Source organism: Ambystoma mexicanum, chromosome 6p (genome assembly GCF_040938575.1).
Source record: "Ambystoma mexicanum isolate Mex_15411 chromosome 6p, UKY_AmexF1_1, whole genome shotgun sequence".
NCBI lineage: Eukaryota > Metazoa > Chordata > Amphibia > Caudata > Ambystomatidae > Ambystoma > Ambystoma mexicanum.
In genome coordinates this window covers 58,798,035-58,937,458 of record NC_090935.1, presented here as the reverse complement: position 1 = coordinate 58,937,458, position 139,424 = coordinate 58,798,035, and positions in this window count along the sequence as shown.

Sequence of the window (139,424 nt, the reverse complement as noted above, 5' to 3'; positions counted from 1 at the left end):
GCTTTCCGCAGCATGTCTCTCCTTTCGCTCTGCAGGGTGGGCCCTGAAGGAGACATTATGGGCCCTGAGGATGGGTGGAGAGAGGAGGAGGGAGAGGACGCTGCTTTCCCCAGCATGTCTCTCCTTTTGCTCTGCACTGTGGGCCCTGAAGGAGACATTATGGGCACTGTGGGTGGGGGAGAGAGAAGGAGGGAGAGGGCGCTGCTTTCCCCAGCATGTCTCTCATTTTGCTCTGCACAGTGGGCCCTGCAGGAGACCTCATGGGCACTGCGGGTGGGAGAGAGAAGAGGAGGGAGAGGGCGCTGCTTTTCCCAGCATGTGTCTCCTTTTTCTCTGCAGGGTGGGCCCTGAAGGAGACATTATGGGCACTGCGGAGGGGGAGAGAAGAGGAGGGAGAGGTGCTGCTTTCCCCAGCATGTCTCTCCTTTTGCTCTGCAGAGTGGGACCTGAAGGAGACATTATGGGGACTGTGGGTGGAGGAGAGAGAAGGAGGGAGAGGGCGCCGCTTTCCCCAACATGTCTCTCCTTTTGCTTTGCAGGGTGGGCCCTGAAGGAGACCTTATGGGCACTGCGGGTGGGGGAGAGAGGAGGAGGGAGAAGGCGCTGCTTTACTCAGCATGTCTCTCCTTTTGCTCTGCAGGGTGGGCCCTGAAGGAGACATTATGGGCACTGCGGGTGGGGGAGAGAGGAGGAGGAGGGAGAGGGCGCTGCTTTCCCCAGCATGTCTCTCCTTTTGCTCCGCAGGGGGGGCCCTGAAGGAGACCTTATGGGCACTGCGGGTGGGGGAGAGAGGAGGAGGGAGAGGGTGCTGCCTTCCCCAGCATGTCTTTCCTTTTGCTCTGCAGGGTGGGCCCTGAAGGAGACCTCATGGGCACTGCGGGTGGGGGAGAGAGGAGGAGGGAGAGGGAGCTGCTTTCCCCAGCATGTCTCTCCTTTTGCTCTGCAAGGAGGGCCCTGAAGGAGACATTATGGGCACTGCGGGTTGGGGGAGAGAGGAGGAGGGAGAGGATGCTGCTTTCCCCAGCATGTCTCTCCTTCTGATCTGCAGGGTGGGCCCCGAAGGAGACCTCATGGGCTTTGCGGGTGGGGGAGAGAGGCGGAGGGAGAGGGCGCTGCTTTCCCCAGCATGTCTTTCCTTTTGCTCTGCAGGGTGGGCCCTGAAGGAGACGTTATGGGCACTGCGGTGGTGGAGAGAGGAGGGGGAGAGGGTGCTGCTTTCCCCAGCATGTCTCTCCTTTTGATCTGCACCGTGGGCCCTGAAGGAGACTTTATGGGCACTGCGGGTGATGGAGAGAGCAGGAGGGAGAGAGCGCTGCTTTCCGCAGCATGTCTCTCCTTTTGCTCTGCAGGGTGGGCCTTGAAGGAGACGTTATGGGCACTGCAGGTGGGGGAGAGAGGAGGAGGGAGAGGGTGTGGCTTTCCCCAGCATGTCTCTTCTTTCCCTCTGCAGCGTGGGTCTGGAAGGAGACCTCATGGGCACTGCAGGTGGGTTCAGAGGAGGAGGGAGAGGGCGCTGCTTTCCGCATCATGTCTCTCCTTTCGCTCTGCAGGGTGGGCCCTGAAGGAGACATTATGGGCACTGTGGGTGGTGGAGAGGGGAGGGGGGAGAGGGCGCTGCTGGTTTCCCCAGCATGTCTCTCCTTTTGCTCTGCAGAGTGGGCCCTGAAGGAGACGTTATGGGCACTGCGGGTGGGGGAGAGAGGAGGAGGGAGAGGGCGTGGCTTTCCCCAGCATGTCTCTCCTTTTGCTCTGCAGGGTGCGCCCTGAAGGAGACTTTATGGGCACTGCTGGTGGGGGAGAGAGGAGGAGGAGGGAGAGCGTGCTGTCTTCCCCAGCATGTCTCTCCTTTCGCTCTGAAGGGTGGGCCCTGAAGGAGACCTTGTGGGCACTGCAGGTGGGGGGGAGAGGAGGAGGGAGAGGACGCAGCTTTCTCCAGCATGTCTCTCCTTTCGCTCTGCAGGGTGGGCCCTGAAGGAGACATTATGGGCACTGCGGGTGGTGGAGAGAGGAGGGGGGAGAGGGTGCTGCTTTCCCCAGCATGTCTCTCCTTTTGCTCTTCAGGGTGGGCCCTGAAGGAGACGTTACAGGCACTGGGGGTTGGGGGAGAGAGGAGGAGGGAGAGGGCGCTGCTTTCCCCAGCATGTCTCTCCTTCTGCTCTGCAGGGTGGGCCCCGAAGGAGACCTCATGGGCTTTGCGGGTGGGGGAGAGAGGCGGAGGGAGAGGGCGCTGCTTTCCCCAGCATGTCTTTCCTTTTGCTCTGCAGGGTGGGCCCTGAAGGAGACGTTATGGGCACTGCGGTGGTGGAGAGAGGAGGAGGGAGAGGGCGCTGCTTTTCCCGGCATGTCTCGGGTGGGCCCTGAAGGAGACATTATGGGCACTGCGGGAGGGGGAGAGAGGAGGAGGGAGAGGGCGCTGCTTTCCCCAGCATGTGTCTCCTTTTTCTCTGCAGGGTGGGCCCTGAAGGAGACATTATGGGCACTGCGGGAGGGGGAGAGAAGAGGAGGGAGAGGTGCTGCTTTCCCCAGCATGTCTCTCCTTTTGCTCTGCAGAGTGGGACCTGAAGGAGACATTATGGGGACTGTGGGTGGAGGAGAGAGAAGGAGGGAGAGGGCGCCGCTTTCCCCAACATGTCTCTCCTTTTGCTTTGCAGGGTGGGCCCTGAAGGAGACCTTATGGGCACTGCGGGTGGGGGAGAGAGGAGGAGGGAGAAGGCGCTGCTTTACTCAGCATGTCTCTCCTTTTGCTCTGCAGGGTGGGCCCTGAAGGAGACATTATGGGCACTGCGGGTGGGGGAGAGAGGAGGAGGAGGGAGAGGGCGCTGCTTTCCCCAGCATGTCTCTCCTTTTGCTCTGCAGGGGGGGCCCTGAAGGAGACCTTATGGGCACTGCGGGTGGGGGAGAGAGGAGGAGGGAGAGGGTGCTGCCTTCCCCAGCATGTCTTTCCTTTTGCCCTGCAGGGTGGGCCCTGAAGGAGACCTCATGGGCACTGCGGGTGGGGGAGAGAGGAGGAGGGAGAGGGAGCTGCTTTCCCCAGCATGTCTCTCCTTTTGCTCTGTGAGGAAGGGCCCTGAAGGAGACATTATGGGCACTGCGGGTTGGGGGAGAGAGGAGGATGGAGCGGACGCTGCTTTCCCCTGCATGTCTCTACTTCTGCTCTGTACGGTGGGCCCCGAAGGAGACCTCATGGGCTTTGCGGGTGGGGGAGAGAGGCGGAGGGAGAGGGCGCTGCTTTCCCCAGCATGTCTTTCCTTTTGCTCTGCAGGGTGGGCCCTGAAGGAGACGTTATGGGCACTGCGGTGGTGGAGAGAGGAGGGGGGAGAGGGTGCTGCTTTCCCCAGCATGTCTCTCCTTTTGATCTGCACTGTGGGCCCTGAAGGAGACTTTATGGGCACTGCGGGTGATGGAGAGAGCAGGAGGGAGAGAGCGCTGCTTTCCGCAGCATGTCTCTCCTTTTGCTCTGCAGGGTGGGCCCTGAAGGAGACGTTATGGGCACTGCAGGTGGGGGAGAGAGGAGGAGGGAGAGGGTGTGGCTTTCCTCAGCATGTCTCTTCTTTCCCTCTGCAGCGTGGGTCTGGAAGGAGACCTCATGGGCACTGCAGGTGGGTTCAGAGGAGGAGGGAGAGGGCGCTGCTTTCCGCATCATGTCTCTCCTTTCGCTCTGCAGGGTGGGCCCTGAAGGAGACATTATGGGCACTGTGGGTGGTGGAGAGGGGAGGGGGGGAGAGGGCGCTGCTGGTTTCCCCAGCATGTCTCTCCTTTTGCTCTGCAGAGTGGGCCCTGAAGGAGACGTTATGGGCACTGCGGGTGGGGGAGAGAGGAGGAGGGAGAGGGCGTGGCTTTCCCCAGCATGTCTCTCCTTTTGCTCTGCAGGGTGGGCCCTGAAGGAGACTTTATGGGCACTGCTGGTGGGGGAGAGAGGAGGAGGAGGGAGAGCGTGCTGTCTTCCCCAGCATGTCTCTCCTTTCGCTCTGAAGGGTGGGCCCTGAAGGAGACCTTGTGGGCACTGCAGGTGGGGGGGAGAGGAGGAGGGAGAGGACGCAGCTTTCTCCAGCATGTCTCTCCTTTCGCTCTGCAGGGTGGGCCCTGAAGGAGACATTATGGGCACTGCGGGTGGTGGAGAGAGGACGGGGGAGAGGGTGCTGCTTTCCCCAGCATGTCTCTCCTTTTGCTCTTCAGGGTGGGCCCTGAAGGAGACGTTACAGGCACTGGGGGTGGGGGAGAGAGGAGGAGGGAGAGGGCGCGGCTTTCCCCTGCATGTCTCTCCTTGTCCTCTGCAGGGTGGGCCCTGAAGGAGACCTCATGGGCACTGCGGGTGGGGGGAGAGGAGGAGGGAGAGGGTGCTGCTTTCCGCCGCATGTCTCTCCTTTCGCTCTGCAGGGTGGGCAATGAAGGAGACATTATTGGCACTGCGGGTAGGGGAAGAGAGGAGGAGGGAGAGGGCGCTGCTTTCCCCCGCATGTCTCTCCTTTTGCTCTGCAGGGTGGGCCCTGAAGGAGATGTTATGGGCACTGTGGGTGGGGGAGAGAGGAGGAGGAGGGAGAGCACGCTGCCTTCCCCAGCATGTCTCTCCTTTCGCTCTGAAGGGTGGGCCCTGAAGGAGACCTTGTGGGCACTCAGGTTGGGGGGAGAGGAGGAGGGAGAGGACCCTGCTTTCCACAGCATGTCTCTCCTTACGCTCTGCAGGGTGGGCCCTGAAGGAGACATTATGGGCACTGCGGGTAGGGGAGAGAGGAGGAGGAGGGAGAGGGCACTGCTTTCCCCAGCATGTCTCTCTGTTTGCTCTGCAGGGTGGGCCGTGAAGGAGACATTATGGGCACTGCAGTTGGGGGAGAGAGGAGGGAGAGGGCGCTGCTTTCCCCAGCATGTCTCTCCTTTTGATCTGCAGGGTGGCTCCTGAAGGAGACATTATGGGCACTGCGGGTGGGGGGAGAGAGGAGGAGGGAGAGGACGCTGCTTTCCCCAGCATGTCTCTCCTTTTGCTCTGCACGGTGGTCCCTGAAGGAGACATTATGGGCACTGCGGGTGGGGGAGAGAGAAGGAGGAGGAGAGGGCGCTGCTTTCCCCAGCATGTCTCTCCTTTTGCTCTGCTGGGTGGGCCCTGAAGGAGACAATATGGGCACTGCGGGAGGGGGAGAGAGGAGGAGGGAGAGGGCGCTGCTTTCCCCAGCATGTCTCTCCTTTTGCTCTGCAGAGTGGGCCCTGAAGGAGACCTCATGGGCACTGCAAGTGGGGGAGAGAGGAGGAGGGAGAGGGCGCTGCTTCCCCCAGCATGTCTCTCCTTTTTCTCTGCACGGTGGGCCCTGAAGGAGACTTTATGGGCACTGCGGGTGGTGGAGAGAGAAGGGGGGAGAGGGCGCTGCTTTCCCCAGCATGTCTCTCCTTTTGCTCTTCAGGGTGGGCCCTGAAAGAGACGTTACCGTCACTGGGGGTGGGGGAGAGAGGAGGAGGGAGAGGGCGCGGCTTTCCCCTGCATGTCTCTCCTTGTCCTCTGCAGGGTGGGCCCTGAAGGAGACCTCATGGGCACTGCGGGTGGGGGGAGAGAAGGAGGGAGAGGGTGCTGCTTTCCGCAGCATGTCTCTCCTTTCGCTCTGCAGGGTGGGCCCTGAAGGAGACATTATGGGCACTGCGGGTGGGCGAAGAGAGGAGGAGGGAGAGGGCGCTGCTTTCCCCAGCATGTCTCTCCTTTTGCTCTGCAGGGTGGGCCCTGAAGGAGACATTATGGGCACTGCGGGTGGGGGAAGAGAGGAGGGGGGAGAGGGTGCTGCTTTCCCCAGCATGTCTCTCCTTTTGCTCTTCAGGGTGGGCCCTGAAGGAGACGTTACGGGCACTGGGGGTGGGGGGAGAGGAGGAGGGAGAGGGCGCTGCTTTCCGCAGCATGTCTCTCCTTTCGCTCTGCAGGGTGGGCCCTGAAGGAGACATTATGGGCACTGCAGGTGGGGGAAGAGAGGAGGAGGGAGAGGGCGCTGCTTTCCGCAGCATGTCTCTCCTTTCGCTCTGCAGAGTTGGCCCTGAAGGAGACCTCATGGGCACTGCAAGTGGGGGAGAGAGGAGGTGGGAGAGGGTGCTGCTTTCCCCAGCATGTCTCTCCTTTTTCTCTGCACGGTGGGCCCTGAAGGAGACTTTATGGGCACTGCGGGTGGTGGAGAGAGGCGGGGGGAAGGGTGCTGCTTTCCCCAGCATGTCTCTCCTTTTGCTCTTCAGGGTTGGCCCTGAAGGAGACGTTAAGGGCACTGGGGGTGGGGGAGAGAGGAGGAGGGAGAGGGCGCGGCTTTCCCCTGCATGTCTCTCCTTGTCCTATGCAGGGTGGGCCCTGAAGGAGACCTCATGGGCACTGCGGGTGGGGGGAGAGGAGGAGGGAGATGGCGCTGCTTTCCGCAGCATGTCTCTCCTTTTGCTCTGCAGGGTGGGCCCTGAAGGAGACATTATGGGCACTGCGGGTGGGGGAAGAGAGGAGGAGGGAGAGGGCGCTGCTTTCCCCAGCATGTCTCTCCTTTTGCTCTGCAGGGTGGGCCCTGAAGGAGATATTATGGGCACTGCGGGAGGGAGAGAGAGGAGGGGGAGAGGCAGCAGCTTTCCCCAGCATGTCTCTCCTTTTGCTCTGCCGGGTGGGCCCTGAAGGAGACGTTATGGGCACGGCAGGTGGGGGAGAGAGGAGGAGGGAGAGGGCGCGGCTTTCCGCAGCATGTCTCTCCTTTTGTTCTGCAGGGTGGGCCCTGAAGGAGATGTTATGGGCACTGCGGGTGGGGGAGAGAGGAGGAGGGAGAGGGCGCGGCTTTCCGCAGCATGTCTCTCCTTTTGTTCTGCAGGGTGGGCCCTGAAGGAGATGTTATGGGCACTGCGGGTGGGGGAGAGAGGAGGAGGGAGAGGGCGCGGCTTTCCCCAGCATGTCTCTCCTTTTGCTCTGCCGGGTGGGCCCTGAAGGAGACGTTATGGGCACGGCAGGTGGGGGAGAGAGGAGGAGGGAGAGGGCGCGGCTTTCCCCAGCATGTCTCTCCTTTCGCTCTGAAGGGTGGGCCCTGAATTAGACCTTGTGGGCACTCAGGTGGGGGGGAGATGAGGAGGGAGAGGACCCTGCTTTCCCCAGCATGTCTCTCCTTTCGCTCTGCAGGGTGGGCCCTGAAGAAGACATTATGGGCACTGCGGGTGGGAGAGAGAGGAGGAGGAGGGAGAGGGCACTGCTTTCCCAAACATGTCTCTCCGTTTGCTCTGCAGAGTGGGCCGTGAAGGAGACATTATGGGCACTGCAGTTGGGGGAGAGAGGAGGGAGAGGGCGCTGCTTTCCCCAGCATGTCTCTCCTTTTGCTCTGCAGGGTGGCTCCTGAAGGAGACATTATGGGCACTGCGGGTGGGGGGAGAGAGGAGGAGGGAGAGAACGCTGCTTTCCCCAGCATGTCTCTCCTTTTGCTCTGCACGGTGGGCCCTGAAGGAGACATTATGGGCACTGCGGGTGGGGGAGAGAGGAGGAGGAAGAGAGGGCGCTGCTTTCCCCAGCATGCCTCTCCTTTTGCTCTGCAGGGTGGGGCCTGAAGGAGACATTACGGACACTGCGGGAGGGGGAGAGAGGAGGAGGGAGAGGGCGCTGCTTTCCCCAGCATGTCTCTCCTTTTGCTCTGCAGAGTTGGCCCTGAAGGAGACCTCATGGGCACTGCAAGTGGGGGAGAGAGGAGGAGGGAGAGGGTGCTGCTTTCCCCAGCATGTCTCTCCTTTTTTTCTGCACGGTGGGTCCTGAAGGAGACTTTATGGGCACTGCGGGTGGTGGAGAGAGGCGGGGGGAGAGGGTGCTGCTTTCCCCAGCATGTCTCTCCTTTTGCTCTTCAGGGTGGGCCCTGAAGGAGACGTTACGGGCACTGGGGGTGGGGGAGAGAGGAGGAGGGAGAGGGCGCGGCTTTCCCCTGCATGTCTCTCCTTGTCCTATGCAGGGTGGGCCCTGAAGGAGACCTCATGGGCACTGCGGGTGGGGGGAGAGGAGGAGGGAGAGGGCGCTGCTTTCCGCAGCATGTCTCTCCTTTCGCTGTGCAGGGTGGGCCCTGAAGGAGACATTATGGGCACTGCGGGTGGGGGAAGAGAGGAGGAGGGAGAGGGCGCTGCTTTCCCCAGCATGTCTCTCCTTTTGCTCTGCAGGGTGGGCCCTGAAGGAGATATTATGGGCACTGCAGGAGGGAGAGAGAGGAGGGGGAGAGGCAGCAGCTTTCCCCAGCATGTCTCTCCTTTTGCTCTGCCGGGTGGGCCCTGAAGTAGACGTTATGGGCATGGCAGGTGGGGGAGAGTGGAGGAGGGAGAGGGCGCTGCTTTCCCAAGCATGTCTCTCCTTTTGATCTGCAGGGTGGCTCCTGAAGGAGACATTATGGGCACTGCGGGTGGGGGGAGAGAGGAGGAGGGAGAGGACGCTGCTTTCCCCAGCATGTCTCTCCTTTTGCTCTGCACGGTGGTCCCTGAAGGAGACATTATGGGCACTGCGGGTGGGGGAGAGAGAAGGAGGAGGAGAGGGCGCTGCTTTCCCCAGCATGTCTCTCCTTTTGCTCTGCAGGGTGGGCCCTGAAGGAGACAATATGGGCACTGCGGGAGGGGGAGAGAGGAGGAGGGAGAGGGCGCTGCTTTCCCCAGCATGTCTCTCCTTTTGCTCTGCAGAGTGGGCCCTGAAGGAGACCTCATGGGCACTGCAAGTGGGGGAGAGAGGAGGAGGGAGAGGGCGCTGCTTCCCCCAGCATGTCTCTCCTTTTTCTCTGCACGGTGGGCCCTGAAGGAGACTTTATGGGCACTGCGGGTGGTGGAGAGAGAAGGGGGGAGAGGGCGCTGCTTTCCCCAGCATGTCTCTCCTTTTGCTCTTCAGGGTGGGCCCTGAAAGAGACGTTACCGTCACTGGGGGTGGGGGAGAGAGGAGGAGGGAGAGGGCGCGGCTTTCCCCTGCATGTCTCTCCTTGTCCTCTGCAGGGTGGGCCCTGAAGGAGACCTCATGGGCACTGCGGGTGGGGGGAGAGAAGGAGGGAGAGGGTGCTGCTTTCCGCAGCATGTCTCTCCTTTCGCTCTGCAGGGTGGGCCCTGAAGGAGACATTATGGGCACTGCGGGTGGGCGAAGAGAGGAGGAGGGAGAGGGCGCTGCTTTCCCCAGCATGTCTCTCCTTTTGCTCTGCAGGGTGGGCCCTGAAGGAGACATTATGGGCACTGCGGGTGGGGGAAGAGAGGAGGGGGGAGAGGGTGCTGCTTTCCCCAGCATGTCTCTCCTTTTGCTCTTCAGGGTGGGCCCTGAAGGAGACGTTACGGGCACTGGGGGTGGGGGGAGAGGAGGAGGGAGAGGGCGCTGCTTTCCGCAGCATGTCTCTCCTTTCGCTCTGCAGGGTGGGCCCTGAAGGAGACATTATGGGCACTGCAGGTGGGGGAAGAGAGGAGGAGGGAGAGGGCGCTGCTTTCCGCAGCATGTCTCTCCTTTCGCTCTGCAGAGTTGGCCCTGAAGGAGACCTCATGGGCACTGCAAGTGGGGGAGAGAGGAGGTGGGAGAGGGTGCTGCTTTCCCCAGCATGTCTCTCCTTTTTCTCTGCACGGTGGGCCCTGAAGGAGACTTTATGGGCACTGCGGGTGGTGGAGAGAGGCGGGGGGAAGGGTGCTGCTTTCCCCAGCATGTCTCTCCTTTTGCTCTTCAGGGTTGGCCCTGAAGGAGACGTTAAGGGCACTGGGGGTGGGGGAGAGAGGAGGAGGGAGAGGGCGCGGCTTTCCCCTGCATGTCTCTCCTTGTCCTATGCAGGGTGGGCCCTGAAGGAGACCTCATGGGCACTGCGGGTGGGGGGAGAGGAGGAGGAAGAGGGCGCTGCTTTCCGCAGCATGTCTCTCCTTTTGCTCTGCAGGGTGGGCCCTGAAGGAGACATTATGGGCACTGCGGGTGGGGGAAGAGAGGAGGAGGGAGAGGGCGCTGCTTTCCCCAGCATGTCTCTCCTTTTGCTCTGCAGGGTGGGCCCTGAAGGAGATATTATGGGCACTGCGGGAGGGAGAGAGAGGAGGGGGAGAGGCAGCAGCTTTCCCCAGCATGTCTCTCCTTTTGCTCTGCCGGGTGGGCCCTGAAGGAGACGTTATGGGCACGGCAGGTGGGGGAGAGAGGAGGAGGGAGAGGGCGCGGCTTTCCGCAGCATGTCTCTCCTTTTGTTCTGCAGGGTGGGCCCTGAAGGAGATGTTATGGGCACTGCGGGTGGGGGAGAGAGGAGGAGGAGGAGGGAGAACACGCTGTCTTCCCCAGCATGTCTCTCCTTTCGCTCTGAAGGGTGGGCCCTGAATTAGACCTTGTGGGCCTCAGGTGGGGGGGAGAGGAGGAGGGAGAGGACCCTGCTTTCCCCAGCATGTCTCTCCTTTCGCTCTGCAGGGTGGGCCCTGAAGAAGACATTATGGGCACTGCGGGTGGGAGAGAGAGGAGGAGGAGGGAGAGGGCACTGCTTTCCCAAACATCTCTCTCCGTTTGCTCTGCAGGGTGGGCCGTGAAGGAGACATTATGGGCACTGCAGTTGGGGGAGAGAGGAGGGAGAGGGCGCTGCTTTCCCCAGCATGTCTCTCCTTTTGCTCTGCAGGGTGGCTCCTGAAGGAGACATTATGGGCACTGCGGGTGGGGGGAGAGAGGAGGAGGGAGAGAACGCTGCTTTCCCCAGCATGTCTCTCCTTTTGCTCTGCACGGTGGGCCCTGAAGGAGACATTATGGGCACTGCGGGTGGGGGAGAGAGGAGGAGGAAGAGAGGGCGCTGCTTTCCCCAGCATGCCTCTCCTTTTGCTCTGCAGGGTGGGGCCTGAAGGAGACATTATGGACACTGCGGGAGGGGGAGAGAGGAGGAGGGAGAGGGCGCTGCTTTCCCCAGCATGTCTCTCCTTTTGCTCTGCAGAGTTGGCCCTGAAGGAGACCTCATGGGCACTGCAAGTGGGGGAGAGAGGAGGAGGGAGAGGGTGCTGCTTTCCCCAGCATGTCTCTCCTTTTTTTCTGCACGGTGGGTCCTGAAGGAGACTTTATGGGCACTGCGGGTGGTGGAGAGAGGCGGGGGGAGAGGGTGCTGCTTTCCCCAGCATGTCTCTCCTTTTGCTCTTCAGGGTGGGCCCTGAAGGAGACGTTACGGGCACTGGGGGTGGGGGAGAGAGGAGGAGGGAGAGGGCGCGGCTTTCCCCTGCATGTCTCTCCTTGTCCTATGCAGGGTGGGCCCTGAAGGAGACCTCATGGGCACTGCGGGTGGGGGGAGAGGAGGAGGGAGAGGGCGCTGCTTTCCGCAGCATGTCTCTCCTTTCGCTGTGCAGGGTGGGCCCTGAAGGAGACATTATGGGCACTGCGGGTGGGGGAAGAGAGGAGGAGGGAGAGGGCGCTGCTTTCCCCAGCATGTCTCTCCTTTTGCTCTGCAGGGTGGGCCCTGAAGGAGATATTATGGGCACTGCAGGAGGGAGAGAGAGGAGGGGGAGAGGCAGCAGCTTTCCCCAGCATGTCTCTCCTTTTGCTCTGCCGGGTGGGCCCTGAAGTAGACGTTATGGGCATGGCAGGTGGGGGAGAGTGGAGGAGGGAGAGAGCGCGGCTTTCCGCAGCATGTCTCTCATTTTGTTCCTCAGGGTGGGCCCTGAAGGAGATGTTATGGGCACTGCGGGTGGGGGAGAGAGGAGGAGGAGGAGGAGGGAGAGCACGCTGTCTTCCCCAGCATGTCTCTCCTTTCGCTCTGAAGGGTGGGCCCTGAAGGAGACCTTGTGGGCACTCAGGTGGGGGGGAGATGAGGAGGGAGAGGACTCTGCTTTCCCCAGCATGTCTCTCCTTTCGCTCTGCAGGGTGGGCCCTGAAGAAGACATTATGGGCACTGCGGGTGGGAGAGAGAGGAGGAGGAGGGAGAGGGCACTGCTTTCCCAAGCATGTCTCTCCGTTTGCTCTGCAGGGTGGGCCATGAAGGAGACATTATGGGCACTGCAGTTGGGGGAGCGAGGAGGGAGAGGGCGCTGCTTTCCCCAGCATGTCTCTCCTTTTGCTCTGCAGGGTGGCTCCTGAAGGAGACATTATGGGCACTGCGGGTGGGGGGAGAGAGGAGGAGGGAGAGAACGCTGCTTTCCCCAGCATGTCTCTCCTTTTGCTCTGCACGGTGGGCCCTGAAGGAGACATTATGGGCACTGCGGGTGGGGGAGAGAGGAGGAGGAGGAAAGGGCGCTGCTTTCCCCAGCATGCCTCTCCTTTTGCTCTGCAGGGTGGGGCCTGAAGGAGACATTATGGACACTGCGGGAGGGGGAGAGAGGAGGAGGGAGAGGGCGCTGCTTTCCCCAGCATGTCTCTCCTTTTGCTCTGCAGAGTGGGACCTGAAGGAGACTTCATGGGCACTGCAAGTGGGGGAGGGAGGAGGGGGGAGAGGGTGCGGCTTTCCCCAGCATGTCTCTCCTTTTGCTCTTCAGGGTGGGCCCTGAAAGAGACGTTATGGGCACTGCGGGTGGGGAAGAAAGGAGGAGGAGGAGAGTGCGCTGCTTTCCCCAGCATGTCTTTCCTTTTGCTCTGCAGGGTGGGCCCTGAAGGAGATATTATGGGCACACCGGGTGGGGGAGAGAGGAGGAGGAGGAGCGAGAGGGCGCTGTTTTCCCCAGCATGTCCCTCCTTTTGCTCTGCAGGGTGGGCCCTGAAGGAGACATTATGGGCACTGCGGGTGGGGGAGAGAGGAGGGAGAGGGAGCTGCTTTCCCCAGCGTGTCTGTCCTTTTACGAGCAGGGTGTGCCCTGAAGGAGACATTATGGGCACTGCAGGTGGGGGGAGAGAGGAGGAGGGAGAGGGTGCTGCTTTCCCCAGCATGTCTCTCCTTTTGCTCTGCAGGGTGGGCCCTGAAGGAGACCTCATGGGCACTGCGGGTGGGGGAGAGAGGAGGAGGGAGAGGGCGCTGCTTTCTCCAGCATGTCTGTCCTTTTACTCTGCAGGGTGGTCCATGAAGGAGACGTTATGGGCACTGCGGGTGGTGGAGAGAGGAGGGGGAGAGGGCGCTGCTTTCCCCAGCATGTCTCTCCTTTTGCTCTGCAGAGTGGGCATGAAGGAGACCTTATGGGCACTGTGGGTGGTGGAGAGGGGAGGAGGGAGAGGGCGCTGCTTTCCCCAGCATGTCTCTCCTTTTGCTCTGCAGAGTGGGCCCTGAAGGAGACGTTATGGGCACTGCGGGTGGGGGAGAGAGGAGGGAGAGGGCGCGGCTTTCCCCAGCATGTCTCTACTTTTGCTCTGCAGGGTGGGCCCTGAAGGAGACGTTATGGGCACTGCGGGTGGGGGAGAGAGGAGGAGGAGGGAGAGCTTTCTGTCTTCCCCAGCATGTCTCTCCTTTCGCTCTGAAGGGTGGGCCCTGAAGGAGACCTTGTGGGCACTGCAGGTGGGGGGGAGAGGAGGAGGGAGAGCTTGCTGTCTTCCCCAGCATGTCTCTCCTTTCGCTCTGAAGGGTGGGCCCTGAAGGAGACATTATGGGCACTGCGGGTGGGGGAGAGAGGAGGAGGAGGGAGAGGGCGCTGCTTTCCCCAGCATGTCTCTCCTTTTGCTTTGCAGGGTGGGCCCTGAAGGAGACATCATGGGCCCTGAGGATGGGGGGAGAGAGGAGGAGGGAGAGGACGCTGCTTTCCCCAGCATGTCTCTCCTTTTGCTCTGCACAGTGGGCCCTGCAGGAGACCTCATGGGCACTGTGGGTGGGAGAGAGAGGAGGAGGGAGAGGGCGCTGCTTTTCCCGGCATGTCTCGGGTGGGCCCTGAAGGAGACATTATGGGCACTGCGGGAGGGGGAGAGAAGAGGAGGGAGAGGGCGCTGCTTTCCCCAGCATGTCTCTCCTTTTGCTTTGCAGGGTGGGAACTGAAGGAGACATTATGGGCACTGCGGGTGGGGGAGAGAGAAGGAGGGAGAGGGCGCTGCTTTCCCCAGCATGTCTCTCATTTTGCTCTGCACAGTGGGCCCTGCAGGAGACCTCATGGGCACTGTGGGTGGGAGAGAGAGGAGGAGGGAGAGGGCGCTGCTTTTCCCGGCATGTCTCGGGTGGGCCCTGAAGGAGACATTATGGGCACTGCGGGAGGGGGAGAGAGGAGGAGGGAGAGGGCGCTGCTTTCCCCAGCATGTGCCCCCTTTTTCTCTGCAGGGTGGGTCCTGAAGGAGACATTATGGGCACTGCGGGAGGGGGAGAGAAGAGGAGGGAGAGGGCGCTGCTTTCCCCAGCATGTCTCTCCTTTTGCTCTGCAGAGTGGGACCTGAAGGAGACATTATGGGGACTGTGGGTGGAGGAGAGAGAAGGAGGGAGAGGGATCCGCTTTCCCCAACATGTCTCTCCTTTTGCTTTGCAGGGTGGGCCCTGAAGGAGACCTTATGGGCACTGCGGGTGGGGGAGAGAGGAGGAGGGAGAAGGCGCTGCTTTACTCAGCATGTCTCTCCTTTTGCTCTGCAGGGTGGGCCCTGAAGGAGACATTATGGGCACTGCGGGTGGGGGAGAGAGGAGGAGGAGGGAGAGGGTGCTGCTTTCCCCAGCATGTCTCTCCTTTTGCTCTGCAGGGTGGGCCCTGAAGGAGACCTTATGGGCACTGCGGGTGGGGGAGAGAGGAGGAGGGAGAGGGTGCTGCCTTCCCCAGCATGTCTTTCCTTTTGCTCTGCAGGGTGGGCCCTGAAGGAGACCTCATGGGCACTGCGGGTGGGGGAGAGAGGAGGAGGTAGAGGGAGCTGCTTTCCCCAGCATGTCTCTCCTTTTGATCTGCAAGGAGGGCCCTGAAGGAGAAATTATGGGCACTGCGGGTGGGGGGAGAGAGGAGGAGGGAGAGGACGCTGCTTTCCCCAGCATGACTCTCCTTCTGCTCTGCAGGGTGGGCCCCGAAGGAGACCTCATGGGCATTGCGGGTGGGGGAGAGAGGAGGAGGGAGAGGGTGCTGCTTTCCCCAGCATGTCTCTCCTTTTTCTCTGCACGGTGGGCCCTGAAGCAGACTTTATGGGCACTGCGGGTGGTGGAGAGAGGCGTGGGGAAGGGTGCTGCTTTCCCCAGCATGTCTCTCCTTTTGCTCTTCAGGGTTGGCCCTGAAGGAGACGTTAAGGGCACTGGGGGTGGGGGAGAGAGGAGGAGGGAGAGGGCGCGGCTTTCCCCTGCATGTCTCTCCTTGTCCTATGCAGGGTGGGCCCTGAAGGAGACCTCATGGGCACTGCGGGTGGGGGGAGAGGAGGAGGGAGAGGGCGCTGCTTTCCGCAGCATGTCTCTCCTTTCGCTCTGCAGGGTGGGCCCTGAAGGAGACATTATGGGCACTGCGGGTGGGGGAAGAGAGGAGGAGGGAGAGGGCGCTGCTTTCCCCAGCATGTCTCTCCTTTTGCTCTGCAGGGTGGGCCCTGAAGGAGATATTATGGGCACTGCGGGAGGGAGAGAGAGGAGGGGGAGAGGCAGCAGCTTTCCCCAGCATGTCTCTCCTTTTGCTCTGCCGGGTGGGCCCTGAAGGAGACGTTATGGGCACGGCAGGTGGGGGAGAGAGGAGGAGGGAGAGGGCGCGGCTTTCCGCAGCATGTCTCTCCTTTTGTTCTGCAGGGTGGGCCCTGAAGGAGATGTTATGGGCACTGCGGGTGGGGGAGAGAGGAGGAGGAGGAGGGAGAACACGCTGTCTTCCCCAGCATGTCTCTCCTTTCGCTCTGAAGGGTGGGCCCTGAATTAGACCTTGTGGGCACTCAGGTGGGGGGGGAGATGAGGAGGGAGAGGACCCTGCTTTCCCCAGCATGTCTCTCATTTCGCTCTGCAGGGTGGGCCCTGAAGAAGACATTATGGGCACTGCGGGTGGGAGAGAGAGGAGGAGGAGGGAGAGGGCACTGCTTTCCCAAGCATGTCTCTCCGTTTGCTCTGCAGGGTGGGCCGTGAAGGAGACATTATGGGCACTGCAGTTGGGGGAGAGAGGAGGGAGAGGGCGCTGCTTTCCCCAGCATGTCTCTCCTTTTGCTCTGCAGGGTGGCTCCTGAAGGAGACATTATGGGCACTGCCGGTGGGAGGAGAGAGGAGGAGGGAGAGAACGCTGCTTTCCCCAGCATGTCTCTCCTTTTGCTCTGCACGGTGGGCCCTGAAGGAGACATTATGGGCACTGCGGGTGGGGGAGAGAGGAGGAGGAGGAGAGGGCGCTGCTTTCCCCAGCATGCCTCTCCTTTTGCTCTGCAGGGTGGGGCCTGAAGGAGACATTATGGACACTGCGGGAGGGGGAGAGAGGAGGAGGGAGAGGGCGATGCTTTCCCCAGCATGTCTCTCCTTTTGCTCTGCAGAGTTGGCCCTGAAGGAGACCTCATGGGCACTGCAAGTGGGGGAGAGAGGAGGAGGGAGAGGGTGCTGCTTTCCCCAGCATGTCTCTCCTTTTGCTCTTCAGGGTGGGCCCTGAAGGAGACCTCATGGGCACTGCGGGTGGGGGGAGAGGAGGAGGGAGAGGGCGCGGCTTTCCCCTGCATGTCTCTCCTTGTCCTATGCAGGGTGGGCCCTGAAGGAGACCTCATGGGCACTGCGGGTGGGGGGAGAGGAGGAGGGAGAGGGCGCTGCTTTCCGCAGCATGTCTCTCCTTTCGCTCTGCAGGGTGGGCCCTGAAGGAGACATTATGGGCACTGCGGGTGGGGGAAGAGAGGAGGAGGGAGAGGGCGCTGCTTTCCCCAGCATGTCTCTCCTTTTGCTCTGCAGGGTGGGCCCTGAAGGAGATATTATGGGCACTGCAGGAGGGAGAGAGAGGAGGGGGAGAGGCAGCAGCTTTCCCCAGCATGTCTCTCCTTTTGCTCTGCCGGGTGGGCCCTGAAGTAGACGTTATGGGCACGGCAGGTGGGGGAGAGTGGAGGAGGGAGAGGGCGCGGCTTTCCGCAGCATGTCTCTCCTTTTGTTCTGCAGGGTGGGCCCTGAAGGAGATGTTATGGGCACTGCGGGTGGGGGAGAGAGGAGGAGGAGGAGGGAGAGCACGCTGTCTTCCCCAGCATGTCTCTCCTTTCGCTCTGAAGGGTGGGCCCTGAAGGAGATCTTGTGGGCACTCAGGTGGGGGGGAGATGAGGAGGGAGAGGACTCTGCTTTCCCCAGCATGTCTCTCCTTTTGCTCTGCAGGGTGGGCGCTGAAGAAGACATTATGGGCACTGCGGGTGGGAGAGAGAGGAGGAGGAGGGAGAGGGCACTGCTTTCCCAAGCATGTCTCTCCGTTTGCTCTGCAGGGTGGGCCGTGAAGGAGACATTATGGGCACTGCAGTTGGGGGAGCGAGGAGGGAGAGGGCGCTGCTTTCCCCAGCATGTCTCTCCTTTTGCTCTGCAGGGTGGCTCCTGAAGGAGACATTATGGGCACTGCGGGTGGGGGGAGAGAGGAGGAGGGAGAGAACGCTGCTTTCCCCAGCATGTCTCTCCTTTTGCTCTGCACGGTGGGCCCTGAAGGAGACATTATGGGCACTGCGGGTGGGGGAGAGAGGAGGAGGAGGAGAGGGCGCTGCTTTCCCCAGCATGCCTCTCCTTTTGCTCTGCAGTTTGGGGCCTGAAGGAGACATTATGGACACTGCGGGAGGGGGAGAGAGGAGGAGGGAGAGGGCGCTGCTTTCCCCAGCATGTCTCTCCTTTTGCTCTGCAGAGTGGGACCTGAAGGAGACTTCATGGGCACTGCGGGTGGGGGAGAGAGGAGGAGGAGGAGAGGGCGCTGCTTTCCCCAGCATGCCTCTCCTTTTGCTCTTCAGGGTGGGCCCTGAAAGAGACGTTATGGGCACTGCGGGTGGGGAAGAAAGGAGGAGGAGGAGAGTGTGCTGCTTTCCCCAGCATGTCTTTCCTTTTGCTCTGCAGGGTGGGCCCTGAAGGAGACATTATGGGCACACCGGGTGGGGGAGAGAGGAGGAGGAGGAGGGAGAGGGCGCTGTTTTCCCCAGCATGTCCCTCCTTTTGCTCTGCAGGGTGGGCCCTGAAGGAGACATTATGGGCACTGCAGGTGGGGGGAGAGAGGAGGAGGGAGAGGGTGCTGCTTTCCCCAGCATGTCTCTCCTTTTGCTCTGCAGGGTGGGCCCTGAAGGAGACCTCATGGGCACTGCGGGTGGGGGAGAGAGGAGGAGGGAGAGGGCGCTGCTTTCTCCAGCATGTCTGTCTTTTTACTCTGCAGGGTGGGCCATGAAGGAGACGTTATGGGCACTGCGGGTGGTGGAGAGAGGAGGGGGAGAGGGCGCTGCTTTCCCCAGCATGTCTCTCCTTTTGCTCTGCAGAGTGGGCATGAAGGAGGCCTTATGGGCACTGTGGGTGGTGGAGAGGGGAGGAGGGAGAGGGCGCTGCTTTCCCCAGCATGTCTCTCCTTTTGCTCTGCAGAGTGGGCCCTGAAGGAGACGTTATGGGCACTGCGGGTGGGGGAGAGAGGAGGGAGAGGGCGCGGCTTTCCCCAGCATGTCTCTACTTTTGCTCTGCAGGGTGGGCCCTGAAGGAGACGTTATGGGCACTGCGGGTGGGGGAGAGAGGAGGAGGAGGGAGAGCTTGCTGTCTTCCCCAGCATGTCTCTCCTTTCGCTCTGAAGGGTGGGCCCTGAAGGAGACCTTGTGAGCACTGCAGGTGGGGGGGAGAGGACGCTGCTTTCCCCAGCATGTCTCTCCTTTCGCTCTGCAGGGTGGGCCCTGAAGGAGACATTATGGGCACTGCGGGTGGGGGAGAGAGGAGGAGGAGGGAGAGGGCGCTGCTTTCCCCAGCATGTCTCTCCTTTTGCTTTGCAGGGTGGGCCCTGAAGGAGACATCATGGGCCCTGAGGATGGGGGGAGAGAGGAGGAGGGAGAGGACGCTGCTTTCCCCAGCATGTCTCTCCTTTTGCTCTGCACAGTGGGCCCTGCAGGAGACCTCATGGGCACTGTGGGTGGGAGAGAGAGGAGGAGGGAGAGGGCGCTGCTTTTCCCGGCATGTCTCGGGTGGGCCCTGAAGGAGACATTATGGGCACTGCGGGAGGGGGAGAGAGGAGGAGGGAGAGGGCGCTGCTTTCCCCAGCATGTGCCTCCTTTTTCTCTGCAGGGTGGGTCCTGAAGGAGACATTATGGGCACTGCGGGAGGGGGAGAGAAGAGGAGGGAGAGGGCGCTGCTTTCCCCAGCATGTCTCTCCTTTTGCTTTGCAGGGTGGGCCCTGAAGGAGACATCATGGCCCCTGAGGATGGGGGGAGAGAGGAGGAGGGAGAGGACGCTGCTTTCCCCAGCATGTCTCTCCTTTTGCTCTGCACAGTGGGCCCTGCAGGAGACCTCATGGGCACTGTGGGTGGGAGAGAGAGGAGGAGGGAGAGGGCGCTGCTTTTCCCGGCATGTCTCGGGTGGGCCCTGAAGGAGACATTATGGGCACTGCGGGAGGGGGAGAGAGGAGGAGGGAGAGGGCGCTGCTTTCCCCAGCATGTGCCTCCTTTTTCTCTGTAGGGTGGGTCCTGAAGGAGACATTATGGGCACTGCGGGAGGGGGAGAGAAGAGGAGGGAGAGGGCGCTGCTTTCCCCAGCATGTCTCTCCTTTTGCTCTGCAGAGTGGGACCTGAAGGAGACATTATGGGGACTGTGGGTGGAGGAGAGAGAAGGAGGGAGAGGGATCCGCTTTCCCCAACATGTCTCTCCTTTTGCTTTGCAGGGTGGGCCCTGAAGGAGACCTTATGGGCACTGCGGGTGGGGGAGAGAGGAGGAGGGAGAAGGCGCTGCTTTACTCAGCTTGTCTCACCTTTTGCTCTGTAGGGTGGGCCCTGAAGGAGACATTATGGGCACTGCGGGTGGGGGAGAGAGGAGGAGGAGGGAGAGGGTGCTGCTTTCCCCAGCATGTCTCTCCTTTTGCTCTGCAGGGTGGGCCCTGAAGGAGACCTTATGGGCACTGCGGGTGGGGGAGAGAGGAGGAGGGAGAGGGTGCTGCCTTCCCCAGCATGTCTTTCCTTTTGCTCTGCAGGGTGGGCCCTGAAGGAGACCTCATGGGCACTGCGGGTGGGGGAGAGAGGAGGAGGTAGAGGGAGCTGCTTTCCCCAGCATGTCTCTCCTTTTGATCTGCAAGGAGGGCCCTGAAGGAGAAATTATGGGCACTGCGGGTGGGGGGAGAGAGGAGGAGGGAGAGGACGCTGCTTTCCCCAGCATGTCTCTCCTTCTGCTCTGCAGGGTGGGCCCCGAAGGAGACCTCATGGGCATTGCGGGTGGGGGAGAGATGCGGAGGGAGAGGGCGCTGCTTTCCCCAGCATGTCTTTCCTTTTGCTCTGCAGGGTGGGCCCTGAAGGAGACGTTATGGGCACTGCGGTGGTGGAGAGAGGAGGAGGGAGAGGGTGCTGCTTTCCCCAGCATGTCTCTCCTTTTGATCTGCACCGTGGGCCCTGAAGGAGACATTATGGGCACTGCGGGTGGGGGAGAGAGGAGGAGGGAGAGGACGCTGCTTTCCCCAGCATGTCTCTCCTTGTGCTCTGCAGGGTGGGCCCCGAAGGAGACCTCATGGGCATTGCGGGTGGGGGAGAGAGGCGGAGGGAGAGGGCGCTGCTTTCCCCAGCATGTCTTTCCTTTTGCTCTGCAGGGTGGGCCCTGAAGGAGACGTTATGGGCACTGCGGTGGTGGAGAGAGGAGGGGGGAGAGGGTGCTGCTTTCCCCAGCATGTCTCTCCTTTTGATCTGCACCGTGGGCCCTGAAGGAGACTTTATGGGCACTGCGGGTGATGGAGAGAGCAGGAGGGAGAGAGCGCTGCTTTCCGCAGCATGTCTCTCCTTTTGCTCTGCAGAGTGGGCCCTGAAGGAGATGTTATGGGCACTGCAGGTGGGGGAGAGAGGAGGAGGGAGAGGGTGTGGCTTTCCCCAGCATGTCTCTTCTTTCCCTCTGCAGTGTGGGTCTGGAAGGAGACCTCATGGGCACTGCAGGTGGGTTCAGAGGAGGAGGGAGAGGGCGCTGCTTTCCGCATCATGTCTCTCCTTTCGCTCTGCAGGGTGGGCCCTGAAGGAGACATTATGGGCACTGTGGGTGGTGGAGAGGGGAGGGGGGAGAGGGCACTGCTGGTTTCCCCAGCATGTCTCTCCTTTTGCTCTGCAGAGTGGGCCCTGAAGGAGACGTTATGGGCACTGCGGGTGGGGAGAGAGGAGGAGGGAGAGGGCGTGGCTTTCCCCAGCATGTCTCTCCTTTTGCTCTGCAGGGTGGGCCCTGAAGGAGACGTTATGGGCACTGCTGGTGGGGGAGAGAGGAGGAGGAGGGAGAGCGTGCTGTCTTCCCCAGCATGTCTCTCCTTTCGCTCTGAAGGGTGGGCCCTGAAGGAGACCTTGTGGGCACTGCAGGTGGGGGGAGAGAGGAGGAGGGAGAGGACGCTGCTTTCCCCAGCATATCTCTGCTTTTGCTCTGCACTGTGGGCCCTGAAGGAGACAATATGGGCACTGCGGGTGGGGGAGAGAGAAGGAGGGAGAGGGCGCTGCTTTCCCCAGCATGTCTCTCCTTTTGCTCTGCAGGGTGGGCCCTGAAGGAGACATTATGGGCATTGAGGGTGGGGGGAGAGAGGAGGAGGGAGAGGATGCTGCTTTCCCCAGCATGTCTCTGCTTTTGCTCTGCACTGTGGGCCCTGAAGGAGACAATATGGGCACTGCGGGTGGGGGAGAGAGAAGGAGGGAGAGGACGCTGCTTTCCCCAGCATGTCTCTCCTTTTGCTCTGCAGGGTGGGCCCTGAAGGAGACATTATGGGCATTGAGGGTGGGGGGAGAGAGGAGGAGGGAGAGGACGCTGCTTTCCCCAGCATGTCTCTGCTTTTGCTCTGCACTGTGGGCCCTGAAGGAGACAATATGGGCACTGCGGGTGGGGGAGAGAGAAGGAGGGAGAGGGCGCTGCTTTCCCCACCATGTCTCTCATTTTGCTCTGCACAGTGGGCCCTGAAGGAGACCTCATGGGCACTGCGGGTGGGAGAGAGAGGAGGAGGGAGAGGGCGCTGCTTTTCCCGGCATGTCTCGGGTGGGCCCTGAAGGAGAAACTATGGGCACTGCGGGAGGGGGAGAGAGGAGGAGGGAGAGGGCGCTGCTTTCCCCAGCATGTCTCTCCTTTTGCTCTGTAGGGTGGGCCCTGAAGGAGACATTATGGGCATTGAGGGTGGGGGGAGAGAGGAGGAGGGAGAGGACGCTGCTTTCCCCAGCATGTCTCTGCTTTTGCTCTGCACTGTGGGCCCTGAAGGAGACAATATGGGCACTGCGGGTGGGGGAGAGAGAAGGAGGGAGAGGGCGCTGCTTTCCCCACCATGTCTCTCATTTTGCTCTGCACAGTGGGCCCTGAAGGAGACCTCATGGGCACTGCGGGTGGGAGAGAGAGGAGGAGGGAGAGGGCGCTGCTTTTCCCGGCATGTCTCGGGTGGGCCCTGAAGGAGAAACTATGGGCACTGCGGGAGGGGGAGAGAGGAGGAGGGAGAGGGCGCTGCTTTCCCCAGCATGTCTCTCCTTTTGCTCTGTAGGGTGGGCCCTGAAGGAGACATTATGGGCATTGAGGGTGGGGGGAGAGAGGAGGAGGGAGAGGACGCTGCTTTCCCCAGCATGTCTCTCCTTTTGCTCTGCACTGTGGGCCCTGAAGGAGACAATATGGGCACTGCGGGTGGGGGAGAGAGAAGGAGGGAGAGGCCGCTGCTTTCCCCACCATGTCTCTCATTTTGCTCTGCACAGTGGGCCCTGAAGGAGACCTCATGGGCACTGCGGGTGGGAGAGAGAGGAGGAGGGAGAGGGCGCTGCTTTTCCCGGCATGTCTCGGGTGGGCCCTGAAGGAGAAACTATGGGCACTGCGGGAGGGGGAGAGAGGAGGAGGGAGAGGGCGCTGCTTTCCCCAGCATGTCTCTCCTTTTGCTCTGTAGGGTGGGCCCTGAAGGAGACATTATGGGCACTGCGGGAGGGGGAGAGAGAAGGAGGGAGAGGGCGCTGATTTCCCCAGCATGTCTCTCCTTTTGCTCTGCAGAGTGGGCCCTGAAGGAGACATTATGGGGACTGTGGGTGGAGGAGAGAGAAGGAGGGAGAGGGCGCCGCTTTCCCCAACATGTCTCTCCTTTTGCTCTGCAGGGTGGGCCCTGAAGGAGACCTTATGGGCACTGCGGGTGGGGGAGAGAGGAGGAGGGAGAGGGTGCTGCCTTCACCAGCATGTCTTTCCTTTTGCTCTGCAGGGTGGGCCCTGAAGGAGACCTCATGGGCAATGCGGGTGGGGGAGAGAGGAGGAGGGAGAGGGAGCTGCTTTCCCCAGCATGTCTCTCCTTTTGCTCTGCAAGGTGGGCCCTGAAGGAGACATTATGGGCACTGCGGGTGGGGGGAGAGAGGAGGAGGGAGAGGATGCTGCTTTCCCCAGCATTTCTCTCCTTTTTCTCTGCAGGGGGGCCCTGAAGGAGACCTTATGGGCACTGCGGGTGGGGGAGAGAGGAGGAGGGAGAGGGTGCTGCCTTCCCCAGCATGTCTTTCCTTTTGCTCTGCAGGGTGGGCCCTGAAGGAGACCTCATGGGCACTGCGGGTGGGGGAGAGAGGAGGAGGGAGAGGGAGCTGCTTTCCCCAGCATGTCTCTCCTTTTGCTCTACAAGCAGGGCCCTGAAGGAGACATTATGGGCACTGCGGGTTGGGGGAGAGAGGAGGAGGGAGAGGACGCTGCTTTCCCCAGCACGTCTCTCCTTCTGCTCTTCAGGGTGGGCCCCGAAGGAGACCTCATGGGCTTTGCCTGGTGGGGGAGAGAGGCGGAGGGAGAGGGCGCTGCTTTCCCCAGCATGTCTTTCCTTTTGCTCTGCAGGGTGGGCCCTTGAAGTAGACGTTATGGGCACTGCGGTGGTGGAGAGAGGAGGGGGGAGAGGGTGCTGCTTTCCCCAGCATGTCTCTCCTTTTGATCTGCACCGTGGGCCCTGAAGGAGACTTTATGGGCACTGCGGGTGATGGAGAGAGCAGGAGGGAGAGAGCGCTGCTTTCCGCAGCATGTCTCTCCTTTTGCTCTGCAGGGTGGGCCCTGAAGGAGACGTTATGGGCACTGCAGGTGGGGGAGAGAGGAGGAGGGAGAGGGTGTGGCTTTCCCCAGCATGTCTCTTCTTTCCCTCTGCAGTGTGGGTCTGAAAGGAGACCTCATGGGCACTGCAGGTGGGTTCAGAGGAGGAGGGAGAGGGCGCTGCTTTCCGCATCATGTCTCTCCTTTCGCTCTGCAGGGTGGGCCCTGAAGGAGACATTATGGGCACTGTGGGTGGTGGAGAGGGGAGGGGGGAGAGGGCGCTGCTGGTTTCCCCAGCATGTCTCTCCTTTTGCTCTGCAGAGTGGGCCCTGAAGGAGACGTTATGGGCACTGCGGGTGGGGGTGAGAGGAGGAGGGACAGGGCGTGGCTTTCCCCAGCATGTCTCTCCTTTTGCTCTGCAGGGTGGGCCCTGAAGGAGACTTTATGGGCACTGCTGGTGGGGGAGAGAGGAGGAGGAGGGAGAGCGTGCTGTCTTCCCCAGCATGTCTCTCCTTTCGCTCTGAAGGGTGGGCCCTAACGGAGACCTTGTGGGCACTGCAGGTGGGGGGGAGAGGAGGAGGGAGAGGACGCAGCTTTCTCCAGCATGTCTCTCCTTTCGCTCTGCAGGGTGGGCCCTGAAGGAGACATTATGGGCACTGCGGGTGGTGGAGAGAGGAGGGGGGAGAGGGTGCTGCTTTCCCCAGCATGTCTCTCCTTTTGCTCTTCAGGGTGGGCCCTGAAGGAGACGTTACAGGCACTGGGGGTGGGGGAGAGAGGAGGAGGGAGAGGACGCAGCTTTCTCCAGCATGTCTCTCCTTTCGCTCTGCAGGATGGGCCCTGAAGGAGACCTCATGGGCACTGCGGGTGGGGGGAGAGGAGGAGGGAGAGGGTGCTGCTTTCCGCAGCATGTCTCTCCTTTCGCTCTGCAGGGTGGGCAATGAAGGAGACATTATTGGCACTGCGGGTAGGGGAAGAGAGGAGGAGGGAGAGGGCGCTGCTTTCCCCCGCATGTCTCTCCTTTTGCTCTGCAGGGTGGGCCCTGAAGGAGATGTTATGGGCACTGTGGGTGGGGGAGAGAGGAGGAGGAGGGAGAGCACGCTGCCTTCCCCAGCATGTCTCTCCTTTCGCTCTGAAGGGTGGGCCCTGAAGGAGACCCTGTGGGCACTCAGGTTGGGGGGAGAGGAGGAGGGAGAGGACCCTGCTTTCCACAGCATGTCTCTCCTTACGCTCTGCAGGGTGGGCCCTGAAGGAGACAATATGGGCACTGGGGGTGGGGGAGAGAGGAGGAGGGAGAGGGCGTGGCTTTCCCCTGCATGTCTCTCCTTGTCCTCTGCAGGGTGGGCCCTGAAGGAGACCTCATGGGCACTGCGGGTGGGGGGAGAGGAGGAGGGAGAGGGCGCTGCTTTCCGCAGCATGTCTCTCCTTTCGCTCTGCAGGGTGGGCCCTGAAGGAGACATTATGGGCACTGCAGGTGGGGGAAGAGAGGAGGAGGGAGAGGGCGCTGCTTTCCGCAGCATGTCTCTCCTTTCGCTCTGCAGAGTTGGCCCTGAAGGAGACCTCATGGGCACTGCAAGTGGGGGAGAGAGGAGGAGGGAGAGGGTGCTGCTTTCCCCAGCATGTCTCTCCTTTTTCTCTGCACGGTGGGCCCTGAAGGAGACTTTATGGGCACTGCGGGTGGTGGAGAGAGGCGGGGGGAGAGGGTGCTGCTTTCCCCAGCATGTCTCTCCTTTTGCTCTTCAGGGTTGGCCCTGAAGGAGACGTTACGGGCACTGGGGGTGGGGGAGAGAGGAGGAGGGAGAGGGCGCGGCTTTCCCCTGCATGTCTCTCCTTGTCCTATGCAGGGTGGGCCCTGAAGGAGACCTCATGGGCACTGCGGGTGGGGGGAGAGGAGGAGGGAGAGGGCGCTGCTTTCCGCAGCATGTCTCTCCTTTTGCTCTGCAGGGTGGGCCCTGAAGGAGACATTATGGGCACTGCGGGTGGGGGAAGAGAGGAGGAGGGAGAGGGCGCTGCTTTCCCCAGCATGTCTCTCCTTTTGCTCTGCAGGGTGGGCCCTGAAGGAGATATTATGGGCACTGTGGGAGGGAGAGAGAGGAGGGGGAGAGGCAGCAGCTTTCCCCAGCATGTCTCTCCTTTTGCTCTGCCGGGTGGGCCCTGAAGGAGACGTTATGGGCACGGCAGGTGGGGGAGAGAGGAGGAGGGAGAGGGTGCGGCTTTCCGCAGCATGTCTCTCCTTTTGTTCTGCAGGGTGGGCCCTGAAGGAGATGTTATGGGCACTGCGGGTGGGGGAGAGAGGAGGAGGAGGAGGGAGAGCACGCTGTCTTCCCCAGCATGTCTCTCCTTTCGCTCTGAAGGGTGGGCCCTGAAGGAGACCTTGTGGGCACTCAGGTGGGGGGGAGATGAGGAGGGAGAGGACCCTGCTTTCCCCAGCATGTCTGTCCTTTCGCTCTGCAGGGTGGGCCCTGAAAAAGACATTATGGGCACTGCGGGTGGGAGAGAGAGGAGGAGGAGGGAGAGGGCACTGCTTTCCCAAGCATGTCTCTCCATTTGCTCTGCAGGGTGGGCCGTGAAGGAGACATTATGGGCACTGCAGTTGGCGGAGAGAGGAGGGAGAGGGCGCTGCTTTCCCCAGCATGTCTCTCCTTTTGCTCTGCAGGGTGGCTCCTGAAGGAGACATTATGGGCACTGCAGGTGGGGGGAGAGAGGAGGAGGGAGAGAACGCTGCTTTCCCCAGCATGTCTCTCCTTTTGCTCTGCACGGTGGGCCCTGAAGGAGACATTATGGGCACTGCGGGTGGGGGAGAGAGTAGGAGGAGGAGAGGGCGCTGCTTTCCCCAGCATGCCTCTCCTTTTGCTCTGCAGGGTGGGGCCTGAAGGAGACATTATGGACACTGCGGGAGAGGGAGAGAGGAGGAGGGAGAGGGCGCTGCTTTCCCCAGCATGTCTCTCCTATTTCTCTGCACGGTGGGCCCTGAAGGAGACTTTATGGGCACTGCGGGTGGTGGAGAGAGGCGGGGGAGAGGGTGCTGCTTTCCCCAGCATGTCTCTCCTTTTGCTCTTCAGGGTGGGCCCTGAAGGAGACGTTACGGGCACTGGGGGTGGGGGAGAGAGGAGGAGGGAGAGGGCGCAGCTTTCCCCTGCATGTCTCTCCTTGTCCTATGCAGGGTGGGCCCTGAAGGAGACCTCATGGGCACTGCGGGTGGGGGGAGAGGAGGAGGGAGAGGGCGCTGCTTTCCACAGCATGTCTCTCCTTTCGCTCTGCAGGGTGGGCCCTGAAGGAGACATTATGGGCACTGCGGGTGGGGGAAGAGAGGAGGATGGAGAGGGCGCTGCTTTCCCCAGCATGTCTCTCCTTTTGCTCTGCAGGGTGGGCCCTGAAGGAGATATTATGGGCACTGCGGGAGGGAGAGAGAGGAGGGGGAGAGGCAGCAGCTTTCCCCAGCATGTCTCTCCTTTTGCTCTGCCCGGTGGGCCCTGAAGGAGACGTTATGGGCACGGCAGGTGGTGGAGAGAGGAGGAGGGAGAGGGCGCGGCTTTCCGCAGCATGTCTCTCCTTTTGTTCTGCAGGGTGGGCCCTGAAGGAGATGTTATGGGCACTGCGGGTGGGGGAGAGAGGAGGAGGAGGAGGGAGAGCACGCTGTCTTCCCCAGCATGTCTCTCCTTTCGCTCTGAAGGGTGGCCCTGAAGGAGACCTTGTGGGCACTCAGGTGGGGGGGAGATGAGGAGGGAGAGGACTCTGCTTTCCCCAGCATGTCTCTCCTTTCGCTCTGCAGGGTGGGCCCTGAAGAAGACATTATGGGCACTGTGGGTGGGAGAGAGAGGAGGAGGAGGGAGAGGGCACTGCTTTTCCAAGCATGTCTCTCCGTTTGCTCTGCAGGGTGGGCTGTGAAGGAGACATTATGGGCACTGCAGTTGGGGGAGCGAGGAGGGAGAGGGCGCTGCTTTCCCCAGCATGTCTCTCCTTTTGCTCTGCAGGGTGGCTCCTGAAGGAGACATTATGGGCACTGCGGGTGGGGGGAGAGAGGAGGAGGGAGAGAACGCTGCTTTCCCCAGCATGTCTCTCCTTTTGCTCTGCACGGTGGGCCCTGAAGGAGACATTATGGGCACTGCGGGTGGGGGAGAGAGGAGGAGGAGGAGAGGGCGCTGCTTTCCCCAGCATGCCTCTCCTTTTGCTCTGCAGGGTGGGGCCTGAAGGAGACATTATGGACACTGCGGGAGGGGGAGAGAGGAGGAGGGAGAGGGCGCTGCTTTCCCCAGCATGTCTCTCCTTTTGCTCTGCAGAGTGGGACCTGAAGGAGACTTCATGGGCACTGCAAGTGGGGGAGGGAGGAGGGGGGAGAGGGTGCTGCTTTCCACAGCATGTCTCTCCTTTTGCTCTTCAGGGTGGGCCCTGAAAGAGACGTTATGGGCACTGCGGGTGGGGGAGAAAGGAGGAGGAGGAGAGTGCGCTGCTTTCCCCAGCATGTCTTTCCTTTTGCTCTGCAGGGTGGGCCCTGAAGGAGACATTATGGGCACACCGGGTGGGGGAGGGAGGAGGATGAGGGAGAGGGCGCTGTTTTCCCCAGCATGTCCCTCCTTTTGCTCTGCAGGGTGGGCCCTGAAGGAGACATTATGGGCACTGCGGGTGGGGGAGAGAGGAGGGAGAGGGAGCTGCTTTCCCCAGCGTGTCTGTCCTTTTACGAGCAGGGTGTGCCCTGAAGGAGACATTATGGGCACTGCGGGTGGGGGGAGAGAGGAGGAGGGAGAGGGTGCTGCTTTCCCCAGCATGTCTCTCCTTTTGCTCTGCAGGGTGGGCCCTGAAGGAGACCTCATGGGCACTGCTGGTGGGGGAGAGAGGAGGAGGGAGAGGGCACTGCTTTCTCCAGCATGTCTGTCCTTTTACTCTGCAGGGTGGGCCATGAAGGAGACGTTATGGGCACTGCGGGTGGTGGAGAGAGGAGGGGGAGAGGGCGCTGCTTTCCCCAGCATGTCTCTCCTTTTGCTCTGCAGAGTGGGCCCTGAAGGAGACCTTATGGGCACTGTGGGTGGTGGAGAGGGGAGGAGGGAGAGGGCGCTGCTTTCCCCAGCATGTCTCTCCTTTTGCTCTGCAGAGTGGGCCCTGAAGGAGACGTTATGGGCACTGCGGGTGGGGGAGAGAGGAGGGAGAGGGCGCGGCTTTCCCCAGCATGTCTCTACTTTTGCTCTGCAGGGTGGGCCCTGAAGGAGACGTTATGGGCACTGCGGGTGGGGGAGAGAGGAGGAGGAGGGAGAGCTTGCTGTCTTCCCCAGCATGTCTCTCCTTTCGCTCTGAAGGGTGGGCCCTGAAGGAGACCTTGTGGGCACTGCAGGTGGGGGGGAGAGGAGGAGGGAGAGGACGCTGCTTTCCCCAGCATGTCTCTCCTTTCGCTCTGCAGGGTGGGCCCTGAAGGAGACATTATGTGCCCTGAGGATGGGGGGAGAGAGGAGGAGGGAGAGGACGCTGCTTTCCCCAGCATGTCTCTCCTTTTGCTCTGCACTGTGGGACCTGAAGGAGACATTATGGGCACTGCGGGTGGGGGAGAGAGAAGGAGGGAGAGGGCGCTGCTTTCCCCAGCATGTCTCTCATTTTGCTCTGCACAGTGGGCCCTGCAGGAGATCTCATGGGCACTGTGGGTGGGAGAGAGAGGAGGAGGGAGAGGGCGCTGCTTTTCCCGGCATGTCTCGGGTGGGCCCTGAAGGAGACATTATGGGCACTGCGGGAGGGGGAGAGAGGAGGAGGGAGAGGGCGCTGCTTTCCCCAGCATGTGCCTCCTTTTTCTCTGCAGGGTGGGTCCTGAAGGAGACATTATGGGCCCTGCGGGAGGGGGAGAGAAGAGGAGGGAGAGGGCGCTGCTTTCCCCAGCATGTCTCTCCTTTTGCTCTGCAGAGTGGGACCTGAAGGAGACATTATGGGGACTGTGGGTGGAGGAGAGAGAAGGAGGGAGAGGGATCCGCTTTCCCCAACATGTCTCTCCTTTTGCTTTGCAGGGTGGGCCCTGAAGGAGACCTTATGGGCACTGCGGGTGGGGGAGAGAGGAGGAGGGAGAAGGCGCTGCTTTACTCAGCATGTCTCTCCTTTTGCTCTGCAGGGTGGGCCCTGAAGGAGACATTATGGGCACTGCGGGTGGGGGAGAGAGGAGGAGGAGGGAGAGGGTGCTGCTTTCCCCAGCATGTCTCTCCTTTTGCTCTGCAGGGTGGGCCCTGAAGGAGACCTTATGGGCACTGCGGGTGGGGGAGAGAGGAGGAGGGAGAGGGTGCTGCCTTCCCCAGCATGTCTTTCCTTTTGCTCTGCAGGGTGGGCCCTGAAGGAGACCTCATGGGCACTGCGGGTGGGGGAGAGAGGAGGAGGTAAAGAGAGCTGCTTTCCCCAGCATGTCTCTCCTTTTGATCTGCAAGGAGGGCCCTGAAGGAGAAATTATGGGCACTGCGGGTGGGGGGAGAGAGGAGGAGGGAGAGGACGCTGCTTTCCCCAGCATGTCTCTCCTTCTGCTCTGCAGGGTGGGCCCCGAAGGAGACCTCATGGGCATTGCGGGTGGGGGAGGGAGGCGGAGGGAGAGGGCGCTGCTTTCCCCAGCATGTCTTTCCTTTTGCTCTGCAGGGTGGGCCCTGAAGGAGACGTTATGGGCACTGCGGTGGTGGAGAGAGGAGGGGGGAGAGGGTGCTGCTTTCCCCAGCATGTCTCTCCTTTTGATCTGCACCGTGGGCCCTGAAGGAGACATTATGGGCACTGCGGGTGGGGGGAGAGAGGAGGAGGGAGAGGACGCTGCTTTCCCCAGCATGTCTCTCCTTCTGCTCTGCAGGGTGGGCCCCGAAGGGGACCTCATGGGCATTGCGGGTGGGGGAGAGAGGCGGAGGGAGAGGGCGCTGCTTTTCCCAGCATGTCTTTCCTTTTGCTCTGCAGGGTGGGCCCTGAAGGAGACGTTATGGGCACTGCGGTGGTGGAGAGAGGAGGGGGGAGAGGGTGCTACTTTCCCCAGCATGTCTCTCCTTTTGATCTGCACCGTGGGCCCTGAAGGAGACGTTATGGGCACTGCAGGTGGGGGAGAGAGGAGGAGGGAGAGGGTGTGGCTTTCCCCAGCAGGTCTCTTCTTTCCCTCTGCAGTGTGGGTCTGGAAGGAGACCTCATGGGCACTGCAGGTGTGTTCAGAGGAGGAGGGAGAGGGCGCTGCTTTCCGCATCATGTCTCTCCTTTCGCTCTGTAGGGTGGGCCCTGAAGGAGACATTATGGGCACTGTGGGTGGTGGAGAGGGGAGAGGGGAGAGGGCACTGCTGGTTTCCCCAGCATGTCTCTCCTTTTGCTCTGCAGAGTGGGCCCTGAAGGAGACGTTATGGGCACTGCGGGTGGGGAGAGAGGAGGAGGGAGAGGGCGTGGCTTTCCCCAGCATGTCTCTCCTTTTGCTCTGCAGGGTGGGCCCTGAAGGAGACGTTATGGGCACTGCAGGTGGGGGAGAGAGGAGGAGGGAGAGGGTGTGGCTTTCCCCAGCATGTCTCTTCTTTCCCTCTGCAGTGTGGGTCTGGAAGGAGACCTCATGGGCACTGCAGGTGTGTTCAGAGGAGGAGGGAGAGGGCGCTGCTTTCCGCATCATGTCTCTCCTTTCGCTCTGCAGGGTGGGCCCTGAAGGAGACATTATGGGCACTGTGGGTGGTGGAGAGGGGAGGGGGGAGAGGGCACTGCTGGTTTCCCCAGCATGTCTCTCCTTTTGCTCTGCAGAGTGGGCCCTGAAGGAGACGTTATGGGCACTGCGGGTGGGGAGAGAGGAGGAGGGAGAGGGCGTGGCTTTCCCCAGCATGTCTCTCCTTTTGCTCTGCAGGGTGGGCCCTGAAGGAGACGTTATGGGCACTGCTGGTGGGGGAGAGAGGAGGAGGAGGGAGAGCGTGCTGTCTTCCCCAGCATGTCTCTCCTTTCGCTCTGAAGGGTGGGCCCTGAAGGAGACCTTGTGGGCACTGCAGGTGGGGGGGAGAGGAGGAGGGAGAGGACGCAGCTTTCTCCAGCATGTCTCTCCTTTCGCTCTGCAGGGTGGGCCCTGAAGGAGACATTATGGGCACTGCGGGTGAGGGAGAGAGGAGGAGGGAGAGGGCGCTGCTTTCCCCAGCATGTCTCTCCTTTTGCTCTGCAGGGTGGGCCCTGAAGGAGACATTATGGGCATTGAGGGTGGGGGGAGAGAGGAGGAGGGAGAGGCCGCTGCTTTCCCCAGCATGTCCCTCCTTTTGCTCTGCACTGTGGGCCCTGAAGGAGACAATATGGGCACTGCGGGTGGGGGAGAGAGAAGGAGGGAGAGGGCGCTGCTTTCCCCACCATGTCTCTCATTTTGCTCTGCACAGTGGGCCCTGAAGGAGACCTCATGGGCACTGCGGGTGGGAGAGAGAGGAGGAGGGAGAGGGCGCTGCTTTTCCCGGCATGTCTCGGGTGGGCCCTGAAGGAGAAACTATGGGCACTGCGGGAGGGGGAGAGAGGAGGAGGGAGAGGGCGCTGCTTTCCCCAGCATGTCTCTCCTTTTGCTCTGTAGGGTGGGCCCTGAAGGAGACATTATGGGCATTGAGGGTGGGGGGAGAGAGGAGGAGGGAGAGGACGCTGCTTTCCCCAGCATGTCTCTCCTTTTGCTCTGCACTGTGGGCCCTGAAGGAGACAATATGGGCACTGCGGGTGGGGGAGAGAGAAGGAGGGAGAGGGCGCTGCTTTCCCCACCATGTCTCTCATTTTGCTCTGCACAGTGGGCCCTGAAGGAGACCTCATGGGCACTGCGGGTGGGAGAGAGAGGAGGAGGGAGAGGGCGCTGATTTTCCCGGCATGTCTCGGGTGGGCCCTGAAGGAGAAACTATGGGCACTGCGGGAGGGGGAGAGAGGAGGAGGGAGAGGGCGCTGCTTTCCCCAGCATGTCTCTCCTTTTGCTCTGTAGGGTGGGCCCTGAAGGAGACATTATGGGCACTGCGGGAGGGGGAGAGAGAAGGAGGGAGAGGGCGCTGATTTCCCCAGCATGTCTCTCCTTTTGCTCTGCAGAGTGGGCCCTGAAGGAGACATTATGGGGACTGTGGGTGGAGGAGAGAGAAGGAGGGAGAGGGCGCCGCTTTCCCCAACATGTCTCTCCTTTTGCTTTGCAGGGTGGGCCCTGAAGGAGACCTTATGGGCACTGCGGGTGGGGGAGAGAGGAGGAGGGAGAGGGCGCTGCTTTACTCAGCATGTCTCTCCTTTTGCTCTGCAGGGTGGGCTCTGAAGGAGACATTATGGGCACTGCGGGTGGGGGAGAGAGGAGGAGGAGGGAGAGGGCGCTGCTTTCCCCAGCATGTCTCTCCTTTTGCTCTGCAGGGTGGGCCCTGAAGGAGACCTTATGGGCACTGCGGGTGGGGGAGAGAGGAGGAGGGAGAGGGTGCTGCCTTCACCAGCATGTCTTTCCTTTTGCTCTGCAGGGTGGGCCCTGAAGGAGACCTCATGGGCAATGCGGGTGGGGGAGAGAGGAGGAGGGAGAGGGAGCTGCTTTCCCCAGCATGTCTCTCCTTTTGCTCTGCAAGGTGGGCCCTGAAGGAGACATTATGGGCACTGCAGGTGGGGGGAGAGAGGAGGAGGGAGAGGACGCTGCTTTCCCCAGCATTTCTCTCCTTTTTCTCTGTAGGGTGGGCCCCGAAGGAGACCTCATGGGCACTGCGGGTGGGGGAGAGAGGCGGAGGGAGAGGGCGCTGCTTTCCCCAGCATGTCTTTCCTTTTGCTCTGCAGGGTGGGCCCTGAAGGAGACGTTATGGGCACTGCGGTGGTAGAGAGAGGAGGGGGGAGAGGGTGCTGCTTTCCCCAGCATGTCTCTCCTTTTGATCTGCACCGTGGGCCCTGAAGGAGACATTATGGGCACTGCGGGTGGGGTGAGAGAGGAGGAGGGAGAGGACGCTGCTTTCCCCAGCATGTCTCTCCTTCTGCTCTGCAGGGTGGGCCCCGAAGGAGACCTCATGGGCATTGCGGGTGGGGGAGAGAGGCGGAGGGAGAGGGCGCTGCTTTCCCCAGCATGTCTTTCCTTTTGCTCTGCAGGGTGGGCCCTGAAGGAGACGTTATGGGCACTGCGGTGGTGGAGAGAGGAGGGGGGAGAGGGTGCTGCTTTCCCCAGCATGTCTCTCCTTTTGATCTGCACCGTGGGTCCTGAAGGAGACTTTATGGGCACTGCGGGTGATGGAGAGAGCAGGAGGGAGAGAGCGCTGCTTTCCGCAGCATGTCTCTCCTTTTGCTCTGCAGGGTGGGCCCTGAAGGAGACGTTATGGGCACTGCAGGTGGGGGAGAGAGGAGGAGGGAGAGGGTGTGGCTTTCCCCAGCATGTCTCTTCTTTCCCTCTGCAGTGTGGGTCTGGAAGGAGACCTCATGGGCACTGCAGGTGGGTTCAGAGGAGGAGGGAGAGGGCGCTGCTTTCCGCATCATGTCTCTCCTTTCGCTCTGCAGGGTGGGCCCTGAAGGAGACATTATGGGCACTGTGGGTGGTGGAGAGGGGAGGGGGGAGAGGGCACTGCTGGTTTCCCCAGCATGTCTCTCCTTTTGCTCTGCAGAGTGGGCCCTGAAGGAGACGTTATGGGCACTGCGGGTGGGGGAGAGAGGAGGAGGGAGAGGGCGTGGCTTTTCCCAGCATGTCTCTCCTTTTGCTCTGCAGGGTGGGCCCTGAAGGAGACGTTATGGGCACTGCTGGTGGGGGAGAGAGGAGGAGGAGAGAGAGCGTGCTGTCTTCCCCAGATTGTCTTTCCTTTCGCTCTGAAGGGTGGGCCCTGAAGGAGACCTTGTGGGCACTGCAGGTGGGGGGGAGAGGAGGAGGGAGAGGACGCAGCTTTCTCCAGCATGTCTCTCCTTTCCCTCTGCAGGGTGGGCCCTGAAGGAGGCATTATGGGCACTGCGGGTGGGGGAGAGAGGAGGAGGGAGAGGGTGCTGCTTTCCCCAGCATGTCTCTCCTTTTGCTCTGCAGGGTGGGCCCTGAAGGAGACATTATGGGCATTGAGGGTGGGGGGAGAGAGGAGGAGGGAGAGGACGCTGCTTTCCCCAGCATGTCTCTCCTTTTGCTCTGCACTGTGGGCCCTGAAGGAGACAATATGGGCACTGCGGGTGGGGGAGAGAGAAGGAGGGAGAGGGCGCTGCTTTCCCCACCATGTCTCTCATTTTGCTCTGCACAGTGGGCCCTGAAGGGGACCTCATGGGCACTGCGGGTGGGAGAGAGAGGAGGAAGGAGAGGGCGCTGCTTTTCCCGGCATGTCTCGGGTGGGCCCTGAAGGAAAAACTATGGGCACTGCGGGAGGGGGAGAGAGGAGGAGGGAGAGGGCGCTGCTTTCCCCAGCATGTCTCTCCTTTTGCTCTGTAGGGTGGGCCCTGAAGAAGACATTATGGGCACTGCGGGAGGGGGAGAGAGGAGGAGGGAGAGGGCGCTGATTTCCCCAGCATGTCTCTCCTTTTGCTCTGCAGACTGGGCCCTGAAGGAGACATTATGGGGACTGTGGGTGGAGGAGAGAGAAGGAGGGAGAGGGCGCCGCTTTCCCCAACATGTCTCTCCTTTTGCTTTGCAGGGTGGGCCCTGAAGGAGACCTTATGGGCACTGCGGGTGGGGGAGAGAGGAGGAGGGAGAGGGCGCTGCTTTACTCAGCATGTCTCTCCTTTTGCTCTGCAGGGTGGGCTCTGAAGGAGACATTATGGGCACTGCGGGTGGGGGAGAGAGGAGGAGGAGGGAGAGGGCGCTGCTTTCCCCAGCATGTCTCTCCTTTTGCTCTGCAGGGTGGGCCCTGAAGGAGACCTTATGGGCACTGCGGGTGGGGGAGAGAGGAGGAGGGAGAGGGTGCTGCCTTCACCAGCATGTCTTTCCTTTTGCTCTGCAGGGTGGGCCCTGAAGGAGACCTCATGGGCAATGCGGGTGGGGGAGAGAGGAGGAGGGAGAGGGAGCTGCTTTCCCCAGCATGTCTCTCCTTTTGCTCTGCAAGGTGGGCCCTGAAGGAGACATTATGGGCACTGCGGGTGGGGGGAGAGAGGAGGAGGGAGAGGACGCTGCTTTCCCCAGCATTTCTCTCCTTTTGCTCTGCAGGATGGGCCCCGAAGGAGACCTCATGGGCACTGTGGGTGGGGGAGAGAGGCGGAGGGAGAGGGCGCTGCTTTCCCCAGCATGTCTTTCCTTTTGCTCTGCAGGGTGGGCCCTGAAGGAGACGTTGTGGGCACTGCGGGTGGTGGAGAGAGGAGGGGGGAGAGGGTGCTGCTTTCCCCACCATGTCTCTCCTTTTGATCTGCACCGTGGGCCCTGAAGGAGACTTTATGGGCACTGTGGGTGATGGAGAGAGCAGGAGGGAGAGAGCGCTGCTTTCCCCAGCATGTCTCTCCTTTTGCTCGGCAGGGTGGGCCCTGAAGGAGACTTTATGGGCACTGCGGGTGGGGGAGAGAGGAGGAGGGAGAGGGCGTGGCTTTCCCCAGCATGTCTCTTCTTTCCTTCTGCACTGTGGGTCCGGAAGGAGACCTCATGGGCACTGCAGGTGGGTTGAGAGGAGGAGGGAGAGGGCGCTGCTTTCCGCATCATGTCTCTCCTTTCGCTCTGCAGGGTGGGCACTGAAGGAGACATTATGGGCACTGCGGGTGGGGGTAGAGAGGAGGAGGGAGAGGGCGCTGCTTTCCCCAGCATGTCTCTCCTTTTGCACTGCAGGGTGGGCCCTGAAGGAGACATTATGGGCACTGCGGGTGGGGGAGAGGGGAGGGTGGAGAGGTTGCTGATTTCTCCAGCATTTCTCTCCTTTTGCCCTGCAGGGTGGGCCCTGAAGGAGACTTTATGGGCACTGCGGGTGGGCGAGAGAGGAGGAGGGAGAGGGCGCTGCTTTCCCCAGCATGTCTCTCCTTTTGCTCTGCAGGGTGGGCCCTGAAGGAGACATTATGGGCACAGTGGGTGGGGGAGGGGAGGAGGAGGGAGAGGTCGCTGCTTTCCCCAGCATGTCTCTCGTTTTGCTCTGCAGGGTGGGCCCTGAAGGAGACATTATGGGCACTGTGGGTGGGGGATGGAGGAGGAGGGAGAGGGTGATGCTTTGCCCAGCATGTCTCTCCTTTTGCTCTGCAGGGTGGGCCCTGCAGGAGATATTATGGGCACTGAGGGTGGGGGAGAGAGGAGGAGGGAGAGGGCGCTGCTTTCCCCAGCATGTCTCTCCTTTTTCTCTGCAGGCAGGGTGAGCCCTGAAGGAGACCTCATGGGCACTGCGGGTGGGGGAGAGAGGAGGAGGGAGAGGGAGCTGCTTTCCACAGCATGTCTCTCCTTTTGCTCTGCCGGGTGGGCCCTGAAGGAGACCTCATGGGCACTGTGGGTGGGGGAGAGAGGAGGAGGGAGAGGGCGCTGCTTTACTCAGCATGTCTCTCCTTTTGCTCTGCAGGGTGGGCCCTGAAGGAGACATTATGGGCACTGCGGGTGGGGGAGAGAGGAGGAGGAGGGAGAGGGCGCTGCTTTCCCCAGCCTGTCTCTCCTTTTGCTCTGCAGGGTGGGCCCTGAAGGAGATCTTATGGGCACTGCGGGTGGGGAAGAGAGGAGGAGGGAGAGGGTGCTGCCTTCCCCAGCATGTCTTTCCTTTTGCTCTGCAGGGTGGGCCCTGAAGGAGACCTCATGGGCACTGCAGGTCCGGGAGAGAGGAGGAGGGAGAGGGAGCTGCTTTCCCCAGCCTGTCTCTCCTTTTGCTCTGCAAGGTGGGCCCTGAAGGAGACATTATGGGCACTGCGGGTGGGGGGAGAGAGGAGGAGGGAGAGGACGTTGCTTTCCCCAGCATGTCTCTCCTTTTGCTCTGCAGGGTGGGCCCCGAAGGAGACCTCATGGGCACTGCGGGTGGGGGAGACAGGCGGAGGGAGAGGGCGCTGCTTTCCCCAGCATGTCTCTCCTTTTGCTCTGCAGGGTGGGCCCTGAAGGAGACGTTGTGGGCACTGCGGGTGGTGGAGACAGGAGGGGGGAGAGGGTGCTGCTTTCCCCAGCATGTCTCTCCTTTTGATCTGCACCGTGGGCCCTGAAGGAGACTTTATGGGCACTGCGGGTGATGGAGAGAGCAGGAGGGAGAGGGCGCTGCTTTCCCCAGCATGTCTCTCCTTTTGCTCTGCAGGGTGGGCCCTGAAGGAGACGTTATGGGCACTGCGGGTGGGGGAGAGTGGAGGAGGGAGAGGGCGTGGCTTTCCCCAGCATGTCTCTTCTTCCCTTCTGCACTGTGGGTCTGGAAGTAGACCTCATGGGCACTGCAGGTGGGTTGAGAGGAGGAGGGAGAGGGCGCTGCTTTCCGCATCATGTCTCTCCTTTCTCTCTGCAGGGCGGGCCCTGAAGGAGACATTATGGGCACTGCGGGTGGGGGTAGAGAGGAGGAGGTAGAGGGCGCTGCTTTCCCCAGCATGTCTCTCCTTTTGCACTGCAGGGTGGGCCCTGAAGGAGACATTATGGGCACTGCGGGTGGTGGAGAGGGGAGGGGTGAGAGGTTGCTGATTTCCCCAGCATGTCTCTCCTTTTGCCCTGAAGGGTGGGCCCTGAAGGAGACTTTATGGGCACTGCGGGTGGGCGAGAGAGGAGGAGGAAGAGGGCGCTGATTTCCCCAGCATGTCTCTCCTTTTGCTCTGCAGGGTGGGCCCTGAAAGAGACATTATGGGCACTGCGGGTGGGGGAGGGAGGAGGAGGGAGAGGGTGATGCTTTGCCCAGCATGTCTCTCCTTTTGCTCTGCAGGGTGGGCCCTGCAGGAGATATTATGGGCACTGAGGGTGGGGGAGAGAGGAGGAGGGAGAGGGTGCTGCTTTCCCCAGCATGTCTCTCCTTTTGCTCTGCAGGCAGGGTGAGCCCTGAAGGAGACCTCATGGGCACTGCGGGTGGGGGAGAGAGGAGGAGGGAGAGGGAGCTGCTTTCCACAGCATGTCTCTCATTTTGCTCTGCCGGGTGGGCCCTGAAGGAGACCTCATGGGCACTGTGGGTGGGGGAGAGAGGAGGAGGGGGAGGGCGCTGCGTTCCCCAGCATGTCTCTCTGTTTGCCCTGCAGGGTGGACCCTGAAGGAGACCTCATGGGCACTGTGGGTGGGGGAGAGAGGAGGAGGGAGAGGGTGCTGTGTTCCCCAGCATGTCTCTCCATTTGCTCTGCAGGATGGGCCCTGAAGGAGACCTCATGGGCACTGTGGGTGGGGGAGAGAGGTGGAGGGAGAGGGCGCTGCGTTCCCCAGCATGTCTCTCCATTTTCTATGCAGGGTGGGCCCTGAAGGAGACCTCATGGACACTGTGGGTGGGGGAGAGAGGAGGAGGTAGAGGGAACTGCGTTCCCCAGCATGTCTTTCCTTTTGCTCTGCAGAGTGGGCCCTGAAGGAGACCTCATGGGCACTGTGGGTGAGGGATAGAGGAGGAGGGAGAGGGCGCTGCTTTCCCCAGTATGTCTATCCTTTTGCTCAGCAGGGCGGGCCCTGAAGGAGACCTCATGGGCACTGCGGGTGGGGGAGAGAGGAGGAGGGAGAGGGCGCTGCTTTCCCCAGCATGTCTCTCCTTTTGCTCTGCAGGCAGGGTGAGCCCTGAAGGAGACCTCATGGGCACTGCGGGTGGGGGAGAGAGGAGGAGGGAGAGGGAGCTGCTTTCCACAGCATGTCTCTCCTTTTTCTCTGCCGGGTGGGCCCTGAAGGAGACCTCATGGGCACTGTGGGTGGGGGAGAGAGGAGGAGGGGGAGGGCGCTGCGTTCCCCAGCATGTCTCTCTGTTTGCCCTGCAGGGTGGACCCTGAAGGAGACCTCATGGGCACTGTGGGTGGGGGAGAGAGGAGGAGGGAGAGGGTGCTGTGTTCCCCAGCATGTCTCTCCATTTGCTCTGCAGGATGGGCCCTGAAGGAGACCTCATGGGCACTGTGGGTGGGGGAGAGAGGTGGAGGGAGAGAGCGCTGCGTTCCCCAGCATGTCTCTCCGTTTTCTATGCAGGGTGGGCCCTGAAGGAGACCTCATGGACACTGTGGGTGGGGGAGAGAGGAGGAGGTAGAGGGAACTGCGTTCCCCAGCATGTCTTTCCTTTTGCTCTGCAGAGTGGGCCCTGAAGGAGACCTCATGGGCACTGTGGGTGAGGGATAGAGGAGGAGGGAGAGGGCGCTGCTTTCCCCAGTATGTCTATCCTTTTGCTCTGCAGGGCGGGCCCTGAAGGAGACCTCATGGGCACTGTGGGTGGGGGAGAGAGGAGGAGGGAGAGGGCGCTGCTTTCCCCAGCATGCCTCCTCTTTTGCTCTGCAGGGTGGGCCCTGAAGGAGACATCATGTGCACTGTGGGGGGAGAGAGAGAGGAGGAGGAAGAGGCCCCTGCTTTCCACAGAAAAAGCTGCAGAAGCCCAGTCCTTTAAGATGAGATACAGTGAAATGAAAAGCTTTCATTTTCAACTTGCAACATAGTTGAGTACTGGTACTCTCTTTCAGGTGTTGAGAAGTGCAGGTGCTCAAATGCTCAAAAATAAGAAGTGCAGGTTCTGAGAACCGAGTAGGACCGGCCTATTTAAAACATTGGTCCTGTTAATAATACACAGGTGTTATGAGTGGAATTCTCAGAGACTGCCTTAATGGATTTACGACCCTAAGGGCTGGTCAGAAGGGTTCCACCAAGGGAGGAAGGATGATGCGGAGGGACTATAGAGCCCGAGACACAACACTGTGAGGGAGAATAAAGAGAAGTCCCCCATTGGCTCAGTGTGCATTATTCCTTTCCCGCCCATTAGTAGCCAGGAGCATTGCTCCGTCCTTCCAGGTTCATTAAGAGCCAGGAGCATTGCTCCGTCCTTCCAGGTTCATTAGGAGCCAGGAGCATTTCTCAGTCCTTCCGGGTTCATTAGGAGCCAGGAGCATTGCTCCGTCCTTCCAGGTTCTCTGTGTCCCTGCTGTTGGGGACACAGGAACAGGGCTTTCTGGATCACTCCAAGAGGCAGCAGAGAGAGGAAGAAAGGCTTTATGAGCACATCTGAAGCTGGGGGAGGTCAACGAGTGGAGTGTTTAAATATCCCCAGATTTAAGCTCCAAAAAGCAGGCGGCACAAGCTTCACTGTGCACGCCTCAAAACTCTGGAACTCCCTTCCAACCGATCTCAGAGCCGAACCTTCCTTGCACCGCTTCAGACACGGAGCCAAAACATGGCTACTTGCCAAAGAAACCTAAAACGCCAACTTATTACTAAAACCTTAAACTCACAAATGTATACATTCAACTTTGTGCAACCGCCTGTATATATTTTTAATTTCTATACCACGGGAAATTGATTGTATAATGTCCTTATTACCTGTAATGCCTGTTTTGTACTATTTTTGCAACTCTGTAACCTTGCTAAGCGCCTGGATGCCCCAGGGCCAGGCGGCGCTATACAAAATAATAATAAATACACTAATAAACGAGGGCTTTATCCCAATGGGTTGGTGGTAGAGTTGCCTCGGTTATGTGGTATTGGTGTTAGAAATGGGAGGGAGTGTATGAGGGGCCTTTCAACTGCATCGTGCACCTAATTCCTAGGTCCACACACCCTCCGCTCCCCACATGACCCAAGACTGAGCAATCTGCCCCACCCGGTTTCCCCCCCTGGTTGCTTGTAGATCTCTTCTTGCCGAATTGCCTGCCCTTCTCCTCCGCCGCTGTTAGCTTCCCTCATGGTGCACCTTCTCCTCTGACTTGTAAAGCTGTGTCAGAGCTCAATAAATACCCTCATAGTAATGGCGTGCATGCGGAAAATGGAAGGGAAAGTAGGTTAGTGCGTGGTTCTTTGCTCAGCTGAAAGGTCCTGCTCACCATTGGGTCAAGGTACGTGGTTGCTGACCCAGCGGTATTTGCTCTTTGTGGTTGTCTGGCCTTTGTGAGTTCCTCCCGGCCTGGGGAAGGGATTCCGTGTCAGTACCGCTTTCCTTCTTGTGGTTATAAGACTTCCCAGAAAGTCTGGTGGTCCAGTGTGTGCAGTTGCTTGGGCACAGAGTTATAAAGGTAAGTTCCCGGGCTTCAGTAAGGGGCCCTAGTTAGGTGTTTCTGGTTGCAGCGTGGGATCTCCACTAAAGCCGTCTGTAATTTCTAATTTAGCACGGCCCAATAATATCTCCTTGGTTAGGGAATCTTCACTAGATCAGGCTAATTCATTTCATTTGTTCTTTTTTTTTAAAAAAAAATAATAATTTAGGAGCATATTGTCCTGGATAAAAAATTGGGTCTGGATTTAGGATCCAGTCTTTCTGATCAGGGAAATCCGAGGGTCGTGGATTCTACCCCTAGCGCAATGCCTTTTTGATTTTAAACCAGTTTCAAAAGAAACCATTTTTGTTTTGTTGAGTGCTCTTTTTTTAACCAACTTTATTTAGTCAAAAACAATATCACATTCAGATGTTATATAGGTGTTAGGCAGAATCCTGTGCAGTGCCCTTAGGGACCACTACACACAATTAAGACTACATGTGGTGATACAAATTTTACCTTTGGTACAAGCCTGTACTACTATGTCAGAGTGGTAGCAGCGGCGGAGCAGCCAGGCTTATCTCAAGAGTATATGAGCAGTAGCAGAGATTACACAAAGGGACCACAATTACTGTGACTCAAGCAAACACTGACTCAAGGTTTCAGGTAGAAAAATATAAGTACATTTATTTTTAAACCAGTCGTTATAAACACAACACTTCTATTAAACTTCAATAAAAATCACACGTTAAATATACTACAAGTAACCAATTCACTTTGTACAGTAAGTCTCAAGGTAAGTACCCTGTGGTGGAATGAACCGGTGTTAGGCACAAAAACACATTACCGCGGATACGATTGCGATCACTTTTTGACAGTTCGGTCTACTAAACAAACGCGTATCCGTGACATGAAATGCTACCGGGGCAAAAACACACTTAGCACCTGAGATACGCAGAGGGAGTTGGAGGCAAAAATCACAGGCAATATTTTGGTTAGGCAGGCAGAATCAAGAAACTCTCGGAGACAGGAGTTCAAAAGTCAAAGGGCCGGAGCCAGGGTCAAAACACACCGGGGCCAGTTGCCGAAGAGCACACGGTCTAACAGTTCACGATTCAACGGAGCCAAAAGTACTTCGATATTGTCAATGTTCGGAAGCAAAAGTTATAAGAAGGAGGGAAGACAAGGTCAAGCCTTGGAAATGAAGAAAAAGGGATTCACCCAGTTTCCTCAACAGAACACAGTACCTTATTCCAATGGTGCAGCTGGTGCCCTGGCAGTTGTTCCTGTTTGTTTCCCGCACCACACAGGGATGAGGCCGGCAGCAGCAACACAGAATAAAATGTGCGCTCCTTAAAAACAGGAGAGGCTCTTCAGGTGGCTATCTGGACCACTACAGCAGTGTGCAGCGATTTCGACCACGGAAGAGGATCCTCTGGCTGTAGAAGATGAGCTGGTTATCCCCACCAAGCTCAAGGGAAGAAGACTCCGGACTGGATCGTCTCTGAGTCGTTGAAGGGCAGATAGCTCAGGTCTGCAGCATGGCTTCACCAGGACGGGTAGTTGCAGCAGCCGTCGTTCTCTCCGCTTCTCTTCGGTTCCTTGTAGTTCCAGTGGCGACTCTCTGACTTCTAGCCCAAGAGACCTGCCTTTTATGCGAAAAACCCACATTCACGCAGCCTGGCTGTCAATCATCCAGCAGGGGGGTTGTCCAGCCCGGACAACTACCCTGGCCAATCATGACAAAGTGCGATTTGTGTTTCCTAGGATACCCTGTGCAGGGGGTGACTACACCCCTCCCTCACATTCAGCCCACCTAGACACCCAGGCGCCTTGAGGAGGGCTTCTGGGCAGAAGCCCGCCAAAAGACATTGAACAAAGAAGGCGAACCTAGTTTGGTGCGCAAAATAAAACACAAGAAGGACTTGAACGAAACGAAAATGACGAATAAACTCAACCGGAGCCAAAAGAAAGACGATTTGGTCAAGCGGGTTTATGTTCGAGGCTAATATAATAGCCAAGAACAGTACCACGTTTATCTAAAATAATCGCGGTAGAAAAGTTAGGGTAGTTACCACTGCCACCAGCCAAGTCTAAATGTTAAAAGAGCGAAACAATGCTCTAGGAGGTACAGATAAAAAGGGATACGAGTTAACCCTTTCCAGTGCTCCATGGAAGATAGAGTGTACTGGATCTGTGGTAGATTGACTAAGTAAAGTTAATGGTAACTTTACGCTTTTCTGGGGGACAGTAGTCGCCTCAGAAATGGAGTCGAGGGAAGTCTCAAAGACAACCATGTGCCACGGCACTGAAGGTGCGGTGTGACACACACAAAGAAGGGGGTTACTGAAGTGGTGTACTTCAGAGTCCACAATCACAAAAACAGATGGAAACACATAGCAAAACACAGGTAAGAGTGGGGGGAAAGCTCTCACTCTTATCAGGTGGAAACAAATAAACCCCAGAAGTCCAGCAAAGCTGATGGGGGACTCACTAGGTGAGGGAAATGAGCCATAAATGAGAATTCTCCCTAACAATAGGCCAGTGATGTATCTTAGTGCAAGTCAATTATTGAAGCCACATATCAACCTTTGAAATTACAATTTTGGTATAGCTTCAAGTAATAACTTAACTTTAACTGTGACCATTCAACAACCCCTCCCCTCTCCCGGTTCCCCATTGCCATGCATCAGTTCTTCTGCCGTCGATTAAGGTTGTTGTGTTCTGTGTGGGGGCCTCCACGTAGCGTCGTGGCTCCTGTGCTTAGTTTGCCCGTGTTTAATTGTGAATTGCTCTCAGCAGGTTTGGCCTGAAGAAGTATGCTTCTCAATCTTGTTGAGTGCTCTTAAACCACAAATGACTCACCTTTGTCCTACCTGCATGTACTGCAACACGTTTGGCAGCCGACATTGCTCCATTTATGACTTCTTTCGTGAATACGTCTCTAGCACAAGGTATAGTTCCACAGGATTTGAAGAACTCCATAATTTCACCACTTCTGAAGAAATCCAAACTTGACCCAGATAATTTGCAAAATTATCGCCCGGTTGCAGGTTTGCTGTGGCCTGGTTAAATCTTGGAGAAAGTTGTCACAGTGCTACAGCAGGAATATGTTGAAAAAGAGTCCCTTTTGGACCTTGTTTAGGTCGGTTTTCACCAATAAATTAGGACAGAAACCGCAGTTCGGAGCAAACTTTTGCAAGTGGCATATCAAGGAAAAGTATCACTAATCTTAATGTTAGACCTCTCTGCGGCATTCGATACAGTGTGTCACTGTAAACGTATTAATCGATCGAGGAAGATTGGAAATGTTTCTGCTAGTGCAATTAAATGGTTTATCTCTTTTTTGTCAGAACGGGGATCTGGATGCTTTCTGTCAGACTATCTGCCGCAGGATTGTGGAGTGCCCCAAGGGTCTTCCCTCTCCCCAGTGCTTTTCAATCTATATCTACGTCCTTTAATGGACATACTGCGGAAACACAAGATCGGTTTTCAATCACATGAAGATGACATGAAGGTGCTCATTTAGTCGGGCAATGTCGAGGAGTCCTTCTTAAAGGGACGTTAGCAACTAGATGTCAACTAACTGGCTCCAACTTAATCCAAATACAACGTAGGTTGCTTAGCTTGGACCTAAACAGCTACTCGGCGGGGATAGATGCCCTGCTCCTCCTTCTTTTTTAGGATCTGAACTGAAGAATGTCTCTAGGATTAAACAGCTTGGCTGCATATGTGTTACGCTTACCTGGTTCCCACAGGGGCATCGATCGGACCCGGACAGCTGCGGTCTCCACCCATGTGATGCCTATTGAAGAGATGATAGTCTGGACTGGCCCGCCTAACCTTGTCTGCTGGACTCGTAGAAGTATTCTCCTGCAAGTGGAGAAAGGGATTTAGCAGCCCGTGGACTTTAGTGATGGCCCCCTAACAGTCCTCGTTCTCCCCACTAATCACCTCCGATATCCCCTTTTGGTAATCTCACCTTATGTTTTTTAAATGATGAGCTCTCCATCCTGCTTGGCATGCAGCGGCATGTAGATACCAGTTACTTCACTGGGTTGAAGGTACTGGAGGAGTTCCGGAGGAATATTAACTCCAGTGTCTATAAAGTGCAAAGAGTTCAATATGTCCGATGTTCACTCTTGTTCCATTCCCTCGTTAGGTTGCAGCTGGGTTCAAAAGAATATTGCCTGGAGGCAGCTGATGGCGTTCAGGTAAGAGTCTGTATTACCAAACACTGTCTGGTAAAAGTTGCATGAGTTTAACTTGCTGTTTTCTCTCCCTTTTTAGGTGCGGCATAGGAAGATGCAGCGAATTAAAGAATAATACCTCCAGTGGTAAAGCAGGTAAGCCTATGGTGGCAAAGAGATTGTCTTTGTCGGTTTTCTCGGCTCACCTTGTTATTCCTTTTGTTTTCCCCCCAGGTGCTGGATTTCGACAAAGAAAATGATGGAGGCAGCGCCGACTCGAAAGATGCGGTGGACTGGTGAGTATAACGCGGCACTGCTGCTGGCAAAGCGACGCGTGCTGAAATAATGTCCTTTCCAGACTCGGAGATGTGCTGGGTCCGGAATCAGGTAAGGAATCAAATAATGTCCGTGATCTAACCTCTTCTCCTTTCTTTTCCTTTTGTCTAGGAGGTCCGGATTCGAGGCGGGCGTGGCAGAAGACTGGATGCTGACTTGCAGACACGGTGAGCGTCACGCTGCTGGATGCAGAATAACGCGAAGCATGGGCTGCTGTTCGGGGGTGGTTTAAATAGCCTGCAAAGTAGTCCCAGGTAAGAAGTTCCCCAGAAATACACCCAAGTGAAAAATAGTCCCTGTAATAAAATAGTCCCATCCAGGCCTCACGTTGGCTTGAACTCATTTGCAGCGTGGTCTGCATAAGGTAAGTAAAGTTTATGAGCCTGGCGCCTATGGCGCCAGGACTGTTTTCTATGATGAGCCTGGCACATAAGGCGCCAGGACTGAATCCAAACAGCCCCCAGCCGGGGCTGTTGGGGTTTTAATGAGTATCTGGATGCCTGCTCCTGGGGGTGATGGACACGATCCGGATGCCCGGGGGTAGGCATCATGACAATATGGCAGAATAACCTCAGCTGCGAAGGTCAAATTGGGGCCAAAGTGCAGTCTGTTTTTGTACCTTGCGCCTCTAACGGCACGCCCTTTGCTTCATTCCTGAGAAGAACCATGCGTCAGTGGTGGGAGCCCTGGTAAATTCACAACTGGATTACTGTAACAGCCTTCTAGCCGGGGCCCCTACCAATAAACTACCTCGACTACAGAAGGCGCAAAATGCAGCAGTCAGACTGGTGTTTGAAGTAAGTCCTCTCCATCTCAGGCTTGCGTCGGTCCATCCACTGGTGAGCTATGGGGGACAGGATTTAGTTTAAGATTAGGTGTATGATATATAAGTCTCTGACAACTTAGCCCCTTTATATCTGGCAGAGAAGCTAAGCCTCTACCAACCAATCGAGATCCTTCGATCAGGAGACAAGCTGCTTCTGGCTATCCCTCCCTTCTTTTGTGCATCTAGTGGGGAACGCTGAATTTCTGTATATGGACCCAAACTATGGCACAGCCTGCCGTGGGAGATTAGGAAAGCAGAGACCTATCTCCAGTTCTGTAAAGCGATGGACTGTGATTATAGGGACTAGTTGAGTTTTCCAGAAACCTGTACTTGCTTATGGTTCGTTTATATGAAAACTGCACCTTGATACGATTTGGTTCGTCTATGCTGCGCTATACAAAACCCTCAATAAATCAGTCAACCACTTAAGGGACAGGAGTACCAGGGCAATAGGTTTCCATCTTTGAAATTTTAGCTGGAGTCTGGCTGTTGCATTTGGCATGTGGTGTGCTATCTTGGTTTTAGCTGGAGTTTGGCTGTTTCACGTTCCATGTGGTGTGCAATCTTGGTTTTAGCTGGAGTCTGGCTGTTGTCTTTTCCATGTGGTGTGCTATCTTGGTTTTACCTGGAGTCTGGCAGTTGCATTATGCATGTGGTGTGCTATCTTGGTTTTAGCCGGAGTCTGGCTGTTGTATTTTGCATGTGGTGCGCTATCTTGGTCTTACCTGGAGTCTGGCTGTTGTATTGTACCTGCAGTGTGCTATCTTGGTTTTAGCTATAGTCTGGCTGTTGCACCTTGCATGAAGTGTGATATCTTTGTTTTAGCTGGAGTTTGGCTGTTGAATTATGCATGCAGTGTGCTATCTTGGTCTTAGCTTGAGTCTGACTGTTGCATTTTGCCTGAGGTGTGCTATCCTGGTCTTAGCTGGGTCTGGTTGTTGTGTTCTGCATGCAATGTGCTATCTTGGTCTTAGCTGGAGTCTGGCTGTTGCATTTTGCATGTGGTGTGCTATCTTAGTCTTAGCTGGAGTCTGGCTGTTGCACTTTGCATGCAGTGTGCTATCTTGGCCTTAGCTGGAGACTGGCTGTTGCATTTTGCCTGCAGTGTGCTGTCTTGGTCTTAGCTGGAGTCTGGCTGTTGTATTTTGCCTGCAGTGTGGGGTCTTGGTCTTAACTGGAGTCTGGCTGTTGCATTTTGCCTGCAGTGTGCTATCTTGGCTTTAGCTGTAAGCTGACTGTTGCATTTTGCATGTGGTGTGCTATATTGGTCTTAGCTGGAGTCTGACTGTTGCACCTTGCATGCAGTGTGCTATCTTGGTCTTAGCTTGAGTCTGGCTGTTGCACTTTGCATGCAGTGTGCTATCTTGGTTTTAGCTGGATTCTGGCTGTTGCATTTTGCATGCAGTGTGCTATCCTGGTCTTAGCTGGAGTTTGGCAGTTGCGTTTTGCATGTGGTGTGCTATCTTGGTCTTAGCTGGGGTCTGGCTGTTGCATTTTGCATGCAGGGTGCTATCTTGGTCTTAGCTGGGGTCTGTCTCTTGCATTTTGCATGCAGTGTGCTATCATGATCTTAGCCGGGACCTGGCTGTTGCATTTTGCATGCACTATGCTATCTTGGTCTTAGCTGGGGTCTGGCTGTTGTATTGTACCTGCGGTGTGCTATCTTGGTTTTAGCTATAGTCTGGCTGTTGCACTTTGCATGCAGTGTGCTATCTTTGTTTTAGCTGGAGTTTGGCTGTTGAATTTTGCATGCAGTGTGCTACCTTGGTCTTAGCTGGAGACTGGCTGTTACACTTTGCATGTAGTGTGCTATCTTGGTCGGATCTGGAGTCTGGCTTTTGCATTTTGCATGCAGTGTGCTATTTTTGTCTTAGATGGGGTCTGGCTGTTGCATTTTCCATGTGGTGTGCTATCTTAGTCTTAGCTGGAGTCTGGCTGTTGCACTTTGCATGCAGTGTGCTATCTTGGCCTTAGCTGGAGACTGGCTTTTGCATTTTGCCTGCAGTGTGCTGTCTTCGTCTTAGCTGGAATCTGGCTGTTGCATTTTGCCTGCAGTGTTCTATCTTGGCCTTAGCTGGAAGCTGACTGTTGCATTTTGCATGTGGTGTGCTATATTGGTCTTAGCTGGAGTCTGACTGTTGCACCTTGCATGCAGTGTGCTATCTTGGTCTTAGCTTGAGTCTGGCTGTTGCACTTTGCATGCAGTGTGCTATCTTGGTCTTAGCTGGATTCTGGCTGTTGCATTTTGCATGCAGTGTGCTATCCTGGTCTTAGCTGGAGTTTGGCAGTTGCGTTTTGCATGTGGTGTGCTATCTTGGTCTTAGCTGGGGTCTGGCTGTTGCATTTTGCATGCAGGGTGCTATCTTGGTCTTAGCTGGGGTCTGTCTCTTGCATTTTGCATGCAGTGTGCTATCATGATCTTAGCCGGGACCTGGCTGTTGCATTTTGCATGCACTATGCTATCTTGGTCTTAGCTGGGGTCTGGCTGTTGTATTGTACCTGCGGTGTGCTATCTTGGTTTTAGCTATAGTCTGGCTGTTGCACTTTGCATGCAGTGTGCTATCTTTGTTTTAGCTGGAGTTTGGCTGTTGAATTTTGCATGCAGTGTGCTACCTTGGTCTTAGCTGGAGACTGGCTGTTAAACTTTGCATGTAGTGTGCTATCTTGGTCGGATCTGGAGTCTGGCTTTTGCATTTTGCATGCAGTGTGCTATTTTTGTCTTAGATGGGGTCTGGCTGTTGCATTTTCCATGTGGTATGCTATCTTAGTCTTAGCTGGAGTCTGGCTGTTGCACTTTGCATGCAGTGTGCTATCTTGGCCTTAGCTGGAGACTGGCTTTTGCATTTTGCCTGCAGTGTGCTGTCTTCGTCTTAGCTGGAATCTGGCTGTTGCATTTTGCCTGCAGTGTTCTATCTTGGCCTTAGCTGGAAGCTGACTGTTGCATTTTGCATGTGGTGTGCTATATTGGTCTTAGCTGGAGTCTGACTGTTGCACCTTGCATGCAGTGTGCTATCTTGGTCTTAGCTCGAGTCTGGCTGTTGCACTTTGCATGCAGTGCACTATCTTGGCCTTAGCTGGAATCTGACTGTTTCACTTTGCATGCAGTGTGCTATCTCGGCCTTAGCTTGAGTCTGGCTGTTGCACTTTGCATGCAATGTGCTATCTTGGTCTTAGCTGGATTCTGGCTGTTGCATTGTGCATGCAGTGTGCTATCTTGGTCTTAGCTGGAGTCTGGCTGTTGTATTTTGCCTGCAGTGTGCTATCTTGGCCTTAGCTGGAAGCTGAAAGTTGCATTTTGCATGTGGTGTGCTATATTGGTCTTAGCTGGAGTCTGACTGTTGCACCTTGCATGCAGTGTGCTATCTTGGTCTTAGCTCTAGTCTGCCTGTTGCACTTTGCATGCAGTGTGCTATAATGGCCTTAGCTAGAATCTGGCTGTTTCACTTTGCATGCAGTGTGCTATCTTGGCCTTAGCTTGAGTCTGGCTGTTGCACTTTGCATGCAGTGTGCTATCTTGGTCTTAGCTGGAGTCTGGCAGTTGCATTTTGCATGTGGTGTGCTATCTTGGTCTTAGCTGGAGTCTGGCAGTTGCATTTTGCATGTGGTGTGCTATCTTGGTCTTAGCTGGGGTCTGTCTCTTGCATTTTGCATGCAGTGTGCTATCATGATCTTAGCTGGGACCTGGCTGTTGCATTTTGCATGCACTATGCTATCTTGGTCTTAGCTGGGGTCTGGCTGTTGTATTGTACCTGCGGTGTGCTATCTTGGTTTTAGCTATAGTCTGGCTGTTGCACTTTGCATGCAGTGTGCTATCTTTGTTTTAGCTGGAGTTTGGCTGTTGAATTTTGCATGCAGTGTGCTATCTTGGTCTTAGCTGGAGTCTGGCTGCTACACTTTGCATGTAGTGTGCTATCTTGGTCGGATCTGGAGTCTGGCTTTTGCATTTTGCATGCAGTGTGCTATTTTTGTCTTAGATGGGGTCTGGCTGTTGTATTTTGCATGTGGTGTGCTATCTTAGTCTTAGCTGGAGTCTGGCTGTTGCACTTTGCATGCAGTGTGCTATCTTGGCCTTAGCTGGAGACTGGCTTTTGCATTTTGCCTGCAGTGTGTTGTCTTGGTTTTAGCTGGAGTCTGGCTGTCGTATTTTGCCTGCAGTGTGCTGTCTTGGTCTTAGCTGGAGTCTGGCTGTTGCATTTTGCCTGCAGTGTTCTATCTTGGCCTTAGCTGGAAGCTGACTGTTGCATTTTGCATGTGGTGTGCTATATTGGTCTTAACTGGAGTCTGACTGTTGCACCTTGCATGCAGTGTGCTATCTTGGTCTTAGCTCGAGTCTGGCTGTTGCACTTTGCATGCAGTGCACTATCTTGGCCTTAGCTGGAATCCGACTGTTTCACTTTGCATGCAGTGTGCTATCTTGGCCTTAGCTTGAGTCTGGCTGTTGCACTTTGCATGCAGTGTGCTATCTTGGTCTTAGCTGGATTCTGGCTGTTGCATTTTGCATGCAGTGTGCTATCTTGGTCTTAGCTGGAGTCTGGCAGTTGCATTTTGCATGTGGTGTGCTATCTTGTCTTAGCTGGGGTCTGGCTGTTGTATTGTCCCTGCGGTGTGCTATCTTGGTTTTAGCTATAGTCTGGCTGTTGCACTTTGCATGTAGTGTGCTATCTTTGTTTTAGCTGGAGACTGGCAGTTGCATTTTGCATGTGGTGTGCTATCTTGGTCTTAGCTGGAGTCTGGCAGTTGCATTTTGCATGTGGTGTGCTATCTTGGTCTTAGCTGGAGTCTGGCTGTTGTATTGTACCTGCAGTGTGCTATCTTGGTTTTAGCTATAGTCTGGCTGTTGCACCTTGCATGAAGTGTGATATCTTTGTTTTAGCTGGAGTTTGGCTGTTGAATTTTGCATGCAGTGTGCTACCTTGGTCTTAGCTGGAGACTGGCTGTTAAACTTTGCATGTAGTGTGCTATCTTGGTCGGATCTGGAGTCTGGCTTTTGCATTTTGCATGCAGGGTGCTATCTTGGTCTTAGCTGGGGTCTGTCTCTTGCATTTTGCATGCAGTGTGCTATCATGATCTTAGCCGGGACCTGGCTGTTGCATTTTGCATGCACTATGCTATCTTGGTCTTAGCTGGGGTCTGGCTGTTGTATTGTACCTGCGGTGTGCTATCTTGGTTTTAGCTATAGTCTGGCTGTTGCACTTTGCATGCAGTGTGCTATCTTTGTTTTAGCTGGAGTTTGGCTGTTGAATTTTGCATGCAGTGTGCTACCTTGGTCTTAGCTGGAGACTGGCTGTTAAACTTTGCATGTAGTGTGCTATCTTGGTCGGATCTGGAGTCTGGCTTTTGCATTTTGCATGCAGTGTGCTATTTTTGTCTTAGATGGGGTCTGGCTGTTGCATTTTCCATGTGGTATGCTATCTTAGTCTTAGCTGGAGTCTGGCTGTTGCACTTTGCATGCAGTGTGCTATCTTGGCCTTAGCTGGAGACTGGCTTTTGCATTTTGCCTGCAGTGTGCTGTCTTCGTCTTAGCTGGAATCTGGCTGTTGCATTTTGCCTGCAGTGTTCTATCTTGGCCTTAGCTGGAAGCTGACTGTTGCATTTTGCATGTGGTGTGCTATATTGGTCTTAGCTGGAGTCTGACTGTTGCACCTTGCATGCAGTGTGCTATCTTGGTCTTAGCTCGAGTCTGGCTGTTGCACTTTGCATGCAGTGCACTATCTTGGCCTTAGCTGGAATCTGACTGTTTCACTTTGCATGCAGTGTGCTATCTCGGCCTTAGCTTGAGTCTGGCTGTTGCACTTTGCATGCAATGTGCTATCTTGGTCTTAGCTGGATTCTGGCTGTTGCATTGTGCATGCAGTGTGCTATCTTGGTCTTAGCTGGAGTCTGGCTGTTGTATTTTGCCTGCAGTGTGCTATCTTGGCCTTAGCTGGAAGCTGAAAGTTGCATTTTGCATGTGGTGTGCTATATTGGTCTTAGCTGGAGTCTGACTGTTGCACCTTGCATGCAGTGTGCTATCTTGGTCTTAGCTCTAGTCTGCCTGTTGCACTTTGCATGCAGTGTGCTATAATGGCCTTAGCTAGAATCTGGCTGTTTCACTTTGCATGCAGTGTGCTATCTTGGCCTTAGCTTCAGTCTGGCTGTTGCACTTTGCATGCAGTGTGCTATCTTGGTCTTAGCTGGAGTCTGGCAGTTGCATTTTGCATGTGGTGTGCTATCTTGGTCTTAGCTGGAGTCTGGCAGTTGCATTTTGCATGTGGTGTGCTATCTTGGTCTTAGCTGGGGTCTGTCTCTTGCATTTTGCATGCAGTGTGCTATCATGATCTTAGCTGGGACCTGGCTGTTGCATTTTGCATGCACTATGCTATCTTGGTCTTAGCTGGGGTCTGGCTGTTGTATTGTACCTGCGGTGTGCTATCTTGGTTTTAGCTATAGTCTGGCTGTTGCACTTTGCATGCAGTGTGCTATCTTTGTTTTAGCTGGAGTTTGGCTGTTGAATTTTGCATGCAGTGTGCTATCTTGGTCTTAGCTGGAGTCTGGCTGCTACACTTTGCATGTAGTGTGCTATCTTGGTCGGATCTGGAGTCTGGCTTTTGCATTTTGCATGCAGTGTGCTATTTTTGTCTTAGATGGGGTCTGGCTGTTGTATTTTGCATGTGGTGTGCTATCTTAGTCTTAGCTGGAGTCTGGCTGTTGCACTTTGCATGCAGTGTGCTATCTTGGCCTTAGCTGGAGACTGGCTTTTGCATTTTGCCTGCAGTGTGTTGTCTTGGTTTTAGCTGGAGTCTGGCTGTCGTATTTTGCCTGCAGTGTGCTGTCTTGGTCTTAGCTGGAGTCTGGCTGTTGCATTTTGCCTGCAGTGTTCTATCTTGGCCTTAGCTGGAAGCTGACTGTTGCATTTTGCATGTGGTGTGCTATATTGGTCTTAGCTGGAGTCTGACTGTTGCACCTTGCATGCAGTGTGCTATCTTGGTCTTAGCTCGAGTCTGGCTGTTGCACTTTGCATGCAGTGCACTATCTTGGCCTTAGCTGGAATCCGACTGTTTCACTTTGCATGCAGTGTGCTATCTTGGCCTTAGCTTGAGTCTGGCTGTTGCACTTTGCATGCAGTGTGCTATCTTGGTCTTAGCTGGATTCTGGCTGTTGCATTTTGCATGCAGTGTGCTATCTTGGTCTTAGCTGGAGTCTGGCAGTTGCATTTTGCATGTGGTGTGCTATCTTGTCTTAGCTGGGGTCTGGCTGTTGTATTGTCCCTGCGGTGTGCTATCTTGGTTTTAGCTATAGTCTGGCTGTTGCACTTTGCATGTAGTGTGCTATCTTTGTTTTAGCTGGAGACTGGCAGTTGCATTTTGCATGTGGTGTGCTATCTTGGTCTTAGCTGGAGTCTGGCAGTTGCATTTTGCATGTGGTGTGCTATCTTGGTCTTAGCTGGGGTCTGTCTCTTGCATTTTGCATGCAGTGTGCTATCATGATCTTAGCTGGGACCTGGCTGTTGCATTTTGCATGCACTATGCTATCTTGGTCTTAGCTGGGGTCTGGCTGTTGTATTGTACCTGCGGTGTGCTATCTTGGTTTTAGCTATAGTCTGGCTGTTGCACTTTGGATGCAGTGTGCTATCTTTGTTTTAGCTGGAGTTTGGCTGTTGAATTTTGCATGCAGTGTGCTATCTTGGTCTTAGCTGGAGTCTGGCTGCTACACTTTGCATGTAGTGTGCTATCTTGGTCGGATCTGGAGTCTGGCTTTTGCATTTTGCATGCAGTGTGCTATTTTTGTCTTAGATGGGGTCTGGCAGTTGCATTTTGCATGTGGTGTGCTATCTTGTCTTAGCTGGGGTCTGGCTGTTGTATTGTCCCTGCGGTGTGCTATCTTAGTTTTAGCTATAGTCTGGCTGTTGCACTTTGCATGTAGTGTGCTATATTTGTTTTAGCTGGAGACTGGCAGTTGCATTTTGCATGTGGTGTGCTATCTTGGTCTTAGCTGGAGTCTGGCAGTTGCATTTTGCATGTGGTGTGCTATCTTGGTCTTAGCTGGGGTCTGTCTCTTGCATTTTGCATGCAGTGTGCTATCATGATCTTAGCTGGGACCTGGCTGTTGCATTTTGCATGCACTATGCTATCTTGGTCTTAGCTGGGGTCTGGCTGCTGTATTGTACCTGCGGTGTGCTATCTTGGTTTTAGCTATAGTCTGGCTGTTGCACTTTGCATGCAGTGTGCTATCTTTGTTTTAGCTGGAGTTTGGCTGTTGAATTTTGCATGCAGTGTGCTATCTTGGTCTTAGCTGGAGTCTGGCTGCTACACTTTGCATGTAGTGTGCTATCTTGGTCGGATCTGGAGTCTGGCTTTTGCATTTTGCATGCAGTGTGCTATTTTTGTCTTAGATGGGGTCTGGCTGTTGTATTTTGCATGTGGTGTGCTATCTTAGTCTTAGCTGGAGTCTGGCTGTTGCACTTTGCATGCAGTGTGCTATCTTGGCCTTAGCTGGAGACTGGCTTTTGCATTTTGCCTGCAGTGTGTTGTCTTGGTTTTAGCTGGAGTCTGGCTGTCGTATTTTGCCTGCAGTGTGCTGTCTTGGTCTTAGCTGGAGTCTGGCTGTTGCATTTTGCCTGCAGTGTTCTATCTTGGCCTTAGCTGGAAGCTGACTGTTGCATTTTGCATGTGGTGTGCTATATTGGTCTTAGCTGGAGTCTGACTGTTGCACCTTGCATGCAGTGTGCTATCTTGGTCTTAGCTCGAGTCTGGCTGTTGCACTTTGCATGCAGTGCACTATCTTGGCCTTAGCTGGAATCCGACTGTTTCACTTTGCATGCAGTGTGCTATTTTGGCCTTAGCTTGAGTCTGGCTGTTGCACTTTGCATGCAGTGTGCTATCTTGGTCTTAGCTGGATTCTGGCTGTTGCATTTTGCATGCAGTGTGCTATCTTGGTCTTAGCTGGAGTCTGGCAGTTGCATTTTGCATGTGGTGTGCTATCTTGTCTTAGCTGGGGTCTGGCTGTTGTATTGTCCCTGCGGTGTGCTATCTTGGTTTTAGCTATAGTCTGGCTGTTGCACTTTGCATGTAGTGTGCTATCTTTGTTTTAGCTGGAGACTGGCTGTTACACTTTGCATGTAGTGTGCTATCTTGGTCGTATCTGGAGTCTGGCTTTTGCATTTTGCATGAAGTGTGCTATGTTTGTCTTAGATGGGGTCTGGCTGTTGCATTTTGCATGCACTATGCTATCTTGGTCTTAGCTTGGGTCTGTCTGTTGCATTTTACATGCAGTGTACTATCTTGGTCTTAGCTGGAGTCTGGCTGTTGCATTTTGCATGTGGTGTGCTATCTTGGTCAGAGGTGGAGTCTGGCTGTTGCATTTTGCATGCGGTGTGCTATCTTGGTTTTAGCTGGAGTCTGGCTGTTGCACTTCGCATGCAGTGTGCTATCATCGTCTTAGCTGGGGTCTGGCTGTTGCATTTTGCATGTGGTGTGCTATCTTGGTCTTAGCTGGAGTCTGGCTGTTGCATTTTGCATGTGGTGTGCTATCTTGGTTTTAGCTGGAGTCTGGCTGTTGCACTTTGCATGCACTGTGCTATCCTGGCCTTAGCTGGAATCAGGCTGTTGCATTTTGCATGCAGTGTGCTAGCTTGGTTTTAGCTGGGACCTGGCTGTTCCATTTTGCATGCGCTATATTATCTTGGTCTTAGCTGGGGTCTGGCTGTTGTATTGTACCTGCGGTGTGCTATCTTGGCCTGAGCTGGAAGCTAACTGTTGCATTTTGCATGTGTTGTGCTATCTTGGTCTTAGCTGGGGTCTGGCTGTTGCTTTTTGCCTGAGGTGTGCTATCCTGGTCTTAGCTCGAGTCTGGTTGTTGCGTTCTGCATGCAATGTGCTATCCTGGTCTTAGCTGGAGTCTGGCTGTTGCATTTTTCATGTGGTGTGCTATCTTGGTCTTAGCTGGAGTCTGGCTGTTGCATTTTGCATTCAGTGTGCTATCTTGGTCTTAGCTGGATTCTGGCTGTTGCATTTTGCATGCAGTGTGCTATCTTGGTCTTAGCTGAGGTCTGGCTGTTGCATTTTGCATGCAGCATGCTATCTTGGTTTTAGCTGGGGTCTGTCTGTTGCATTTTGCATGCAGTGTGCTATCATGGTCTTAGCCGGGACCTGGCTGTTGCATTTTGCATGCAGCATGCTATCTTGGTTTTAGCTGGGGTCTGTCTGTTGCATTTTGCATGCAGTGTGCTATCTTGGTCTTAGCTGGAGTCTGGCTGTTGCTTTTTGCCTGAGGTGTGCTATCCTGGTCTTAGCTGGAGTCTGGTTGTTGTGTTCTGCATGCAATGTGCTATCTTGGTCTTAGCTGGAGTCTGGCTGTTGCATTTTGCATGTGGTGTACTATCTTGGTCTTAGCTGGAGTCTGGCTGTTGCATTTTGCATGTGGTGTGCTATGTTGGTCAAAGGTGGAGTCTGGCTGTTGCATTTTGCATCCGGTGTGCTATCTTGGTTTTAGCTGGAGTCTGGCTGTTGCACTTCGTATGCGGTGTGCTATCATGGTCTTAGCTGTGGTCTGGCAGTTGCTTTTTGCATGTGGTGTGCTATCTTGGTCTTAGCTGGAGTCTGGCTGTTGCATTTTGCATGTGGTGTGCTATCTTGGTTTTAGCTCGAGTCTGGCTGTTGCACTTTGCATGCAGTGCGCTATCCTGGCCTTAGCTGGAATCTGGCTGTTGCATTTTGCATGCAGTGTGCTAGCTTGGTCTTAGCTGGGACCTGGCTGTTCCATTTTGCATGCGCTATACTATCTTGGTCTTAGCTGGGGTCTGGGTATTCCATTTTGCATGCAGTGTGCTATCTTGGCCTTAGCTGGAGTCTGGCTGTTGCATTTTGCCTGCAGTGTGCTATCTTGGCCTGAGCTGGAAGCTGACTGTTGCATTTTGCATGTGTTGTGCTATCTTGGTCTTAGCTGGGGTCTGGCTGTTGCTTTTTGCCTGAGGTGTGCTATCCTGGTCTTAGCTCGAGTCAGGTTGTTGCGTTCTGCATGCAATGTGCTATCTTGGTCTTAGCTGGAGTCTGGCTGTTGCATTTTCCATGTGGTGTGCTATCTCGCTCTTAGCTGGAGTCTGGCTGTTGCATTTTGCATGTGGTGTGCTATCTTGGTCTTAGCTGGAGTCTGGCTGTTGCATTTTGCATGTGGTGTGCTTTCTTGGTCAGAGGTGGAGTCTGGCTGTTGCATTTTGCATGCGGTGTGCTATCTTGGTTTTAGCTGGAGTCTGGCTGTTGCACTTCGCATGCAGTGTGCTATCATGGTCTTAGCTGGGGTCTGGCTGTTGCATTTTGCATGTGGTGTGCTATCTTGGTCTTAGCTGGAGTCTGGCTCTTGCATTTTGCATGTGGTGTGCTATCTTGGTTTTAGCTGGAGTCTGGCTGTTGCACTTTGCATGCAGTGCACTATCCTGGCTTTAGCTGGAATCTGGCTGTTGCATTTTACATGCAGTGTGCTAGCTTGGTCTTAGCTGGGACCTGGCTGTTCCATTTTGAATGCGCTATGCTATCTTGATGTTAGCTGGGGTCTGGCTATTCCATTTTGTATGCAGTGTGCTATCTTGGCCTTAGCTGGAGTCTGGCTGTTGCATTTTGCCTGCAGTGTGCTATCTTGGCCTGAGCTGGAAGCTGACTTTTGCATTTTGCATGTGTTGTGCTATCTTGGTCTTAGCTGGGGTCTGGGTGTTGCTTTTTGCCTGAGGTGTGCTATCCTGGTTTTAGCTCGAGTCTGGTTGTTGCGTTCTGCATGCAATGTGCTATCTTGGTTTTAGCTGGAGTCTGGCTGTTGCATTTTTCATGTGGTGTGCTATCTTGGTCTTAGCTGGAGTCTGGCTGTTGCATTTTGCATGTGGTGTGCTATCTTGGTCTTAGCTGGAGTCTGGCTGTTGCATTTTGCATGTGGTGTGCTATCTTGGTTTTAGCTGGAGTCTGGCTGTTGCACTTTGCATGCACTGTGCTATCCTGGCCTTAGCTGGAATCAGGCTGTTGCATTTTGCATGCAGTGTGCTAGCTTGGTTTTAGCTGGGACCTGGCTGTTCCATTTTGCATGCGCTATATTATCTTGGTCTTAGCTGGCGTCTGGCTGTTGTAGTGTACCTGTGGTGTGCTATCTTGGCCTGAGCTGGAAGCTAACTGTTGCATTTTGCATGTGTTGTGCTATCTTGGTCTTAGCTGGGGTCTGGCTGTTGCTTTTTGCCTGAGGTGTGCTATCCTGGTCTTAGCTCGAGTCTGGTTGTTGCGTTCTGCATGCAATGTGCTATCCTGGTCTTAGCTGGAGTCTGGCTGTTGCATTTTTCATGTGGTGTGCTATCTTGGTCTTAGCTGGAGTCTGGCTGTTGCATTTTGCATTCAGTGTGCTATCTTGGTCTTAGCTGGATTCTGGCTGTTGCATTTTGCATGCAGTGTGCTATCTTGGTCTTAGCTGAGGTCTGGCTGTTGCATTTTGCATGCAGCATGCTATCTTGGTTTTAGCTGGGGTCTGTCTGTTGCATTTTGCATGCAGTGTGCTATCATGGTCTTAGCCGGGACCTGGCTGTTGCATTTTGCATGCAGCATGCTATCTTGGTTTTAGCTGGGGTCTGTCTGTTGCATTTTGCATGCAGTGTGCTATCTTGGTTTTAGCTGGGGTCTGGCTATTCCATTTTGCATGCAGTGTGCTATCTTGGCCCTAGCTGGAGTCTGGCTGTTGCATTTTGCCTGCAGTGTGCTATCTTGGCCTGAGCTGGAAGCTGACTGTTGCATTTTGCATGTGTTGTGCTATCTTGGTCTTAGCTGGGGTCTGGCTGTTGCTTTTTGCCTGAGGTGTGCTATCCTGGTCTTAGCTCGAGTCTGGTTGTTGCGTTCTGCATGCAATGTGCTATCTTGGTCTTAGCTGGAGTCTGGCTGTTGCATTTTTCATGTGGTGTGCTATCTTGCTCTTAGCTGGAGTCTGGCTGTTGCATTTTGCATGTGGTGTGCTATCTTGGTCTTAGCTGGAGTCTGGCTGTTGCATTTTGCATGTGGTGTGCTATCTTGGTTTTAGCTGGAGTCTGGCTGTTGCACTTTGCATGCAGTGCACTATCCTGGCTTTAGCTGGAATCTGGCTGTTGCATTTTGCATGCAGTGTGCTAGCTTGGTCTTAGCTGGGACCTGGCTGTTCCATTTTGAATGCGCTATGCTATCTTGATCTTAGCTGGGGTCTGGCTATTCCATTTTGCATGCAGTGTGCTATCTTGGCCTTAGCTGGAGTCTGGCTGTTGCATTTTGCCTGCAGTGTGCTATCTTGGCCTGAGCTGGAAGCTGACTGTTGCATTTTGCATGTGTTGTGCTATCTTGGTCTTAGCTGGGGTCTGGCTGTTGCTTTTTGCCTGAGGTGTGCTATCCTGGTTTTAGCTCGAGTCTGGTTGATGCGTTCTGCATGCAATGTGCTATCTTGGTCTTAGCTGGAGTCTGGCTGTTGCATGTTTCATGTGGTGTGCTATCTTGGTCTTAGCTGGAGTCTGGCTGTTGCATTTTGCATGTGGTGTGCTATCTTGGTCTTAGCTGGAGTCTGGCTGTTGCATTTTGCATGTGGTGTGCTATCTTGGTCTTAGGTGGAGTCTGGCTGTTGCATTTTGCATGCAGTGTGCTATCTTGGTTTTAGCTGGAGTCTGGCTGTTGCACTTTGCATGCAGTGTGCTATCATGGACTTAGCTGGGGTCTGGCTGTTGCATTTTGCATGTGGTGTGCTATCTTGGTCTTAGCTGGAGTCTGGCTGTTGCATTTTGCATGTGGTGTGCTATCCTGGTCTTAGCTGGAGTCTGGCTGTTGCACTTTGCATGCAGAGCGCTATCCTGGCCTTAGCTGGAATCTGGCTGTTGCATTTTGCATGCAGTGTGCTAGCTTGGTCTTAGCTGGGGCCTGGCTGTTCCATTTTGCATGCGCTATACTATCTTGGTCTTAGCTGGGGTCTGGCTATTCCATTTGCATGCAGTGTGCTCTCTTGGCCTTATCTGGAGTCTGGCTGTTGCATTTTGCATGCGCTATGCTATCTTGGTCTTACCTGGGGTCTGGCTGTTGCATTTTGCATGCGCTATACTATTGAAGTGGGAGAATGGAAAAACAGGCTCCCGTCCTTTCCCTCTCGCGCCTGGCCTAAAGGATCACGGCCCAGGCACCCGCCACGAGAGGAGTTTGCCCATCTACCAGACGACCAAATACCCTGGTACAGGAACATACGGATGTGTCCATCTGCCTGCCCAGCAGCACGCCCTGACCATGCTGACACCTGCGGCACGGATCAACTAGACTAAAACCAACACGTCCTTTGAGATGCCATGACGACCTAGCCAACGGTCAGCACACCTGTGTAAATATACACACTGGACACTCCCGCACCAATCCACACGAAGAATATACTCAGTGCTATGACATAGGCGACAGACATACTCACGGACGTGCATCTTTATTATTTTCCACATAGGCTCTCAAAATGCAGAAACGCAAGACGCATCATGAACTCATCTAAAGAGCTTGCTTACGCTTCTCCTAAACCCAAGTACCATGATGAGAAATATAACGAAGACACGATACTGGTCATAAGACAATATGAAACTATAACCTAAAGCGCCTGTGCACCAAACGGTTTCACCTATACACCAGGCCTAAGTAGGCCGCAAGCAAGAGCTCCCATGGACGTTAAAAGAACAAGAGTCAGGTTGCTGATCCTGCAGAATGAGCCCGGCGAGAGCAGACAGCCAAGGTCGCAATGTTGCAAACCCACATTCCGAGAGCAGACCATCAAGGGCACGATGTTGCAACCTCGCATGCCGCGCACCAACGTTAAAATCACACCTGCAAATTAAACCAGGCACAGTGGAAAAAACAATATTAATTGGGCAGAATTCTGCCTCAAACACGGTCCCACTTCACGTGACCAAGCCGAACCTGACAGGATGCCAAGTCCAGGAGAAAGAAGGCGTCTGGATCCCTTGGTACAAGACACAGACAGACACACTTGAAAGGCTCAATGGACATCTGCGACAGTGGGAGTAGTCGGCCTTCCAGCTCATGAATAAGTCCTCACATTGTCTGCACGTACTCATAGTGAAACATTGTTGCAAATGACAGGTACACCGAGAGCTGGGAACAGCGATGGTCCCAAGCTGGGAAGCTCACGGGCGCACCAATCAGAACATGGGGCTCTTATCACTGACGCTATTAACATTGACCAATCATCAGGAGTCTTCATGTAACAATTCTCATGTATCTAATTGTAGGGACAACCCAGCATATCACCTGACTAACCCTCGTCCACTAATATTGTTCTCTATATGTATGCTATACTAACCCTACCACTCGAGCAACCAATTAAGAGTGGCAATAGGTTTTTTGCTAACTTTCTAAGGTGACACAAGTAGCGCGTCATACTAAGGTAAAAAGGGCCTGCGAGCCCCACAATTGTGTGTGTGTCAGGACGGACACGTACGCTCCTTGACCCATCCCTGCCGTTTTTGTTTAATAAACAGCAGAGTCACCTTGCTTCTTGTGTGTGTCTCATACTCTATCTCTTTTGGGATATACGGGAGGAGTTGGGGCCTCCCTGCCCGGAGGTCTGCGGACGGCCCGGCTGACCCCGGCAGAATTTCCCCCCGACAAGTTGGAGGCACTGCTGAGATCTGTTTAAGATCCGCCTTTTTTAGTTTTTGCTTTTTCCAGGCACTCCGGTTGCGAGGAGGCCCGGCGGCGCGGCCCCCTCTGCCGTCGCCCCCTTCTGAGGACTACAGGACCATCGCGCAGCTGCGAGAAGACCGGACAGCGCAATCCGGATATTGGCCTTTGAGAAGTATCCCGCCCGCGGTTGGCGAGTGTCCAGACGTGGTCCAGACGAGGGGAGGTGACGAGCCGCTTGGAGGGGTGCACGCAGTCGAGCGGCCCCGCATAAAGAGAACTTGGTGAGCATGCCACGCACAACAAGCAATGTGAAATTGTGAGGGAGGGGGGAGGAATTAATTACGGGAGGCGGGAGGTGTTGCACAGGTGCGCGGCGAAGGTTCGACAACTCAGTGTTGGAAATAGAATGAATGGTAGTCGAACAAGTGCGAGAACAGTTGGCTACGTTACGCGAGAGAGGGGGCGGAGCACGAAAACATCACGTGCGACCGCTCGTAGAAACTGATTGGCCTAGGTAGCGACTACGTGCAAGGGTGGGTGTGTGTGGTTTCCTACGATTTGGCATTTATTGATCAATGAGTAGATGAGGATCCCTATTGTTCGAGCAAGAAACTCGATAGGTAGATGATGTTTCCCTGTAGGCGGTAGCTAGTTAGTTGCCTAATACCGAAGATAATTGGCTGGTTAAGCCCTCCTGTCGAGGGGCGTATCACACGCGAGGCGACGCAGCGTGAGCAGTCTGATTATATTATTGATTTGATTACCTTGTTCCAGGAGTGACAGGAAGACAGCTGTAGGGTTAACGGGGGTAGATTGAAAGTGCATTTTGAACTTAAAGAATATGTGAAGAATGTATCAGTAGCTCGAAGAGATCGGTGACGTCACCAGTAGGGCTTTCATAGGATATCACGAGCACAAGGCATCTTTCTTTCTGAGAGTGGTGGAGGAAAGAGAATTGTGGTAAGGGAGTGGAAACGGAGATAAACGGCAATAAGTTGATCGGGGAAAGGCGAAACGGGGACCGTGGCTGCGCACGGAGAACGCCGGCTACGGCAAGTGTAGAAGGGGGAGGAGTACGTGAAAATAGGACAACTGTATAAGAACGTCATAAGGGGTACGCAGCCGCAGGGGGCTACGTGCGCTTCGGCCGCAGGGGGCTGTAAGGGTGTTGTATAAAGAAGGAAAGACAGAAGAGAATATACAAATGTAACATACTATATTTTTTATAATTTTCCTTAGCGGACTATCGTAAGTCCCCAAACTTACAGGGCCAGGTAACAATATAAGGCTGTATATTGTAAACTACTAGTGAGATAAATTGCTACCAGATAGGGGAAGGGTAGCAAGTGGAGCGCTACTATGTCATACGGGACAGGATCGGGAGGGTGGGGGAACACCCTCATTACCCCACTACAACACATATGCACAACACTACCACCCCATAGGGAGAAACTGATTAAGTATAGCATAGAATGGACCCAGGGGACGGATAACAAAATGATAATACCGTGGCCGCCTAATGGTAGCTTCGATCCATATGCCCAACATTCACTATTGAACTATCTGCACAATACATATAAGGGGAAGAAGTTGGCAAACCACGTGGAAGTGTTTAACTTATGGAGGATGTTCCAGGGGTCCCGACCAGGACCAAATGGAATGTTCACTATGGGGGAAACACCGGAAGAAAAAGAGATTAAGGAGGAAGGAGAGGATGGGAAACAGGGGAGTGAGGACCCAAAGAACACGAGGAACAGAGGAGAGGGAGGAGAAAAGAATAATAAAACAGATGAGATAAAAAAGGAACCGAGCAACGAGATACCCATAGCAAGGGGGGTGAAAACAGAGAGAGGGGGGTTGTACCCTTTAAGAGAAGTAGGAGAAATAGAAAGAGGACAGTTAAGGGCGGCTGAGGGATACTCGAATCCGGCATACAGCCCTCCACCATATGTGGCTCATAGGAAGATGACAGCGGGGGAGGGGAAGACTGGAGAAGACCAAACTGTGGAAATAGGAAACGATGAGTGGTTAGCTGCACAGATACTATTAAAATTACGAGGCTCATTAACAGGAGAAGAGAAGGAGGTAGTAAAGAAAACAGACGAGGATAATGCGAGGGAGAGTGAAATGAGGGGGGAGGAGCTGTTACGACAAAAGGAAGAGATTTTGGAGGAACGACTAGCAAAATTAAGGGATGAGCAGAATGAATTGATCAAGCAGCTTGAGAGGGAGGAGAAAGAGAGAGCGAGGAAAAGGAAAGAAGGTAAGAACGAATTGGAGAAAATACGGGAACGAACTGAGGAGCAAAGGAGAGAAGCTGAAAGGGTAAAAGCAGCAGCAGAAAGGGTATCAAGAGTAGTACTGAGAGAGAAGAAAAGAGAAGAAGAAGAAAAGGAAAAAGAAATGGCAATGTGGAAGAGGAGATTACTATCAGAAACAACTAAGAAATACGAAGAAGGGAGGGTGATAGAGAGTATAGTAGAAAGAGAAAGGGCGAAATGGGAAAGGAAGAAGGAGGATGAAAGAATATTAGAAGAGATGAGGAGTGAAGTGATGGAGGAATTAAAAAGGAAAAGAGAGGAAAATAGTAGGGAGATGGAGGGGAGAAATGAAGGAGAAAGAGAAGATAGGAGAAGGGAGAGTGGAGCATGGGGGGATGTATATAGAGACACAGAAGTAGCAACAACATCAGCACAAAGGGGAGCAGTTGATAAAGGAGAAGCAGGAGAACTGGACCTAATAGACTTACAAACAGTAACGATCAAGGGGAAAAAGACGGAGTGGGGGTTGCCGTTTATGACTGACTTTTGTAGTGAGGAAGAAGGAGGAGTGGAGAAGGAAGGAAGAAAAAGTGAAAGGGAAAGTTTAGATAAACTATACATCAGCCTGACCAACACAGACTCACCATGGATCAGTAGGAAAAAGGATGAGCTGGAGAGACGTGAGGAGGGAGAGTGAGGAATAGTGGAAAGACAGACACATGAGGCTGCACCATCCCCATCCCCATCACACCCTCCCCCATCGCACCCTACATGCTCAACCACCTCACGCTCGTTACGCAAAATAAAACTCGCGCCCTTCACAGATGAACTAACACCCTATGCATGTCGGCTTAGAGACCTCCCTAGTCGCAGGCAGGAAAGACAAATACACATGCCCACATTAAATACAGGAACAGATGGGAGAAGGAGAAAAGATGGAGAAGAAAGAGTTACGAGCAGGGGAAATACGGGCGAAATTGAAGATGGTGAAGAAAGGGAAGAGGAGGAAGGGTGTGAGGACTCGATATTATGGAACACAAAGGGTGAAACGAGTCATAACTTGATGCCACTTTTAGAGAGAGGAGGGGTTTGACCGCAGTATGTCCCTTGGAAGCATACCGATAAAGAAAATATAAAATGCAGGCTCCCATCATTAAGTGGAGGTGCGGGTAAGTGGATATATGAAATGGAAAAACACACCGCAGGACAGAAACTGGCAGTAGGAGATGTAAAGGGCCTGTTAATATCAATATTAGGGGATAGAGCGGATGACATTTGGAAGAGAGCGGGATTCCATGGGATAACAATAACAAACACCTCACACGATGGGGCACCATTCGCAAACTGCAGACATGCATTGTGGCAAGCGCTGAGGGTACAGTACCCAGACACATCAGACATAGGAGCAATTACCTCACGCAAGATGCGTGAGAATGAAGATCCTGTTGATTATATCCAGGAAATCCAAGAGAAGTGGTGCATGGAAACTAGAGAGCAATTGGATAAAACACCAGCAATATTCTATCATATACTAGTACAAGGGCTCCCAGAAGGAGTTCAGAAACAACTAAAGAAAGTAGTGGGAATGGAAGCAAAACCATGGCCAGAAATACAACTGACAATAGTGCATCATTGCAGGACATGGCAAGGAAAAATGAAACAAAAGGAAGAGGACAGGAAAACGGAAGAGGCTAAACTAGTACAGAAAAAACTTACTAAATACACCATGGAAGGGGCTCTAATAACTACGCCCACAACAATGACCCAAAGCCCCACACAAGTAGTGGCCGCACAAGATTCCGCCCAAATACCACCTCCACAGACTATAACACAACAGGCGCCGCCAATACAACCATACATGACCAACATGGGAGGCGGACATACGATGGCAGGAGCTGGGTATTATAATTATAACAGGGGGAGAGGAGGATTTATGAGAGGGAGAGGATACGGATATAACACCCAACAACAGGTGGGAGGACTTAGAACTCCCTACCCCACAGGGCAACCAGTATACCAGGACAACACAGGGAGCTTTCCATGGCAAAGTAGGGAACCGCCGGTGTGTTGGAGTTGTGGACTATTAGGGCACATGTCACGCACGTGTAGAGTTAGACCAGGTACACCATCATGGAGTGAACAGCGACAACCAAGGCCCTCACAAGAACAGCAGGGCCTACAGCAACAGCAGACGTTGCAACAGGGAAATGAACAACAACAACAATTAACACAAAAGCAGCCACAGACGTATTCACTGCCACAACAACAGGTAGAAATGACACAGCAACCCCAAGCACAACAAACACAACTGCGTAGGGTGACGGTCTTGGGACACAACCCTTACACTGGAAATGGCCAATCATTGTACCCTCAATAGGACAGCCCACAGACGGCCTTGGTGTGTCCCATCCTGTCAGTAACACCTAATAGTGCGGAGGAGCCACGCATAGAGGTAACGATAGGTGACAAAAAATTATCATTCCTTGTTGACACCGGGGCAACCCGGTCTTCCATAAGGGAAGGTAAGTTTAAGATGTCAGGCGAAGCCATGAACACCCAAGGATTCTCTGGGGCTAGAGGGTTGGTTCCCTTTACTGATAACATTCCCTTATCTATTGGAGATTATGATCTGTCAGTTCCACTTCTATATTATAGTGCCTCACCAGTAAATATACTGGGGAGAGGCATAATGAACAGGTTGAATATGACGATCTCCTTTACTGAGGACGGCATAATTTGCTCTACTCCAGGGATTAACATGCTCGCAGCACGACAGATTATGCAAGCATACTGCGGACAGACAGCGATTAGGGCGGAGCCAGTAGATGGCAAACTATTCCAGTATGGAACAGATATGGCACTTGCATGGATGCCAGGGATAGAAGGGAAAATATGGAGGAGGCCAGCAGCCTACCTGTTCAGACCAGAAACACCTGTTAACTAACTAGAAGGAAAGGTGATCGTAATGGACATTGAGAGCATTATTGCAACAGCTGATTACCTTGCTGTACATGCCCAAGACAGAGAAGGGAGAGCATGGAGGGCCGTGATAGCATTAGCAGAAGGATGTAGGCTCACCCAGGTGTCAGATGAGGAGCTGTTCTCAGATGAAAAGGAAGAAGGTGAAATGGTGTTCATGATGAGTGTGGAAATATGGCTAAGAGTGGCTTACAAACAAGTAGCACAGAAAATTGCAATGGCACTCGAGGCACCAGCATGCACCCCAGTCCCCTTCTTTAAGGAAGATATGTCAAAGGTACCCAAATCATTGTGGACTACTGGCCCCTATGACGTGGGGTGCATAAAAAGTATAGGGGGAGTAAGGATAAAATTGAAAAAAGGTGCAATACTCCCCAGAGTAAAACAGTACCCACTATCAAAAGAGGCAGATGAGGGTATATATGAAACCATAACGGCCCTTATAAATAAAGGCATATTGGTCCCCTCGGAATCACCTTGTAACACGGCTGTGTACCCAGTGCGCAAGGCTAAAGGAGGGTCTTGGCGCTTCATACAGGACCTCAGGCCCTTGAACAACATAGTAGAAGTGGAATATCCCGTAGCAGCAAACCCGGCCACGATATTGTGCGGCATCCCAGCAGAGGCATCACGATTTACAGTGATCGACCTTAAAAATGCTTTTTTCTCAATACCATTACACCCAGACTCACAAGATCTGACGAGCTTCACTTACAGAAACACAAAGTGGAAACACACTAGATTGCCACAAGGGTATTGCGAATCACCCTCAATTTTCAATAGAGTGATACAGATGGATTTGGGTAACATTGAAGTGGAAAGCACAGTATTGCAGTATGTGGATGACATAATAATTTGCAGTACAAACGAAAGAACATGCAGAGAGGACTCATTAAAGATGTTGACAATATTGGCTGAAAAAGGTTACAAGGTAGACATGGAAAAGATACAATACTGTCAAGAACAGGTACTTTACATTGGTCAACTTATATCCCAACATGGAAGAAAGATTGCACCACAAAGAGCACAGGCAATTTCAAACACTCCAATGCCACAAACTGTGAGGGAACTGCAGCAGTTCCTGGGGCTGTGCAACTACTGTAGAGCATGGGTGTTTGATTACAGCTCGTACATAGGACCCCTGCTTGAGGCGTTAAGGGAAGCTAATAAAGGGGAGAAAATGCTAGGGTGGACGATGGAAATGAAAGAGGCTTTTGATGAATTGAAAGATGCAATATCAACCGCTCCAGTACTGGCATCCCCAGACTATGAGCGACGATTTTTCATATTCTCACATTGCGATTCAGCAGTAATGAAAGCAGTGTTGGCTCAGAAAACAAGCATGGGCTACAAACCAGTAGCATTTTACAGCGGCCACTTAGATCCTGTGATGTTAGGCCACTTCCCTTGCGAACAAGGTCTCGCCGCAGCTGCTTTTGCAGTGGAAAAGGCATCAGCAATCACTATGGGGTGCCCAACTACACTGTTTGTGGAACATGCACTATTTGCGATATTGAATAAACATAAGTCCACTCTAACCACGCAAAGAGCATCAGGTTATGAGATCATTTTATCAAGAGCTGAACTATCAATTGTTAGATGTAGCACGGTCAACCCTGCAAGATTCCTAGCAGAAGTAATTGAGGAGGGAGATTATGCCCATGACTGTACGGAAATAACTGAAATGTACTCATGTACTAGAAAGGTTGAAGAAAACGCACTAGAGGGTGGTGAGCTCTTATTTATTGATGGGTCATCAACTATCGATCAAGGGGATGGAATAAGGAGAACTGGGGCAGCAGTGGTAAAAATGATGGAGGTACCGGTGTGTGTGGCAGTAAAATGTGTACAATTACCACAGCATTTCTCCGCTCAAGCAGCGGAGCTAGTTGCACTGATCTTGGCGTTGAAGGAAAGCTTTGACAAACGAGTGACCATATACTCCGACAGCGCATATGTTACATCCACTGTCCACTCAGGGCTGTCGAAATGGAGAAGAAGGGGGTTTAGGAGAGCTGATGGCACTCCAGTGCAATATGCTCTCCTATTGGCTGAACTAATTGAAGTAATAAATGACCCCCAAGAATTAGCTTTAGTAAAATGCACCGCACACACCAATGGTGAAGACCACGTCTCGAAGGGGAATGCAGCAGCAGACGCACATGCGAAGTATGCTGCATACTTTGGTGAGATATGGAACCCCCAGAGTCACAGAGAGGGAGAGGGAGGGGAATAGCTAAAGAGATGTTGATAAGAGAAGGGTACACCAATCTCCCGGCCCCGCAGATTATGGAGCTACAAGCGGCTGCACCAATGGCCGAAAAAGAAATATGGGTAAAAAGAGGATGCACAATGTCACCAACTGATGCACTATGGCGCCAGGGTGGCACTGGAAAAGTTGTAATGCCGTTGGCACTTTTGGACACTGCCCTGAGCCAACTACATCATCCAGCCCACACAGGCAAGGAAGTAATTGCAGCACGAATTAGGGAAGACTGGTTCTGCCCCGAGCTAAATTCTCATGTGTCAAACTTTATCAGTAATTGTCTCACATGTCAACAGTTTACGGCCGGTCATACTCTAAAGGTGGTAAGAGGTACTATACCCCGGCCAGAGGGACCTTTCCGGCATCTCCATATTGACTATGTTGATATGATCAACATATGTCAAGGAAATAGGTTTATGATCGTAGTAGTATGCCCATTCTCTAGGTGGATTGAAGCAGGGCCCTGTTCACACCCAGATGCATTTAGAGCAGCTAAATTCCTAGTGAGGGAGGTCTTCCCAAGGTGGGGAGTGTGCGAGGTGTTAAGGTCAGACAATGGCCCACATTTCGCAAACGAAATGTTCCAGCACATCACATCCTTGCTGAACATAAAGCATAAATTTGCATGTGCATACCACCCACAGGCCAACGGTATATGTGAACGCCTGAATGGCCTATTAAAGGAGGCAATTGCAAAGATACAGCAAACAACAAAGAAGAGTTGGTTATATTGCCTTCCATTAGCCCTATTCGAGCTAAGGAATAGACCAGGGTCCGACCACCACCTCACCCCACACGAGGTGGTTACCGGACGTCAAATGCGCCTTCCCCTAACGCCAACATCAAGAGCATTTACCGACCACGAAAGCGCAGCGTGTGTTCTTGGTGATGAAATGTACCAATATGTGTCTTCTTTGATTACTAGTGTAGTGTTTGTGTCTCAACAGCTCGAGCGCACACGGGGCGGGTCTGACAGTAATCAACAAGAAGACGCGGATAAAGAATTGGAAAAAGAAAGACTGTGTAAAATTGCTAAAGGTGACCACGTACTACTTCGCAATTTCAATAGGAAGTGGAACAATCCACGATTTACTGGCCCCCATCTGGTAGAGGAGGTATCAACGAGAGCAGTAAAGCTACAGGATAAGCGTGCCTGGAACCACCTACATGATGTAAAGATCTACAAACTCCAGACCCGCCCCAGCACCACCAACAGGTCCATTGGAAGAACAACAACAACATCGCCAACGGAGGAAGAGAGTTCTATCACAGCCAACGACCCAAGTGTTCCCATACCCTGTCACTCCCCAGATTCCCCAGAGACAATAACTAAAGAAGAAAAGGGTGATCCCCATACTGCCCACCCCATGGTCACACGCTCAAAGAGTAGAAATACTTCCGCCAGTTGAGCCCAAACCCCCTGCCCATTGACCCCTACCCCCACTACCAGTAATAACTGAACTAAAGGACATTGTATTGCACAAGTACACATGTAAACACGTGGATGCTTTCTTTTCTTTTCTCTCGCACATGCAGGAACTGCGTATTATTGTACTGCTAAGAAATATATAACTAACAAATTCACTGCCCAGGAGTAGATGGTACCCTCAGACGATGACTACCCAGAAGAATTGTCACACCAATTTGTATATGAAATAAAAAGGCCAACGTACCTGAAAAAGAGAAGGGTACGTGTGTACTACACAGCATTCCTCTTGGCCATAGAATACTCAATGCCCCACCTCCACCCATACTTGCCTGCCCTAAGAGATAGATCGCTTAGATTGGCGTGGGAACAGCTCTTCGCCTGGGCACTGAATGACTACCTGATAGAGAGAGCTTAAACAACAACAACTAACATTTAATAACCAGCATATTGAGAGTTTTCAGGCGGGCAACTTTAACGTTGCAAGAATATTTTGCCGGACCGCAGCAAGGTAAGAGCAAAAATGCCGGTGAAATTAGCATATGTAATAAAAATAATAGGGATTGTGGTAATCACCGGGCTCTTGGCTGCCTCTGTATGCAGTACAGCTGTGCTATCAATATTATTGCTGTACCCAAACCTAATACACCCCTATCCCCAGCTGCAACAGGTGTTACGTGAGGTGATACTAGTAAAATTATACACAAGCAAAATAGAGTTCAACGCAGCACATACTCAGATAATAAAGGTATTGATAATTATATACAAGATTCAGCACACGTCTCAAACAACATATGGTACCAACACATGACCCGCATTGGTAAGCAGACAACAGAAGACAGCTGCTACGTTTGCTCATTAATACCATACGCCATGAGCGCTTCCCGAACATTTGTTGCCACAGAAATAGATGAAAAGACAGCACAATGCATAATATACTTGGCACTGTTCCAAACGAAAGGAAGATTTCAAGGGACAGTGGTGCATATGGTGTGGAAAACACGAGATTCATACCCATACGAAAACAACTTCCTCAAGACTTACTTGAGTTACCACAAGAGCAGTTTACATGCTGAAGCATTCAGATACATAACAAGTGGTCCTGCAAAAGGGGAAACTAAGAAAGTAACACTGCAGTATTTACCATGTGATTGGTATGCCACTGAAGTTCCTGGTAAACTAGGATGCTGGGAGAGGCCACTGGTGACGATAACGGGGAAGGTGTACTTGGGCAACAATTGGGAGATAGGAGTGATTGGAAGCAACATGGTAACAAAGGAAACTATCTCAACTATCGAGACACACAACCACAGATGTTGGACGACTTGGATCAAGTACGTACCAATGCTCACATGGATAGAGACGGATGAAGACCCAATAACAATACTGCCGCTGACTGCGCCTAAGGTATGCTACCAACATAAAGAAGAAGTGAACGTAGTAACAACACCAATTGTGCCAGCGTGATGGAGTTACCTGAGGGGGGAGCAGGAACAGCAGTAATAATGGACCATTACTGGGCCTGTGGAGAAAAGGCATACCACACACTGCCCCCTCTGTGGAATGGTGTATGCACGATGGTGCATGTCAATGTACCATCACTAGTGGTACCCAAGAAGCATGTGAATGTGGCGAACTTTCCCAAAATGGATGAAGGGGACAAGAGAAAGAAGAGATCTGCACCACCTCTGGAGGAGCAACGGAACAGGACCAACGGCAATAATACCGTCCTAAATAGAAGGAAAAGACAAGGAGAACCTCTGACTGGAAATTACCTATGGGGAAGGTCGGAAACGGCCCTCACTTCAATTTCGCCAGAACACAGACTATTCAGCAGAGCAGCAATGTTCTTCTCCTCAATAATCCATCCGGGACTGCAGGCTTACGCAAACGCAAAGTGGCTCCAGATAACTAGATGGGAACTAATGGTGACCATCAATTCTACAGTAAATGGATTCAACGCAATAAAAGAGGAGCTGCGAGCCGTAAGGATGGTAGCACTCCAGAACAGATATGTATTGGACCTCCTCACAGCCATGGCAGGAGGAGTATGCGCAAAGATAGGACAATCATGCTGCACGTTCATTCCTGCCAACGATGCTGACAACGGTACACTGACAGAAGCAGTTTCACAATTGGCCCAGATGCACTCCAAAATGATGGGTGAAAGTAAAGGTGTGAAAAAGGATGAGAGCTGGTTTTCGCTATTATGGTCATGGATGCCATCTTGGCTGTCAGATGGACTAAAATCATAGTTGGTTGTACTATTTTGGCTGGAGCAACACTGATCATAATAAGATTTTGGAAGGCCCGGAAGGCACGCACCACCGACGAGTTGCTTGAAATGGTCGGTATGCACCCCTTGATGCCAGCAGATGACGGCCAACACGCAGGCATAATAATATAAGAGAGGGAGAAGCTGCGAAACCAGATCATCACCAACCATCTGGACCCACCCTCAGTGAAGATCGAGAACCCAAGAAACCCCAGGAGTTACATAGGGAAATGGGTATACTGTACTCCTGGAGGAACCTGTGAATACATGTACTGGTCATTTGAAGATCATGTTAACCACTATGGACATTTAGGTGGAATAACTAAAATATGGAGAGTAAGAGGAGATAACGAAAAGGATATGTTTGTGGTCGACAAGTCGACCAGAGGGGGGACTGAAGTGGGAGAATGGAAAAACAGGCTCCCGTCCTTCCCCTCTCGCGCCTGGCCTAAAGGATCATGGCCCAGGCACCCGCCACGAGAAGAGTTTGCCCATCTACCAGACGACCAAATACCCTGGTACAGGAACATACGGATGTGTCCATCTGCCTGCCCAGCAGCACGCCCTGCCCATGCTGACACCTGCGGCACGGATCAACTAGACTAAAACCAACACGTCGTTAGAGATGCCATGACGACCTAGCCAACGGTCAGCACACCTGTGTAAATATACACACTGGACACTCCCGCACCAGGCCACACGAAGAATATACTCAGTGCTATGACATAGGCGACAGACATACTCACGGACGTGCATCTTTATTATTTTCCACATAGGCTCTCAAAATGCCGAAACGCAAGACGCATCATGAACTCATCTAAAGAGCTTGCTTACGCTTCTCCTAAACCCAAGTACCATGATGAGAAATATAACGAAGACACGATACTGGTCATAAGACAATATGAAACTATAACCTAAAGCGCCTGTGCACCAAACGGTTTCACCTATATACCAGGCCTAAGTAGGCCGCAAGCAAGAGCTCCCATGGACGTTAAAAGAACAGGAGTCAGGTTGCTGATCCTGCAGAATGAGCCCGGCGAGAGCAGACAGCCAAGGTCGCAATGTTGCAAACCCACATTCCGAGAGCAGACCATCAAGGGCACGATGTTGCAACCTCGCACGCCGCGCACCAACGTTAAAATCACACCTGCAAATTAAACCAGGCACAGTGGAAAAAACAATATTAATTGTGCAGAATTCTGCCTCAAACACGGTCCCACTTCACGTGACCAAGCCGAACCTGACAGGATGCCAAGTCCAGGAGAAAGAAGGCGTCTGGATCCCTTGGTACAAGACACAGACAGACACACTTGAAAGGCTCAATGGACATCTGCGACAGTGGGAGTAGTCTGCCTTCCAGCTCATGAATAAGTCCTCACATTGTCTGCACGTACTCATAGTGAAACATTGTTGCAAATGACAGGTACACCGAGAGCTGGGAACAGCGATGGTCCCAAGCTGGGAAGCTCACGGGCGCACCAATCAGAACATGGGGCTCTTATCACTGACGCTATTAACATTGACCAATCATCAGGAGTCTTCATGTAACAATTCTCATGTATCTAATTGTAGGGACAACCCAGTATATCACCTGACTAACCCTCGTCCACTAATATTGTTCTCTATATGTATGCTATACTAACCCTACCACTCGAGCAACCAATTAAGAGTGGCAATAGGTTTGTTGCTAACTTTCTAAGGTGACGCAAGTAGCGCGTCATACTAAGGTAAAAAGGGCCTGCCAGCCCCACGTTTGTGTGTTTGTCAGGACGGACGCGTACGCTCCTTGACCCATCCCTGCCGTTTTTGTTTAATAAACAGCAGAGTCACCTTGCTTCTTGCGTGTGTCTCATACTCTATCTCTTTTGGGATATACGGGAGGAGTTGGGGCCTCCCTGCCCGGAGGTCTGTGGACGGCCCGGCCGACCCCAGCAGAATTTCCCCCCGACACTATCTTGGTCTTAGCTGGGGTCTGGCTGTTCCATTTTGCATGCAGTATGCTATATTGACCTTAGCTGGAGTCTGGCTGTTGCATTTTGCATGCAGTGTGCTATTTTGGCCGTATATGGAGTCTGGCTGTTGCACTTTGGATGCAGTGTGCTACCTTGGTCTTACCTGGGTTCTGGCTGTTGCACTTTGCATGCAGTGTGCTATCTTGGCCTTAGCTGGAGTCTGTCTGCTGCACTTTGCATGCAGTGTGCTATCTTGGTCTTAGCTGGATTCTGCCTGTTGAACATTTCATGCAGTGTGCTATCTTGGCCTTAGCTGGAGTCTGTCTGTTGCACTTTGCATGCAGTCTGCTATCTTGGTCTTAGCTGGGGTCTGGCTGTTGCATTTTGCATGCAGCGTGCTATCTTGGTCTTAGCTGGGGTCTGTTTGTTGCATTTTGCATGCAGTGTGCTATCATGGTCTTACCTGGGACCTGGCTGTTGCATTTTGCATGCACTATGCTATCTTGGTCTTAGCTTGGGTCTGTATGTTGCATTTTACATGCAGTGTGCTAGCTTGATCTTAGCTGGAGTCTGGCTGTTGCACTTTGAATGTAGTGTGCTATCTTGCTCTTAGCTGAGTCTGGCTGTTGCATTTTGCATGCGCTATGCTATCTTGGTCTTAGCTGGGGTCTGGCTGTTGCACTTTGCATGCAGTGTGCTATCTTGGTCTTAGCTGGGGTTGGCTGTTGCATTTTGCATGCGCTGTGCTATATTGGTCTTAGCTGGAGTCAGTCTGTTGCACTTTGCATGCAGTGTGCTATGTTGGTCTTAGATGGAGTCTGGCTGTTGCATTGTTCATGCAGTGTGCTATCTTGGCCTTAGCTGGAGTCTGGCTGTTGCATTTTGCCTGCTGTGTGCTGTCTTGGTCTTAGCTGGAGTCTGGCTGTTGTATTTTGCCTGCAGTGCGCTGTCTTGGTCTTAGCTGGAGTCTGGCAGTTGCATTTTGCATGTGGTGTGCTATCCTGGTCTTAGCTGGGGTCTGGCTGTTGCATTTTGCATGCAGGGTGCTATCTTGTTCTTAGCTGGGGTCTGTCTGTTGCATTTTGCATGCACTATGCTATCTTGGTATTAGCTGGGGTCTGGCTGTTGTATTGTACCTGCGGTGTGCTATCTTGGTTTTAGTTATAGTCTGGCTGTTGCACTTTGCATGCAGTGTGCTATCTTTGTTTTAGCTGGAGTTTGGCTGTTGAATTTTGCATGCAGTGTGCTATCTTGGTCTTAGCTGGAGTCTGGCTGTTACACTTTGCATGTAGTGTGCTATCTTGGTCGGATCTGGAGTCTGGCTTTTGCTTTTTGCATGCAGTGTGCTATTTTTGTCTTAGATGGGGTCTGGCTGTTGTATTTTGCATGTGGTGTGCTATCTTAGTCTTAGCTGGAGTCTGGCTGTTGCACTGTGCATGCAGTGTGCTATCTTGGCCTTAGCTGGAGACTGGCTTTTGCATTTTGCCTGCAGTGTGTTGTCTTGGTTTTAGCTGGAGTCTGGCTATCGTATTTTGCCTGCAGTGTGCTGTCTTGGTCTTAGTTGGAGTCTGGCTGTTGCATTTTGCCTGCAGTGTTCTATCTTGGCCTTAGCTGGAAGCTGACTGTTGCATTTTGCATGTGGTGTGCTATATTGGTCTTAGCTGGAGTCTGACTGTTGCACCTTGCATGCAGTGTGCTATCTTGGTCTTAGCTCGAGTCTGGCTGTTGCACTTTGCATGCAGTGCACTATCTTGGCCTTAGCTGGAATCCGACTGTTTCACTTTGCATGCAGTGTGCTATCTTGGCCTTAGCTTGAGTCTGGCTGTTGCATTTTGCATGTGGTGTGCTATCTTGGTCTTAGCTGGGGTCTGGCTGTTGCATTTTGCATGCAGGGTGCTATCTTGGTCTTAGCTGGGGTCTGTCTGTTGCATTTTGCATGCAGTGTGCTATCATGATCATAGCTGGGACCTGGCTGTTGCATTTTGCATGCACTATGCTATCTTGGTCTTAGCTGGGGTCTGGCTGTTGTATTGTCCCTGCGGTGTGCTATCTTGGTTTTAGCTATAGTCTGGCTGTTGCACTTTGCATGCAGTGTGCTATCTTTGTTTTAGCTGGAGACTGGCTGTTACACTTTGCATGTAGTGTGCTATCTTGGTCGTATCTGGAGTCTGGCTTTTGCATTTTGCATGCAGTGTGCTATGTTTGTCTTAGATGGGGTCTGGCTGTTGCATTTTGCATGCACTATGCTAAATTGGTCTTAGCTTGGGTCTGTCTGTTGCATTTTACATGCAGTGTGCTATCTTGGTCTTAGCTGGAGTCTGGCTGTTGCTTTTTGCATGTGGTGTGCTATCTTGGTCAGAGGTGGAGTCTGGCTGTTGCATTTTGCATGCGGTGTGCTATCTTGGTTTTAGCTGGAGTCTGGCTGTTGCACTTCGCATGCAGTGTGCTATCATGGTCTTAGCTGGGGTCTGGCTGTTGCATTTTGCATGTGGTGTGCTATCTTGGTCTTAGCTGGAGTCTGGCTGACCCATTTTGCATGTGGTGTGCTATCTTGGTTTTAGCTGGAGTCTGGCTGTTACACTTTGCATGCAGTGCGCTATCCTGGCCTTAGCTGAAATCAGGCTGTTGCATTTTGCATGCAGTGTGCTAGCTTGGTTTTAGCTGGGACCTGGCTGTTCCATTTTGCATGCGCTATATTATCTTGGTCTTAGCTGGGGTCTGGCTATTCCATTTGGCATGCAGTGTGCTATCTTGACCTTAGCTGGAGTCTGGCTGTTGCATTTTGCCTGCAGTGTGCTATCTTGGCCTGAGCTGGAAGCTAACTGTTGCATTTTGCATGTGTTGTGCTATCTTGGTCTTAGCTGGGGTCTGGCTGTTGCTTTTTGCCTGAGGTGTGCTATCCTGGTCTTAGCTCGAGTCTGGTTGTTGCGTTCTGCATGCAATGTGCTATCCTGGTCTTAGCTGGAGTCTGGCTGTTGCATTTTTCATGTGGTGTGCTATCTTGGTCTTAGCTGGAGTCTGGCTGTTGCATTTTGCATTCAGTGTGCTATCTTGGTCTTAGCTGGATTCTGGCTGTTGCATTTTGCATGCATTGTGCTATCTTGGTCTTAGCTGAGGTCTGGCTGTTGCATTTTGCATGCAGCATGCTATCTTGGTTTTAGCTGGGGTCTGTCTGTTGCATTTTGCATGCAGTGTGCTATCATGGTCTTAGCCGGGACCTGGCTGTTGCATTTTGCATGCAGCATGCTATCTTGGTTTTAGCTGGGGTCTGTCTGTTGCATTTTGCATGCACTATGCTATCTTGGTATTAGCTGGGGTCTGGCTGTTGTATTGTACCTGCGGTGTGCTATCTTGGTTTTAGTTATAGTCTGGCTGTTGCACTTTGCATGCAGTGTGCTATCTTTGTTTTAGCTGGAGTTTGGCTGTTGAATTTTGCATGCAGTGTGCTATCTTGGTCTTAGCTGGAGTCTGGCTGTTACACTTTGCATGTAGTGTGCTATCTTGGTCGGATCTGGAGTCTGGCTTTTGCTTTTTGCATGCAGTGTGCTATTTTTGTCTTAGATGGGGTCTGGCTGTTGTATTTTGCATGTGGTGTGCTATCTTAGTCTTAGCTGGAGTCTGGCTGTTGCACTGTGCATGCAGTGTGCTATCTTGGCCTTAGCTGGAGACTGCCTTTTGCATTTTGCCTGCAGTGTGTTGTCTTGGTTTTAGCTGGAGTCTGGCTATCGTATTTTGCCTGCAGTGTGCTGTCTTGGTCTTAGTTGGAGTCTGGCTGTTGCATTTTGCCTGCAGTGTTCTATCTTGGCCTTAGCTGGAAGCTGACTGTTGCATTTTGCATGTGGTGTGCTATATTGGTCTTAGCTGGAGTCTGACTGTTGCACCTTGCATGCAGTGTGCTATCTTGGTCTTAGCTCGAGTCTGGCTGTTGCACTTTGCATGCAGTGCACTATCTTGGCCTTAGCTGGAATCCGACTGTTTCACTTTGCATGCAGTGTGCTATCTTGGCCTTAGCTTGAGTCTGGCTGTTGCATTTTGCATGTGGTGTGCTATCTTGGTCTTAGCTGGGGTCTGGCTGTTGCATTTTGCATGCAGGGTGCTATCTTGGTCTTAGCTGGGGTCTGTCTGTTGCATTTTGCATGCAGTGTGCTATCATGATCATAGCTGGGACCTGGCTGTTGCATTTTGCATGCACTATGCTATCTTGGTCTTAGCTGGGGTCTGGCTGTTGTATTGTCCCTGCGGTGTGCTATCTTGGTTTTAGCTATAGTCTGGCTGTTGCACTTTGCATGCAGTGTGCTATCTTTGTTTTAGCTGGAGACTGGCTGTTACACTTTGCATGTAGTGTGCTATCTTGGTCGTATCTGGAGTCTGGCTTTTGCATTTTGCATGCAGTGTGCTATGTTTGTCTTAGATGGGGTCTGGCTGTTGCATTTTGCATGCACTATGCTAAATTGGTCTTAGCTTGGGTCTGTCTGTTGCATTTTACATGCAGTGTGCTATCTTGGTCTTAGCTGGAGTCTGGCTGTTGCTTTTTGCATGTGGTGTGCTATCTTGGTCAGAGGTGGAGTCTGGCTGTTGCATTTTGCATGCGGTGTGCTATCTTGGTTTTAGCTGGAGTCTGGCTGTTGCACTTCGCATGCAGTGTGCTATCATGGTCTTAGCTGGGGTCTGGCTGTTGCATTTTGCATGTGGTGTGCTATCTTGGTCTTAGCTGGAGTCTGGCTGACCCATTTTGCATGTGGTGTGCTATCTTGGTTTTAGCTGGAGTCTGGCTGTTACACTTTGCATGCAGTGCGCTATCCTGGCCTTAGCTGAAATCAGGCTGTTGCATTTTGCATGCAGTGTGCTAGCTTGGTTTTAGCTGGGACCTGGCTGTTCCATTTTGCATGCGCTATATTATCTTGGTCTTAGCTGGGGTCTGGCTATTCCATTTGGCATGCAGTGTGCTATCTTGACCTTAGCTGGAGTCTGGCTGTTGCATTTTGCCTGCAGTGTGCTATCTTGGCCTGAGCTGGAAGCTAACTGTTGCATTTTGCATGTGTTGTGCTATCTTGGTCTTAGCTGGGGTCTGGCTGTTGCTTTTTGCCTGAGGTGTGCTATCCTGGTCTTAGCTCGAGTCTGGTTGTTGCGTTCTGCATGCAATGTGCTATCCTGGTCTTAGCTGGAGTCTGGCTGTTGCATTTTTCATGTGGTGTGCTATCTTGGTCTTAGCTGGAGTCTGGCTGTTGCATTTTGCATTCAGTGTGCTATCTTGGTCTTAGCTGGATTCTGGCTGTTGCATTTTGCATGCATTGTGCTATCTTGGTCTTAGCTGAGGTCTGGCTGTTGCATTTTGCATGCAGCATGCTATCTTGGTTTTAGCTGGGGTCTGTCTGTTGCATTTTGCATGCAGTGTGCTATCATGGTCTTAGCCGGGACCTGGCTGTTGCATTTTGCATGCAGCATGCTATCTTGGTTTTAGCTGGGGTCTGTCTGTTGCATTTTGCATGCAGTGTACTATCTTGGTCTTAGCTGGAGTCTGGCTGTTGCTTTTTGCCTGAGGTGTGCTATCCTGGTCTTAGCTGGAGTCTGGTTGTTGTGTTCTGCATAAAATGTGCTATCTTGGTCTTAGCTGGAGTCTGGCTGTTGCATTTTGCATGTGGTGTGCTATCTTGGTCTTAGCTGGAGTCTGGCTGTTGCTTTTTGCCTGAGGTGTGCTATCCTGGTCTTAGCTGGAGTCTGGTTGTTGTGTTCTGCATGCAATGTGCTATCTTGGTCTTAGCTGGAGTCTGGCTGTTGCATTTTGCATGTGGTGTGCTATCTTGGTCAGAGGTGGAGTCTGGCTGTTGCATTTTGCATTTGGTGTGCTATCTTGGTCTTAGCCGGAGTCTGGCTGTTGCATTTTGCATGTGGTGTGCTATCTTGGTCAGAGGTGGAGTCTGGCTGTTGCATTTTGCATGCAGTGTGCTATCTTGGTTTTAGCTGGAGTCTGGCTGTTGCACTTCGCATGCAGTGTGCTATCATGGTCTTAGCTGGGGTCTGGCTGTTGCATTTTGCATGTGGTGTGCTATCTTGGTCTTAGATGGAGTCTGGCTGTTGCATTTTGCATGTGGTGTTCTATCTTGGTTTTAGCTGGAGTCTGGCTGTTGCACTTTGCATGCAGTGCGCTATCCTGGCCTTAGCTGAAATCACGCTGTTGCATTTTGCATGCAGTGTGCTAGCTTGGTTTTAGCTGGGACCTGGCTGTTCCATTTTGCATGCGCTATATTATCTTGGTCTTAGCTGGGGTCTGGCTATTCCATTTGGCATGCAGTGTGCTATCTTGACCTTAGCTGGAGTCTAGCTGTTGCATTTTGCCTGCAGTGTGCTATCTTGGCCTGAGCTGGAAGCTAACTGTTGCATTTTGCATGTGTTGTGCTATCTTGGTCTTAGCTGGGGTCTGGCTGTTGCTTTTTGCCTGAGATGTGCTATCCTCGTCTTAGCTCGAGTCTGGTTGTTGCGTTCTGCATGCAATGTGCTATCCTGGTCTTAGCTGGAGTCTGGCTGTTGCATTTTTCATGTGGTGTGCTATCTTGGTCTTAGCTGGAGACTGGCTGTTGCATTTTGCATTCAGTGTGCTATCTTGGTCTTAGCTGGATTCTGGCTGTTGCATTTTGCATGCAGTGTGCTATCTTGGTCTTAGCTGAGGTCTGGCTGTTGCATTTTGCATGCAGCATGCTATCTTGGTTTTAGCTGGGGTCTGTCTGTTGCATTTTGCAAGCAGTGTGCTATCATGGTCTTAGCCGGGACCTGGCTGTTGCATTTTGCATGCAGCATGCTATCTTGGTTTTAGCTGGGGTCTGTCTGTTGCATTTTGCATGCAGTGTACTATCTTGGTCTTAGCTGGAGTCTGGCTGTTGCTTTTTGCCTGAGGTGTGCTATCCTGGTCTTAGCTGGAGTCTGGTTGTTGTGTTCTGCATGCAATGTGCTATCTTGGTCTTAGCTGGAGTCTGGCTGTTGCATTTTGCATGTGGTGTGCTATCTTGGTCTTAGCTGGAGTCTGGCTGTTGCTTTTTGCCTGAGGTGTGCTATCCTGGTCTTAGCTGGAGTCTGGTTGTTGTGTTCTGCATGCAATGTGCTATCTTGGTCTTAGCTGGAGTCTGGCTGTTGCCTTTTGCATGTGGTGTGCTATCTTGGTCAGAGGTGGAGTCTGGCTGTTGCATTTTGCATTTGGTGTGCTATCTTGGTCTTAGCTGGAGTCTGGCTGTTGCATTTTGCATGTGGTGTGCTATCTCGGTCAGAGGTGGAGTCTGGCTGTTGCATTTTGCATGCGGTGTGCTATCTTGGTTTTAGCTGGAGTCTGGCTGTTGCACTTCGTATGCAGTGTGCTATCATGGTCTTAGCTGGGGTCTGGCTGTTGCATTTTGCATGTGGTGTGCTATCTTGGTCTTAGATGGAGTCTGGCTGTTGCATTTTGCATGTGGTGTTCTATCTTGGTTTTAGCTGGAGTCTGGCTGTTGCACTTTGCATGCAGTGCGCTATCCTGGCCTTAGCTGAAATCACGCTGTTGCATTTTGCATGCAGTGTGCTAGCTTGGTTTTAGCTGGGACCTGGCTGTTCCATTTTGCATGCGCTATATTATCTTGGTCTTAGCTGGGGTCTGGCTATTCCATTTGGCATGCAGTGTGCTATCTTGACCTTAGCTGGAGTCTAGCTGTTGCATTTTGCCTGCAGTGTGCTATCTTGGCCTGAGCTGGAAGCTAACTGTTGCATTTTGCATGTGTTGTGCTATCTTGGTCTTAGCTGGGGTCTGGCTGTTGCTTTTTGCCTGAGGTGTGCTCTCCTGGTCTTAGCTCGAGTCTGGTTGTTGCGTTCTGCATGCAATGTGCTATCCTGGTCTTAGCTGGAGTCTGGCTGTTGCATTTTTCATGTGGTGTGCTATCTTGGTCTTAGCTGGTGTCTGGCTGTTGCATTTTGCATTCAGTGTGCTATCTTGGTCTTAGCTGGATTCTGGCTGTTGCATTTTGCATGCAGTGTGCTATCTTGGTCTTAGCCGGGACCTGGCTGTTGCATTTTGCATGCAGCATGCTATCTTGGTTTTAGCTGGGGTCTGTCTGTTGCATTCTGCATGCAGTGTGCTATCTTGGTCTTAGCTGGAGTCTGGCTGTTGCTTTTTGCCTGAGGTGTGCTATCCTGGTCTTAGCTGGAGTCTGGTTGTTGTGTTCTCCATGCAATGTACTATCTTGGTCTTAGCTGGAGTCTGGCTGTTGCATTTTGCATGTGGTGTGCTATCTTGGTCAGAGGTGGAGTCTGGCTGTTGCATTTTGCATGCGGTGTACTATCTTGGTTTTAGCTGGAGTCTGGCTGTTGCACTTCACATGCAGTGTGCTATCATGGTCTTAGGTGGGGTCTGGCTGTTGTATTTTGCATGTGGTGTGCTATCTTGGTCTTAGCTGGAGTCTGGCTGTTGCATTTTGCATGTGGTGTGCTATCTTGGTTTTAGCTGGAGTCTGGCTGTTGCACTTTGCATGCAGTGCGCTATCCTGGACTTAGCTGGAATCTGGCTGTTGCATTTTGCATGCAGTGTGCTAGCTTGGTCTTAGCTGGGACCTGGCTGTTCCATTTTGCATGCGCTATACTATCTTGGTCTTAGCTGGGGTCTGGCTATTCCATTTTGCATGCAGTGTGCTATCTTGGCCTTAGCTGGAGTCTGGCTGTTGCATTTTGCCTGCAGTGTGCTATCTCGGCCTGAGCTGGAAGCTGACTGTTGCATTTTGCATGTGTTGTGCTATCTTGGTCTTAGCTGGGGTCTGGCTGTTGCTTTTTGCCTGAGGTGTGCTATCCTGGTCTTAGCTCGAGTCTGGTTGTTGCGTTCTGCATGCAATGTGCTATCTTGGTCTTAGCTGGAGTCTGGCTGTTGCATTTTTCATGTGGTGTGCTATCTTGGTCTTAGCTGGAGTCTGGCTGTTGCATTTTGCATGTGGTGTGCTATCTTGGTCTTAGCTGGAGTCTGGCTGTTGCATTTTGCATGCGGTGTGCTATCTTGGTTTTAGCTGGAGTCTGGCTGTTGCACTTCGCATGCAGTGTGCTATCATGGTCTTAGCTGGGGTCTGGCTGTTGCATTTTGCATGTGGTGTGCTATCTTGGTCTTAGCTGGAGTCTGGCTGTTGCATTTTGCATGTGGTGTGCTATCTTGGTTTTAGCTGGAGTCTGGCTGTTGCACTTTGCATGCAGTGCACTATCCTGGCTTTAGCTGGAATCTGGCTGTTGCATTTTGCATGCAGTGTGCTAGCTTGGTCTTAGCTGGGACCTGGCTGTTCCATTTTGCATGCGCTATACTATCTTGATCTTAGCTGGGGTCTGGCTATTCCATTTTGCATGCAGTGTGCTATCTTGGCCTTAGCTGGAGTCTGGCTGTTGCATTTTGCCTGCAGTGTGCTATCTTGGCCTGAGCTGGAAGCTGACTGTTGCATTTTGCATTTGGTGTGCTATCTTGGTCTTAGCTGGGGTCTGGCTGTTGCTTTTTGCCTGAGGTGTGCTATCCTGGTCTTAGCTGGAGTCTGGTTGTTGCGTTCTGCATGCAATGTGCTATCTTGGTCTTAGCTGGAGTCTGGCTGTTGCATGTTTCATGTGGTGTGCTATCTTGGTCTTAGCTGGAGTCTGGCTGTTGCATTTTGCATGTGGTGTGCTATCTTGGTCTTAGCTGGCGTCTGGCTGTTGCATTTTGCATGTGGTGTGCTATCTTGGTCTTAGGTGGAGTCTGGCTGTTGCATTTTGCATGCAGTGTGCTATCTTGGTTTTAGCTGGAGTCTGGCTGTTGCACTTCGCATGCAGTGTGCTATCATGGTCTTAGCTGGGGTCTGGCTGTTGCATTTTGCATGTGGTGTGCTATCTTGGTCTTAGCTGGAGTCTGGCTGTTACATTTTGCATGTGGTGTGCTATCCTGGTCTTAGCTGGAGTCTGGCTGTTGCATTTTGCATGCAGTGTGCTAGCCTGGTCTTAACTGGGGCCTGGCTGTTCCATTTTGCATGCGCTATACTATCTTGGTCTTAGCTGGGGTCTGGCTATTGCATTTTGCATGCAGTGTGCTCTCTTGGCCTTAGCTGGAGTCTGGCTGTTGCATTTTGCATGCAGTGTGCTAGCTTGGTCTTAGATGGGTCCTGGCTGTTGCATTTTGCATGCGCTATGCTATCTTGGTCTTACCTGGGGTCTGGCTGTTGCATTTTGCATGCGCTATACTATCTTGGTCTTAGCTGGGGTCTGGCTGTTCCATTTTGCATGCAGTGTGCTATATTGACCTTAGCTGGAGTCTGGCTGTTGCATTTTGCATGCAGTGTGCTATCTTGGCCGTATATGGAGTCTGGCTGTTGCACTTTGCATGCAGTGTGCTATATTGGTCTTAGCTGGATTCTGGCTGTTGAACTTTGCATGCAGTGTGCTATCTTGGCCTTAGCTGGAGTCTGGCTGTTGCACTTTGCATGCAGTCTGCTATCTTGGTCTTAGCTGGGGTCTGGCTGTTGCATTTTGCATGCAGCGTGCTATCTTGGTCTTAGCTGGGGTCTGTTTGTTGCATTTTGCATGCAGTGTGCTATCATGGTCTTAGCTGGGACCTGGCTGTTGCATTTTGCATGCACTATGCTATCTTGGTCTTAGCTTGGGTCTGTCTGTTGCATTTTACATGCAGTGTGCTAGCTTGGTCTTAGCTGGAGTCTGGCTGTTGCACTTTGAATGTAGTGTGCTATCTTGCTCTTAGCTGAGTCTGGCTGTTGCATTTTACATGCGCTATGCTATCTTGGTCTTAGCTGGGGTCTGGCTGATGCACTTTGCATGCAGTGTGCTATCTTGGTCTTAGCTGGGGTTGGCTGTTGCATTTTGCATGCACTGTGCTATCTTGGTCTTAGCTGGAGTCAGTCTGTTGCACTTTGCATGCAGTGTGCTATGTTGGTCTTAGATGGAGTCTGGCTGTTGCATTGTGCATGCAGTGTGGTATCTTGGCCTTAGCTGGAGTCTGGCTGTTGCATTTTGCCTGCTGTGTGCTGTCTTGGTCTTAGCCGGAGTCTGGCTGTTGTATTTTGCATGTGGTGTGCTATCTTGACCTTAGCTGGAGTCTGGCTGTTGCATTTTGCATGCAGTGTGCTATCTTGGCCATATATGGAGTCTGGCTGTTGCACTTTGGATGCGGTGTGCTACCTTGGTCTTAGCTGGATTCTGGCTGTTGCATTTTTCATGTGGCGTGCTATCTTGGTATTGGCTGGAGTCTGGCTGGTGCATTTTGCATGTGGTGTGCTATCTTGACCTTAGCTGGAGTCTGGCTGTTGCATTTTGCATGCAGTGTGCTATCTTGGCCATATATGGAGTCTGGCTGTTGCACTTTGGATGCGGTGTGCTACCTTGGTCTTAGCTGGATTCTGGCTGTTGCACTTTGCATGCAGTGTGCTATCTTGGCCTTAGCTGGAGTCTGGCTGTTGCACTTTGCATGCAGTGTGCTATCTTGGTCTTCGCTGGATTCTGGCTGTTGAACTTTGCATGCAGTGTGCTATCTTGGCCTTAGCTGGAGTTTGGCTGTTGCACTTTGCATGCAGTGTGATATCTTTGTTTTAGCTGGCGTTTCGCTGTTGAATTATGCATGCAGTGTGCTATCTTGGTCCTAGCTGGAGACTGGCTGTTATACTTTGCATGTAGTGTGCTATCTTGGTCGTATCTGGAGTCTGGCTTTTGCATTTTGCATGCAGTGTGCTATATTTGTCTTAGATGGGGTCTGGCTGTTGCATTTTGCATGCAGTGTGCTATCTTGGTGTTAGCTTGCGTCTGTCTGTTGCATTTTGCATGTGTTGTGCTATCTTGGTTTTAGCTGGGGTCTGGCTGTTGCTTTTTGCCTGAGGTGTGCTATCCTGGTCTTAGCTGGAGTCTGGTTGTTGTGTTCTGCATGCAATGTGCTATCTTGGTCTTAGCTGGAGTCTGGCTGTTGCATGTTGCATGTGGTGTGCTATCTTTGTCAGAGGTGGAGTCTGGCTGTTGCATTTTGCATGCGGTGTACTATCTTGGTTTTAGCTGGAGTCTGGCTGTTGCACTTCACATGCAATGTGCTATCTTGGTCTTAGCTGGAGTCTGGCTGTTGCATTTTGCATGTGGTGTGCTATCTTTGTCTTAGCTGGAGTCTGGTTGTTGCACTTTACATGCAGTCTGCTATCTTGGCCTTAGCTGGAGACTGGCTGTTGCATTTTGCCCGCAGTGTGCTGTCTTGGTCTTAGCTGGAGTGTGGCTGAGGTATTGTGCCTGCAGTGTGCTGTCTTGGTCTTACCTGGAGTCTGGATGTTGCATTTTGCCTGCAGTGTGCTATCTTGGCCTTAGCTGGACGCTGACTGCTTCATTTTACATGCGGTGTGCTATATTGGTCTTAGCTGGAGTCTGACTGTTGCACCTTGCATGCAGTGTGCTATCTTGGTCTTAGCTCGCGTCTGGCTGTTGCACTTTGCATGCAGTGCACTATCTCTGCCTTAGCTGGAATCCGGCTGTTGCACTTTGCATGCAGTGTGCTATCGTGGTCTTAGCTGGATTCTGGCTGTTGCATTTTGCATGCAGTGTGCTATCTTGGTCTTAGCCGGAGTCTGGCAGTTGCATTTTGCATGTGGTGTGCTATCTTGGTCTTAGCTGGGGTCTGGCTGTTGCATTTTGCATGCAGGGTGCTATCTTGGTCTTAGCTGGGGTCTATCTGTTGCATTTTGCATGCAGTGCGCTATCATGATCTTAGCTGGGACCTGGCTGTTGCATTTTGCATGCACTATGCTATCTTGGTTTTAGCTATAGTCTGGCTGTTGCACTTTGCATGCAGTGTTCTATCTGCGTTTTAGCTGGAGTTTGGCTGTTGAATTTTGCATGCAGTGTGCTATCTTGGTCGTATCTGGAGTCTGGCTTTTGCATTTTGCATGCAGTGTGTTATTTCTGTCTTAGATGGGGTCTGGCTGTTGCATTTTGCATGCAGTGTGCTTTCTTGGTCTTAGCTTGAGTCTGACTGTTGTATTTTGCATGCGTTGTGCTATTTTGGTCTTAGCTCGGGTTGGCTGTTTCATTTTGCATGCGCTATGCTATGTTGGTCTTAGCTGGAGTCAGTCTGTTGCATTTTGCATGCAGTGTGCTTTCTTGGTCTTAGCTTGAGTCTGACTGTTGTATTTTGCATGCGTTGTGCTATTTTGGTCTTAGCTCGGGTTGGCTGTTTCATTTTGCATGCGCTATGCTATGTTGGTCTTAGCTGGAGTCAGTCTGTTGCACTTTGCATGCAGTGTGCTAACTTGGTCTTAGATGGAGTCTGGCTGTTGCATTGTGCATGCAGTGTGCTATCTTGGCGTTAGCTGGAGTTTGGCTGTTGCATTTTGCCTGCTGTGTGCTGTCTTGGTCTTAGCTGGAGTCTGGCTGTTGTATTTTGCCTGCTGTGTGCTGTCTTGGTCTTAGCTGGAGTCTGGCTGTTGCATTTTGCCTGCAGTGTGCTATTTTGGCCTTAGCTGGAAGCTGACTGTTGCATTTTGCATGCATTGTGCTTTCTTGGTCTTAGCTGGAGTCTGGCTGTTGCATTTTGCATGTGGTGTGCTATCTTGGTCTTAGCTGGAGTCTGGCTGTTGCATTTTGCATGTGGTGTGCTATCTTGGTCTAAGGTGGAGTCTGGCTATTGCATTTTGCATGCGGTGTGCTATCTTGGTTTTAGCTGGAGTCTGGCTGTTGTACTTCGCAATCAGTGTGCTATCATGGTTTTAGCTGGGCTCTGGCTATTGCATTTTGCATTTGGTGTGCTATTTTGGTCTTAGCTGGAGTCTGGCTGTTGCATTTTGCATGTGGTATGCTATCTTGGTTTTAGCTGGAGTCTGGCTGTTGCACTTTGCATGCAGTGCGCTATCCTGGCCTTGGCTGGAATCTGGCTGTTGCATTTTGCATGCAGTGTGCTAGCTTGGTCTTACCTGGGGCCTGGCAGTTGCATTTTGCATGCACTATTCTTGGTCTTAGCTTGGGTCTGGCTATTCCATTTTGCATGCAGTGTGCTATCTTGGCCTTAGCTGGAGTCTGGCTGTTGCATTTCGCATACAGTGTGCTAGCTTGTTCTTAGCTGGGGCCTGGCTGTTGCACTTTGCATGCAGTGTGCTAGCTTGTTCTTAGCTGGGGCCTGGCTGTTGCATTTTACATGCGCTATGCTATCTTGGTCTTAGCTGGGGTCTGGCTGTTGCACTTTGCATGCAGTGTGCTATCTTGGCCTTAGCTGGAGTCTGGCTGTTGCATTTCGCATACAGTGTGCTAGCTTGTTCTTAGCTGGGGCCTGGCTGTTGCATTTTACATGCGCTATGCTATCTTGGTCTTAGCTGGGGTCTGGCTGTTGCACTTTGCATGCAGTGTGCTATCTTGGCCTTAGCTGGAGTCTGGCTGTTGCATTTCGCATACAGTGTGCTAGCTTGTTCTTAGCTGGGGCCTGGCTGTTGCATTTTACATGCGCTATGCTATCTTGGTCTTAGCTGGGGTCTGGCTGTTGCACTTTGCATGCAGTGTGCTATCTTGGTCTTAGCTTGATTCTGGCTGTTGCATTTTGCATGCAGTGTTCTATCTTGGTCTTAGCTGGGGTCTGGCTGTTGCATTTTGCATGCAGCATGCTATCTTGGTTTTAGCTGGGGTTTGTCTGTTACATTTTGCATGCAGTGTGCTATCTTGGTCTTAGATGGAGTCTGGCTGTTGCATTGTGCATGCAGTTTGCTATCTTGGCCTTAGCTGGAGTCTGGCTGTTGCATTTTGCCTGCGGTGTGCTGTCTTGGTCTCAGCTGGAGTCTGACTGTTGTATTTTGCCTGCAGTGTGCTGTCTTGGTCTTATCTGGAGTCTGGCTGTTGCATTTTGCCTGCAGTGTGCTATCTTGGCCTTAGCTGGAAGCTGACTGTTGCATTTTGCATGTGTTGTCCTATCTTGGTGTTAGCTGCTGTCTGGCTGTTGCTTTTTGCCTGAGGTGTGCTATCTTGGTCTAAGCTGGAGTCTGGCTGTTGCATTTTGCATGTGGTGTGCTATCTTGGTCTTAGCTGGAGTCTGGCTGTTGCATTTTCCATGTGGTGTGCTATCTTGACCTTAGCAGGAGTCTAGCTGTTACATTTTGCCTGTAGTGTGCTATCTTGGCCTTAGCTGAACGCTGACTGTTGCATTTTACATGCGGTGTGCTATATTGGTCTTAGCTGGAGTCTGACTGTTGCACCTTGCATGCAGTGTGCTATCTTGGTCTTAGCTTGCGTCTGGCTGTTGCACTTTGCATGCAGTGCACTATCTCTGCCTTAGCTGGAATCCGGCTGTTGCACTTTGCATGCAGTGTGCTATCGTGGTCTTAGCTGGATTCTGGCTGTTGCATTTTGCATGCAGTGTGCTATCTTGGTCTTAGCCGGAGTCTGGCAGTTGCATTTTGCATGTGGTGTGCTATCTTGGTCTTAGCTGGGGTCTGGCTGTTGCATTTTGCATGCAGGGTGCTATCTTGGTCTTAGCTGGGGTCTATCTGTTGCATTTTGCATGCAGTGTGCTATCATGATCTTAGCTGGGACCTGGCTGTTGCATTTTGCATGCACTATGCTATCTTGGTTTTAGCTATAGTCTGGCTGTTGCACTTTGCATGCAGTGTGCTATCTGCGTTTTAGCTGGAGTTTGGCTGTTGAATTTTGTATGCAGTGTGCTATCTTGGTCGTATCTAGAGTCTGGCTTTTGCATTTTGCATGCAGTGTGTTATTTCTGTCTTAGATGGTGTCTGGCTGTTGAATTTGCATGCAGTGTGCTTTCTTGGTCTTAGCTTGAGTCTGACTGTTGTATTTTGCATGCGTTGTGCTATTTTGGTCTTAGCTCGGGTTGGCTGTTGCATTTTGAATGCGCTATGCTATGTTGGTCTTAGCTGGAGTCAGTCTGTTGCACTTTGCATGCAGTGTGCTACCTTGGTCTTAGATGGAGTCTGGCTGTTGCATTGTGCATGCAGTGTGCTATCTTGGCGTTAGCTGGAGTTTGGCTGTTGCATTTTGCCTGCTGTGTGCTGTCTTGGTCTTAGCTGGAGTCTGGCTGTTGTATTTTGCCTGCTGTGTGCTGTCTTGTTCTTAGCTGGAGTCTGGCTGTTGCATTTTGCCTGCAGTGTGCTATTTTGGCCTTAGCTGGAAGCTGACTGTTGCATTTTGCATGCATTGTGCTTTCTTGGTCTTAGCTGGAGTCTGGCTGTTGCATTTTGCATGTGGTGTGCTATCTTGGTCTTAGCTGGAGTCTGGCTGTTGCATTTTGCATGTGGTGTGCTATCTTGGTCTAAGGTGGAGTCTGGCTATTGCATTTTGCATGCAGTGTGCTATCTTGGTTTTAGCTGGAGTCTGGCTGTTGTACTTCGCAATCAGTGTGCTATCATGGTTTTAGCTGGGCTCTGGCTGTTGCATTTTGCATTTGGTGTGCTATCTTGGTCTTAGCTGGAGTCTGGCTGTTGCATTTTGCATGTGGTGTGCTATCTTGGTTTTAGCTGGAGTCTGGCTGTTGCACTTTGCATGCAGTGCGCTATCCTGGCCTTAGCTGGAATCTGGCTGTTGCATTTTGCATGCAGTGTGCTAGCTTGGTCTTACCTGGGGCCTGGCAGTTGCATTTTGCATGCACTATTCTTGGTCTTAGCTTGGGTCTGGCTATTCCATTTTGCATGCAGTGTGCTATCTTGGCCTTAGCTGGAGTCTGGCTGTTGCATTTTGCATGCAGTGTGCTAGCTTGGTCTTAGCTGGGGCCTGGCTGTTGCATTTTACATGTGCTATGCTATCTTGGTCTTAGCTGGGGACTGGCTGTTGCACTTTGCATGCAGTGTGCTATCTTGGCCTTAGCTGGAGTCTGGCTGTTGCACTTTGCATGCAGTGTGCTATCTTGGTCTTAGCTGGATTCTGGCTGTTGAACTTTGCATACCGTGTGCTATCTTGGCCTTAGCTGGAGTCTGGCTGTTGCACTTTGCATTCAGTGTGCTATCTTGGTCTTAGCTGGATTCTGGCTGTTGCATTTTGCATGCAGTGTGCTATCTTGGTCTTAGCTGGGGTCTGGCTGTTGCATTTTGCATGCAGCATGCTATCTTGGTTTTAGCTGGGGTTTGTCTGTTACATTTTGCATGCAGTGTGCTATCTTGGTCTTAGATGGAGTCTGGCTGTTGCATTGTGCATGCAGTTTGCTATCTTGGCCTTAGCTGGAGTCTGGCTGTTGCATTTTGCCTGCGGTGTGCTGTCTTGGTCTTAGCTGGAGTCTGGCTGTTGTATTTTGCCTGCAGTGTGCTGTCTTGGTCTTATCTGGAGTCTGGCTGTTACATTTTGCCTGCAGTGTGCTATCTTGGCCTTAGCTGGAAGCTGACTGTTGCATTTTGCATGTGTTGTCCTATCTTGGTGTTAGCTGCTGTCTGGCTGTTGCTTTTTGCCTGAGGTGTGCTATCTTGGTCTAAGCTGGAGTCTGGCTGTTGCATTTTGCATGTGGTGTGCTATCTTGGTCTTAGCTGGAGTCTGGCTGTTGCATTTTGCATGTGGTGTGCTATCTTGACCTTAGCAGGAGTCTAGCTGTTGCATTTTGCATGCAGTGTGCTATCTTGGCCGTATATGGAGTCTGGCTGTTGAACTTTGCATGCAGTGTGCTATATTGGTCTTAGCTGGATTCTGGCTGTTGCACTTTGCATGCAATGTGCTATCTTGGCCTTAGCTGGAGTCTGGCTGTTGCACTTTGCATGCAGTGCACTATCTCTGCCTTAGCTGGAATCCGGCTGTTGCACTTTGCATGCAGTGTGCTATCGTGGTCTTAGCTGGATTCTGGCTGTTGCATTTTGCATTTGGTGTGCTATCTTGGTCTTAGCTGGAGTCTGGCTGTTGCATTTTGCATGTGGTGTGCTATCTTGGTTTTAGCTGGAGTCTGGCTGTTGCACTTTGCATGCAGTGCGCTATCCTGGCCTTAGCTGGAATCTGGCTGTTGCATTTTGCATGCAGTGTGCTAGCTTGGTCTTACCTGGGGCCTGGCAGTTGCATTTTGCATGCACTATTCTTGGTCTTAGCTTCGGTCTGGCTATTCCATTTTGCATGCAGTGTGCTATCTTGGCCTTAGCTGGAGTCTGGCTTTTGCATTTTGCATGCAGTGTGCTAGCTTGGTCTTAGCTGGGGCCTGGCTGTTGCATTTTACATGCGCTATGCTATCTTGGTCTTAGCTGGGGACTGGCTGTTGCACTTTGCATGCAGTGTGCTATCTTGGCCTTAGCTGGAGTCTGGCTGTTGCACTTTGAATGCAGTGTGCTATCTTGGTCTTAGCTGGATTCTGGCTGTTGAACTTTGCATACAGTGTGCTATCTTGGCCTTAGCTGGAGTCTGGCTGTTGCACTTTGCATTCAGTGTGCTATCTTGGTCTTAGCTGGATTCTGGCTGTTGCATTTTGCATGCAGTGTGCTATCTTGGTCTTAGCTGGGGTCTGGCTGTTGCATTTTGCATGCAGCATGCTATCTTGGTTTTAGCTGGGGTTTGTCTGTTACAGTTTGCATGCAGTGTGCTATCTTGGTCTTAGATGGAGTCTGGCTGTTGCATTGTGCATGCAGTTTGCTATCTTGGCCTTAGCTGGAGTCTGGCTGTTGCATTTTGCCTGCGGTGTGCTGTCTTGGTCTTAGCTGGAGTCTGACTGTTGTATTTTGCCTGCAGTGTGCTGTCTTGGTCTTATCTGGAGTCTGGCTGTTGCATTTTGCCTGCAGTGTGCTATCTTGGCCTTAGCTGGAAGCTGACTGTTGCATTTTGCATGTGTTGTCCTATCTTGGTGTTAGCTGCTGTCTGGCTGTTGCTTTTTGCCTGAGGTGTGCTATCTTGGTCTAAGCTGGAGTCTGGCTGTTGCATTTTGCATGTGGTGTGCTATCTTGGTCTTAGCTGGAGTCTGGCTGTTGCATTTTGCATGTGGTGTGCTATCTTGACCTTAGCAGGAGTCTAGCTGTTGCATTGTGCATGCAGTGTGCTATCTTGGCGTTAGCTGGAGTTTGGCTGTTGCATTTTGCCTGCTGTGTGCTGTCTTGGTCTTAGCTGGAGTCTGGCTGTTGTATTTTGCCTGCTGTGTGCTGTCTTGGTCTTAGCTGGAGTCTGGCTGTTGCATTTTGCCTGCAGTGTGCTATTTTGGCCTTAGCTGGAAGCTGACTGTTGCATTTTGCATGCATTGTGCTTTCTTGGTCTTAGCTGGAGTCTGGCTGTTGCATTTTGCATGTGGTGTGCTATCTTGGTCTTAGCTGGAGTCTGGCTGTTGCATTTTGCATGTGGTGTGCTATCTTGGTCTAAGGTGGAGTCTGGCTATTGCATTTTGCATGCGGTGTGCTATCTTGGTTTTAGCTGGAGTCTGGCTGTTGTACTTCGCAATCAGTGTGCTATCATGGTTTTAGCTGGGCTCTGGCTGTTGCATTTTGCATTTGGTGTGCTATCTTGGTCTTAGCTGGAGTCTGGCTGTTGCATTTTGCATGTGGTGTGCTATCTTGGTTTTAGCTGGAGTCTGGCTGTTGCACTTTGCATGCAGTGCGCTATCCTGGCCTTAGCTGGAATCTGGCTGTTGCATTTTGCATGCAGTGTGCTAGCTTGGTCTTACCTGGGGCCTGGCAGTTGCATTTTGCATGCACTATTCTTGGTCTTAGCTTGGGTCTGGCTATTCCATTTTGCATGCAGTGTGCTATCTTGGCCTTAGCTGGAGTCTGGCTTTTGCATTTTGCATGCAGTGTGCTAGCTTGGTCTTAGCTGGGGCCTGGCTGTTGCATTTTACATGCGCTATGCTATCTTGGTCTTAGCTGGGGACTGGCTGTTGCACTTTGCATGCAGTGTGCTATCTTGGCCTTAGCTGGATTCTGGCTGTTGAACTTTGCATACAGTGTGCTATCTTGGCCTTAGCTGGAGTCTGGCTGTTGCACTTTGCATTCAGTGTGCTATCTTGGTCTTAGCTGGATTCTGGCTGTTGCATTTTGCATGCAGTGTGCTATCTTGGTCTTAGCTGGGGTCTGGCTGTTGCATTTTGCATGCAGCATGCTATCTTGGTTTTAGCTGGGGTTTGTCTGTTACATTTTGCATGCAGTGTGCTATCTTGGTCTTAGATGGAGTCTGGCTGTTGCATTGTGCATGCAGTTTGCTATCTTGGCCTTAGCTGGAGTCTGGCTGTTGCATTTTGCCTGCGGTGTGCTGTCTTGGTCTTAGCTGGAGTCTGGCTGTTGTATTTTGCCTGCAGTGTGCTGTCTTGGTCTTATCTGGAGTCTGGCTGTTGCATTTTGCCTGCAGTGTGCTATCTTGGCCTTAGCTGGAAGCTGACTGTTGCATTTTGCATGTGTTGTCCTATCTTGGTGTTAGCTGCTGTCTGGCTGTTGCTTTTTGCCTGAGGTGTGCTATCTTGGTCTAAGCTGGAGTCTGGCTGTTGCATTTTGCATGTGGTGTGCTATCTTGGTCTTAGCTGGAGTCTGGCTGTTGCATTTTGCATGTGGTGTGCTATCTTGACCTTAGCAGGAGTCTAGCTTTTGCATTTTGCATGCAGTGTGCTATCTTGGCCGTATATGGAGTCTGGCTGTTGAACTTTGCATGCAGTGTGCTATATTGGTCTTAGCTGGATTCTGGCTGTTGCACTTTGCATGCAATGTGCTATCTTGGCCTTAGCTGGAATCCGGCTGTTGCACTTTGCATGCAGTGTGCTATCGTGGTCTTAGCCGGAGTCTGGCAGTTGCATTTTGCATGTGGTGTGCTATCTTGGTCTTAGCTGGGGTCTGGCTGTTGCATTTTGCATGCAGGGTGCTATCTTGGTCTTAGCTGGGGTCTGTCTGTTGCATTTTGCATGCAGTGTGCTATCATGATCTTAGCTGGGACCTGGCTGTTGCATTTTGCATGCACTATGCTATCATGGTTTTAGCTATAGTCTGGCTGTTGCACTTTGCATGCAGTGTGCTATCTGCGTTTTAGCTGGAGTTTGGCTGTTGAATTTTGCATGCAGTGTGCTATCTTGGTCGTATCTGGAGTCTGGCTTTTGCATTTTGCATGCAGTGTTTTATTTCTGTCTTAGATGGGGTCTGGCTGTTGCATTTTGCATGCAGTGTGCTTTCTTGGTCTTAGCTTGAGTCTGACTGTTGTATTTTGCATGCGTTGTGCTATCTTGGTCTTAGCTCGGCTTGGCTGTTGCATTTTGCATGCGCTATGCTATGTTGGTCTTAGCTGGAGTCAGTCTGTTGCACTTTGCATGCAGTGTGCTACCTTGGTCTTAGATGGAGTCTGGCTGTTGCATTGTGCATGCAGTGTGCTATCTTGGCGTTAGCTGGAGTTTGGCTGTTGCATTTTGCCTGCTGTGTGCTGTCTTGGTCTTACCTGGAGTCTGGCTGTTGTATTTTGCCTGCTGTGTGCTGTCTTGGTCTTAGCTGGAGTCTGGCTGTTGCATTTTGCCTGCAGTATGCTATCTTGGCCTTAGCTGGAAGCTGACTGTTGCATTTTGCATGCATTGTGCTATCTTGGTTTTAGCTGGGGTCTGGCTGTAGCTTTTTGCCTGAGGTGTGCTATCCTGGTCTTAGCTGGAGTGTGGTAGCTGCGTTCTGCATGCAAAGTGCTTTCTTGGTCTTAGCTGGAGTCTGGCTGTTGCATTTTGCATGTGGTGTGCTATCTTGGTCTTAGCTGGAGTCTGGCTGTTGCATTTTTCATGTGGTGTGCTATCTTGGTCTACGGTGGAGTCTGGCTATTGCATTTTGCATGCGGTGTGCTATCTTGGTTTTAGCTGGAGTCTGGCTGTTGTACTTCGCAAGCAGTGTGCTATCATGGTTTTAGCTGGGCTCTGGCTGTTGCATTTTGCATTTGGTGTGCTATCTTGGTCTTAGCTGGAGTCTGGCTGTTGCATTTTGCATGTGGTGTGCTATCTTGGTTTTAGCTGGAGTCTGGCTGTTGCGCTTTGCATGCAGTGCGCTATCCTGGCCTTAGCTGGAATCTGGCTGTTGCATTTTGCATGCAGTGTGCTAGCTTGGTCTTACCTGGGGCCTGGCAGTTGCATTTTGCATGCACTATTCTTGGTCTTAGCTGGGGTCTGGCTTTTCCATTTTGCATGCAGTGTGCTATCTTGGCCTTAGCTGGAGTCTGGCTGTTGCATTTTGCATGCAGTGTGCTAGCTTGGTCTTAGCTGGGGCCTGGCTGTTGCACTCTGCATGCAGTGCACTATCTCTGCCTTAGCTGGAATCCGGCTGTTGCACTTTGCATGCAGTGTGCTATCGTGGCCTTAGCTGGAGTCTGGCTGTTGCACTTTGCATGCAATGTGCTATCCTGGTCTTAGCTGGAGTCTGGCTGTTGCATTTTTCATGTGGTGTGCTATCTTGGTCTTAGCTGGAGTCTGGCTGTTGCATTTTGCATTCAGTGTGCTATCTTGGTCTTAGCTGGATTCTGGCTGTTGCATTTTGCATGCAGTGTGCTATCTTGGTCTTAGCCGGGACCTGGCTGTTGCATTTTGCATGCAGTATGCTATCTTGGTTTTAGCTGGGGTCTGTCTGTTGCATTTTGCATGCAGTGTGCTATCTTGGTCTTAGCTGGAGTCTGGCTGTTGCTTTTTGCATGCAGCATGCTATCTTGGTTTTAGCTGGGGTTTGTCTGTTACATTTTGCATGCAGTGTGCTATCTTGGTCTTAGATGGAGTCTGGCTGTTGCATTGTGCATGCAGTTTGCTATCTTGGCCTTAGCTGGAGTCTGGCTGTTGCATTTTGCCTGCGGTGTGCTGTCTTGGTCTTAGCTGGAGTCTGGCTGTTGTATTTTGCCTGCAGTGTGCTGTCTTGGTCTTATCTGGAGTCTGGCTGTTACATTTTGCCTGCAGTGTGCTATCTTGGCCTTAGCTGGAAGCTGACTGTTGCATTTTGCATGTGTTGTCCTATCTTGGTGTTAGCTGCTGTCTGGCTGTTGCTTTTTGCCTGAGGTGTGCTATCTTGGTCTAAGCTGGAGTCTGGCTGTTGCATTTTGCATGTGGTGTGCTATCTTGGTCTTAGCTGGAGTCTGGCTGTTGCATTTTGCATGTGGTGTGCTATCTTGACCTTAGCAGGAGTCTAGCTGTTGCATTTTGCATGCAGTGTGCTATCTTGGCCGTATATGGAGTCTGGCTGTTGAACTTTGCATGCAGTGTGCTATATTGGTCTTAGCTGGATTCTGGCTGTTGCACTTTGCATGCAATGTGCTATCTTGGCCTTAGCTGGAGTCTGGCTGTTGCACTTTGCATGCAGTGCACTATCTCTGCCTTAGCTGGAATCCGGCTGTTGCACTTTGCATGCAGTGTGCTATCGTGGTCTTAGCTGGATTCTGGCTGTTGCATTTTGCATTTGGTGTGCTATCTTGGTCTTAGCTGGAGTCTGGCTGTTGCATTTTGCATGTGGTGTGCTATCTTGGTTTTAGCTGGAGTCTGGCTGTTGCACTTTGCATGCAGTGCGCTATCCTGGCCTTAGCTGGAATCTGGCTGTTGCATTTTGCATGCAGTGTGCTAGCTTGGTCTTACCTGGGGCCTGGCAGTTGCATTTTGCATGCACTATTCTTGGTCTTAGCTTGGGTCTGGCTATTCCATTTTGCATGCAGTGTGCTATCTTGGCCTTAGCTGGAGTCTGGCTTTTGCATTTTGCATGCAGTGTGCTAGCTTGGTCTTAGCTGGGGCCTGGCTGTTGCATTTTACATGCGCTATGCTATCTTGGTCTTAGCTGGGGACTGGCTGTTGCACTTTGCATGCAGTGTGCTATCTTGGCCTTAGCTGGAGTCTGGCTGTTGCACTTTGCATGCAGTGTGCTATCTTGGTCTTAGCTGGATTCTGGCTGTTGAACTTTGCATACAGTGTGCTATCTTGGCCTTAGCTGGAGTCTGGCTGTTGCACTTTGCATTCAGTGTGCTATCTTGGTCTTAGCTGGATTCTGGCTGTTGCATTTTGCATGCAGTGTGCTATCTTGGTCTTAGCTGGGGTCTGGCTGTTGCATTTTGCATGCAGCATGCTATCTTGGTTTTAGCTGGGGTTTGTCTGTTACAGTTTGCATGCAGTGTGCTATCTTGGTCTTAGATGGAGTCTGGCTGTTGCATTGTGCATGCAGTTTGCTATCTTGGCCTTAGCTGGAGTCTGGCTGTTGCATTTTGCCTGCGGTGTGCTGTCTTGGTCTTAGCTGGAGTCTGACTGTTGTATTTTGCCTGCAGTGTGCTGTCTTGGTCTTATCTGGAGTCTGGCTGTTGCATTTTGCCTGCAGTGTGCTATCTTGGCCTTAGCTGGAAGCTGACTGTTGCATTTTGCATGTGTTGTCCTATCTTGGTGTTAGCTGCTGTCTGGCTGTTGCTTTTTGCCTGAGGTGTGCTATCTTGGTCTAAGCTGGAGTCTGGCTGTTGCATTTTGCATGTGGTGTGCTATCTTGGTCTTAGCTGGAGTCTGGCTGTTGCATTTTGCATGTGGTGTGCTATCTTGACCTTAGCAGGAGTCTAGCTGTTGCATTTTGCCTGCAGTGTGCTATCTTGGCCTTAGCTGGACGCTGACTGTTGCATTTTACATGTGGTGTGCTATATTGGTCTTAGCTGGAGTCTGACTGTTGCACCTTGCATGCAGTGTGCTATCTTGGTCTTAGCTCGCGTCTGGCTGTTGCACTTTGCATGCAGTGCACTATCTCTGCCTTAGCTGGAATCCGGCTGTTGCACTTTGCATGCAGTGTGCTATCGTGGTCTTAGCTGGATTCTGGCTGTTGCATTTTGCATGCAGTGTGCTATCTTGGTCTTAGCCGGAGTCTGGCAGTTGCATTTTGCATGTGGTGTGCTATCTTGGTCTTAGCTGGGGTCTGGCTGTTGCATTTTGCATGCAGGGTGCTATCTTGGTCTTAGCTGGGGTCTATCTGTTGCATTTTGCATGCAGTGTGCTATCATGATCTTAGCTGGGACCTGGCTGTTGCATTTTGCATGCACTATGCTATCTTGGTTTTAGCTATAGTCTGGCTGTTGCACTTTGCATGCAGTGTGCTATCTGCATTTTAGCTGGAGTTTGGCTGTTGAATTTTGCATGCAGTGTGCTATCTTGGTCGTATCTGGAGTCTGGCTTTTGCATTTTGCATGCAGTGTGTTATTTCTGCTTTGATGGTGTCTGGCTGTTGAATTTGCACGCAGTGTGCTTTCTTGGTCTTAGCTTGAGTCTGACTGTTGTATTTTGCATGCGTTGTGCTATTTTGGTCTTAGCTTGGGTTGGCTGTTGCATTTTGCATGCGCTATGCTATGTTGGTCTTAGCTGGAGTCAGTCTGTTGCACTTTGCATGCAGTGTGCTACCTTGGTCTTAGATGGAGTCTGGCTGTTGCATTGTGCATGCAGTGTGCTATCTTGGCGTTAGCTGGAGTTTGGCTGTTGCATTTTGCCTGCTGTGTGCTGTCTTGGTCTTAGCTGGAGTCTGGCTGTTGTATTTTGCCTGCTGTGTGCTGTCTTGGTCTTAGCTGGAGTCTGGCTGTTGCATTTTGCCTGCAGTGTGCTATTTTGGCCTTAGCTGGAAGCTGACTGTTGCATTTTGCATGCATTGTGCTTTCTTGGTCTTAGCTGGAGTCTGGCTGTTGCATTTTGCATGTGGTGTGCTATCTTGGTCTTAGCTGGAGTCTGGCTGTTGCATTTTGCATGTGGTGTGCTATCTTGGTCTAAGGTGGAGTCTGGCTATTGCATTTTGCATGCGGTGTGCTATCTTGGTTTTAGCTGGAGTCTGGCTGTTGTACTTCGCAATCAGTGTGCTATCATGGTTTTAGCTGGGCTCTGGCTGTTGCATTTTGCATTTGGTGTGCTATCTTGGTCTTAGCTGGAGTCTGGCTGTTGCATTTTGCATGTGGTGTGCTATCTTGGTTTTAGCTGGAGTCTGGCTGTTGCACTTTGCATGCAGTGCGCTATCCTGGCCTTAGCTGGAATCTGGCTGTTGCATTTTGCATGCAGTGTGCTAGCTTGGTCTTACCTGGGGCCTGGCAGTTGCATTTTGCATGCACTATTCTTGGTCTTAGCTTGGGTCTGGCTATTCCATTTTGCATGCAGTGTGCTATCTTGGCCTTAGCTGGAGTCTGGCTTTTGCATTTTGCATGCAGTGTGCTAGCTTGGTCTTAGCTGGGGCCTGGCTGTTGCATTTTACATGCGCTATGCTATCTTGGTCTTAGCTGGGGACTGGCTGTTGCACTTTGCATGCAGTGTGCTATCTTGGCCTTAGCTGGATTCTGGCTGTTGAACTTTGCATACAGTGTGCTATCTTGGCCTTAGCTGGAGTCTGGCTGTTGCACTTTGCATTCAGTGTGCTATCTTGGTCTTAGCTGGATTCTGGCTGTTGCATTTTGCATGCAGTGTGCTATCTTGGTCTTAGCTGGGGTCTGGCTGTTGCATTTTGCATGCAGCATGCTATCTTGGTTTTAGCTGGGGTTTGTCTGTTACATTTTGCATGCAGTGTGCTATCTTGGTCTTAGATGGAGTCTGGCTGTTGCATTGTGCATGCAGTTTGCTATCTTGGCCTTAGCTGGAGTCTGGCTGTTGCATTTTGCCTGCGGTGTGCTGTCTTGGTCTTAGCTGGAGTCTGGCTGTTGTATTTTGCCTGCAGTGTGCTGTCTTGGTCTTATCTGGAGTCTGGCTGTTGCATTTTGCCTGCAGTGTGCTATCTTGGCCTTAGCTGGAAGCTGACTGTTGCATTTTGCATGTGTTGTCCTATCTTGGTGTTAGCTGCTGTCTGGCTGTTGCTTTTTGCCTGAGGTGTGCTATCTTGGTCTAAGCTGGAGTCTGGCTGTTGCATTTTGCATGTGGTGTGCTATCTTGGTCTTAGCTGGAGTCTGGCTGTTGCATTTTGCATGTGGTGTGCTATCTTGACCTTAGCAGGAGTCTAGCTTTTGCATTTTGCATGCAGTGTGCTATCTTGGCCGTATATGGAGTCTGGCTGTTGAACTTTGCATGCAGTGTGCTATATTGGTCTTAGCTGGATTCTGGCTGTTGCACTTTGCATGCAATGTGCTATCTTGGCCTTAGCTGGAATCCGGCTGTTGCACTTTGCATGCAGTGTGCTATCGTGGTCTTAGCCGGAGTCTGGCAGTTGCATTTTGCATGTGGTGTGCTATCTTGGTCTTAGCTGGGGTCTGGCTGTTGCATTTTGCATGCAGGGTGCTATCTTGGTCTTAGCTGGGGTCTGTCTGTTGCATTTTGCATGCAGTGTGCTATCATGATCTTAGCTGGGACCTGGCTGTTGCATTTTGCATGCACTATGCTATCATGGTTTTAGCTATAGTCTGGCTGTTGCACTTTGCATGCAGTGTGCTATCTGCGTTTTAGCTGGAGTTTGGCTGTTGAATTTTGCATGCAGTGTGCTATCTTGGTCGTATCTGGAGTCTGGCTTTTGCATTTTGCATGCAGTGTTTTATTTCTGTCTTAGATGGGGTCTGGCTGTTGCATTTTGCATGCAGTGTGCTTTCTTGGTCTTAGCTTGAGTCTGACTGTTGTATTTTGCATGCGTTGTGCTATCTTGGTCTTAGCTCGGCTTGGCTGTTGCATTTTGCATGCGCTATGCTATGTTGGTCTTAGCTGGAGTCAGTCTGTTGCACTTTGCATGCAGTGTGCTACCTTGGTCTTAGATGGAGTCTGGCTGTTGCATTGTGCATGCAGTGTGCTATCTTGGCGTTAGCTGGAGTTTGGCTGTTGCATTTTGCCTGCTGTGTGCTGTCTTGGTCTTACCTGGAGTCTGGCTGTTGTATTTTGCCTGCTGTGTGCTGTCTTGGTCTTAGCTGGAGTCTGGCTGTTGCATTTTGCCTGCAGTATGCTATCTTGGCCTTAGCTGGAAGCTGACTGTTGCATTTTGCATGCATTGTGCTATCTTGGTTTTAGCTGGGGTCTGGCTGTAGCTTTTTGCCTGAGGTGTGCTATCCTGGTCTTAGCTGGAGTGTGGTAGCTGCGTTCTGCATGCAAAGTGCTTTCTTGGTCTTAGCTGGAGTCTGGCTGTTGCATTTTGCATGTGGTGTGCTATCTTGGTCTTAGCTGGAGTCTGGCTGTTGCATTTTTCATGTGGTGTGCTATCTTGGTCTACGGTGGAGTCTGGCTATTGCATTTTGCATGCGGTGTGCTATCTTGGTTTTAGCTGGAGTCTGGCTGTTGTACTTCGCAAGCAGTGTGCTATCATGGTTTTAGCTGGGCTCTGGCTGTTGCATTTTGCATTTGGTGTGCTATCTTGGTCTTAGCTGGAGTCTGGCTGTTGCATTTTGCATGTGGTGTGCTATCTTGGTTTTAGCTGGAGTCTGGCTGTTGCGCTTTGCATGCAGTGCGCTATCCTGGCCTTAGCTGGAATCTGGCTGTTGCATTTTGCATGCAGTGTGCTAGCTTGGTCTTACCTGGGGCCTGGCAGTTGCATTTTGCATGCACTATTCTTGGTCTTAGCTGGGGTCTGGCTTTTCCATTTTGCATGCAGTGTGCTATCTTGGCCTTAGCTGGAGTCTGGCTGTTGCATTTTGCATGCAGTGTGCTAGCTTGGTCTTAGCTGGGGCCTGGCTGTTGCACTCTGCATGCAGTGCACTATCTCTGCCTTAGCTGGAATCCGGCTGTTGCACTTTGCATGCAGTGTGCTATCGTGGCCTTAGCTGGAGTCTGGCTGTTGCACTTTGCATGCAATGTGCTATCCTGGTCTTAGCTGGAGTCTGGCTGTTGCATTTTTCATGTGGTGTGCTATCTTGGTCTTAGCTGGAGTCTGGCTGTTGCATTTTGCATTCAGTGTGCTATCTTGGTCTTAGCTGGATTCTGGCTGTTGCATTTTGCATGCAGTGTGCTATCTTGGTCTTAGCCGGGACCTGGCTGTTGCATTTTGCATGCAGTATGCTATCTTGGTTTTAGCTGGGGTCTGTCTGTTGCATTTTGCATGCAGTGTGCTATCTTGGTCTTAGCTGGAGTCTGGCTGTTGCTTTTTGCCTGAGGTGTGCTATCCTGGTCTTAGCTGGAGTCTGGTTGTTGTGTTCTCCATGCAATGTGCTATCTTGGTCTTAGCTGGAGTCTGGCTGTTGCATTTTGCATGTGGTGTGCTATCTTGGTCAGAGGTGGAGTCTGGCTGTTGCATTTTGCATGCGGTGTACTATCTTGGTTTTAGCTGGAGTCTGGCTGTTGCACTTCGCATGCAGTGTGCTATCATGGTCTTAGGTGGGGTCTGGCTGTTGCATTTTGCATGTGGTGTGCTATCTTGGTTTTAGCTGGAGTCTGGCTGTTGCACTTTGCATGCAGTGCGCTATCCTGGACTTAGCTGGAATCTGGCTGTTGCATTTTGCATGCAGTGTGCTAGCTTGGTCTTAGCTGGGACCTGGCTGTTCCATTTTGCATGCGCTATACTATCTTGGTCTTAGCTGGGGTCTGGCTATTCCATTTTGCATGCAGTGTGCTATCTTGGCCTTAGCTGGAGTCTGGCTGTTGCATTTTGCCTGCAGTGTGCTATCTCGGCCTGAGCTGGAAGCTGACTGTTGCATTTTGCATGTGTTGTGCTATCTTGGTCTTAGCTGGGGTCTGGCTGTTGCTTTTTGCATGTGGTGTGCTATCTTGGTCTTAGCTGGAGTCTGGCTGTTGCATTTTGCATGTGGTGTGCTTTCTTGGTCTTAGCTGGAGTCTGGCTGTTGCATTTTGCATGTGGTGTGCTATCTTGGTCTTAGCTGGAGTCTGGCTGTTGCATTTTGCATGTGGTGTGCTTTCTTGGTCAGAGGTGGAGTCTGGCTGTTGCATTTTGCATGCGGTGTGCTATCTTGGTTTTAGCTGGAGTCTGGCTGTTGCACTTTGCATGCAGGGTGCTATCTTGGTCTTAGCTGGGGTCTATCTGTTGCATTTTGCATGCAGTGCGCTATCATGATCTTAGCTGGGACCTGGCTGTTGCATTTTGCATGCACTATGCTATCTTGGTTTTAGCTATAGTCTGGCTGTTGCACTTTGCATGCAGTGTTCTATCTGCGTTTTAGCTGGAGTTTGGCTGTTGAATTTTGCATGCAGTGTGCTATCTTGGTCGTATCTGGAGTCTGGCTTTTGCATTTTGCATGCAGTGTGTTATTTCTGTCTTAGATGGGGTCTGGCTGTTGCATTTTGCATGCAGTGTGCTTTCTTGGTCTTAGCTTGAGTCTGACTGTTGTATTTTGCATGCGTTGTGCTATTTTGGTCTTAGCTCGGGTTGGCTGTTTCATTTTGCATGCGCTATGCTATGTTGGTCTTAGCTGGAGTCAGTCTGTTGCACTTTGCATGCAGTGTGCTACCGTGGTCTTAGATGGAGTCTGGCTGTTGCATTGTGCATGCAGTGTGCTATCTTGGCGTTAGCTGGAGTTTGGCTGTTGCATTTTGCCAGCTGTGTGCTGTCTTTGTCTTAGCTGGAGTCTGGCTGTTGTATTTTGCCTGCTGTGTGCTGTCTTGGTCTTAGCTGGAGTCTGGCTGTTGCATTTTGCCTGCAGTGTGCTATCTTGGCCTTAGCTGGAAGCTGACTGTTGCATTTTGCATGCATTGTGCTTTCTTGGTCTTAGCTGGAGTCTGGCTGTTGCATTTTGCATGTGGTGTGCTATCTTGGTCTTAGCTGGAGTCTGGCTGTTGCATTTTGCATGTGGTGTGCTATCTTGGTCTAAGGTGGAGTCTGGCTATTGCATTTTGCATGCGGTGTGCTATCTTGGTTTTAGCTGGAGTCTGGCTGTTGTACTTCGCAATCAGTGTGCTATCATGGTTTTAGCTGGGCTCTGGCTATTGCATTTTGCATTTGGTGTGCTATCTTGGTCTTAGCTGGAGTCTGGCTGTTGCATTTTGCATGTGGTATGCTATCTTGGTTTTAGCTGGAGTCTGGCTGTTGCACTTTGCATGCAGTGCGCTATCCTGGCCTTGGCTGGAATCTGGCTGTTGCATTTTGCATGCAGTGTGCTAGCTTGGTCTTACCTGGGGCCTGGCAGTTGCATTTTGCATGCACTATTCTTGGTCTTAGCTTGGGTCTGGCTATTCCATTTTGCATGCAGTGTGCTATCTTGGCCTTAGCTGGAGTCTGGCTGTTGCATTTCGCATACAGTGTGCTAGCTTGGTCTTAGCTGGGGCCTGGCTGTTGCATTTTACATGCGCTATGCTATCTTGGTCTTAGCTGGGGTCTGGCTGTTGCACTTTGCATGCAGTGTGCTATCTTGGCCTTAGCTGGAGTCTGGCTGTTGCACTTTGCATGCAGTGTGCTATCTTGGTCTTAGCTGGATTCTGGCTGTTGAACTTTGCATACAGTGTGCTATCTTGGCCTTAGCTGGAGTCTGGCTGTTGCACTTTGCATTCAGTGTGCTATCTTGGTCTTAGCTTGATTCTGGCTGTTGCATTTTGCATGCAGTGTGCTATCTTGGTCTTAGCTGGGGTCTGGCTGTTGCATTTTGCATGCAGCATGCTATCTTGGTTTTAGCTGGGGTTTGTCTGTTACATTTTGCATGCAGTGTGCTATCTTGGTCTTAGATGGAGTCTGGCTGTTGCATTGTGCATGCAGTTTGCTATCTTGGCCTTAGCTGGAGTCTGGCTGTTGCATTTTGCCTGCGGTGTGCTGTCTTGGTCTTAGCTGGAGTCTGACTGTTGTATTTTGCCTGCAGTGTGCTGTCTTGGTCTTATCTGGAATCTGGCTGTTGCATTTTGCCTGCAGTGTGCTATCTTGGCCTTAGCTGGAATCTGACTGTTGCATTTTGCATGTGTTGTCCTATCTTGGTGTTAGCTGCTGTCTGGCTGTTGCTTTTTGCCTGAGGTGTGCTATCTTGGTCTAAGCTGGAGTCTGGCTGTTGCATTTTGCATGTGGTGTGCTATCTTGGTCTTAGCTGGAGTCTGGCTGTTGCATTTTCCATGTGGTGTGCTATCTTGACCTTAGCAGGAGTCTAGCTGTTGCATTTTGCCTGTAGTGTGCTATCTTGGCCTTAGCTGAACGCTGACTGTTGCATTTTACATGCGGTGTGCTATATTGGTCTTAGCTGGAGTCTGACTGTTGCACCTTGCATGCAGTGTGCTATCTTGGTCTTAGCTTGCGTCTGGCTGTTGCACTTTGCATGCAGTGCACTATCTCTGCCTTAGCTGGAATCCGGCTGTTGCACTTTGCATGCAGTGTGCTATCGTGGTCTTAGCTGGATTCTGGCAGTTGCATTTTGCATGTGGTGTGCTATCTTGGTCTTAGCTGGGGTCTGGCTGTTGCATTCTGCATGCAGGGTGCTATCTTGGTCTTAGCTGGGGTCTATCTGTTGCATTTTGCATGCAGTGTGCTATCATGATCTTAGCTGGGACCTGGCTGTTGCATTTTGCATGCACTATGCTATCTTGGTTTTAGCTATAGTCTGGCTGTTGCACTTTGCATGCAGTGTGCTATCTGCGTTTTAGCTGGAGTTTGGCTGTTGAATTTTGCATGCAGTGTGCTATCTTGGTCGTATCTAGAGTCTGGCTTTTGCATTTTGCATGCAGTGTGTTATTTCTGTCTTAGATGGTGTCTGGCTGTTGAATTTGCATGCAGTGTGCTTTCTTGGTCTTAGCTTGAGTCTGACTGTTGTATTTTGCATGCGTTGTGCTATTTTGGTCTTAGCTCGGGTTGGCTGTTGCATTTTGAATGCGCTATGCTATGTTGGTCTTAGCTGGAGTCAGTCTGTTGCACTTTGCATGCAGTGTGCTAACTTGGTCTTAGATGGAGTCTGGCTGTTGCATTGTGCATGCAGTGTGCTATCTTGGCGTTAGCTGGAGTTTGGCTGTTGCATTTTGCCTGCTGTGTGCTGTCTTGGTCTTAGCTGGAGTCTGGCTGTTGTATTTTGCCTGCTGTGTGCTGTCTTGGTCTTAGCTGGAGTCTGGCTGTTGCATTTTGCCTGCAGTGTGCTATTTTGGCCTTAGCTGGAGTCTGGCTGTTGCATTTTGCATGTGGTGTGCTATCTTGGTCTTAGCTGGAGTCTGGCTGTTGCATTTTGCATGTGGTGTGCTATCTTGGTCTAAGGTGGAGTCTGGCTATTGCATTTTGCATGCAGTGTGCTATCTTGGTTTTAGCTGGAGTCTGGCTGTTGTACTTCGCAATCAGTGTGCTATCATGGTTTTAGCTGGGCTCTGGCTGTTGCATTTTGCATTTGGTGTGCTATCTTGGTCTTAGCTGGAGTCTGGCTGTTGCATTTTGCATGTGGTGTGCTATCTTGGTTTTAGCTGGAGTCTGGCTGTTGCACTTTGCATGCAGTGCGCTATCCTGGCCTTAGCTGGAATCTGGCTGTTGCATTTTGCATGCAGTGTGCTAGCTTGGTCTTACCTGGGGCCTGGCAGTTGCATTTTGCATGCACTATTCTTGGTCTTAGCTTGGGTCTGGCTATTCCATTTTGCATGCAGTGTGCTATCTTGGCCTTAGCTGGAGTCTGGCTGTTGCATTTTGCATGCAGTGTGCTAGCTTGGTCTTAGCTGGGGCCTGGCTGTTGCATTTTACATGCGCTATGCTATCTTGGTCTTAGTGGGGACTGGCTGTTGCACTTTGCATGCAGTGTGCTATCTTGGCCTTAGCTGGAGTCTGGCTGTTGCACTTTGCATGCAGTGTGCTATCTTGGTCTTAGCTGGATTCTGGCTGTTGCACTTTGCATGCAGTGTGCTATCTTGGTCTTAGCTGGATTCTGGCTGTTGAACTTTGCATACAGTGTGCTATCTTGGCCTTAGCTGGAGTCTGGCTGTTGCACTTTGCATTCAGTGTGCTATCTTGGCCTTAGCTGGAGTCTGGCTGTTGCATTTTGCATGCAGCATGCTATCTTGGTTTTAGCTGGGGTTTGTCTGTTACATTTTGCATGCAGTGTGCTATCTTGGTCTTAGATGGAGTCTGGCTGTTGCATTGTGCATTCAGTTTGCTATCTTGGCCTTAGCTGGAGTCTGGCTGTTGCATTTTGCCTGCGGTGTGCTGTCTTGGTCTTAGCTGGAGTCTGGCTGTTGTATTTTGCCTGCAGTGTGCTGTCTTGGTCTTATCTGGAGTCTGGCTGTTACATTTTGCCTGCAGTGTGCTATCTTGGCCTTAGCTGGAAGCTGACTGTTGCATTTTGCATGTGTTGTCCTATCTTGGTGTTAGCTGCTGTCTGGCTGTTGCTTTTTGCCTGAGGTGTGCTATCTTGGTCTAAGCTGGAGTCTGGCTGTTGCATTTTGCATGTGGTGTGCTATCTTGGTCTTAGCTGGAGTCTGGCTGTTGCATTTTGCATGTGGTGTGCTATCTTGACCTTAGCAGGAGTCTAGCTGTTGCATTTTGCATGCAGTGTGCTATCTTGGCCGTATATGGAGTCTGGCTGTTGAACTTTGCATGCAGTGTGCTATATTGGTCTTAGCTGGAGTCTGGCTGTTGCACTTTGCATGCAGTGCACTATCTCTGCCTTAGCTGGAATCCGGCTGTTGCACTTTGCATGCAGTGTGCTATCGTGGTCTTAGCTGGATTCTGGCTGTTGCATTTTGCATTTGGTGTGCTATCTTGGTCTTAGCTGGAGTCTGGCTGTTGCATTTTGCATGTGGTGTGCTATCTTGGTTTTAGCTGGAGTCTGGCTGTTGCACTTTGCATGCAGTGTGCTATCCTGGCCTTAGCTGGAATCTGGCTGTTGCATTTTGCATGCAGTGTGCTAGCTTGGTCTTACCTGGGGCCTGGCAGTTGCATTTTGCATGCACTATTCTTGGTCTTAGCTTGGGTCTGGCTATTCCATTTTGCATGCAGTGTGCTATCTTGGCCTTAGCTGGAGTCTGGCTTTTGCATTTTGCATGCAGTGTGCTAGCTTGGTCTTAGCTGGGGCCTGGCTGTTGCATTTTACATGCGCTATGCTATCTGGGTCTTAGCTGGGGACTGGCTGTTGCACTTTGCATGCAGTGTGCTATCTTGGCCTTAGCTGGAGTCTGGCTGTTGCACTTTGCATGCAGTGTGCTATCTTGGTCTTAGCTGGATTCTGGCTGTTGAACTTTGCATACAGTGTGCTATCTTGGCCTTAGCTGGAGTCTGGCTGTTGCACTTTGCATTGAGTGTGCTATCTTGGTCTTAGCTGGATTCTGGCTGTTGCATTTTGCATGCAGTGTGCTATCTTGGTCTTAGCTGGGGTCTGGCTGTTGCATTTTGCATGCAGCATGCTATCTTGGTTTTAGCTGGGGTTTGTCTGTTACATTTTGCATGCAGTGTGCTATCTTGGTCTTAGATGGAGTCTGGCTGTTGCATTGTGCATGCAGTTTGCTATCTTGGCCTTAGCTGGAGTCTGGCTGTTGCATTTTGCCTGCGGTGTGCTGTCTTGGTCTTAGCTGGAGTCTGACTGTTGTATTTTGCCTGCAGTGTGCTGTCTTGGTCTTATCTGGAGTCTGGCTGTTGCATTTTGCCTGCAGTGTGCTATCTTGGCCTTAGCTGGAAGCTGACTGTTGCATTTTGCATGTGTTGTCCTATCTTGGTGTTAGCTGCTGTCTGGCTGTTGCTTTTTGCCTGAGGTGTGCTATCTTGGTCTAAGCTGGAGTCTGGCTGTTGCATTTTGCATGTGGTGTGCTATCTTGGTCTTAGCTGGAGTCTGGCTGTTGCATTTTGCATGTGGTGTGCTATCTTGACCTTAGCAGGAGTCTAGCTGTTGCATTTTGCCTGCAGTGTGCTATCTTGGCCTTAGCTGGACGCTGACTGTTGCATTTTACATGCGGTGTGCTATATTGGTCTTAGCTGGAGTCTGACTGTTGCACCTTGCATGCAGTGTGCTATCTTGGTCTTAGCTCGCGTCTGGCTGTTGCACTTTGCATGCAGTGCACTATCTCTGCCTTAGCTGGAATCCGGCTGTTGCACTTTGCATGCAGTGTGCTATCGTGGTCTTAGCTGGATTCTGGCTGTTGCATTTTGCATTCAGTTTGCTATCTTGGCCTTAGCTGGAGTCTGGCTGTTGCATTTTGCCTGCGGTGTGCTGTCTTGGTCTTAGCTGGAGTCTGGCTGTTGTATTTTGCCTGCAGTGTGCTGTCTTGGTCTTATCTGGAGTCTGGCTGTTACATTTTGCCTGCAGTGTGCTATCTTGGCCTTAGCTGGAAGCTGACTGTTGCATTTTGCATGTGTTGTCCTATCTTGGTGTTAGCTGCTGTCTGGCTGTTGCTTTTTGCCTGAGGTGTGCTATCTTGGTCTAAGCTGGAGTCTGGCTGTTGCATTTTGCATGTGGTGTGCTATCTTGGTCTTAGCTGGAGTCTGGCTGTTGCATTTTGCATGTGGTGTGCTATCTTGACCTTAGCAGGAGTCTAGCTGTTGCATTTTGCATGCAGTGTGCTATCTTGGCCGTATATGGAGTCTGGCTGTTGAACTTTGCATGCAGTGTGCTATATTGGTCTTAGCTGGAGTCTGGCTGTTGCACTTTGCATGCAGTGCACTATCTCTGCCTTAGCTGGAATCCGGCTGTTGCACTTTGCATGCAGTGTGCTATCGTGGTCTTAGCTGGATTCTGGCTGTTGCATTTTGCATTTGGTGTGCTATCTTGGTCTTAGCTGGAGTCTGGCTGTTGCATTTTGCATGTGGTGTGCTATCTTGGTTTTAGCTGGAGTCTGGCTGATGCACTTTGCATGCAGTGCGCTATCCTGGCCTTAGCTGGAATCTGGCTGTTGCATTTTGCATGCAGTGTGCTAGCTTGGTCTTACCTGGGGCCTGGCAGTTGCATTTTGCATGCACTATTCTTGGTCTTAGCTTGGGTCTGGCTATTCCATTTTGCATGCAGTGTGCTATCTTGGCCTTAGCTGGAGTCTGGCTTTTGCATTTTGCATGCAGTGTGCTAGCTTGGTCTTAGCTGGGGCCTGGCTGTTGCATTTTACATGCGCTATGCTATCTTGGTCTTAGCTGGGGACTGGCTGTTGCACTTTGCATGCAGTGTGCTATCTTGGCCTTAGCTGGAGTCTGGCTGTTGCACTTTGCATGCAGTGTGCTATCTTGGTCTTAGCTGGATTCTGGCTGTTGAACTTTGCATACAGTGTGCTATCTTGGCCTTAGCTGGAGTCTGGCTGTTGCACTTTGCATTGAGTGTGCTATCTTGGTCTTAGCTGGATTCTGGCTGTTGCATTTTGCATGCAGTGTGCTATCTTGGTCTTAGCTGGGGTTTGTCTGTTACATTTTGCATGCAGTGTGCTATCTTGGTCTTAGATGGAGTCTGGCTGTTGCATTGTGCATGCAGTTTGCTATCTTGGCCTTAGCTGGAGTCTGGCTGTTGCATTTTGCCTGCGGTGTGCTGTCTTGGTCTTAGCTGGAGTCTGACTGTTGTATTTTGCCTGCAGTGTGCTGTCTTGGTCTTATCTGGAGTCTGGCTGTTGCATTTTGCCTGCAGTGTGCTATCTTGGCCTTAGCTGGAAGCTGACTGTTGCATTTTGCATGTGTTGTCCTATCTTGGTGTTAGCTGCTGTCTGGCTGTTGCTTTTTGCCTGAGGTGTGCTATCTTGGTCTAAGCTGGAGTCTGGCTGTTGCATTTTGCATGTGGTGTGCTATCTTGGTCTTAGCTGGAGTCTGGCTGTTGCATTTTGCATGTGGTGTGCTATCTTGACCTTAGCAGGAGTCTAGCTGTTGCATTTTGCCTGCAGTGTGCTATCTTGGCCTTAGCTGGACGCTGACTGTTGCATTTTACATGCGGTGTGCTATATTGGTCTTAGCTGGAGTCTGACTGTTGCACCTTGCATGCAGTGTGCTATCTTGGTCTTAGCTCGCGTCTGGCTGTTGCACTTTGCATGCAGTGCACTATCTCTGCCTTAGCTGGAATCCGGCTGTTGCACTTTGCATGCAGTGTGCTATCGTGGTCTTAGCTGGATTCTGGCTGTTGCATTTTGCATGCAGTGTGCTATCTTGGTCTTAGCCGGAGTCTGGCAGTTGCATTTTGCATGTGGTGTGCTATCTTGGTCTTAGCTGGGGTCTGGCTGTTGCATTTTGCATGCAGCATGCTATCTTGGTTTTAGCTGGGGTTTGTCTGTTACATTTTGCATGCAGTGTGCTATCTTGGTCTTAGATGGAGTCTGGCTGTTGCATTGTGCATGCAGTTTGCTATCTTGGCCTTAGCTGGAGTCTGGCTGTTGCATTTTGCCTGCGGTGTGCTGTCTTGGTCTTAGCTGGAGTCTGACTGTTGTATTTTGCCTGCAGTGTGCTGTCTTGGTCTTATCTGGAATCTGGCTGTTGCATTTTGCCTGCAGTGTGCTATCTTGGCCTTAGCTGGAATCTGACTGTTGCATTTTGCATGTGTTGTCCTATCTTGGTGTTAGCTGCTGTCTGGCTGTTGCTTTTTGCCTGAGGTGTGCTATCTTGGTCTAAGCTGGAGTCTGGCTGTTGCATTTTGCATGTGGTGTGCTATCTTGGTCTTAGCTGGAGTCTGGCTGTTGCATTTTCCATGTGGTGTGCTATCTTGACCTTAGCAGGAGTCTAGCTGTTGCATTTTGCCTGTAGTGTGCTATCTTGGCCTTAGCTGAACGCTGACTGTTGCATTTTACATGCGGTGTGCTATATTGGTCTTAGCTGGAGTCTGACTGTTGCACCTTGCATGCAGTGTGCTATCTTGGTCTTAGCTTGCGTCTGGCTGTTGCACTTTGCATGCAGTGCACTATCTCTGCCTTAGCTGGAATCCGGCGGTTGCACTTTGCATGCAGTGTGCTATCGTGGTCTTAGCTGGATTCTGGCAGTTGCATTTTGCATGTGGTGTGCTATCTTGGTCTTAGCTGGGGTCTGGCTGTTGCATTCTGCATGCAGGGTGCTATCTTGGTCTTAGCTGGGGTCTATCTGTTGCATTTTGCATGCAGTGTGCTATCATGATCTTAGCTGGGACCTGGCTGTTGCATTTTGCATGCACTATGCTATCTTGGTTTTAGCTATAGTCTGGCTGTTGCACTTTGCATGCAGTGTGCTATCTGCGTTTTAGCTGGAGTTTGGCTGTTGAATTTTGCATGCAGTGTGCTATCTTGGTCGTATCTAGAGTCTGGCTTTTGCATTTTGCATGCAGTGTGTTATTTCTGTCTTAGATGGTGTCTGGCTGTTGAATTTGCATGCAGTGTGCTTTCTTGGTCTTAGCTTGAGTCTGACTGTTGTATTTTGCATGCGTTGTGCTATTTTGGTCTTAGCTCGGGTTGGCTGTTGCATTTTGAATGCGCTATGCTATGTTGGTCTTAGCTGGAGTCAGTCTGTTGCACTTTGCATGCAGTGTGCTAACTTGGTCTTAGATGGAGTCTGGCTGTTGCATTGTGCATGCAGTGTGCTATCTTGGCGTTAGCTGGAGTTTGGCTGTTGCATTTTGCCTGCTGTGTGCTGTCTTGGTCTTAGCTGGAGTCTGGCTGTTGTATTTTGCCTGCTGTGTGCTGTCTTGGTCTTAGCTGGAGTCTGGCTGTTGCATTTTGCCTGCAGTGTGCTATTTTGGCCTTAGCTGGAGTCTGGCTGTTGCATTTTGCATGTGGTGTGCTATCTTGGTCTTAGCTGGAGTCTGGCTGTTGCATTTTGCATGTGGTGTGCTATCTTGGTCTAAGGTGGAGTCTGGCTATTGCATTTTGCATGCAGTGTGCTATCTTGGTTTTAGCTGGAGTCTGGCTGTTGTACTTCGCAATCAGTGTGCTATCATGGTTTTAGCTGGGCTCTGGCTGTTGCATTTTGCATTTGGTGTGCTATCTTGGTCTTAGCTGGAGTCTGGCTGTTGCATTTTGCATGTGGTGTGCTATCTTGGTTTTAGCTGGAGTCTGGCTGTTGCACTTTGCATGCAGTGCGCTATCCTGGCCTTAGCTGGAATCTGGCTGTTGCATTTTGCATGCAGTGTGCTAGCTTGGTCTTACCTGGGGCCTGGCAGTTGCATTTTGCATGCACTATTCTTGGTCTTAGCTTGGGTCTGGCTATTCCATTTTGCATGCAGTGTGCTATCTTGGCCTTAGCTGGAGTCTGGCTGTTGCATTTTGCATGCAGTGTGCTAGCTTGGTCTTAGCTGGGGCCTGGCTGTTGCATTTTACATGCGCTATGCTATCTTGGTCTTAGTGGGGACTGGCTGTTGCACTTTGCATGCAGTGTGCTATCTTGGCCTTAGCTGGAGTCTGGCTGTTGCACTTTGCATGCAGTGTGCTATCTTGGTCTTAGCTGGATTCTGGCTGTTGCACTTTGCATGCAGTGTGCTATCTTGGTCTTAGCTGGATTCTGGCTGTTGAACTTTGCATACAGTGTGCTATCTTGGCCTTAGCTGGAGTCTGGCTGTTGCACTTTGCATTCAGTGTGCTATCTTGGTCTTAGCTGGATTCTGGCTGTTGCATTTTGCATGCAGTGTGCTATCTTGGTCTTAGCTGGGGTCTGGCTGTTGCATTTTGCATGCAGCATGCTATCTTGGTTTTAGCTGGGGTTTGTCTGTTACATTTTGCATGCAGTGTGCTATCTTGGTCTTAGATGGAGTCTGGCTGTTGCATTGTGCATTCAGTTTGCTATCTTGGCCTTAGCTGGAGTCTGGCTGTTGCATTTTGCCTGCGGTGTGCTGTCTTGGTCTTAGCTGGAGTCTGGCTGTTGTATTTTGCCTGCAGTGTGCTGTCTTGGTCTTATCTGGAGTCTGGCTGTTACATTTTGCCTGCAGTGTGCTATCTTGGCCTTAGCTGGAAGCTGACTGTTGCATTTTGCATGTGTTGTCCTATCTTGGTGTTAGCTGCTGTCTGGCTGTTGCTTTTTGCCTGAGGTGTGCTATCTTGGTCTAAGCTGGAGTCTGGCTGTTGCATTTTGCATGTGGTGTGCTATCTTGGTCTTAGCTGGAGTCTGGCTGTTGCATTTTGCATGTGGTGTGCTATCTTGACCTTAGCAGGAGTCTAGCTGTTGCATTTTGCATGCAGTGTGCTATCTTGGCCGTATATGGAGTCTGGCTGTTGAACTTTGCATGCAGTGTGCTATATTGGTCTTAGCTGGAGTCTGGCTGTTGCACTTTGCATGCAGTGCACTATCTCTGCCTTAGCTGGAATCCGGCTGTTGCACTTTGCATGCAGTGTGCTATCGTGGTCTTAGCTGGATTCTGGCTGTTGCATTTTGCATTTGGTGTGCTATCTTGGTCTTAGCTGGAGTCTGGCTGTTGCATTTTGCATGTGGTGTGCTATCTTGGTTTTAGCTGGAGTCTGGCTGTTGCACTTTGCATGCAGTGTGCTATCCTGGCCTTAGCTGGAATCTGGCTGTTGCATTTTGCATGCAGTGTGCTAGCTTGGTCTTACCTGGGGCCTGGCAGTTGCATTTTGCATGCACTATTCTTGGTCTTAGCTTGGGTCTGGCTATTCCATTTTGCATGCAGTGTGCTATCTTGGCCTTAGCTGGAGTCTGGCTTTTGCATTTTGCATGCAGTGTGCTAGCTTGGTCTTAGCTGGGGCCTGGCTGTTGCATTTTACATGCGCTATGCTATCTGGGTCTTAGCTGGGGACTGGCTGTTGCACTTTGCATGCAGTGTGCTATCTTGGCCTTAGCTGGAGTCTGGCTGTTGCACTTTGCATGCAGTGTGCTATCTTGGTCTTAGCTGGATTCTGGCTGTTGAACTTTGCATACAGTGTGCTATCTTGGCCTTAGCTGGAGTCTGGCTGTTGCACTTTGCATTGAGTGTGCTATCTTGGTCTTAGCTGGATTCTGGCTGTTGCATTTTGCATGCAGTGTGCTATCTTGGTCTTAGCTGGGGTCTGGCTGTTGCATTTTGCATGCAGCATGCTATCTTGGTTTTAGCTGGGGTTTGTCTGTTACATTTTGCATGCAGTGTGCTATCTTGGTCTTAGATGGAGTCTGGCTGTTGCATTGTGCATGCAGTTTGCTATCTTGGCCTTAGCTGGAGTCTGGCTGTTGCATTTTGCCTGCGGTGTGCTGTCTTGGTCTTAGCTGGAGTCTGACTGTTGTATTTTGCCTGCAGTGTGCTGTCTTGGTCTTATCTGGAGTCTGGCTGTTGCATTTTGCCTGCAGTGTGCTATCTTGGCCTTAGCTGGAAGCTGACTGTTGCATTTTGCATGTGTTGTCCTATCTTGGTGTTAGCTGCTGTCTGGCTGTTGCTTTTTGCCTGAGGTGTGCTATCTTGGTCTAAGCTGGAGTCTGGCTGTTGCATTTTGCATGTGGTGTGCTATCTTGGTCTTAGCTGGAGTCTGGCTGTTGCATTTTGCATGTGGTGTGCTATCTTGACCTTAGCAGGAGTCTAGCTGTTGCATTTTGCCTGCAGTGTGCTATCTTGGCCTTAGCTGGACGCTGACTGTTGCATTTTACATGCGGTGTGCTATATTGGTCTTAGCTGGAGTCTGACTGTTGCACCTTGCATGCAGTGTGCTATCTTGGTCTTAGCTCGCGTCTGGCTGTTGCACTTTGCATGCAGTGCACTATCTCTGCCTTAGCTGGAATCCGGCTGTTGCACTTTGCATGCAGTGTGCTATCGTGGTCTTAGCTGGATTCTGGCTGTTGCATTTTGCATTCAGTTTGCTATCTTGGCCTTAGCTGGAGTCTGGCTGTTGCATTTTGCCTGCGGTGTGCTGTCTTGGTCTTAGCTGGAGTCTGGCTGTTGTATTTTGCCTGCAGTGTGCTGTCTTGGTCTTATCTGGAGTCTGGCTGTTACATTTTGCCTGCAGTGTGCTATCTTGGCCTTAGCTGGAAGCTGACTGTTGCATTTTGCATGTGTTGTCCTATCTTGGTGTTAGCTGCTGTCTGGCTGTTGCTTTTTGCCTGAGGTGTGCTATCTTGGTCTAAGCTGGAGTCTGGCTGTTGCATTTTGCATGTGGTGTGCTATCTTGGTCTTAGCTGGAGTCTGGCTGTTGCATTTTGCATGTGGTGTGCTATCTTGACCTTAGCAGGAGTCTAGCTGTTGCATTTTGCATGCAGTGTGCTATCTTGGCCGTATATGGAGTCTGGCTGTTGAACTTTGCATGCAGTGTGCTATATTGGTCTTAGCTGGAGTCTGGCTGTTGCACTTTGCATGCAGTGCACTATCTCTGCCTTAGCTGGAATCCGGCTGTTGCACTTTGCATGCAGTGTGCTATCGTGGTCTTAGCTGGATTCTGGCTGTTGCATTTTGCATTTGGTGTGCTATCTTGGTCTTAGCTGGAGTCTGGCTGTTGCATTTTGCATGTGGTGTGCTATCTTGGTTTTAGCTGGAGTCTGGCTGATGCACTTTGCATGCAGTGCGCTATCCTGGCCTTAGCTGGAATCTGGCTGTTGCATTTTGCATGCAGTGTGCTAGCTTGGTCTTACCTGGGGCCTGGCAGTTGCATTTTGCATGCACTATTCTTGGTCTTAGCTTGGGTCTGGCTATTCCATTTTGCATGCAGTGTGCTATCTTGGCCTTAGCTGGAGTCTGGCTTTTGCATTTTGCATGCAGTGTGCTAGCTTGGTCTTAGCTGGGGCCTGGCTGTTGCATTTTACATGCGCTATGCTATCTTGGTCTTAGCTGGGGACTGGCTGTTGCACTTTGCATGCAGTGTGCTATCTTGGCCTTAGCTGGAGTCTGGCTGTTGCACTTTGCATGCAGTGTGCTATCTTGGTCTTAGCTGGATTCTGGCTGTTGAACTTTGCATACAGTGTGCTATCTTGGCCTTAGCTGGAGTCTGGCTGTTGCACTTTGCATTGAGTGTGCTATCTTGGTCTTAGCTGGATTCTGGCTGTTGCATTTTGCATGCAGTGTGCTATCTTGGTCTTAGCTGGGGTTTGTCTGTTACATTTTGCATGCAGTGTGCTATCTTGGTCTTAGATGGAGTCTGGCTGTTGCATTGTGCATGCAGTTTGCTATCTTGGCCTTAGCTGGAGTCTGGCTGTTGCATTTTGCCTGCGGTGTGCTGTCTTGGTCTTAGCTGGAGTCTGACTGTTGTATTTTGCCTGCAGTGTGCTGTCTTGGTCTTATCTGGAGTCTGGCTGTTGCATTTTGCCTGCAGTGTGCTATCTTGGCCTTAGCTGGAAGCTGACTGTTGCATTTTGCATGTGTTGTCCTATCTTGGTGTTAGCTGCTGTCTGGCTGTTGCTTTTTGCCTGAGGTGTGCTATCTTGGTCTAAGCTGGAGTCTGGCTGTTGCATTTTGCATGTGGTGTGCTATCTTGGTCTTAGCTGGAGTCTGGCTGTTGCATTTTGCATGTGGTGTGCTATCTTGACCTTAGCAGGAGTCTAGCTGTTGCATTTTGCCTGCAGTGTGCTATCTTGGCCTTAGCTGGACGCTGACTGTTGCATTTTACATGCGGTGTGCTATATTGGTCTTAGCTGGAGTCTGACTGTTGCACCTTGCATGCAGTGTGCTATCTTGGTCTTAGCTCGCGTCTGGCTGTTGCACTTTGCATGCAGTGCACTATCTCTGCCTTAGCTGGAATCCGGCTGTTGCACTTTGCATGCAGTGTGCTATCGTGGTCTTAGCTGGATTCTGGCTGTTGCATTTTGCATGCAGTGTGCTATCTTGGTCTTAGCCGGAGTCTGGCAGTTGCATTTTGCATGTGGTGTGCTATCTTGGTCTTAGCTGGGGTCTGGCTGTTGCATTTTGCATGCAGGGTGCTATCTTGGTCTTAGCTGGGGTCTATCTGTTGCATTTTGCATGCAGTGTGCTATCATGATCTTAGCTGGGACCTGGCTGTTGCATTTTGCATGCACTATGCTATCTTGGTTTTAGCTATAGTCTGGCTGTTGCACTTTGCATGCAGTGTGCTATCTGCGTTTTAGCTGGAGTTTGGCTGTTGAATTTTGCATGCAGTGTGCTATCTTGGTCGTATCTGGAGTCTGGCTTTTGCATTTTGCATGCAGTGTGTTATTTCTGTCTTAGATGGTGTCTGGCTGTTGAATTTGCACGCAGTGTGCTTTCTTGGTCTTAGCTTGAGTCTGACTGTTGTATTTTGCATGCGTTGTGCTATTTTGGTCTTAGCTTGGGTTGGCTGTTGCATTTTGCATGCGCTATGCTATGTTGGTCTTAGCTGGAGTCAGTCTGTTGCACTTTGCATGCAGTGTGCTACCTTGGTCTTAGATGGAGTCTGGCTGTTGCATTGTGCATGCAGTGTGCTATCTTGGCGTTAGCTGGAGTTTGGCTGTTGCATTTTGCCTGCTGTGTGCTGTCTTGGTCTTAACTGGAGTCTGGCTGTTGTATTTTGCCTGCTGTGTGCTGTCTTGGTCTTAGCTGAAGTCTGGCTGTTGCATTTTGCCTGCAGTGTGCTATTTTGGCCTTAGCTGGAAGCTGACTGTTGCATTTTGCATGCATTGTGCTTTCTTGGTCTTAGCTGGAGTCTGGCTGTTGCATTTTGCATGTGGTGTGCTATCTTGGTCTTAGCTGGAGTCTGGCTGTTGCATTTTGCATGTGGTGTGCTATCTTGGTCTAAGGTGGAGTCTGGCTATTGCATTTTGCATGCAGTGTGCTATCTTGGTCTTAGCTGGAGTCTGGCTGTTGCATTTTGCATGTGGTGTGCTATCTTGGTTTTAGCTGGAGTCTGGCTGTTGCACTTTGCATGCAGTGCGCTATCCTGGCCTTAGCTGGAATCTGGCTGTTGCATTTTGCATGCAGTGTGCTAGCTTGGTCTTACCTGGGGCCTGGCAGTTGCATTTTGCATGCACTATTCTTGGTCTTAGCTTGGGTCTGGCTATTCCATTTTGCATGCAGTGTGCTATCTTGGCCTTAGCTGGAGTCTGGCTTTTGCATTTTGCATGCAGTGTGCTAGCTTGGTCTTAGCTGGGGCCTGGCTGTTGCATTTTACATGCGCTATGCTATCTTGGTCTTAGCTGGGGACTGGCTGTTGCACTTTGCATGCAGTGTGCTATCTTGGCCTTAGCTGGATTCTGGCTGTTGAACTTTGCATACAGTGTGCTATCTTGGCCTTAGCTGGAGTCTGGCTGTTGCACTTTGCATTCAGTGTGCTATCTTGGTCTTAGGTGGATTCTGGCTGTTGCATTTTGCATGCAGTGTGCTATCTTGGTCTTAGCTGGGGTCTGGCTGTTGCATTTTGCATGCAGCATGCTATCTTGGTTTTAGCTGGGGTTTGTCTGTTACATTTTGCATGCAGTGTGCTATCTTGGTCTTAGATGGAGTCTGGCTGTTGCATTGTGCATGCAGTTTGCTATCTTGGCCTTAGCTGGAGTCTGGCTGTTGCATTTTGCCTGCGGTGTGCTGTCTTGGTCTTAGCTGGAGTCTGGCTGTTGTATTTTGCCTGCAGTGTGCTGTCTTGGTCTTATCTGGAGTCTGGCTGTTGCATTTTGCCTGCAGTGTGCTATCTTGGCCTTAGCTGGAAGCTGACTGTTGCATTTTGCATGTGTTGTCCTATCTTGGTGTTAGCTGCTGTCTGGCTGTTGCTTTTTGCCTGAGGTGTGCTATCTTGGTCTAAGCTGGAGTCTGGCTGTTGCATTTTGCATGTGGTGTGCTATCTTGGTCTTAGCTGGAGTCTGGCTGTTGCATTTTGCATGTGGTGTGCTATCTTGACCTTAGCAGGAGTCTAGCTGTTGCATTTTGCATGCAGTGTGCTATCTTGGCCGTATATGGAGTCTGGCTGTTGAACTTTGCATGCAGTGTGCTATATTGGTCTTAGCTGGATTCTGGCTGTTGCACTTTGCATGCAATGTGCTATCTTGGCCTTAGCTGGAATCCGGCTGTTGCACTTTGCATGCAGTGTGCTATCGTGGTCTTAGCCCGAGTCTGGCAGTTGCATTTTGCATGTGGTGTGCTATCTTGGTCTTAGCTGGGGTCTGGCTGTTGCATTTTGCATGCAGGGTGCTATCTTGGTCTTAGCTGGGGTCTGTCTGTTGCATTTTGCATGCAGTGTGCTATCATGATCTTAGCTGGGACCTGGCTGTTGCATTTTGCATGCACTATGCTATCTTGGTTTTAGCTATAGTCTGGCTGTTGCACTTTGCATGCAGTGTGCTATCTGCGTTTTAGCTGGAGTTTGGCTGTTGAATTTTGCATGCAGTGTGCTATCTTGGTCGTATCTGGAGTCTGGCTTTTGCATTTTGCATGCAGTGTGTTATTTCTGTCTTATATGGGGTCTGGCTGTTGCATTTTGCATGCAGTGTGCTTTCTTGGTCTTAGCTTGAGTCTGACTGTTGTATTTTGCATGCGTTGTGCTATCTTGGTCTTAGCTCGGCTTGGCTGTTGCATTTTGCATGCGCTATGCTATGTTGGTCTTAGCTGGAGTCAGTCTGTTGCACTTTGCATGCAGTGTGCTACCTTGGTCTTAGATGGAGTCTGGCTGTTGCATTGTGCATGCAGTGTGCTATCTTGGCGTTATCTGGAGTTTGGCTGTTGCATTTTGCCTGCTGTGTGCTGTCTTGGTCTTACCTGGAGTCTGGCTGTTGTATTTTGCCTGCTGTGTGCTGTCTTGGTCTTAGCTGGAGTCTGGCTGTTGCATTTTGCCTGCAGTGTGCTATCTTGGCCTTAGCTGGAAGCTGACTGTTGCATTTTGCATGCATTGTGCTATCTTGGTTTTAGCTGGGGTCTGGCTGTAGCTTTTTGCCTGAGGTGTGCTATCCTGGTCTTAGCTGGAGTGTGGTAGCTGCGTTCTGCATGCAAAGTGCTTTCTTGGTCTTAGCTGGAGTCTGGCTGTTGCATTTTGCATGTGGTGTGCTATCTTGGTCTTAGCTGGAGTCTGGCTGTTGCATTTTGCATGTGGTGTGCTATCTTGGTCTACGGTGGAGTCTGGCTATTGCATTTTGCATGCGGTGTGCTATCTTGGTTTTAGCTGGAGTCTGGCTGTTGTACTTCGCAAGCAGTGTGCTATCATGGTTTTAGCTGGGCTCTGGCTGTTGCATTTTGCATTTGGTGTGCTATCTTGGTCTTAGCTGGAGTCTGGCTGTTGCATTTTGCATGTGGTGTGCTATCTTGGTTTTAGCTGGAGTCTGGCTGTTGCGCTTTGCATGCAGTGCGCTATCCTGGCCTTAGCTGGAATCTGGCTGTTGCATTTTGCATGCAGTGTGCTAGCTTGGTCTTACCTGGGGCCTGGCAGTTGCATTTTGCATGCACTATTCTTGGTCTTAGCTGGGGTCTGGCTTTTCCATTTTGCATGCAGTGTGCTATCTTGGCCTTAGCTGGAGTCTGGCTGTTGCATTTTGCATGCAGTGTGCTAGCTTGGTATTAGCTGGGGCCTGGCTGTTGCATTTTGCATGCGCTATGCTATCTTGGTCTTAGCTGGGGTCTGGCTGTTGCACTCTGCATGCAGTGCACTATCTCTGCCTTAGCTGGAATCCGGCTGTTGCACTTTGCATGCAGTGTGCTATCGTGGCCTTAGCTGGAGTCTGGCTGTTGCACTTTGCATGCAATGTGCTATCCTGGTCTTAGCTGGAGTCTGGCTGTTGCATTTTTCATGTGGTGTGCTATCTTGGTCTTAGCTGGAGTCTGGCTGTTGCATTTTGCATTCAGTGTGCTATCTTGGTCTTAGCTGGATTCTGGCTGTTGCATTTTGCATGCAGTGTGCTATCTTGGTCTTAGCCGGGACCTGGCTGTTGCATTTTGCATGCAGTATGCTATCTTGGTTTTAGCTGGGGTCTGTCTGTTGCATTTTGCATGCAGTGTGCTATCTTGGTCTTAGCTGGAGTCTGGCTGTTGCTTTTTGCCTGAGGTGTGCTATCCTGGTCTTAGCTGGAGTCTGGTTGTTGTGTTCTCCATGCAATGTGCTATCTTGGTCTTAGCTGGAGTCTGGCTGTTGCATTTTGCATGTGGTGTGCTATCTTGGTCAGAGGTGGAGTCTGGCTGTTGCATTTTGCATGCGGTGTACTATCTTGGTTTTAGCTGGAGTCTGGCTGTTGCACTTCGCATGCAGTGTGCTATCATGGTCTTAGGTGGGGTCTGGCTGTTGTATTTTGCATGTGGTGTGCTATCTTGGTCTTAGCTGGAGTCTGGCTGTTGCATTTTGCATGTGGTGTGCTATCTTGGTTTTAGCTGGAGTCTGGCTGTTGCACTTTGCATGCAGTGCGCTATCCTGGACTTAGCTGGAATCTGGCTGTTGCATTTTGCATGCAGTGTGCTAGCTTGGTCTTAGCTGGGACCTGGCTGTTCCATTTTGCATGCGCTATACTATCTTGGTCTTAGCTGGGGTCTGGCTATTCCATTTTGCATGCAGTGTGCTATCTTGGCCTTAGCTGGAGTCTGGCTGTTGCATTTTGCCTGCAGTGTGCTATCTCGGCCTGAGCTGGAAGCTGACTGTTGCATTTTGCATGTGTTGTGCTATCTTGGTCTTAGCTGGGGTCTGGCTGTTGCTTTTTGCCTGAGGTGTGCTATCCTGGTCTTAGCTCGAGTCTGGTTGTTGCGTTCTGCATGCAATGTGCTATCTTGGTCTTAGCTGGAGTCTGGCTGTTGCATTTTTCATGTGGTGTGCTATCTTGGTCTTAGCTGGAGTCTGGCTGTTGCATTTTGCATGTGGTGTGCTATCTTGGTCTTAGCTGGAGTCTGGCTGTTGCATTTTGCATGTGGTGTGCTTTCTTGGTCAGAGGTGGAGTCTGGCTGTTGCATTTTGCATGCGGTGTGCTATCTTGGTTTTAGCTGGAGTCTGGCTGTTGCACTTCGCATGCAGTGTGCTATCATGGTCTTAGCTGGGGTCTGGCTGTTGCATTTTGCATGTGGTGTGCTATCTTGGTCTTAGCTGGAGTCTGGCTGTTGCATTTTGCATGTGGTGTGCTATCTTGGTTTTAGCTGGAGTCTGGCTCTTGCACTTTGCATGCAGTGCACTATCATGGCTTTAGCTGGAATCTGGCTGTTGCATTTTGCATGCAGTGTGCTAGCTTGGTCTTAGCTGGGACCTGGCTGTTCCATTTTGCATGCGCTATACTATCTTGATCTTAGCTGGGGTCTGGCTATTCCATTTTGCATGCAGTGTGCTATCTTGGCCTTAGCTGGAGTCTGGCTGTTGCATTTTGCCTGCAGTGTGCTATCTTGGACTGAGCCAGAAGCTGACTGTTGCATTTTGCATGTGTTGTGCTATCTTGGTCTTAGCTGGGGTCTGGCTGTTGCTTTTTGCCTGAGGTGTGCTATCCTGGTCTTAGCTCGAGTCTGGTTGTTGCGTTCTGCATGCAATGTGCTATCTTGGTCTTAGCTGGAGTCTGGCTGTTGCATGTTTCATGTGGTGTGCTATCTTGGTCTTAGCTGGAGTCTGGCTGTTGCATTTTGCATGTGGTGTGCTATCTTGGTCTTAGCTGGCGTCTGGCTGTTGCATTTTGCATGTGGTGTGCTATCTTGGTCTTAGGTGGAGTCTGGCTTTTGCATTTTGCATGCAGTGTGCTATCTTGGTTTTAGCTGGAGTCTGGCTGTTGCACTTCGCATGCGGTGTGCTATCATGGTCTTAGCTGGGGTCTGGCTGTTGCATTTTGCATGTGGTGTGCTATCTTGGTCTTAGCTGGAGTCTGGCTGTTACATTTTGCATGTGGTGTGCTATCCTGGTCTTAGCTGGAGTCTGGCTGTTGCACTTTGCATGCAGTGCGCTATCCTGGCCTTAGCTGGAATCTGGCTGTTGCATTTTGCATGCAGTGTGCTAGCCTGGTCTTAACTGGGGCCTGGCTGTTCCATTTTGCATGCGCTATACTATCTAGGTCTTAGCTGGGGTCTGGCTATTGCATTTTGCATGCAGTGTGCTCTCTTGGCCTTAGCTGGAGTCTGGCTGTTGCATTTTGCATGCAGTGTGCTAGCTTGGTCTTAGATGGGGCCTGGCTGTTGCATTTTGCATGCGCTATGCTATCTTGGTCTTACCTGGGGTCTGGCTGTTGCATTTTGCATGCGCTATACTATCTTGGTCTTAGCTGGGGTCTGGCTGTTCCATTTTGCATGCAGTGTGCTATATTGACCTTAGCTGGAGTCTGGCTGTTGCATTTTGCATGTGGTGTGCTTTCTTGGTCAGAGGTGGAGTCTGGCTGTTGCATTTTGCATGCGGTGTGCTATCTTGGTTTTAGCTGGAGTCTGGCTGTTGCACTTCGCATGCAGTGTGCTATCATGGTCTTAGCTGGGGTCTGGCTGTTGCATTTTGCATGTGGTGTGCTATCTTGGTCTTAGCTGGAGTCTGGCTGTTGCATTTTGCATGTGGTGTGCTATCTTGGTTTTAGCTGGAGTCTGGCTCTTGCACTTTGCATGCAGTGCACTATCATGGCTTTAGCTGGAATCTGGCTGTTGCATTTTGCATGCAGTGTGCTAGCTTGGTCTTAGCTGGGACCTGGCTGTTCCATTTTGCATGCGCTATACTATCTTGATCTTAGCTGGGGTCTGGCTATTCCATTTTGCATGCAGTGTGCTATCTTGGCCTTAGCTGGAGTCTGGCTGTTGCATTTTGCCTGCAGTGTGCTATCTTGGACTGAGCCAGAAGCTGACTGTTGCATTTTGCATGTGTTGTGCTATCTTGGTCTTAGCTGGGGTCTGGCTGTTGCTTTTTGCCTGAGGTGTGCTATCCTGGTCTTAGCTCGAGTCTGGTTGTTGCGTTCTGCATGCAATGTGCTATCTTGGTCTTAGCTGGAGTCTGGCTGTTGCATGTTTCATGTGGTGTGCTATCTTGGTCTTAGCTGGAGTCTGGCTGTTGCATTTTGCATGTGGTGTGCTATCTTGGTCTTAGCTGGCGTCTGGCTGTTGCATTTTGCATGTGGTGTGCTATCTTGGTCTTAGGTGGAGTCTGGCTTTTGCATTTTGCATGCAGTGTGCTATCTTGGTTTTAGCTGGAGTCTGGCTGTTGCACTTCGCATGCGGTGTGCTATCATGGTCTTAGCTGGGGTCTGGCTGTTGCATTTTGCATGTGGTGTGCTATCTTGGTCTTAGCTGGAGTCTGGCTGTTACATTTTGCATGTGGTGTGCTATCCTGGTCTTAGCTGGAGTCTGGCTGTTGCACTTTGCATGCAGTGCGCTATCCTGGCCTTAGCTGGAATCTGGCTGTTGCATTTTGCATGCAGTGTGCTAGCCTGGTCTTAACTGGGGCCTGGCTGTTCCATTTTGCATGCGCTATACTATCTAGGTCTTAGCTGGGGTCTGGCTATTGCATTTTGCATGCAGTGTGCTCTCTTGGCCTTAGCTGGAGTCTGGCTGTTGCATTTTGCATGCAGTGTGCTAGCTTGGTCTTAGATGGGGCCTGGCTGTTGCATTTTGCATGCGCTATGCTATCTTGGTCTTACCTGGGGTCTGGCTGTTGCATTTTGCATGCGCTATACTATCTTGGTCTTAGCTGGGGTCTGGCTGTTCCATTTTGCATGCAGTGTGCTATATTGACCTTAGCTGGAGTCTGGCTGTTGCATTTTGCATGCAGTGTGCTATCGTGGCCGTATATGGAGTCTGGCTGTTGCACTTTGCATGCAGTGTGCTATATTGGTCTTAGCTGGATTCTGGCTGTTGAACTTTGCATGCAGTGTGCTATCTTGGCCTTAGCTGGAGTCTGGCTGTTGCACTTTGCATGCAGTCTGCTATCTTGGTCTTAGCTGGGGTCTGGCTGTTGCATTTTGCATGCAGCGTGCTATCTTGGTCTTAGCTGGGTTCTGTTTGTGGCATTTTTCATGCAGTGTGCTATCATGGTCTTAGCTGGGACCTGGCTGTTGCATTTTGCATACACTATGCTATCTTGGTCTTAGCTTGGGTCTGTCTGTTGCATTTTACATGCAGTGTGCTAGCTTGGTCTTAGCTGGAGTCTGGCTGTTGCACTTTGAATGTAGTGTGCTATCTTGCTCTTAGCTGAGTCTGGCTGTTGCATTTTACATGCGCTATGCTATCTTGGTCTTAGCTGGGGTCTGGCTGATGCACTTTGCATGCAGTGTGCTATCTTGGTCTTAGCTGGGGTTGGCTGTTGCATTTTGCATGCACTGTGCTATCTTGGTCTTAGCTGGAGTCAGGCTGTTGCACTTTGCATGCAGTGTGCTATGTTGGTCTTAGATGGAGTCTGGCTGTTGCATTGTGCATGCAGTGTGCTATCTTGGCCTTAGCTGGAGTCTGGCTGTTGCATTTTGCCTGCTGTGTGCTGTCTTGGTCTTAGCCGGAGTCTGGCTGTTGTATTTTGCATGTGGTGTGCTATCTTGACCTTAGCTGGAGTCTGGCTGTTGCATTTTGCATGCAGTGTGCTATCTTGGCCATATATGGAGTCTGGCTGTTGCACTTTGGATGCGGTGTGCTACCTTGGTCTTAGCTGGATTCTGGCTGTTGAATTTTTCATGTGGCGTGCTATCTTGGTCTTAGCTGGAGTCTGGCTGGTGCATTTTGCATGTGGTGTGCTATCTTGACCTTAGCTGGAGTCTGGCTGTTGCATTTTGCATGCAGTGTGCTATCTTGGCCATATATGGAGTCTGGCTGTTGCACTTTGGATGCGGTGTGCTACCTTGGTCTTAGCTGGATTCTGGCTGTTGCACTTTGCATGCAGTGTGCTATCTTGGCCTTAGCTGGAGTCTGGCTGTTGCACTTTGCATGCAGTGTGCTATCTTGGTCTTCGCTGGATTCTGGCTGTTGAACTTTGCATGCAGTGTGCTATCTTGGCCTTAGCTGGAGTTTGGCTGTTGCACTTTGCATGCAATGTGATATCTTTGTTTTAGCTGGCGTTTGGCTGTTGAATTATGCATGCAGTGTGCTATCTTGGTCCTAGCTGGAGACTGGCTGTTATACTTTGCATGTAGTGTGCTATCTTGGTCGTATCTGGAGTCTGGCTTTTGCATTTTGCATGCAGTGTGCTATATTTGTCTTAGATGGGGTCTGGCTGTTGCATTTTGCATGCAGTGTGCTATCTTGGTGTTAGCTTGCGTCTGTCTGTTGCATTTTGCATGTGCTGTGCTATCTTGGTTTTAGCTGGGGTCTAGCTGTTGCTTTTTGCCTGAGGTGTGCTATCCTGGTTTTAGCTGGAGTCTGGTTGTTGTGTTCTGCATGCAATGTGCTATCTTGGTCTTAGCTGGAGTCTGGCTGTTGCATTTTGCATGTGGTGTGCTATCTTTGTCTTAGCTGGAGTCTGGTTGTTGCACTTTACATGCAGTCTGCTATCTTGGCCTTAGCTGGAGACTGGCTGTTGCATTTTGCCCGCAGTGTGCTGTCTTGGTCTTAGCTGGAGTCTGGCTGAGGTATTGTGCCTGCAGTGTGCTGTCTTGGTCTTAGCTGGAGTCTGGCTGTTGCATTTTGCCTGCAGTGTGCTATCTTGGCCTTAGCTGGACGCTGACTGCTGCATTTTACATGCGGTGTGCTATATTGGTCTTAGCTGGAGTCTGACTGTTGCACCTTGCATGCAGTGTGCTATCTTGGTCTTAGCTCGCGTCTGGCTGTTGCACTTTGCATGCAGTGTGCTATCGTGGTCTTAGCTGGATTCTGGCTGTTGCATTTTGCATGCAGTGTGCTATCTTGGTCTTAGCCGGAGTCTGGCAGTTGCATTTTGCATGTGGTGTGCTATCTTGGTCTTAGCTGGAGTCTGGCTGTTGCACTTTGAATGTAGTGTTCTATCTTGGTCTTAGCTGGGGTCTATCTGTTGCATTGTGCATGCAGTGTGCTATCTTGGCGTTAGCTGGAGTTTGGCTGTTGCATTTTGCCTGCTGTGTGCTGTCTTGGTCTTAGCTGGAGTCTGGCTGTTGTATTTTGCCTGCTGTGTGCTGTCTTGGTCTTAGCTGGAGTCTGGCTGTTGCATTTTGCCTGCAGTGTGCTATCTTGGCCTTAGCTGGAAGCTTACTGTTGCATTTTGCATGCATTGTGCTTTCTTGGTCTTAGCTGGAGTCTGGCTGTTGCATTTTGCATGTGGTGTGCTATCTTGGTCTTAGCTGGAGTCTGGCTGTTGCATTTTGCATGTGGTGTGCTATCTTGGTCTAAGGTGGAGTCTGGCTATTGCATTTTGCATGCGGTGTGCTATCTTGGTTTTAGCTCTAGTCTGGCTGTTGTACTTCGCAATCAGTGTGCTATCATGGTTTTAGCTGGGCTCTGGCTATTGCATTTTGCATTTGGTGTGCTATCTTGGTCTTAGCTGGAGTCTGGCTGTTGCATTTTGCATGTGGTATGCTATCTTGGTTTTAGCTGGAGTCTGGCTGTTGCACTTTGCATGCAGTGCGCTATCCTGGCCTTAGCTGGAATCTGGCTGTTGCATTTTGCATGCAGTGTGCTAGCTTGGTCTTACCTGGGGCCTGGCAGTTGCATTTTGCATGCACTATTCTTGGTCTTAGCTTGGGTCTGGCTATTCCATTTTGCATGCAGTGTGCTATCTTGGCCTTAGCTGGAGTCTGGCTGTTGCATTTCGCATGCAGTGTGCTAGCTTGGTCTTAGCTGGGGCCTGGCTGTTGCATTTTACATGCGCTATGCTATCTTGGTCTTAGCTGGGGTCTGGCTGTTGAACTTTGCATGCAGTGTGCTATCTTGGCCTTAGCTGGAGTCTGGCTGTTGCACTTTGCATGCAGTGTGCTATCTTGGCCTTAGCTGGAGTCTGGCTGTTGCACTTTGCATTCAGTGTGCTATCTTGGTCTTAGCTTGATTCTGGCTGTTGCATTTTGCATGCAGTGTGCTATCTTGGTCTTAGCTGGGGTCTGGCTGTTGCATTTTGCATGCAGCATGCTATCTTGGTTTTAGCTGGGGTTTGTCTGTTACATTTTGCATGCAGTGTGCTATCTTGGTCTTAGATGGAGTCTGGCTGTTGCATTGTGCATGCAGTTTGCTATCTTGGCCTTAGCTGGAGTCTGGCTGTTGCATTTTGCCTGCGGTGTGCTGTCTTGGTCTTATCTGGAGTCTGGCTGTTGCATTTTGCCTGCAGTGTGCTATCTTGGCCTTAGCTGGAAGCTGACTGTTGCATTTTGCATGTGTTGTCCTATCTTGGTGTTAGCTGCTGTCTGGCTGTTGCTTTTTGCCTGAGGTGTGCTATCTTGGTCTAAGCTGGAGTCTGGCTGTTGCATTTTGCATGTGGTGTGCTATCTTGGTCTTAGCTGGAGTCTGGCTGTTGCATTTTGCATGTGCTGTGCTATCTTGACCTTAGCAGGAGTCTAGCTGTTGCATTTTGCCTGCAGTGTGCTATCTTGGCCTTAGCTGGACGCTGACTGTTGCATTTTACATGCGGTGTGCTATATTGGTCTTAGCTGGAGTCTGACTGTTGCACCTTGCATGCAGTGTGCTATCTTGGTCTTAGCTCGCGTCTGGCTGTTGCACTTTGCATGCAGTGCACTATCTCTGCCTTAGCTGGAATCCAGCTGTTGCACTTTGCATGCAGTGTGCTATCGTGGTCTTAGCTGGATTCTGGCAGTTGCATTTTGCATGCAGTGTGCTATCTTGGTCTTAGCCAGAGTCTGGCAGTTGCATTTTGCATGTGGTGTGCTATCTTGGTCTTAGCTGGGGTCTGGCTGTTTCATTTTGCATGCAGGGTGCTATCTTGGTCTTAGCTGGGGTCTATCTGTTGCATTTTGCATGCAGTGTGCTATCATGATCTTAGCTGGGACCTGGCTGTTGCATTTTGCATGCACTATGCTATCTTGGTTTTAGCTAAAGTCTGGCTGTTGCACTTTGCATGCAGTGTGCTATCTGCGTTTTAGCTGGAGTTTGGCTGTTGAATTTTACATGCAGTGTGCTATCTTGGTCGTATCTGGAGTCTGGCTTTTGCATTTTGCATGCAGTGTGTTATTTCTGTCTTAGATGGTGTCTGGCTGTTGAATTTGCATGCAGTGTGCTTTCTTGGTCTTAGCTTGAGTCTGACTGTTGTATTTTGCATGCGTTGTGCTATTTTGGTCTTAGCTCGGGTTGGCTGTTGCATTTTGCATGCGCTATGCTGTGTTGGTCTTAGCTGGAGTCAGTCTGTTGCACTTTGCATGCAGTGTGCTACCTTGGTCTTAGATGGAGTCTGGCTGTTGCATTGTGCATGCAGTGTGCTATCTTGGCATTAGCTGGAGTTTGGCTGTTGCATTTTGCCTGCTGTGTGCTGTCTTGGTCTTAGCTGGAGTCTGGCTGTTGTATTTTGCCTGCTGTGTGCTGTCTTGGTCTTATCTGGAGTCTGGCTGTTGCATTTTGCCTGCAGTGTGCTATTTTGGCCTTAGCTGGAAGCTGACTGTTGCATTTTGCATGCATTGTGCTTTCTTGGTCTTAGCTGGAGTCTGGCTGTTGCATTTTGCATGTGGTGTGCTATCTTGGTCTTAGCTGGAGTCTGGCTGTTGCATTTTGCATGTGGTGTGCTATCTTGGTCTAAGGTGGAGTCTGGCTATTGCATTGTGCATGCGGTGTGCTATCTTGGTTTTAGCTGGAGTCTGGCTGTTGTACTTCGCAATCAGTGTGCTATCATGGTTTTAGCTGGGCTCTGGCTGTTGCATTTTGCATTTGGTGTGCTATCTTGGTCTTAGCTGGAGTCTGGCTGTTGCATTTTGCATGTGGTGTGCTATCTTGGTTTTAGCTGGAGTCTGGCTGTTGCACTTTGCATGCAGTGCGCTATCCTGGCCTTAGCTGGAATCTGGCTGTTGCATTTTGCATGCAGTGTGCTAGCTTGGTCTTACCTGGGGCCTGGCAGTTGCATTTTGCATGCACTATTCTTGGTCTTAGCTTGGGTCTGGCTATTCCATTTTGCATGCAGTGTGCTATCTTGGCCTTAGCTGGAGTCTGGCTGTTGCATTTTGCATGCAGTGTGCTAGCTTGGTCTTAGCTGGGGCCTGGCTGTTGCATTTTACATGCGCTATGCTATCTTGGTCTTAGCTGGGGACTGGCTGTTGCACTTTGCATGCAGTGTGCTATCTTGGTCTTAGCTGGATTCTGGCTGTTGAACTTTGCATACAGTGTGCTATCTTGGCCTTAGCTGGAGTCTGGCTGTTGCACTTTGCATTCAGTGTGCTATCTTGGTCTTAGCTGGATTCTGGCTGTTGCATTTTGCATGCAGTGTGCTATCTTGGTCTTAGCTGGGGTCTGGCTGTTGCATTTTGCATGAAGCATGCTATCTTGGTTTTAGCTGGGGGTTGTCTGTTACATTTTGCATGCAGTGTGCTATCTTGGTCTTAGATGGAGTCTGGCTGTTGCATTGTGCATGCAGTTTGCTATCTTGGCCTTAGCTGGAGTCTGGCTGTTGCATTTTGCCTGCGGTGTGCTGTCTTGGTCTTAGCTGGAGTCTGGCTGTTGTATTTTGCCTGCAGTGTGCTGTCTTGGTCTTATCTGGAGTCTGGCTGTTGCATTTTGCCTGCAGTGTGCTATCTTGGCCTTAGCTGGAAGCTGACTGTTGCATTTTGCATGTGTTGTCCTATCTTGGTGTTAGCTGCTGTCTGGCTGTTGCTTTTTGCCTGAGGTGTGCTATCTTGGTCTAAGGTGGAGTCTGGCTATTGCATTGTGCATGCGGTGTGCTATCTTGGTTTTAGCTGGAGTCTGGCTGTTGTACTTCGCAATCAGTGTGCTATCATGGTTTTAGCTGGGCTCTGGCTGTTGCATTTTGCATTTGGTGTGCTATCTTGGTCTTAGCTGGAGTCTGGCTGTTGCATTTTGCATGTGGTGTGCTATCTTGGTTTTAGCTGGAGTCTGGCTGTTGCACTTTGCATGCAGTGCGCTATCCTGGCCTTAGCTGGAATCTGGCTGTTGCATTTTGCATGCAGTGTGCTAGCTTGGTCTTACCTGGGGCCTGGCAGTTGCATTTTGCATGCACTATTCTTGGTCTTAGCTTGGGTCTGGCTATTCCATTTTGCATGCAGTGTGCTATCTTGGCCTTAGCTGGAGTCTGGCTGTTGCATTTTGCATGCAGTGTGCTAGCTTGGTCTTAGCTGGGGCCTGGCTGTTGCATTTTACATGCGCTATGCTATCTTGGTCTTAGCTGGGGACTGGCTGTTGCACTTTGCATGCAGTGTGCTATCTTGGTCTTAGCTGGATTCTGGCTGTTGAACTTTGCATACAGTGTGCTATCTTGGCCTTAGCTGGAGTCTGGCTGTTGCACTTTGCATTCAGTGTGCTATCTTGGTCTTAGCTGGATTCTGGCTGTTGCATTTTGCATGCAGTGTGCTATCTTGGTCTTAGCTGGGGTCTGGCTGTTGCATTTTGCATGAAGCATGCTATCTTGGTTTTAGCTGGGGGTTGTCTGTTACATTTTGCATGCAGTGTGCTATCTTGGTCTTAGATGGAGTCTGGCTGTTGCATTGTGCATGCAGTTTGCTATCTTGGCCTTAGCTGGAGTCTGGCTGTTGCATTTTGCCTGCGGTGTGCTGTCTTGGTCTTAGCTGGAGTCTGGCTGTTGTATTTTGCCTGCAGTGTGCTGTCTTGGTCTTATCTGGAGTCTGGCTGTTGCATTTTGCCTGCAGTGTGCTATCTTGGCCTTAGCTGGAAGCTGACTGTTGCATTTTGCATGTGTTGTCCTATCTTGGTGTTAGCTGCTGTCTGGCTGTTGCTTTTTGCCTGAGGTGTGCTATCTTGGTCTAAGCTGGAGTCTGGCTGTTGCATTTTGCATGTGGTGTGCTATCTTGGTCTTAGCTGGAGTCTGGCTGTTGCATTTTGCATGTGGTGTGCTATCTTGACCTTAGCAGGAGTCTAGCTGTTGCATTTTGCATGCAGTGTGCTATCTTGGCCATATATGGAGTCTGGCTGTTGAACTTTGCATGCAGTGTGCTATATTGGTCTTAGCTGGATTCTGGCTGTTGCACTTTGCATGCAATGTGCTATCTTGGCCTTAGCTGGAGTCTGGCTGTTGCACTTTGCATGCAGTGCACTATCTCTTCCTTAGCTGGAATCCGGCTGTTGCACTTTGCATGCAGTGTGCTATCGTGGTCTTAGCTGGATTCTGGCTGTTGCATTTTGCATGCAGTGTGCTATCTTGGTCTTAGCCGGAGTCTGGAAGTTGCATTTTGCATGTGGTGTGCTATCTTGGTCTTAGCTGGGGTCTGGCTGTTGCATTTTGCATGCAGGGTGCTATCTTGGTCTTAGCTGGGGTCTGTCTGTTGCATTTTGCATGCAGTGTGCTACCATGATCTTAGCTGGGACCTGGCTGTTGCATTTTGCATGCACTATGCTATCTTGGTTTTAGCTATAGTCTGGCTGTTGCACTTTGCATGCAGTGTGCTATCTGCGTTTTAGCTGCAGTTTGGCTGTTGAATTTTGCATGCAGTGTGCTATCTTGGTCGTATCTGGAGTCTGGCTTTTGCATTTTGCATGCAGTGTATTATTTCTGTCTTAGATGTGGTCTGGCTGTTGCATTTTGCATGCAGTGTGCTTTCTTGGTCTTAGCTTGAGTCTGACTGTTGTATTTTGCATGCGTTGTGCTATCTTGGTCTTAGCTCGGCTTGGCTGTTGCATTTTGCATGCGCTATGCTATGTTGGTCTTAGCTGGAGTCAGTCTGTTGCACTTTGCATGCAGTGTGCTACCTTGGTCTTAGATGGAGTCTGGCTGTTGCATTGTGCATGCAGTGTGCTATCTTGGCGTTAGCTGGAGTTTGGCTGTTGCATTTTGCCTGCTGTGTGCTGTCTTGGTCTTACCTGGAGTCTGGCTGTTGTATTTTGCCTGCTGTGTGCTGTCTTGGTCTTAGCTGGAGTCTGGCTGTTGCATTTTGCCTGCAGTGTGCTATCTTGGCCTTAGCTGGAAGCTGACTGTTGCATTTTGCATGCATTGTGCTATCTTGGTTTTAGCTGGGGTCTGGCTGTTGCTTTTTGCCTGAGGTGTGCTATCCTGGTCTTAGCTGGAGTGTGGTTGCTGCGTTCTGCATGCAAAGTGCTTTCTTGGTCTTAGCTGGAGTCTGGCTGTTGCATTTTGCATGTGGTGTGCTATCTTGGTCTTAGCTGGAGTCTGGCTGTTGCATTTTGCATGTGGTGTGCTATCTTGGTCTACGGTGGAGTCTGGCTATTGCATTTTGCATGCGGTGTGCTATCTTGGTTTTAGCTGGAGTCTGGCTGTTGTACTTCGCAAGCAGTGTGCTATCATGGTTTTAGCTGGGCTCTGGCTGTTGCATTTTGCATTTGGTGTGCTATCTTGGTCTTAGCTGGAGTCTGGCTGTTGCATTTTGCATGTGGTGTGCTATCTTGGTTTTAGCTGGAGTCTGGCTGTTGCGCTTTGCATGCAGTGCGCTATCCTGGCCTTAGCTGGAATCTGGCTGTTGCATTTTGCATGCAGTGTGCTAGCTTGGTCTTACCTGGGGCCTGGCAGTTGCATTTTGCATGCACTATTCTTGGTCTTAGCTGGGGTCTGGCTTTTCCATTTTGCATGCAGTGTGCTATCTTGGCCTTAGCTGGAGTATGGCTGTTGCATTTTGCATGCAGTGTGCTAGCTTGGTCTTAGCTGGGGCCTGGCTGTTGCATTTTGCATGCGCTATGCTATCTTGGTCTTAGCTGGAGTCTGGCTGTTGCACTCTGCATGCAGTGCACCATCTCTGCCTTAGCTGGAATCTGGCTGTTGCACTTTGCATGCAGTGTGCTATCGTGGCCTTAGCTGGAGTCTGGCTGTTGCACTTTGCATGCAATGTGCTATCTTGGCCTTAGCTGGAGGATGGCTGTTGCACTTTGCATGCAGTGCACTATCTCTGCCTTAGCTGGAATCCGGCTGTTGCACTTTGCATGCAGTGTGCTATCGTGGTCTTAGCTGGATTCTGGCTGTTGCATTTTGCATGCAGTGTGCTATCTTGGTCTTAGCCGGAGTCTGGCAGTTGCATTTTGCATGTGGTGTGCTATCTTGGTCTTAGCTGGGGTCTGGCTGTTGCACTTTGCATGCAGTGTGCTATCATGGTCTTAGTTGGGATCTGGCTGTTGCATTTTGCATGAACTATGCTATCTTGGTCTTAGCCTGGGTCTGTCTGTTGCACTTTGCATGCGGTGTGCTATCTTGGCCTTAGCTGGAGTCTGGCTGTTGCATTTTGCATGCAGTGTGCTATCTTGGCCTTAGCTGGAGTCTGGCTGTTGCACTTTGCATGCAGTGTGCTATCTTGGTCTTAGCTGGATTCTGGCTGTTGAACTTTGCATACAGTGTGCTATCTTGGCCTTAGCTGGAATCTGGCTGTTGCACTTTGCATTGAGTGTGCTATCTTGGTCTTAGCTGGATTCTGGCTGTTGCATTTTGCATGCAGTGTGCTATCTTGGTCTTAGCTGGGGTTTGTCTGTTACATTTTGCATGCAGTGTGCTATCTTGGTCTTAGATGGAGTCTGGCTGTTGCATTGTGCATGCAGTTTGCTATCTTGGCCTTAGCTGGAGTCTGGCTGTTGCATTTTGCCTGCGGTGTGCTGTCTTGGTCTTAGCTGGAGTCTGACTGTTGTATTTTGCCTGCAGTGTGCTGTCTTGGTCTTATCTGGAGTCTGGCTGTTGCATTTTGCCTGCAGTGTGCTATCTTGGCCTTAGCTGGAAGCTGACTGTTGCATTTTGCATGTGTTGTCCTATCTTGGTGTTAGCTGCTGTCTGGCTGTTGCTTTTTGCCTGAGGTGTGCTATCTTGGTCTAAGCTGGAGTCTGGCTGTTGCATTTTGCATGTGGTGTGCTATCTTGGTCTTAGCTGGAGTCTGGCTGTTGCATTTTGCATGTGGTGTGCTATCTTGACCTTAGCAGGAGTCTAGCTGTTGCATTTTGCCTGCAGTGTGCTATCTTGGCCTTAGCTGGACGCTGACTGTTGCATTTTACATGCGGTGTGCTATATTGGTCTTAGCTGGAGTCTGACTGTTGCACCTTGCATGCAGTGTGCTATCTTGGTCTTAGCTCGCGTCTGGCTGTTGCACTTTGCATGCAGTGCACTATCTCTGCCTTAGCTGGAATCCGGCTGTTGCACTTTGCATGCAGTGTGCTATCGTGGTCTTAGCTGGATTCTGGCTGTTGCATTTTGCATGCAGTGTGCTATCTTGGTCTTAGCCGGAGTCTGGCAGTTGCATTTTGCATGTGGTGTGCTATCTTGGTCTTAGCTGGGGTCTGGCTGTTGCATTTTGCATGCAGGGTGCTATCTTGGTCTTAGCTGGGGTCTATCTGTTGCATTTTGCATGCAGTGTGCTATCATGATCTTAGCTGGGACCTGGCTGTTGCATTTTGCATGCACTATGCTATCTTGGTTTTAGCTATAGTCTGGCTGTTGCACTTTGCATGCAGTGTGCTATCTGCGTTTTAGCTGGAGTTTGGCTGTTGAATTTTGCATGCAGTGTGCTATCTTGGTCGTATCTGGAGTCTGGCTTTTGCATTTTGCATGCAGTGTGTTATTTCTGTCTTAGATGGTGTCTGGCTGTTGAATTTGCACGCAGTGTGCTTTCTTGGTCTTAGCTTGAGTCTGACTGTTGTATTTTGCATGCGTTGTGCTATTTTGGTCTTAGCTTGGGTTGGCTGTTGCATTTTGCATGCGCTATGCTATGTTGGTCTTAGCTGGAGTCAGTCTGTTGCACTTTGCATGCAGTGTGCTACCTTGGTCTTAGATGGAGTCTGGCTGTTGCATTGTGCATGCAGTGTGCTATCTTGGCGTTAGCTGGAGTCTGGCTGTTGCATTTTGCCTGCTGTGTGCTGTCTTGGTCTTAACTGGAGTCTGGCTGTTGTATTTTGCCTGCTGTGTGCTGTCTTGGTCTTAGCTGAAGTCTGGCTGTTGCATTTTGCCTGCAGTGTGCTATTTTGGCCTTAGCTGGAAGCTGACTGTTGCATTTTGCATGCATTGTGCTTTCTTGGTCTTAGCTGGAGTCTGGCTGTTGCATTTTGCATGTGGTGTGCTATCTTGGTCTTAGCTGGAGTCTGGCTGTTGCATTTTGCATGTGGTGTGCTATCTTGGTCTAAGGTGGAGTCTGGCTATTGCATTTTGCATGCAGTGTGCTATCTTGGTCTTAGCTGGAGTCTGGCTGTTGCATTTTGCATGTGGTGTGCTATCTTGGTTTTAGCTGGAGTCTGGCTGTTGCACTTTGCATGCAGTGCGCTATCCTGGCCTTAGCTGGAATCTGGCTGTTGCATTTTGCATGCAGTGTGCTAGCTTGGTCTTACCTGGGGCCTGGCAGTTGCATTTTGCATGCACTATTCTTGGTCTTAGCTTGGGTCTGGCTATTCCAT